The 128,506-nt window shown below is 33.1% G+C and overlaps 8 protein-coding genes, 2 long non-coding RNA genes, 1 other non-coding gene and 2 pseudogenes across 16 annotated transcripts; 8 read left to right on the forward strand and 5 right to left on the reverse strand.

Annotated features, from left to right (window-relative positions):
• Positions 1-2,396: 2,396 nt before the first annotated feature.
• LOC103849623 (ammonium transporter 1 member 1) lies at positions 2,397-4,215 on the forward strand. The gene has a single exon (XM_009126366.3). It carries the CDS (start codon positions 2,492-2,494, stop codon positions 4,001-4,003), a length of 1,512 nt encoding a protein of 503 aa, XP_009124614.1. The 5' UTR covers positions 2,397-2,491; the 3' UTR covers positions 4,004-4,215.
• Positions 4,216-34,171: 29,956 nt separating this feature from the next.
• On the forward strand, positions 34,172-34,278 carry LOC117134460. The gene has a single exon (XR_004458645.1). It is a non-coding gene; the product is annotated as a small nucleolar RNA R71 (small nucleolar RNA).
• A 1,435-nt stretch (positions 34,279-35,713) lies between these two features.
• LOC117134047 lies at positions 35,714-47,191 on the reverse strand. The gene is made up of 2 exons (XR_004458155.1): positions 43,114-47,191; positions 35,714-36,463 (listed from the first exon to the last, which is right to left on the reverse strand). It is a non-coding gene; the product is annotated as an uncharacterized LOC117134047 (long non-coding RNA).
• Positions 47,192-47,426: 235 nt separating this feature from the next.
• On the forward strand, positions 47,427-49,384 carry LOC103868325. 2 transcript variants are annotated; one of them, XM_009146432.3, is made up of 2 exons: positions 47,427-48,178; positions 49,020-49,384. In XM_009146432.3, the coding sequence occupies exons 1-2, from the start codon at positions 47,456-47,458 to the stop codon at positions 49,146-49,148; spliced, it is 852 nt and encodes a 283-aa protein (XP_009144680.1). In that variant the 5' UTR covers positions 47,427-47,455; the 3' UTR covers positions 49,149-49,384. The 2 variants fall into 2 exon arrangements, with proteins under 2 accessions (XP_009144680.1, XP_009144679.1); XM_009146431.3 differs by having other exon boundaries at positions 47,441-48,178; positions 49,017-49,384.
• Positions 49,385-50,174: 790 nt separating this feature from the next.
• LOC103868326 (glycine-rich RNA-binding protein 2, mitochondrial) lies at positions 50,175-51,490 on the forward strand. The gene is made up of 5 exons (XM_009146434.3): positions 50,175-50,406; positions 50,583-50,708; positions 50,790-50,858; positions 50,953-51,059; positions 51,163-51,490. Exons 2-5 carry the CDS (start codon positions 50,585-50,587, stop codon positions 51,313-51,315), a joined length of 453 nt encoding a protein of 150 aa, XP_009144682.1. The 5' UTR covers positions 50,175-50,406; positions 50,583-50,584; the 3' UTR covers positions 51,316-51,490.
• A 991-nt stretch (positions 51,491-52,481) lies between these two features.
• On the forward strand, positions 52,482-53,078 carry LOC103868393. Its single transcript, XM_009146497.1, has one exon. It carries the CDS (start codon positions 52,482-52,484, stop codon positions 53,076-53,078), a length of 597 nt encoding a protein of 198 aa, XP_009144745.1.
• Positions 53,079-63,485: 10,407 nt separating this feature from the next.
• On the reverse strand, positions 63,486-65,823 carry LOC103868328 (probable glucan endo-1,3-beta-glucosidase A6). Its single transcript, XM_009146435.3, has 3 exons — positions 65,431-65,823; positions 63,980-65,335; positions 63,486-63,857 (listed from the first exon to the last, which is right to left on the reverse strand). Exons 1-3 carry the CDS (start codon positions 65,474-65,476, stop codon positions 63,820-63,822), a joined length of 1,440 nt encoding a protein of 479 aa, XP_009144683.1. The 5' UTR covers positions 65,477-65,823; the 3' UTR covers positions 63,486-63,819.
• Positions 65,824-70,339: 4,516 nt separating this feature from the next.
• LOC103868329 (uncharacterized protein At4g14100) lies at positions 70,340-71,855 on the forward strand. Its single transcript, XM_009146436.3, has 3 exons — positions 70,340-70,740; positions 71,162-71,318; positions 71,397-71,855. The coding sequence occupies exons 1-3, from the start codon at positions 70,435-70,437 to the stop codon at positions 71,552-71,554; spliced, it is 621 nt and encodes a 206-aa protein (XP_009144684.1). The 5' UTR covers positions 70,340-70,434; the 3' UTR covers positions 71,555-71,855.
• Positions 71,856-78,099: 6,244 nt separating this feature from the next.
• LOC103868330 (transcription factor bHLH77) lies at positions 78,100-81,558 on the forward strand. 4 transcript variants are annotated; one of them, XM_009146441.3, is made up of 9 exons: positions 78,100-78,567; positions 78,672-78,959; positions 79,038-79,196; positions 79,286-79,420; positions 79,513-79,587; positions 79,677-79,772; positions 79,853-79,931; positions 80,035-80,240; positions 81,404-81,558. In XM_009146441.3, the coding sequence occupies exons 2-8, from the start codon at positions 78,696-78,698 to the stop codon at positions 80,076-80,078; spliced, it is 852 nt and encodes a 283-aa protein (XP_009144689.1). In that variant the 5' UTR covers positions 78,100-78,567; positions 78,672-78,695; the 3' UTR covers positions 80,079-80,240; positions 81,404-81,558. The 4 variants fall into 4 exon arrangements, with proteins under 4 accessions (XP_009144689.1, XP_009144686.1, XP_009144685.1 ...); XM_009146438.3 differs by having other exon boundaries at positions 78,111-78,567; positions 78,689-78,959; positions 79,668-79,772; XM_009146437.3 differs by having other exon boundaries at positions 78,127-78,567; positions 79,668-79,772.
• Positions 81,559-87,715: 6,157 nt separating this feature from the next.
• Positions 87,716-91,712, reverse strand: LOC103868331 (annotated as a pseudogene).
• Positions 91,713-93,706: 1,994 nt separating this feature from the next.
• LOC103868332 (protein BREAST CANCER SUSCEPTIBILITY 2 homolog B) lies at positions 93,707-101,620 on the reverse strand. 2 transcript variants are annotated; one of them, XM_009146442.3, is made up of 19 exons: positions 99,543-101,619; positions 99,341-99,463; positions 98,227-99,111; positions 98,026-98,150; positions 97,776-97,927; positions 97,477-97,599; positions 97,214-97,387; positions 97,050-97,131; positions 96,896-96,946; positions 96,725-96,806; positions 96,499-96,610; positions 96,359-96,430; positions 95,895-96,090; positions 95,636-95,818; positions 95,299-95,441; positions 95,168-95,230; positions 94,873-95,083; positions 94,623-94,796; positions 93,707-94,515 (listed from the first exon to the last, which is right to left on the reverse strand). In XM_009146442.3, exons 1-19 carry the CDS (start codon positions 99,685-99,687, stop codon positions 94,465-94,467), a joined length of 3,147 nt encoding a protein of 1,048 aa, XP_009144690.1. In that variant the 5' UTR covers positions 99,688-101,619; the 3' UTR covers positions 93,707-94,464. The 2 variants fall into 2 exon arrangements, with proteins under 2 accessions (XP_009144690.1, XP_033148025.1); XM_033292134.1 differs by having other exon boundaries at positions 93,707-94,796; positions 99,543-101,620.
• Positions 101,621-109,902: 8,282 nt separating this feature from the next.
• On the reverse strand, positions 109,903-113,709 carry LOC117134191. The gene is made up of 2 exons (XR_004458379.1): positions 110,582-113,709; positions 109,903-110,442 (listed from the first exon to the last, which is right to left on the reverse strand). It is a non-coding gene; the product is annotated as an uncharacterized LOC117134191 (long non-coding RNA).
• A 1,882-nt stretch (positions 113,710-115,591) lies between these two features.
• Positions 115,592-127,476, forward strand: LOC103868333 (annotated as a pseudogene).
• Positions 127,477-128,506: the final 1,030 nt, after the last annotated feature.

A 128,506-nucleotide genomic window follows, 5' to 3' on the forward strand; every position in this document is an offset into this window, starting at 1 on the left:
ATATCGCACCTTTTTTCATGTGTTCTCGGTTTTGCATGTTTATTGATTTTATGTGAGTTATCGAAGTTCGTGTGCGGATTTCAATTCTTATTTGCGTTTTTCATTAAAAAAAGCTGTGGGAAAAAGTAATTACGTGAATGGTGACACTGAAGCGATTTTGTAAAAAAAGTTGAAATCCACCCCGCACATGTGTCGCTAATCATAACAATAGAAGTTCATGCGGAAAGACTGGTTTAGAACCGGTTCACTAAATAACTCATTTACTCATGTGTTCTCTCCCTTTCCATTTTTTCTGAGCGTAAAATAAATAGAAATGACGGATATGGTTGGATGGTGTGTTTGTTAAGAATGAAATGCGTCTGAACATTTTAAAACAATTGTTAGGATACAGTGAAAATGTTGGGTTGTCTACACATGTGTCTCTAACTCTGCATCCGGAAACTCCGGATATGTGTTGAGAGAGACGGGTGGTACAGTAATATTTTTTGGCACGCTCAGCTGTGGTACAGTAATATTTTTTAGCACGCTCAGCTAACTCTCATCTACATAATGTATATTAATATTACACATGTTTTTATTGTTTCTTGAGCATATTATTTTATAAATGTATTTTGGATTCAAAAGATATATTTAATTAAGAAAACTATATTAAGTGTAGAACTGTAGATGCTTTTAAGTCTTTCGTGAACACCCATCATCAATTGTTGTTTTTCCCCCATGTCTCGTGTGAACTAAAAACTCAAAAGAATCAAAGGAATATACCAGTGAGTCCCAGTATGCACAATCATCTTCCTTTTCACGGTTAAAGGTGAAAAGTCGAAACCAAAGATGCAGATTCCTTTGGTCAACATTTGCTGACAAAATTATAAAATGTTTGAATCAATCAAATTTATTTCTTTTTCAACATTGTATCGTAGTCTCATTTTAATTTTACTTTTATTAGTTTATGTTATAATATATATATATATATATATATATGAACTGTTAATATAGGTGAGTAGAGTGAGCAAAATAGGAGGATATATATATATTTGGGCAATTCTCCTAAATACATTATTTTCAAGTTTTGATCACAAAATAGACTACAAATAGAAAAATAATCAAAATGTTTCATTTAATAGGTAAAAGAACATTAATATCCTAGATATATAAAAAAGTTTTAAAAAACAACTTTTTTTCGTTTTAGATTATATGCTTTCAAATAACTTTTTTATAAATTTTCTTTTTTTTTGAAAAAAATTTTTCAAAATTTTTTTAAATTTTTTTTCATATTTTCTTTTTGTAATTCGAAAATACTTTTTGAAACTATTTTTAAAATTATTATTTTCAAATTTTTAATATTTATTTTTTATTTTATAAATTTTTAAACCTCAATTATAAATCATCACTTTTTAACTCTAAATCCTAAGGTTTGGATTAGTTAATCCTAGGAGTATAAACGTATATTGGTCATTTTGATTTATATTTGTGACAAAAAAAAAAATTTTGAGGAATCCTACGGTAATTTCCCCATATATATCAGCGAATATTTACATAGTCAAAGGTGAAATGATATATAAACAACAAAAATTCCAAATCTAAGACAGATTCTAGATGTTATAAAACATAAAACCAATCAGTATTTAAAGAATTAGTAGAATATTTTTATTATATAATATGCTATGCTATAAATTCGTGATCTCAACAATAATTGTACAATATTATATTTCTGTATTATATAATAATAAATTTGTTTGTGGCTGAATAGTTAACTGCTAACAAATAAAATAGGAAACTTCTTATATTGGTACTAGAAACATGCTTTTCGCTTTGAAAATCCAAACACTCGATTAATTCTTCTTTTACTGGAAATGGAACAGTATTGATGAAAAAGAAATTTCTCAGAAGAAACTCGATTACGAACGATCAAGACCTTCAGAAAATAATCTGGTAAAATGAGACTTTTTATGTTCATAAGAAATGTAAATCTATTTTGACCTTAAAATTTAGTTTCAAAACAAAAGTAAAATGATAAATCTCAACAATACCGATTTTCAGGTACGGAGAGATTATCGTGTGATATATTTGGATGTGATAGAATATTTTTTCTGAACACACAAATCTTATCTACACCGATTTAGCAGATGAAAATTATTGCACCTTTAAAAAAAGAGTCAATTTGCTCATAATACAAAAATAACATGGATATTAACAATCTGCCTATAACAGTAAACTTTGGTGTCTACCAATCAATGTACCATCATGTGGGATTTAGGGTATTCACCTAATTAGCAAAGAAGTTTTGTATATAGAGTGCAATTTCTCTTAAAAAAATCACATGTACTACTAGCAAACAAAATTTAAAGACTTTGCAACTTGCATAAAATTTCGTGAGGCTGTAATTATAAAAGTCAACCCTAAAGCTGCCTCAGTTTTATTATAAACAGAGAACAAAACACTTTCGTCCTCTTCCTATCTTTGTTTCCCACTTCTCTCACCAATCTCTCCCAACATGTCGGGATCTTTATCTTGCTCTGCTGCCGACCTCGCAGTCTTGTTAGGCCCTAATGCCACGGCTGCAGCTGACTACATCTGCGGCCAACTTAGCACCGTTAACAACAAATTTACCGACGTTGCTTTCGCCGTAGACAACACATACCTTCTCTTCTCCGCTTACCTCGTCTTCTCTATGCAACTGGGCTTCGCTATGCTCTGCGCTGGCTCTGTAAGAGCCAAGAACACGATGAACATCATGCTTACCAACGTCCTTGACGCTGCAGCTGGAGGTCTCTTCTATTATCTTTTCGGTTACGCCTTTGCCTTTGGATCTCCCTCAAACGGCTTCATCGGAAAACACAACTTTGGTCTCAAGGACTTTCCTTCAGCCTCCGCCGACTACTCTAACTTTCTATACCAATGGGCTTTTGCTATCGCCGCTGCCGGAATCACCAGCGGCTCCATCGCTGAACGGACTCAGTTTGTTGCATACCTGATCTATTCATCCTTCTTAACAGGCTTTGTTTACCCAGTTGTTTCTCACTGGTTCTGGTCTGCTGATGGGTGGGCTAGTCCTTTTAGGACCGACGGAGATCTACTTTTCAGCACAGGAGCAATCGATTTCGCTGGCTCGGGTGTTGTTCACATGGTTGGAGGCATCGCTGGTCTATGGGGTGCGTTGATCGAAGGTCCACGACTTGGTCGGTTTGATAACGGTGGACGAGCTATAGCCCTACGTGGCCACTCGGCCTCACTAGTTGTCCTTGGAACATTCCTCCTTTGGTTTGGATGGTATGGATTCAACCCTGGTTCCTTCAACAAGATCCTCGTCACTTATGAATCAGGCACGATCAACGGGCAGTGGAGCGCTGTCGGACGGACTGCTGTCACAACCACTTTAGCTGGCTGCACTGCGGCGCTCACAACCCTCTTCGGGAAACGTCTTCTCTCGGGACACTGGAACGTTAGTGACGTATGCAACGGCCTCCTTGGAGGGTTTGCAGCTATAACCGGTGGCTGCTCGGTCGTAGAGCCTTGGGCGGCGATCATCTGCGGGTTCGTAGCGGCCCTGGTACTCCTTGGGTGCAACAAGCTCGCGGAGAAACTCAAATACGATGACCCGCTCGAGGCAGCCCAGTTACACGGTGGGTGCGGAGCCTGGGGGCTAATATTTACTGCACTTTTTGCTAGAGAAAAGTACTTGAACCAGATCTACGGCGAGAAGCCCGGAAGGCCCCACGGTTTGTTCATGGGCGGTGGAGGAAAACTGCTTGGGGCTCAGCTTATTCAAATACTTGTTATCACAGGTTGGGTAAGTGCGACCATGGGAACGCTTTTCTTCATCCTCAAGAAAATGAAACTGTTGCGTATATCTGCTGAGGATGAGATGGCCGGTATGGATATGACCAGGCATGGTGGCTTTGCTTACATGTACTATGATGATGATGAGTCTCACAAGGCCATTCAGCTAAGGAAAGTTGAGCATAGATCTCCTTCACCTTCGGGTGTTACTACCACTTCTGTTTGATTTAGATTTTTATTTTGTAAGAGTGTTTATCATGCTCTGGGATACTCTAATATATGTTTGATATTTTTGCATTGCAATAATGTTTTACATTGTACAGTTTTTCTGGGTTGTGGTGTTATTGTCGATGTGTTTATTTATGTTCTGTTAATTATGTTTTCCTTCTGAAGTTGCATTCCATTTACTAGAAGCATTCCATGTGTAAGCTTCAGTTATTCTATTTCTCCTCTTTTCCATTTAAAATAACTAATGCAAATAAACTAATTAAATATATCAATAAAATTCAATGGCTTACATCACTTATTGGACTTTATGCTGGCAACTTGCCGCAGAACTTGAGGTGGTGTTTTCAAAGTATAACCGATCACGTCTCTCCCAAATCACTTGTGTTTTTATAACTCAACATTGTTTTATTGTATTAAACATTAGTACGATTAATTACGTCAATATAATTATTTAACACAACAACTTTTGAGATTCGTACATTGTTTCCACAGCCGCACATCAAGATTCAGAATATTCTATCCCACTAATAAATTAACAATCATGATTCGCACAAAGGGTATCACTAATAACTCGGAGCTTGTACTGGTTTTGTCTTTGTATAATCAAATGGTTAGGTTACTACTATTTGTTGTACTGGTTTGATCAAAAAAAAAAAGTTACTACTACATACATATATATATAAATATTGGGGTAACGTTGGTCTTTTCAACGATGGAAGAATATGAGATCAGTATTTGTACGTCCAACTAGGCATGGGTGTTCAGTCCCTCCATCGGACACAAGCATAATTTGTTTTCATATTTACTTTTTCCTGCTAATATATATATATATATATATATATATATATATATATATATATATATATATTGTGCTGTACTTTTTAAAAATATTACAGTATACAATTCAATTTTTTAAATGTAATATAGTATGTTACAACTTTTTCCTAATATGCTTTATACTAAACATTTGTTTCACGATTGAACGATCAATTTGTATATTTATGTTTATGTTTGAACGATCAATTTGTATTGATAGTAAAAATAAATATATTAAAGAAGTCAAAAAATTTTCTATTATTATATTTATGTTTGAACGATCAATTTGTATTTGATAGTAAAAAAATTTTGTATATTATTTGAGAAGCATTACAACTTTTTTCTAATATGTTTTACACTAAACATGTGTTCCACGAATTTATATGAAACATCCTTGAATACTACAAATAAATATATTAAAGAAGTCAAAGTTTTTCCTATTATTATATTTCTGTTTGAAACAATCTATTTGTATTGATATTAAAAATTCCTTGTATATTATTTGAGAAACATTACAATATTTGAGATATCCATGTATCATCACCACAATGGTTCTTTTGAATTTTAAAAACGACTATAAATTATTAAAACTGTAAAAAAAATCTCGCATTAAAATTTTATGTTCCATGGTTTAAAAAAGACCATAAATTACTAAAACATTTCAAAACATATTTACTAAGCTTTATATGATTATTTAAATTTGTTAAAATATAAATCACAAGACGCAAACATAATTTTGTTTTATATTTCATTTTTCTATATATATATATATATATATATATGTCTTGTACTTTTGTAAATATTACAATATACAATTAAATTTTATAAACAAAATGTAATATGTTACAACCACCTCCTGCTATGGTTTACACTAAACATTTGTTCTACGAATTCATATGATCTTCCATATTGTCTACTAATTAAATTGCAATGAATCCTACAAATAGTTATATTAAAGAAATCAATTTTTTCCTATTATTATATTTCTGTTTGAAATGATCAATTTTGAATCGATATAAAAAAATCTTTTTATATTATTTTAGAAGTATTACAACATTTGAGGTTGTCATGTGTCATTGCCACAATAAATCTAAGAATTCTTAGTGAAATATATTAGTCCATCTAAATATATAATAATTTTTATTAAACTAACCTTAAATTAATTATAAATGTTCTTCATTCTTTCCTTAAATAAAAATTATGAAATTTTCTAATGTGGCTAAAGTATATATGAAAATTAATGTTTCTGTATAATAAAGATTTGATAAAAATTTGTGTATCCTTTTTAATTTTTGTTTAATTTTAAATTATTAAAATAAATCAAACAATTACGTTAAGGGTCCCTTACATTAACCATATAAAAAATTTATTGATTTTCCATTTATGCTATATTTTGAATTTTTAAAAATGACTATTAATTACTAAAACTGTTAAAAGTCTCACATTAAAAATTTTGTGATCCATAGTTTAAATATTTTGTTATGACAAAATCATATAACTAGAAAGTCTCACTTAATAAAAACTAAGATTAAAAGATATATATATATATATATATATATATATATATTAATAACGTTTAAATTAAAATATAAACCATATAAAATGCATAAATATTTTAATTTTGAAATTTTCTTTGGACAAAAAAAAAATTGAAATTTTTTGAAAACAATATTGACATTTTAATATTTAAGTTTTAAAATTTTGCACTGAATTTGTTAAAAATTAAAAATTTAATTCTGTTAAATATGCTACAAAGAAAATTTTGTTATCAGTGATTTAAAGTTTTTGTTATAAAGATACAAATGATCAAAAATACATGAGTAGAAAGTATCATTTAATAGATATCAATATTAAAAATATACTATATATCTATATTAATATCATTTAAAATTTAATTATATACAATATAAAATAGAAAAGTAATTGTTTGGATTAATAAAATTTATTTATGTGATGGGACCAATTTAACTATATGCATAATAGTTACTGTCTTTTTAATTTTTTCAATATATATTTTTTGGCATCAATATATATTTATTACTTAATAATATGTAAAGGAACATATAATAATTAAAAATAATTTATGTATATATAATGTTCATCACTGCAAGCCTAGAATCTTAACATAGTAGAATGGTATTTGATTATAGTAGAATAATTTACACGTTCACGCATTATGAATGAGTACAATGTCTATGTAAAAAATGACACATTCTCCAGAACATGACTATTTTCCTAATTCTTTTCTACTATGGTTATCTTCTAAATTCACCCTTTTCCTTTTTAGTTTGTACTAAGAACTGAAAAACCTATTTTCTATGAAAGATATCGTTTGAATGACAAAGTAATAGTGTTTGTACAGACTTATATATTTTCCAATTTTACCTTATTTATTCACATTTTTTAAATTAAAGATTTTTTGTTCTTCTTATTTTTGGTTGTAAAAACGAAATGTATAGAGCACATTTATCTTGGCTTGCTTTTGGATGATTTAGAAATAAGATATTAAATTTTCTCAAACATACTATAACCAAAATCTTAACATTAAAATAAACAACCACAGAAAATCTATAATCTTAATTCTACAACAATAGAAAACATAAAATCACAATTCCGTCTTTTCATGGTTATAACGTTTGATTTGTGTCCCAAAACAGTAAATGAAAAAAACTTACAGTTTGAAGAAATGATACCATATGCAAACTTACAGTTTGAAGAGATGGCAGCATGACGATGACTTATTCATGTGGTTTGCTTTAACTAGGGGCACAACTGGTTTTACTGATACCATATGCAAATGATGTGTTTGCACTTTGCAGTTATACAGAAATATTTGCTATAATTTTTTGACATTGAAAAAAAAAATATATATATATATAAACCCAAAAATAAATTTTCAAAATAATATTATAATTTTATAAATAAATTTTTATATTAATCAAAATAATATGATTTTTACTGATTTATAGATCGTGCCCCATGCAACGTAGAAATAAATTGTTATTGTCTTTACTGATTTATTTGTTGAGTTGCGTGTGTGTATATATAAATATATTAAATTTTGTGTATATATATATGTGTATCTATACTATGCTAAAAGGGGAATATAAGCTCCTCTTAGAGTGTCCACATAGGCACAAAAAATCGTCCAATCAGAGAGTCCAAAGTTGCCACGTCATCTCATTTATTTTTTCGTAAAAAATGAAAAAAACAATACAAATGAAAGGATCGAACCCGGGTTATTATGACATAAATATAGGACATATACTAATAAGCCATTAAAACTTTCTTGGACACATATACAAGAATCACTAAATATGTAATCACAAACTCTTATGTACATTTACAATAATATGGATTCAACTTTTAAGACTCCGATACTTTGTTCTTTAAAAAAAAAAAGTAAGTGACTATGCTAATATATTCTTTGAAAGTGTGAGAACATTGACAAATATGAAAAATCATAGATTTTTGTTTTCGTGACAAAGTTAAGAATTTTGTAAAAGTAAGTTTAACATATAAATTTTCGTGACAAATATGAAAAAGCATAGATTTTTGTACAATTTTGACAAAACAACTCAAAACATAGTTCTCTAATGTCTTAATAAAATATTATTTAAGGGTGCAATAATTAAATATATCAATTCAATAAATTTTGTAATTTATAGACAAAACAATAACACAAAAAATTTTGTAACATTTTTTTAACCTATCGATTTCTTTTCATGAGAATCCAACTAAACAAGATAAAAAAACAATAAGATTATTTAATTACCATTTTATTCAATTTTGATTAATTTCAAATTGTAATAATGTATCTTTTTGAAGTTACAAAAAAATGTTCTTTCTTTATTACACTAGCATTATATATAGATTTCATATCCACAAATAATTATAAGCTTGCTTTCCCCGATTCATATGAAAACTTTTTAAGTTATCCACCAAAGCAAATTAATTAAATCAATCAAATTGTTAGAATACAACAAATTAATATATAATTTTATTTTAAATTAAATTATTAAAAAAGTATATTTTCATTAAACACAAAATAATAAATAAGTAAAACTGATTTGATGGTAATTTTTATGACATATATATATATATATATTATGTGAAAGAAATATAAGCTTAACATGGAAACAAATCTTAAATACAAAAACTCTAAAATTAACAAAAAAAAACTAATAAAAATTAAACTATGATATCAATTGAAAGCTTCTTAGACAATATTAATAAAATATTTAAGCGATAATTAGATAAATTTGATTTTTTTGCTAGCCAAAAGTTTATTATTAATTAGCATCAGTATTTTCAAGATGTTTAAGAAATGATGGACTTAAATGATATATGAACTATGAATAGTAGTACTTTGTAAAACTGACTTAGATAACACACATCCGCACATCATTTCCAGTCTTTTTTGATGCATAAATTCAATTTCTCCAGAGCAGTTATTTCACAAAGAGATCGTATGAGATATTGTTTTGATATTCAGATTTGTTTCTTGACTGTTAAGAAGATTGATAACTGTCAAAATGTCTCATTCGAATATAATATGTTTATAACCGAGTCTCTAACATGAGAAAAGTTTGTTTTAAAAGTAAATAATTTTATTTTTCTTATATTATATAATAAATATATATTATTTACTGATAATAAAAATATAGTTATTCATCTATCAAAAATAACTATGAAAATATGTGAATCAAGTACAACAATCAAACAACATAATGATTTCCACAAAAAAATTAAAAAAAAGTTATATAATTATTTTATATTCTTTAAATAATGTAATATAATATTATACATTATTTTTTTAGAATTGAGAAATACATATATTATCTTATCCGCGCGTAGCGCGGTTAAAAAATCTAATACTTACTAATAATTCTTGGTAATGTTCTTGATGTTCTCTGCACCTTCCTTTTTCATTTTAACTTTTCGTCTTACTTTTATTTTCAACGTTTATGTTTTTTCAAATTATATCATTTCCCTTTTTACTTTTCTATGTAACGTTGTGTATTTAGTTTTTCTTTCTGACCGATTATAATTTATATGTTATGCGTCTTTAACTTTATTAAAATAAATTTTATTCAATTACTTTTTACTTTTTTGTAGAACAGAAAGCCACAAACAAATTTAAAATTAGAATTAACAAATAATGAGCTAAAAATCAAAATAATAATTAAAAATATTTGAATTCTTTAATGACAATCATATTTGAACAATATTAGCAGTAGACTAACAAAAAAATCAAATAATACCTAGGTTATGGTTTCTAAATCCATACTTTTTGTGCTTGAGCTCTTGTTCCATAATCAAATTCTAAAACATATATTTTTCTTTCAAAAAAAATTCTAAAACATATTACAAGTATTAGTTTAAAAAAAATTTCATCAGAAATTTTATTTGTGCCACATACAATTTTTTTATGGGTTCGCCCCTGACCGCAACCGGTCAGATCTAAGTGTGTTTCTACGCCTTTTCCCTTCCATGTCTACGCGAATAATTAATTGATTATTGGGTTGTAGTGTTTTGCAAACTCTTAATCTCTAATTTAATTTTGTCACCACATGCAATGCTTTTGTTAACATATTATTTATCAAACACTACAACTTTGGAGAGGCGTACCTTTCCGCACCAAAGATTCTCGAGATATATTTTTTTTGATCAAAAGATTCTCGAGATATTTTATTAGTAGTAATTTAGAAGAAAAAAAAAAAGCAGAATCCAGTATTCAATACAAAGAGATCACACGCTACTATTTTTGGAGTCCGTGAAACTGTTGTCGGTATCACATGGGGCTAATGTGGGTATTTCCAAATCGAAAGATGAAAGGCGTGAATCCGAACGAATTTGTCGGAAACACCAATTTTTATTTAAAAGTAAAATATATTTATATTATCTTCTTCCAAAAAAGAATTTGATTAGGCATGAGTATTCGGGGTCTCAATCGGATTTTGGTTTTATCCAGTCAGGTTTTGATTTTTTGGGTTTATCAAAATCAACCTCGGATTATATAAAAGTTCGGTTCGGGTTATATCGGATTCGGGTCGGGATTAGTAAATTTTCAAAGAACCGGTATAACCCATCGTACTTTCGGGTTCGGATCCCAATCGGTTCTTCAGTTTTAAAATACATGATTTGTACATATTTTGTAACTAAAACATAAATGAAATCGGTTCTTCGGGTTTAAAATACATGATTTGTACATATTCTAATAGCCAAAACATAAGTAAAATCGATTCAAAAATAAGAAAAAAACATCAAACGTGATCATTCAAAATCAAGCAAAAGATAAACATAGTTAGTGATAGAAAGAAAACCAGATAAATGAAATCATAAAACAAAAACTTAGTTCTCATGAAATGAGAAACATTATTCAATGAAAACAAAACTAAAATAAAAAAAACTTTAAGCTTTAACCGCCACATTCCACCTTCAACCTTCATGTAATAGATAATTATTTTAGAAGTTCAATAATATCTTAAAGTATTTTGGATACATATTAAGAATTAAGATCATATTTGGTAGAAGTTCTTTTTGTGATTATAAATGTTTCGGATTCTATCGGATATCCATTTAGGTCCGGATTCGGTTCGGATAATACCCATAACCCAATATACCAAAAAACAGGATCCATTCGGTATTTATGTTGAGTTCAGGTCGGTTCGGATTCATTTTTATCGGATCGGGTTCGGTTTGGATTTTTGGATTCGGTTTATTTGCCCAGCCCAAGATTTGATGAATTACATAAATTCGGTTAACCGGCCGAAACGTTAGCCTTAGATTACATGTGTAAATCAACAAACAGAACAACAAAACAAAGCACAGATTAGGAAAATTGGTTATATTTCAAAAGCTTATGGGCCCACGTTAGTTTTGAAATAGACTCGCCCATCTACTCGCATTGGTTTTGAGCGACACTAATTGTAGAGTGTCGATCGACTCTTCTTCGTATCTTCGAAAACTTCCTCTCACGAATCAAACAAACCACTAATCAGTAAAACGTTCATAACGTTTTCTCTAAATTCTGATTGATCTCAAATTGTTAGCATTGGAAAGCTAACTCAAAACTTTATTTTGTGTCAAAATATGAGCTCAATCGTACTATGGTAAGGTCTCCATTTATAGCTAACTTCTGACGCGTCAACGCAATTTTGCACTTCAAATAGCTCTAGAATCTCTAAGGTAGCCTAAAACGTACATGAACTTGAAAATACTCTATGACAGAGTCCAAACACATATAATATCCTCTATAAAGGACTTATGCCATGGTCCAAATGGCGTAAAATCTATGGTATATTAATTCCTCCAGACTTATCCTTTGCTTGCCATTAAGCAAAACATAAAATAGTCTTGTGAAAGAGGTTTGAAATCGTAGGGACTCACACAATTTTTTTTAAACTATTACCTTCACCTCTTAAATGTTACAAGCCACATCAGAGTGGTGCCTATCCTCAGGGGCACTTCCATATACTAGATCTTGGTTTAGCAACCAAACCATTCAACCCACAACTCAACTGATGTCGACTGACATACCCCTCTACTGCCCTCATTTATGCAAATGCTAAATCTTTGGAGTATAGATCAAAAGATACATGGAATATTACCCCATCAAATATCTGAACGCACATGTAATGTTTTCTGATCCCTTTCCTCTCTTTTTTCTCTTCTTTGAATCTTTTTATTTGTTTCCGATGAACAGTGAAGCTGCTACAGTCCGTCTTGTTCATCTTTTTTTTCTACTTTTTTATTTAGCAAAATGTAGGCGAATAGTTGGATCATAGGAAATGTTCCTACCCTTTGCTTCCTACAATGTGTGACCATTCTTTTGAATTAGAATAGTGGGGTGGGGTCATAGAAATATTTCCTACCCCTATGCATCTCACCTTCTCAGAGGAGCCTACGGACTCTCCAAAGGGTGTTGACCGGTGCTCAGTTGATGGTGTCGACCGACAGCAGTGTGAGCTGCCAACTGACATATAACTTTCGACTTGAAAGTCCCCTTCTTGGAGCTTCTCTTGCTGCATAGCTTCTGCAATCTGAAAAACCTGGGTTTCTAGCATCATGAAATGAGTGTCCAAGGCTTTAAATTTTTCATTCAGCTCTCTATAGAAAAAAAATCTAACGTCAGATTTAAGAATGCACTCATCTTCGCGGAAAGTACATGCCTCGTTTCGCCGTTATCCCCTTCCAACCATATCTGAAAATAAACGGCGGTTTCAATTTCAGATAAAACATAGATAGATCGGGTTGCTTAGACACTGATGTTATGTACACTAGAACTATAAATCCAAACCGGACTAACCTTGATTGCCGCTGTTTGCTCTTTGATCGCCCGCACTGCTGTTCGCTCTTCGATCGCCCATGCCACCGTCACTTTCAAACTGCTGCCGTAACCCTAACTTTTTACATCACATAATAAACAGACGGCTACCGCGGGGAGGGTGAGAGTTAAAACTTTTATATTCTCCAAATCATACTCGCAATTTCTCTCTCAAAATCTAACTTCTTTTTTCGTATGTGGGGAGAGGGTTCGAAATTAAAAACGACTTGTCAGTTTACAGGGGAAAGAAAAGACACAACTTTTACTGTTTACACACACATGTAGGGGTATTTTGTCAATTGTTTTTATATAAAACATAATATCATAGCCAAATTTATGTTATAGTTAGATCCTTAGTTTCTTTCTTTCATATGGTCATGTCACCTAATTCCTAACAAAAATATAATTGATACTTAATAGTGTAATTGTTTTTATTTACTATTTAAATATTTAGAGCTTTACAATGTTATATACCAGAATGAAATGCTATTTCATAATTAGTCCATGACGCGTATAAGAGCAATCACGGTTAACCCATTTAAATCTTAAGCTTTTTTAATCATGTGTGTTGTAAGACTCCTCATCGAAAAGTCTTATTAGTAATATATTGATTTTGGTCTTTCAAGCTGGTTTTATTTTCCGTGATCAAACAGGTGAACATTTTTAGTTTTTTTTTTCACAACGAACTGTTATTCTATTAAAATATCTTACAGTCTTAACTAAAGAATCTGAAATTCTATTTTGCGTTCTAGAGATATGAGAGATCTTGAAGTCCGAGAAATAAATTTGCAGCGTCTTTTTCACCTCCAGTCCAGTTGCAAAACTTGGCTATACTTGAAACTCTTTTATCATCGCGATCAAATCCTTGCAAATCGTTCCAAAACAAAGATATGACGAATGGTGAAGCATATTTTCCATTTCCTATTGCAGTGCTTCCACTTAAGGGTGTAAAGTAGTCTCTCGCCTTCTTAAATTCTGCGTCCCCATAAATTAAATCTTGCTGAAACCATCCATCCAAACCCAATTGCAACCACTAGATTGTGTTGTAGAAGTCCATGAACCATCCACCATGCAGACATTATCTAAGCTTATGACTTGTGAATCATCTACCATATGCTCCTATGGTATGGGGTTTGCCATCTCATTTGCATTAAACCATACTTGTCATTCACTTTCCGCATATCTGACTAGCTCCAAAGGATTCTTATCTATCTTTCTAAAATGTTTATTATTTAAGATTTCTAAATATACCAGATTATCTAGGAATAAGGGTTTATGTCTAGTTCTGATTCAACAATGCTATTTTTCTTCTAGAAAATGTAGTCTATATTGGTATAAATACTCGATAGCAAAAAGATTATGGGATTAGAAGGTGTTACTAATAGGGAATATTATGTTTGTGAGCTGAGGACATTCGTATATGGCATTCATTTTTGGTTCACCACATCTCATATTATTGAGTATATATTTGTATTTGATATGTTTGGATTTGATATTTTATTTAATTTTGACTTCAAAGAAACGGTCTAAGATGACAACCTTGATTGTAATACATATATAAAGTATAGTTTCCAAAGTCTTTGACGTGTGTAAAGTACATATGGACTTTTTCAAACAATAAGTGAAATACTGTTTTGAGATTCAAAAGTTCATCATGTGCAAATCTGTGCAAGAAAAAAGAGTATATTTATTCGTAAGAAATCTGAGAATACATATAATTTAATTAAGTACATTTTAAGAAGATTATACCATTTATAAAAGATATATAGTTTTTGAGTTTCTTATGATCTTTTTGTTAATTACTCAATAAAAACGGTCTACTTTCTTTTTCAGTTCAATATAGAGAATTATGTATAATGCCAATTACACAAATGCTCGGGCAACGTTATATACAAAGAAATCACTGTACGAAAGTTGAGATTACATTTGTTGTAGAAAAAGCGTGTGCACACACATTATTTGCTCCATTTATGGAGTTCAAAAGTTGGGGAAACAAAAAATAATACATGGTCAATATTGGTGGCTAGTCATTAATAAATATAGGCTATCGTATAGCTAAAAGCAAACCTTTTATCAAAAAAACGAAGAAGCTAAAAGTAAACCTCAGAAGAATTTCCTATGAAATTGAATTTTCTTTGTTGATTTGACTTTTTCTAATATCAATAATTTAAGTGGTTCTTGCTTAGAAAAGCTGTATCGTTTAAACTTCTTGCTTAGAAAAGCTGTATCGTTTCAAACTTTCAATATTCCAATCTTTTAATATAGTATGAAAGAAATTCCTGTTGACTTCAACTAGAATAATACGGTGTAACAATGGATTCTACGTAAGTAGTTGGTTGAAGAAATTTGGCGATGATAGCCTTTTATTTTCTGTAAACCGGAGTCCTCTAAATGTGATAAAGTCATGAAATTAATAGAAGTGTACGGAGAAACATCAGGTCAGTATATCCTACTATATAAAAGTAACTAAATTCAAGGCTTTTGAAACTATCCACCTCAGCCAAAATATTCTCATCAAAAAAGAAATAGAAATAAAAGATAATCTCTACTAATAAAAGGGAGCTTTTGAGGCTCCATAGGGCGTCCACATCAGCAGAAAAAATTTCTCCCAAAATCTGACACGTGGCATAAAATATAGTTTTACATTTTCATATTACTTATTTTCAAAAATTATAAAAAATATGTAAACATACAGCATAAAAAATGGAAAAACTACATTAAACATATCTAAAATTACTATTTTTCACTTAAAAAAGACGGCTTATCTCCATAATGTAACATTCCCGTTTTATAAAAAAACAAAAAAAATTATATATAATTTCGAAAATAATAAATATATGTAAAACATACAACATAAAAATAGAAATACTACATTAAACATATGTAAGATTACCATTTTACATTTAAAAATAACAATAATATGTAAACATACAACATAAAAAAATGAAAAATTTACATTAAACATATGTAAGATTACCATTGTTCACTAAAAAACGGTTTATCTTCATAATGTAACATTACCACTTTATAAAAAAAAGAAAAAAAAACATAAATATAACTATTTGACTATTTGTCCAAGTTCGTCTATTAAACATTTCCGTTTTACATTAAAAATGAAAAATACGTAAAGATTTAAACATCTATCTTAAAATATAAAATATAGACATTAACTAAATATAAAGTATAAGAAAGAGAAATATTCAATAAAAAAAATAATAAATAATAAGTAAATATTATAAATATATAAATATACGAATTATATATACAATAATAAGTAAATGCACAATTTTAAAAAAATGGAAAGAGTACATTAAATATTAAACATCTATCTTAAAATGTAGAATATAGATATTAAGTAAATAGAAAGTATAAGAAAAAGAAATACACAACTTAAAAACAATGGAAAAAATATATTAAGATTTAAACATCTATCTTAAAATGTAAAATATATAACAATAATATGTAAACATACAACATAAAAAAATGGAAAATTTACATTAAACATATGTAAGATTACCATTGTTCACTAAAAAAACGGTTTATCTTCATAATGTAACATTACCATTTTATAAAAAAAAGAAAAAAAAAACATAAATATAACTATTTGACTATTTGTCCAAGTTCGTCTATTAAACATTTCCGTTTTACATTAAAAATGGAAAAATACGTAATGATTTAAACATCTATCTTAAAATATAAAATATAGACATTAACTAAATATAAAGTATAAGAAAGAGAAATACTCAATATAAAAAAAATAAATAATAAGTAAATATTATAAATATATAAATATACGAATTATGTATACAATAATAAGTAAATGCACAATTTTAAAAAAATGGAAAGAGTACATTAAATATTAAACATCTATCTTAAAATGTAAAATATAGATATTAAGTAAATAGAAAGTATAAGAAAAAGAAATACACAACTTAAAAACAATGGAAAAAATGTATTAAGATTTAAACATCTATCTTAAAATGTAAAATATAGATATTATGCAAATAGAAAGTATAAGAAAAGGAAATACACAATTTAAAAAAATGGAAAAAGTACATTAGTATTTAAACATCTATCTTAAAATGTAAATCAATCTTAAAATATAAAATTATTAGTAAATAGAAAGTATAAGAAATATATATTTCTAATATAAAGAAAAATCAATAATAAGTAAATATAAAATATAATCCCGAAAGATGACACGTGGCATAAAATATAGTTTTACATTTTAATATTATTTATTTTCGAAAAATATAAAAATATGTAAACATACAGCATAAAAAAATAGAAAAACTACATTAAACATATGTATAATTACTATTTTTCACTTAAAAAAAAAGACGGCTTATCTCCATAATGTAACATTACCGTTTTATAAAAAAAACAAAACACATTATATATAATTTCGAAAATAATAAATATATGTAAAACATACAACATAAAAATGGAAATACTACATTAAACATATGTAAGATTACCATTATATATTTTTATTTTAAGAAAATAATATGTAAACATACAACATAAAAAATGGAAAAACTACATTAAATATATGTAAGATTACCATTTTTCACTAAAAAAAACACGGCTTATCTCCATAATGTAACATTACTATTTTGTAAAAAAACAAATGATATATAATTTCGAAAATAATAAATAATATGTAAACATACAACATAAAACATGGAAATACTACATTAAACATATGTAAAATTACCATTTTACATTTAAAAATAACAATAATATGTAAACATACAACATAAAAAAATGGAAAAACTACATTAAACATATATAAGATTACCATTGTTCACTAAAAAAACGGTTTATCTTCATAATGTAACATTACTATTTTATAAAAAAAAGAAAAAAAACATAAATATAACTATTTGACTATTTGTCCAAGTTTTTCTATTAAACATTGCCGTTTTACATTAAAAATGGAAAAATACGTAAAGATTTAAACATCTATCTTAAAATATAAAATATAGACATTAACTAAATATAAAGTATAAGAAAGAGAAATACTCAATATATAAAAAATAAATAATAAGTAAATATTATAAATATATAAATATACGAATTATATATACAATAATAAGTAAATGCACAATTTTAAAAAATGGAAAGAGTATAATAAATATTAAACATCTATCTTAAAATGTAAAATATAGATATTAAGTAAATAGAAAATATAAGAAAAAGAAATACACAACTTAAAAACAATGGAAAAAGTATATTAAGATTTAAACATCTATCTTAAAATGTAAAATATAGATATTATGCAAATAGAAAGTATAAGAAAAGGAAATACACAATTTCAAAAAAATGGAAAAAGCACATTAGTATTTAAACATCTATCTTAAAATGTAAATCAATTTTAAAATATAAAATTATTAGTAAATAGAAAGTATAAGAAATAGAAATACACAATATAAAGAAAAATAAATAAGAAGTAAATATATAATATAATCTCGAAAGATGACACATGGCATAAAATATAGTTTTACAATTTAACATTACTTATTTTCAAAAATTATAAAAAATATGTAAACATACAGCATAAAAAATAGAAAAACTACATTAAACATATGTAAGATTACTAAATTTCACTTAAAAAAAAAGACGGCTTATCTCCATAATGTAACATTACCGTTTTATAAAAAAAACAAAAAACATTATATATAATTTCGAAAATAATAAATATATGTAAAACATACAACATAAAAATGGAAATACTACATTAAACATATGTAAGATTACCATTTTACATTTTTATTTTAAGAAAATAATATGTAAACATACAACATAAAAAATGGAAAAACTACATTAAACATATGTAAGATTACCATTTTTCAATAAAAAAAAAAACACGGCTTATCTCCATAATGTAACATTACTATTTTGTAAAAAAACAATTATATATAATTTCGAAAATAATAAATATTATGTAAACATACAACATAAAAAAATGGAAATACTACATTAAACATATGTAAAATTGTCATTTTACATTTAAAAATAACAATAATATGTAAACATACAACATAAAAAAATGGAAAAACTACATTAAACATATGTAAGATTACCATTGTTCACTAAAAAAACGGGTTATCTTCATAATGTAACATTACCTTTTTATAAAAAAAAGAAAAAAAAAACATAAATATAACTATTGACTATTTGTCCAAGATTTTCTATTAAACATTGTCGTTTTACATTAAAAATGGAAAAATACGTAAAGATTTAAACATCTATCTTAAAATATAAAATATAGACATTAACTAAATATAAAGTATAAAAAAGAGAAATACTCAATATATAGAAAAATAAATAATAAGTAAATATTGTAAATATATAAATATACGAATTATATGTACAATAATAAGTAAATGCACAATTTTTAAAAACTGGAAAGAGTACATTAAATATTAAACATCTATCTTAAAATGTAAAATATAGATATTAAGTAAATAGAAAGTATAAGAAAAGAAAATACACAATTTAAAAAAATGGAAAAAGTACATTAGTATATAAACATCTATCTTAAAATGTAAATCAATCTTAAAATATAAAATTATTCGTAAATAGAAAGTATAAGAAATAGAAATACACAATATAAAGAAAAATAAATAATAAGTAAATATATAATATAAGTAAATACCAAATTTAAAAAATGGGAAATTACATTTTTTTTAACGCTGATTTATTATGATCTTACAATTATGATATAGGAAAGATTACATAGACGATTCGACAACCGACAATACTACCTGCCTTATGAAGACCTACGCCTAACTGCATCACCTGAGCCGTCCTATGAAAATCTACGCTTGACTAGATTTACTTGCACCATGTTGAAGATCTCTTGCAAGTCATTCCTCTTTAGTCTGTATAATTGTTTAATAAACCGCTCTCTCCGGGACTTGAAACTTGGATTTCCTGTAATCTGCAATAAATTGCATAGTCTGGGATTCGAACCCCAGACCTGGGTGTAGAAGCCTTTAAACCTTAACCAATAGGCTACGGTGCTTCCACACGGGAAATTACATTAAGATTTAAAAATATATATTAAAATTTTAAATATAGATATTACGTAAATAGAAAGTATAACAAATGGAAATATACAATTTAAAAAATTGGAAAACGTACATTAAGATTTAAACATCTATCTTAAAATATAAAATAGAGATATTAAGTAAATGAAAAGTACAAGAAATGGAAATACATATACAGGAAAATAAATAATAAGTAAATAATGTAAATATATAATATATGAATTATATATGTAATAATAAGTAAATACACAATTTTTAAAAAATGGAAAAAGTTCATCAAGCATTAAACATCTATCTTAAAATGTAAAATATATAATATAAGTAAATACACAATTTAAAAAATGAAAAAAGTACATTAATATTTAAATATCTATTTTAAAATACAAAATATAGATATTACGTAAATAAAAATATAAGAAATGAAAATAAACATTTTAAAAAATGGAAAAAGTACATTAAAATTTAAGCATCTATCTTAAAATGTACTTATATCTTAAAATGGTAGTAAATTATATAAAAATGCAAATACCACCTTAAAAAAAATGTATAGTTTTACATCAAGAAAGTCCCTATAAAACTCATTATTCCATCCACATCAACCTCACACTATTAAGGAAAATTTCAAAGCACTCGAGCAAAAAAATGGTTTCACCATCAACTCTTGCCGTCCCAGAAACCTTTAATGACCTTGACTGAGATTTTTTTATAACAACAAACTTTTTGTTAGGTGGATTCATTGTTGGGAAACCCGCAACTTCCAAAAGCCGAACTTATTCATGGGAATTGAATTGCTTTTCATAGACTCAAAGGTATTCTTACAAATTTAAATTAATCGAATCCATAATTTTATTATTAATATTCATACTAACTCTCTCATGACCAAACCATTTCATTTAGTAACCATTCAAGCGTTTATCCCGAAACACTTCCTTCCTCGCCGAATCAGGTATTGGTTCATGTTGGTTTAGTATTGTTTTTGGTTTACTAACCGGTTTAGGATGGTCCTATTGTAAATATAATTTAAGTTAGTTTAGCATATATTATGTTTAAAATAACTTAAATTAAATAATAATAATATTATGCTTAAAATATAATTTTAGAGAGTTTTCAAATATAGTTTACATAACATTATAGGTGATGAATTTAATTTATTAAATTCGTTTATTACTTAAAACTAAGTTTTTTAAAAAACATACTGAGTTATAAATATCAATGATGGATTGGTGAGTATAACATGAAGACAAACATGAAGACAAAAAAAAAAAACATGAAGACAAAATTATAAATATCTGATTTTCAAGATAATAAATTCAGCTTTTATTCAGATAGTCAATATATAATATCTTAATTTTTTTTTTTAAAATATACATAATTTATATATATAGATTAATCTTCCAAACTTAAACTATTATATTATATATGAATAATGTTTTTAAATAAAAATAATTTCAAATTTAAAATAAAAATAAAAACAACAAATGGTTATTTTCAAATAATGGATGTAATTTACATTATACTATCATTTAACAAGTATTAGATACGTTTTGATATATCATTATTTTCTATTTCCAGAAAACAATAAATTGTTTAACATCAATATCATCTAGGTTAAGTATACGAACAACACAAATTCAAACATCACAAAAAATATTTACATAACCATTATAATACAATAATTTAATCAAAAAATATAATTAAAAAATATTAAAAAGAATAGTTATATACTTAATATTTGAAAATAAAAGATATTTTTTCTAAAATTGTACTTACCTGGCCAAGGAGATCGACCATCTTTTTACGGATCGATCGAATGTTGAGCATGTGGTCGATCCGAAAATACTCTGCAGTTTAATAAAATCTCTAAAACATTTATTCCAACGCTCAAAAGATAGTTTTGCTAAATATGATAACTAGATAGCCAATAAAATTACAAAAAAATATTTAAATAGTAAAAAATCTGTTAATTTAACATTTTAAAATTTAAAAATAAATTTTAATTATGATATGCATTTTAACATTTATATAAATATATATCATAGCCTAAATATAAATAATTTAACAACTTAAATTAGAAAAAATAAAAATCCCGGGCGTAGCCCGGGTTAATCCCTAGTTAACTAACATACGACTTTTGATCCTACTATATAAAAGGAGCTAAATTAAAGCTTCCTAAACACTGCCACATAGGCAAAAAAAATCCATACCAATCATTCAGCCATGTCACTATCAGATTGGGCCTCATCAAATAAATGGGAACAGAGTTTTGTTACGGGCTGGTCCAACTCCTCAGTATCACTAAAAACCTATAAACTCACTCAGCCCACAGTTTTGTCACGGGCTGGTCCAACTCCTAAGTGTCACTAAAGACCTAAAAACTCATTCAGCCCACATCCCCTAACCCTTTGTCTCAAGAATACACTCAGCCTCCACCTTAAAGAATACTACTACTGTGTATATTGAATACAATACATTATTAGTCTAGACTGATTTTTTTTTTTTTTGAAAACAGTCTAGACTGATTTAGAAATAAGTTCTTATGCTTAAATAATATTAAAAAAATCTAAATTATTACTTAGAAAAATATAGATGAATAAATAACTCATTTTACATAATGTTGACAAACATCATAAGTGCTCTGTATACAAATCAGTTGGAAAACACACATGTGAATCACAAAAGTCCAAAATCAAAGACAAATTTTCCAATCAATAACTCTCTCACAAAGGACGTATCTTCACTTTTACCTATTAAAATCTTTGAATTTTAATTCAAATCAAACATATTTATTAAAAATAACAATATAATCTCAGAATTATATTCATTATTTGTTTGTATGTAATACCATTTTCTATAATAATTTTAAATTGCTTCATAAATTTATATAAAACCATTAAAAAAATTATGATACAAATTTTTCACCATATGACGGGCCAACCACTCTGGACATTATAATGGAGACGTTTCTATTGACGTTTTTAATAACTAATTGCAAACAATTATTAGTATTGATATATTAATTTAATGCTCTAATCCAAAACTCTAATAAAAAAAAAGAAAATTACATGTTAACCACTTTCATGGTACCACTTTTTATTTTTATCACCACTAAATAGACATTTTCAAAAATACATTCTTCATTAAGTGGCAAAATACTCTTATGCCATTATTATTTATATATATATAATAAATCATTATTTAAATAAAAAATTAAAAATTAAAAATTAAAAATTTAAAAATTAAAAAATTAAAAAAATTAAAAAAATTAAAAAAAAAGTTAAAAAATTAAAAAAATTAAAAACAATAGAAAAAAGTAAAAAAAAAAAAATTATATTTTCGAATTATACTTTTTCAAATTCGAACTTTTATATAAATTTTTTTTTTTGAAATTTATTTTTAAAATTTTTATGAATTTTTTTTTTCAAATTTCTTTCTGAAAAACGAAAATTATGTTTGAAACTATTTTTTTTTTAAATTTTTATATATTTTTTAAGTATTTATTTATATATTTACTATAATCCTAAATTTTAAATTCTAAAAACAATATCCCACGGTGGGATTCCCACCCCTCAACTCTAAATCCTAAGTCTAGATTAGTTAACTCTAAGGGTATAATTGTCTTTTACCCTTCATTAAAAGTGATGATAAAAGTGTGTAAACATGAAAAGTTGTATTATGAATGTGTTATTTGTGGCAATTTCCCGTAAAACAAATATAAAAGCACATCATTATAATTGTTTGCAAATGTAGGTTTTCCTTTTATATAGTAGTGATGTTTTTAATTTTAAAATACAAATTATGGACCATTTTACACTGTCTATCATAAAATACTAATTCCGCACACATACACTATAAAATTCGATGAAAATTGAAACCTACTAGCAAACCCACCAAAATAATAAAAAATTAACACTTCCAAATACTCATGCTTCGTCTTTTTTTTTTTAAAAAAAAGGAAGTTGGGCAATAAAAAATAAACAAACAAACTATCTTCACTTCAAAAATCCAATTTTTTATAATTAAATTAAATTCTGTTCACTTCAAATACATATTCTTTAATTAAATTAAATTAAAGGAAAGAAATCCAATTTTTTAAAAAACAAACAAACTATAAGTTTATAACTACGCTCACTTCAAAAAAATATAAAAAATATAAAAGATGGGCAATAAAAAAATAAATCCCATTGTTATGTGTGCAGATCATGCAGCCGAATATTACAATAACCGGAGCGACAACCTCGGACAGCAACCAATAATAATTATGATTATTAGGATGTGGTCTATCACAAATCACAAAAACAAAAATGCTTTCTTAGGAACACCTTTTATTTATCTTGACATCCAGATTTGTCGAAAAAATACTATGTTTTTATTATTCCAACTACATTTGAAATGATAACTTTAAACCACTCAACATGAACAAAAAATGTACCAACGGTTCGAGGAAGGGAAAATTTATCACATTAGATATTTTAATCTCATTTCTAATAACCAACGGTACATGCTTACGGTTCAACCATACATAATTAATACCAATGAGACAACAATTATTACACAGATTGAAGAAAACATTCCATCAATACCTTCATGCATATTCCGGCCCCAAAGCTACCCCCAGTTGATTAGCTTAGCAAGTGCAACCAATTTTCTCCGAGGTAAAAAAAAACCATTGCCGGTCTCGCAAACAAATAAATTCTCTTTTTTCTCACTAAAAACTAATTATTATCACAGATGTTGTTGGCCGAATATGCCTCATCCAAGGAAGTGATATATATATATATATATATAACAAGAACACATATACAAAGATCATCATTGCATTGCGTTTACATAGGTACTAACACTTTATTAAATAATATTTATTTTAAGCAATAAATATATAATACAATCATTATTTGTAGATCCAAAATGGTACGTCTAACTATCTGGAACAACAAGGCAGAAAATTTCAGGGAGCTAAATCGCATATCTACCAGGAAAAACTAAATCGTAATCATCACAAGTATCATTCCACGGTTACATGAAGGTAATAAACTAAACATAAAGTTTATGTCAAAATAAATGCTTACAAATATTTTACTTTTGCAGGGAAATTATCACTTACAACCACACCTGGATCGCGCTTTTACTTCGACACCGACATTGATATCATACAATGTTCCAAAAGAGGAATAAACTGTTATCTTAAGCCTGATAACTAATGACACCACTAAATACTCAAAAATACTCTTTTCTCCTACGAAAATTGATTGCTCAACATAATATATTATTCAAACTTACTGTTATTTAAAAAAGAGAAAATGATCACCGCATCACATTCAAACCAAAACTCTATGGTTAAATCTACAATACACAAAATTAACAAACAACTTCTTAAACTAAAAAACTACCAATCAAAAGTATAAATTTACTTAATTTGAACATGTTATCCGCGCGTAGCGCGGACACCAGATCTAGTATTTCTAAAAATTTCAAATTTGTAACTGCTAATTTATTAATAGAATCATATATCTATATTAAATTATGTTCTATTTTTAATCGTTAGACTTCGAGCGTAAATAAATTATTAATTTATAATATATATAGTTTATAACTTTATACTGTAGTTACAAATAAAGAAAAAAAATCGGGGAGGATGAAGAAACTCATGTAAAATTATGTAATTAAAATGGTAAAATGGTGAGTATGATGAGCTGAATCTAAGAAAAATTATTGTGCAAATTATGGTGCTTTCTTCATCCACTATAATGATTTAAAATAAAATATATATTCACATAAATAAGTCAATATTTATTGTTTTTTTTTTGGTAAGATGTTAAGATTATCATTTTCTGAAAGGTTACACTGTTTTTCTTAAACAACTTATTACAGCAAAGAAACAAAAACAACCAACAACAACTCAAGGTAAAAAAAGCCTTAAGGAGGTCTTATACAAGAAAGATAAAAAGAAGTAGAGAAGAGGAGAAAGAAGAACTTGCCGGGTAAGAGAGGAGACGGTCACACATCATACGATCAAGAGAGGCAAGAATGACTGATGAAGGTGAGGAGACAGCTGTGAACACACGAGTATTACGCTCTTTCCACAACATGTAGATGGCTGACTGAAAGTAGAGCTTGATTACTGGAGTAGCATGCGCATCTGCGTTGAATAGAGTTCTCCATTGCTTATAGCAGTGTAATAAACTCCGTGTGTAAAGGAGAAAAAATATTATATAAGTGAAAACAAAAATTATGATTTTTTTTCTTGTGCCAATAGGCTCTTTGCAATTAGAAGAAGAAAGAACATATTGTGTGAAAATCTTTGGATCGGTCAAATTTTATCCAGTTGTTTATAAAACTGTTGTTATCTAATCATGTAATTTTTCAGTGTTGATTTAAAAGCTCAAAAAACCCATCTATACTGACTTTTTGATATTTTTTTCTGTGATTTGAATTTAAAAAGAGATAAAACTTTCGATAAGTTATGTAAACTCAGAACAAGTATTTAGCTTTAGAAAGTATTTACATGTTTCAAACTTATAATATATACATATATAATGTTTAAAACTATGCATATAAAACCTGTGTAAAATGTGCATGAATATGTTTCTCTTCTTTAATGTGTTAATCGTACTATATATAACATTATTTTAAAATTTCAAAAAGTTTATACAAAGAACCATCAATAAAAAATATAATTCTCCATCTACAACAAGAAAAATGAAAAATTATAAACAAATAAATTTAAATTAAGAAAAACTAACATTAGAAAAACAAGAAGTTAATGTAAAAGAAAAAAACCGACAAATAATATTATAAATAAAATAAATTTATAAGACACAATCCGCACGAAGCGCGAAAAAAATCTCTAGTAAATTTAAGACAAGCTCGATCATAGAATCAAGGGATGGTCTGGTAGATGGTTGACAAAAGAAGGAAAAAATTCTTATCAAACAAATAGCTTTGACGCTACCAGTGTATGTTATGTCGAGGTTCCTACTATCCCTGAAAATATGTGAAAAATTAGCGAGTGCTATTGCATGCTTTTGGTGGAGCATGAATCCGTCGAAACGAAGGAAGCAATGGGTGAGGTGAGAAATACTATGTTGTCCAAAAGAGGAAAGGGGAATAAGATTCAGATTAATCCATGAATTTAATCTAGCTATATTAACTAAAAAACTGTGGAAACTAATACAATTCCCAGATTCTCTTTTTGTGAGGGTCTTTAGAAGGAGGTATCATCGCACATGCTCTATTTTCTGAACAACAGGTTATGTATCCTCCTCTTACATCTCGACGAGCTTGTTGGAAGTAAAGCCTTTACTGTTATTTGGAGACAGATAGTATATTTGAGGTACCAAATTCATGTTTGGGATGATCCATGGATTCCCGAAAATCCGGACAGGCTGGCTATACCAGTATCCCCAAATGACGGTGTCTGATTTCATTCATGGTACACCAAAAGTGTGGAATGTTGGGATGCTACAACAATTTGTGGATCGGGAGGATATTCTTTTTACTCGGATCTTGGGCATAAATTAATCTAGTAGAGATGATAAATATAACTGGAGCTATACAAAGAGTGAGTTGTATACCGTAAAATCTGGTTATTGGTTGGCAAGAAATAATACAATATCAGTTTTCTGAAGTAATGGTATCCGAGCTCAGTACAAGAAAGTGGCAAGCTCATGCATGGAAAATCAAAGCTCCCCAGAAAATGAGGTACTTAATTTGGCAAATGGCTTCGGGGTATATGGCGGTAACATGAAATTTAACACTCATCATATGCGATGTGACAACCAATATCCAAGGTCTGGAGAAGAGGTTGAATCAGTAATTCATGCGAATTTTGAATGTCCACTTGCTTTACAGACATGGGCCCTTGCCTCCTCACCATCATGTCCTGATATTATTTTTCTATATCAAGTGTTTATGCCAATCTGGACTACCATTTCTGGAGGAAGAGTGCAATAGAATATCCAGAGTTAGATCGAGATCTATATTCATTGATTATCTGGTACCTCTGGGAAGCAAGAAATTATAAGCTATTAAGAGGAATAACACAAGATCCGATGGAACTATTTAGACATGCCTAGAATGAATGTAATGATTGGTGTTGAGTTCGGTTTGAGGCGAACTCAACACCAAGTGATGATGTGATTTCGCCAAACCAGTCCCAAGGTACACAATCATTATGCTTACAAAGTATTTGTCTGGTACATGGTTCTTGGACTGCGGGTTCACAATGTAGTGGTTATGGATGGGTATGGCTGCTGGAGAGGAACAACTCATAGAGCTGAGGAACAACGAGTGACGAATGTCTTCGTTACATTCTGAAGTAAAGGCTATCATCTGGCAATGCAGAATATGACACAACACACTTCCTGCCATCATTTCGAAACATATTGCAACGATATAATTTCGAAGATTAAGGATCCAAGAGCATGGCCAAGCTTTTTTATGGAGTTAGCAGATTTCACAGCTATTAGAAGACGGTTTCAAGACTTCAATATCATTTATGTACCGAGGGCTCAAAACAGGACTGCAGACGCTTTAGCCAAAGACCATCTGATTTTTTCCTATGAATCTAGTTTTCGTTGGTTGTTGTATTTCGGCCTGAATTTTTAAACCACTTCTAGCTTGAGTGATAAAATAGCTTTGTCAAAAAAAAAAAAACCTATCTGGTTTGAAGAAAATTATTTTAAGAATCAAAAGGTATATTTTTCGTAAAAAATGTATGCCCTTTTTAATTAGTATTGTTTTGTTGTTGTGGTGTTACTTGTGTATATAACTCATCTGAATGGGTGTGATACTTCCTATTTTTTGGTGTGAAACTATTTAACGTGTTCAGCTTTTAAAAGTCTAAATTTTATATTATTGTGTTCGGTGAACTATAAATGTATTCACATATGATATCCAGATAAGAAGATGATCCCACATTATCACATACATTAACTAAATTTCTAAAAGTAAAAGCCAACACCGTCACTTACTGTGAAGCAACCTACCAATGTATGTAACGTAATAGCGTTTATCATTCTTTTTTGTAGTAACCAAAATCATATTTTTTTTAAAACACATTTCTATGGTGATTAGTCCAATTCCCTGATTCACTAGTAGTTCGGATTCCGTAGGGGATGATTTACCGACTGAATTTGCCTTTGCGATTATGCTTAGTGAATCTCATATGGACTAGTATCTCAGCAGCACATAAACTATTACTATTGAGGATTTGAAAAAGTTCAATTCAAGATAAGGAGTCAATGTGTGGAAAAATCTTTGGATCCTTACAATTTCAGCCAGGCCGGCTAGACCTTCTGCCTCAATTATTGATATTACGTGTATACGCACACCAAATAACCTAATGTGCACACTACCACAATCGAATGGTATGTCGATGTAGCACTTTAGGATCGAATCCACAGAGACCAACTATTACACTTTATCTTTATGGGATCAATATCAAGTTAAAACAATATGGGGGTTTTAAAGTTGATTTCGTAACAACCAAGTAAAAAGATTAATTAAAGATTTCAGATGATTAAAATGCTAGCCTAGGGTGGTTTGGTCGGGTGTTAAGCAAGTGTGAGCCAAACAATTATTCAAGTTTAATTAAAAGCAAGTCTAGAACTCGGATCACTCAAGTAGAACAGCCCACTGTCGTGGAACTGCCCCCTATGCTGATCGATCTTGATACCTAAACTCTCGTTTGGATCAAGATGCGACAGCAAGCAATAGAGATCAAGTCCGATAGGTTCACCAAACACCCTAATATCTACTTTCGCTGATTAGGGATGCTAGGCTCATTCATAACAGATCTAGCAACCTATTACACGGTTAATGAACAGGTTAAACCTAGGATCTAACATTAAGCGGCCAGATTAATGCAAGCATTAAGAACAGTTATGAATGAAGACAATCAATGGTTTCACTTATCTATGTTTAACTCACGGATCTAACACCCGAACACCCTAGACTAAGCAAGTTGACTACTCAGCCATGAACAGAGAAAACACAGAGATCAATTCTGAATAAGACTTCATGTAAATAAAAGAGATAGAAAGAGGGTTCAGGATAATCTTCTCTATGGTGAGAGAGATGGAGCCTTCTCCCTTTACAATCCAAAAGCACAAAAGTCTCCAATGGTTTTCTTCTGTCTAGAATAGCGTAGTATGATCAGGAAAAATAGAAAAAGAAGATATATCAAAGCCACAGGCGGCTGGGAGAGAAAAATAGAGAGATTAGGGCAAATCCCGAAATAGGTTGTAGTTTCCTTAAAAATCTCTGCCGCTGGAACAGTCACTCGGAACAGTCACTCGGGTTGCTCCGCTTTCCGGAACAGTCATCAAGACTGTTCTGCGTGAAAATCACTGAATTGCACTGTTGTCTGCCTCTTTTGTTCCAGCTGGTCCATCTCCCATCCAATGCAACTCCAGACCTGTAATGACTCCAAAAGGACTAGGAAGACTCGATAAAGACTTGAAAACCAATTTAAAAGCATATATACAAGATGTATAAAACACCATATATCAATTCCCCCAGACTTAGATCCTTGTTTGTCCTCAAACAATGTCAAGTATCAAGAACAGGAAGAAAGGTTTGAAAGTGTGGGAACTCTCCTATTCTCAGCAACCATACTTTAACCACGAATCTCTGAACCATACAAGCAGTAAAACTAGGACAACACACCCTTACCGGAACCCCACTGACTGCTGTTCAAAAATCGGCTACATACTCTTCATCTCAAACCTGAAAAAGCAACACTATCGAGACAGAACTCCCTACATTCATTTAAGAGTAGCGTGAGCTTCTCATCACAGGCATCAGTCAGGGTAGACGGTCTAGGTGTGGAACAGGCTATTTAATGGTGGAGTTAAGAGTGTTTAAGGGCTACCATTTCATTAAAGAGGGTGCAGGATATCACACAAAATGGCAAGAGAGGATAGATCCATTGATGTCCACAGCCTCTACTCGTTTTTGCTCTATCTGGTGCGACTGTTCTGATGATGGAACAGGCAACTGATTGTTCTGCGTTCCACTTTCCTTTTGGTACCCACTCCTTTGTTCGATCTTCCCAGTGGCTCATGTTTCTTTGATTTCATCCCCTTCTCCATCACATTGATCTCGTTTTTTTTTTTTTTTTAGAGACTGATATGGTGATGTGACGAAGAAAGAGGTAATACATGATCGTTCTGAGTGCCACTGGTGGTTCTGATTTCGCGACCATTCTGGTTCTCCACCCCTGCTCTTGCGCAGTTCATTGGTTATGGAGCGGTTGCTCCCTTAATCTGCTTGTTCTCCTTTCTGACATAATTTCTGCAGCAGTAACGAGTAGGAGGCTGCGTTGATCCTTTCCTCTCCGACCTTTTTGCACATATCTGCACATATGACACTGAAAAACAAATGCATGAAGGTGGAATAAAGGCTAAGGTGCAGGGTGGGAACTAGCTAAAGATGAGCTAGCCACTCAGGATCAGCAAGATGGATAAAAAGGATAAGAAGTCCTGAGTGTGTTCTCGTTTCCCTGATCTAATGCCCATAACAAGAAGAATTTCAGTTAAGATTAGGTTCAAGTAAGGTGGAGTTAAGTCTGCCCAGTGTAACCTGATCGGCTGAGAACTTCTGGAGAATCAAGTGAGATATGTCAGGGTGTTCCAGGTCCACATGTGTGTCTTTTGCCACTGCTAAGGTCACTGAATAAGATAACTAAAGCACGAGGTGGTTAGTGATCAACACGGAATAAGGTCCTAATTCCCACAAATTTTTGACTGACTCAATAAAAACAGACTCAAATTGACCCAAAAGAAAAAAAACAAAAGAAAGAAACGAGTTAGTAAACGACGAAAACCCTCCCCCAGACTTACTTCACAACGTCCCTGGTGTGAAAATAAATCAGAGAGAAGGTGAAAACAAGAATATTTTTTTTTTTTTTTTGGGTCGAGATACTTACCTGGCGCGGAGCAGCCTGACAGAGCAAGACGCGGTTGCTCCGGTAAAGGATGCTCTGGAATAAGAGCAGCCAGCTGCTTGCTCCAGTCAAGGGTCTCGGATTTTCTGATTTATGTCCTGAGACTCAACAAACTAAAAATAAAAATAAGTAAAAAGAAAATCCTAATGTTAATGACACTTACCAGTGGGTTGCCTCCCACCAAGCGCTTGGTTTAAGTCTCTAGCTTGACTTGGTGACTGGGATCAGTCGGGTTGAGCAGGAGGGCTTGTTCCAAAACAAGCTCCACAATCAGACATGTTCAGCTCCAGAACTGTGCTCAACAACCCTTTCACAGCAGCTTTCCCTTTCAGCTCATGTGTGAGAATAGCTCTGACTTTAGAGAAAGGTTTAGAGGTACCCTTGCACTTTACCTCATACTCAATGGAGTTCTCATCACACTTGAGAGGTATCAAAGTCATTGTAGGATCTCCCCTGATCCTTTTCTTCTGGACTTTCTGTTTCACCCTTGAATTCCCTCTGAATTTAGTAGGATCAGTGCTAGGATCTTCATCAGAGAACAGCCTGCTCTCACCCTTATCACCATGCTCCTTCTCTGGAACAACCTTCAGCTTTTCTACATCAAACACTGAGATGCGAGAGGCGTGTGATGAGGAAGATCTGGTGGGTACAGCCTTGTAGAAAACTTTCTTGTTGATGTTGGAGAAGCAGACTCTCTTGTTGGGCATATCGATGGTTGCTCCAACAGTAGCCATGAATGTCCTTCCAAATATTAAAGGCATCTCATGATCCTTGTTCATCTCAACAACTTGAAACTCAGCAGGAACAATGCATTCCCCTACTTGAACATGAAGGCTGCGGATGGTTCCATATGGGACTGCTCTGGAAGAGTTTGCAAAGGTCAGGGTCAGCTGAGAATGCTCAATATCAGCAATACCCAAATCGTCTACAATAGCCTTTGAGACGAGATTCACACAAGAACCAGAGTCACACAGAGCATCCTTGAAGGTTGTTCCTGCGATGGAGCATGGGAAAACAAACTTTCCAGGATCATCAACCTTAGGCAATACCTTCAATGCTGGTGTAGACAGTGCTTTGATATAGAGGACCTTGATCTCCTCTTGAGTCTCTCTACAGTGTTTAAAGAACTGGAGCAATGGACGAATCTGCAGAGCATCTTCGAATGCAAGTTCTTTAGGAAGCCTTCTCACCATCTTGTTAAAACCTATCAGCTGCTCTTCACTAATGGGATCCATCAGATGTCTAGGTGGAATTGGATAGGGAACCTTAGGAACATAGACTCGGACTGGTGGAGTTTCAGCAGGTTCGCTAGGAGCAATCACTTTAGAGCTAGCAGACTGCTCTGTGTTCTCTTCTGCGACTAGAATAGTCTCAGCAAACGACTGCTCTACTGCATTACAGTGCTCAGTCCTTGGATTTTTATCAGTTCTTCCAGGGAGCGTCTCTTGTTGCCTCTTGACACTCTCAGCTGTTTGAGCAAGCTGAACATCGATCTTTCTTATATGGATCGCAAGATTGTCATACTTGTTATTCAGCTCAGTGAACATGTTGCCCATCCTGGTGTCTATTTCCGTGGTTACCTGATTCAACGCCTTGGCCTGAACCTGCTGACCCTGCAACAGCTGTAGCATCATCATACCCAGACCCTTCAGCTCATCTGGTTGACTGTTCCCGGTAGCTGGAACAGCATGCGGATTGCTCTGCGGTTGTCGCTGGTTCTGGTTCTGAATATGCCTGGCCGTAGGTTGTTCCATGCTGAAAACGTGCCCTTGGTTGTTTTTCAGTAGCTGATCAACCTTGGCAGTCAGCTCATCTATTTTCTGGGCGTCAGAACTGTTTTCTTTCTTGGAGCAATCACTCTCCTCTTTCTTATTAGCTGAGCTAGCAGCCATGTTCTCAATCAGCTTAAACGCTCCAGCTGTGGTTTGAGTCATGAAGTCTCCATTGCTCGCAGAGTTTAGAGCACCTTGGTATTTCCAGTCCACTCCATCATAGAAAATGTCCAGGATATAATCATCATCAAATCCATGGTGAGGACATTCTCTGCGATAGTCATTGAAGCGCTCCCATGCGTCGCAGAAAAGCTCATCAGTGAGCTGTCTGAAGGAGGTGATCTTGTTCCTCAATGCAGCTGTTCTCGCCTTAGAGTAGAAATGGCTGAGGAACGCTGATCGGACCTGTTCCCATGAAGTGAGAGAGCCGGTAGGGAGAGAGTTCAACCACCGTGCAGCTTTTCCATCAAGAGAGAATGGGAATAACATGCACGTGATGTAGTCTGGTGGAACACCATTCACGCGAGTGAAACTGCAGACTTTTTCGAAGCTCTCAATATGCTCCATTGGAATTTCTGTAGAGAGACCAGAGAACACCTTTCTCTGTACTAGACCGATCAAAGCAGGCTTCATCTCGAAGTCCTGCCTGGTGCAGAGTGGAGGAACAATGGAAGAGCGCGTAGTAGGGATGTTACGCGGAAGGTTTCTCTGCCCGATTGGAACAGTCTGCGCCTGTTGTTCCTGCTGCGCGAGAGCAGCCTGTTCAGCAGCATCCTGCTGAGCTTGGATGGTCTGCTGCATTTGTTGCATCTGCTGCTGCATGAGTGCCATAGCCGCAGCGAGATCATCCTGATTGGCGTGATCACCCATAGTGGTGTCAGTTTGCCTTGGCTGTTGACGATTTGTTCTTTCTAACCTTGCTAGCTCCTGGTTGGTAAATGTAACTAACTCTCCTTGTGCGTTTCTCCGAGTATGTCTACTGGTCATGCACCTGGAACATTAGCTGCAACAAAAAGGATAAGGCAAGTTAGAGGTCTTAGACTAAATAAATAACCGAAAAATAAAGGTAAAAAGATGATCCCCGGCAACGGCGCCAATTTGATATTACGTGTATACGCACACCAAATAACCTAATGTGCACACTACCACAATCGAATGGTATGTCGATGTAGCACTTTAGGATTGAATCCACAGAGACCAACTATTACACTTTATCTTTATGGGATCAATATCAAGTTAAAACAATATGGGGGTTTTAAAGTTGATTTCGTAACAACCAAGTAAAAAGATTAATTAAAGATTTCAGATGATTAAAATGCTAGCCTAGGGTGGTTTGGTCGGGTGTTAAGCAAGTGTGAGCCAAACAATTATTCAAGTTTAATTAAAAGCAAGTCTAGAACTCGGATCACTCAAGTAGAACAGCCCACTGTCGTGGAACTGCCCCCTATGCTGATCGATCTTGATACCTAAACTCTCGTTTGGATCAAGATGCGACAGCAAGCAATAGAGATCAAGTCCGATAGGTTCACCAAACACCCTAATATCTACTTTCGCTGATTAGGGATGCTAGGCTCATTCATAACAGATCTAGCAACCTATTACACGGTTAATGAACAGGTTAAACCTAGGATCTAACATTAAGCGGCCAGATTAATGCAAGCATTAAGAACAGTTATGAATGAAGACAATCAATGGTTTCACTTATCTATGTTTAACTCACGGATCTAACACCCGAACACCCTAGACTAAGCAAGTTGACTACTCAGCCATGAACAGAGAAAACACAGAGATCAATTCTGAATAAGACTTCATGTAAATAAAAGAGATAGAAAGAGGGTTCAGGATAATCTTCTCTATGGTGAGAGAGATGGAGCCTTCTCCCTTTACAATCCAAAAGCACAAAAGTCTCCAATGGTTTTCTTCTGTCTAGAATAGCGTAGTATGATCAGGAAAAATAGAAAAAGAAGATATATCAAAGCCACAGGCGGCTGGGAGAGAAAAATAGAGAGATTAGGGCAAATCCCGAAATAGGTTGTAGTTTCCTTAAAAATCTCTGCCGCTGGAACAGTCACTCGGAACAGTCACTCGGGTTGCTCCGCTTTCCGGAACAGTCATCAAGACTGTTCTGCGTGAAAATCACTGAATTGCACTGTTGTCTGCCTCTTTTGTTCCAGCTGGTCCATCTCCCATCCAATGCAACTCCAGACCTGTAATGACTCCAAAGGACTAGGAAGACTCGATAAAGACTTGAAAACCAATTTAAAAGCATATATACAAGATGTATAAAACACCATATATCAATTATACACTCCAAAATGACAGTCAATGATCTAATTAATGGAAAATCAAAGGAGTGGGATGTTGGGCTACTGGAAAATTATGTTCACCACGAGAATATACCTCTAACAAGAATTTTGGCCATCATCCCAACCTATCGCCCGGACACTTATGCTGGAATTATACAAAGAGTGAACAGTACACTATTAAATCTGGATATTGGATATCACGTAACTTACTGGAAGAAAATGAAGAGACAGAGATCCTGGTGTAAGATTAACTTTTATGATTTCAATTATGAAATCTACCCAAGACCAAACTATATTTATCTTAATTCAACCCTAATAGTTTTCTAAAAGAAGAAGAGAGAAACACTGACCTTGATCCATGCTTGGATACAATTCCGCCAATTGATCTTCTCTATCCTTAACCTTTGACTTTCAATATTCCTTTGATGGAGAGGAATCAACCCTGTCTTTCTCTCTTTGACATTATTGTCTTTTGTTACGTTAATTCATTACAAAGGAGGGAACGTGTGGTTTATATATTTATGTTAATGGTTGTGATGGTTCACGACAATTACCACGTAACCACTTTTTTATGTAGCCACCTTTTTTGTAACCCCCATATACATGTATATAGTATCATCTTTATGTAGTTAATATAAACTAACTACAAATACTATATATACATATAAATAATTAATAGAGAAATACACTAATACTAAAATGGTAAGGATAGAGGGTTATCAATACACCCGATACTAATACTTTAATCGAAACCAATCCATCACGGTATCGTCTTTTATATTAGAATCCATAACATTAATATGAACTTGATCTTTATACTGAACCAATAGACATATATGTCATATAAGAATATAAAATATTCTTACATTCTCCCACTTGACATTTGTGTCGTCTTAAGAGTTCAATAACTTTAATGTGCACTTTTCATCATGTCCACTTTATCTTTACTAAAATTCAAATTGATCGAATCATGGCGGTTGTATGTCATTTAATCGGCATGGTCCCTTCCATATATCACAAACCAATTATAACTTTATATTATCCTTACATGAGAAGAACTTTTATTCTCAAATCTTTACCATATGTTATCTATTAACCTTAAGTGTATACACATACTTTAATGATAACATATTTAATAAATCAGAAACTTAACTTTAACTGAATTCCTAGGTGTCAAAATCTTAATGAGCATTCCATAATATAATAGCAAGGCTTTATCTATAATACCCATACGCTCTAAATGGCCATTGAACGCCTTGGGTGGTAAGACTTTAGTTTGCGGATCCGCTATCTTTATATCCTTTCTTATGTGCTCAAATGACACTCTATGTTTCTGAACTTCTCCTTTAACAGACAAGTACTATAACTTAATGTGCTTAGCACCCATCCAGTGCTTGTTATCCTTTCAAAAGAAGACATCTGCGAAATAATCACCATAATCTCTCAGCGGTTTGGCGTTAGTGTCGACAATCCAAAACCCTGAGATAAATTTCTGTAGGCTCCATACATGAATTGTGGCTTCAAAGCATACCACAATTCAACCTTAATAGTGGAAGTAGCAATGACAAACTACTTTCCACTTTCCTTTCAATTGTTCCCACAAATAATAGAAACAATACCTAAACGTTGATTTTTACCATCAACGCATCCGGCTTTATTTGAATCTGAAAATCCTATAACCTTTGATTGATTGGATCTCTTTTATGTAAGCATGTTCTCGTTGGTGCCTTGCAAGTACCAGAGGACCTTTCTTTGCAGCGTTCCAGTGGTTCATTCTGGGATTACTTTATCGGCCCAACTTTCCAATATCAAAACTGATATCAAGCTGAATACATTCAAACTCCCAACCACTAATGTCTACGGAAATATTTTTATCTCTTTACGCTCCAATTCATTCTGTAGACTTTACATTTTATTATACTTAGCCCCCTTATGAATTGGAGCTATTCCTATGGAGCATTTTACGATTCCATATATCTCTAAGATCTTACTAATATATCTTATGTGGGAGAAACTCAACAGTCCTTGTGATCTATCTTGGAAGATTTCTATTATGATCACATAAGATGTCTCTCCCATATCTTTCACTTCAAAGTTCTTAGAGATACTACTTTAGATCATGTAACATGTCTATGTTATTTTCAGCAAGCAAAATTATATTAACCTATAAGACTAACACCAAAAATTTGCTCCCACTGACCTTAATATAGATAGATCGATCAAAGATAATCTCTCTAAAACTATTCGACGTTATGGTATCATTAAACTTTATATACCAATGTCTGGGAGCCTGTTCTTTCTCAGCTTACACACTATATTTTATTTTCATGCGGCCATGAAAATTTCATGTTGGTCATATATACTACTTCCTCAAGCTCTACATTCAGAAAGGCGGTCAAACATCTATCTAGTGAAACTCAAGATCATAATGAGCCACCTAAGCCAAAACAATGCTAAGAGAATCCTTCTTTTAAACTGTAGAGAAGATCTCTTTATAGTTAATGCCATCTTTTCTGGGTGAAACCTTTAGCAACAAGGCGAGCCTTGTATCTTTCAATATTACCTTTCGAGTTATGTTTAGTCTTAAAGTCCAATTTACAATCAACGGTTTTGAAACCATTAGGAAACTCTACTAAGTACCAAACTTCGCTATCACCCTTAGATCTTATCTCGTTGCGGCACCAACCTTTTCCAGAATTGTCACTTTCCATGGCTTTTTGAATGAGATCAGGTCTTCATCAATATTTAAGCCACATTCACTTTCTATAGCAACCACATAATCATTTGATATGGCAGATCTTCTTTCCCTTTCAGATCGCTTTAAAGGTACTTGTGGTTCACTATCCTCTAATTGAATTGTGACAAGTTCATTGACTATATATTTTAGCTAGTGAGATCAGTGCATCTGCATGTTGTTCTATTGTGAAGAAACAACTACCTCAGGTGCAACTTCAGGTGAAAGAAATTTTCACCCGAATTTCATTAATGTCCACCCTTTCGCAGTTCACAACTCCCACTAGTTTCACCATTCTCAATGAACCTAAGATTACCCGATTCAACTATTCTCGTACTATAGTTAGAACAATAAAAAAGTATACCCCTTTGATTCTTTTAGGATAGCCAATAAAAAATAATCCATTGACAGTCCTAGGATCAAGTTTCTTTTGATGTGGATTATATAGCCTTATTTCTGATGAGCAACCCCATACACGTAAATGGTTCAAACTAGGTTTCTTTCCATTCATAGTTCGTAAGGGATCTTAGGAACTTCGTAACTAGGAACCTGGTTCAGCACATACGCTGCAGTTCTTAATGCATATATATACCCACAACTAAAGAAGTAAAGAGCAATTACTTAACATGCTTCTAACCATCTCTATTATAGTACGATTATGCCTCTCTATACACCATTATGCTAAAGAGTATTGGACATACTGTATTGTGCACAAATGCCTCTACTTTGAACTAACTTTCCATAGAGCTCACCTCCTCTATCAGATCTCACTACTTTTACTTTTCTATCTAGCCGCCTTTCCATCTTATCAGTGAACACCTTTAGGACATCCACAAAATTAGACCTTTCATGCAGTAGATAAGTATATACATACTGTGAGTAATCATCAATAAAGATGATGAGGTCCTTTTCACCGCTTCATGAAGGAGCATCGAAAGGGCCAGATATATTGGTGTGGTGTGTATTAACCTAAGAAACTGAGTGCTTCTTGTGGCTGGTTTCTTTACATTATGTTTAGTCTGCTTTCCTTTAATGCAGTCTATACATACATGTAGGTCACTAAAATCCAATTGAGGAGGAATTTCACTCTTCACAAACCTCTTTTTTTTTTTGGGATATGTGACCTAGTCTTTGATGCCACAAGACACCGAACTTTCATTATATGTGCTATGATTAGTGCCTCTAATTTCAACCACCAAGTATTACTAGAAATTTTTAATAAGATTCCTTTCATAGCAAACAAGGCTTTAATGTTTACTTTCTTATCAAAACAAGCCTTCCTTATAAGACAATCCTACTTGAAAAGTCTCATTTTATTGCAAAAGAAACACTTCATTTCATTTCGGATTTGACTTTTAAGTCCTTTCAGGAAAGACTAGTTATTCCTTTTGTTCTTTCTACTTGGGATTCTTTTGCTGCTACTGACACTTCCAAGACCTATGAGGTTAGTAACTTGGTCTTTCATCTTCCTTGATCTCCCCTCCTCTTGAATAAACATAGCCTTTAATTCTCTAATGTTTCATTATCTTTACTGGTGTTGTAATTCACCTGAAACTGACTAATCTCAAGAGGTATAGAGTTCATGATGAATTGGACCAGAAACTTCTCGTGTACCTCCATTTCCAAGGTCTTTAACTTTACAGCCAGATTAGACATGTGGGTCACATGATCACAGATTAGCTGGGACCAGTCAACCATTTTCATAGTTAGCTCATTTATGAGACTTCCTACATTCGACTTACAACTGAATCCGACTATAAATTCCTTCTTATACTCTGTCTTAGACATCGACGACTTAACTCTTTCTACCGTCATCAACCTCATTACGTTCAAACTCAGCCTATTAGATTGCTCTCATATCTTACACATAAATTTTTCATATTTTGAGCTATTTTCCATAATGGCTGAGAGCCCCACATCAATTACTATGGTGAAGTCTAATGTCATCATACCCAGTGTGAACCGGATCTTTTCAGACCATGAGACCATTGAACTTTACGACAGAATTAGCAAATGCAAATACATTTGCTGAAGCTGCAAGCTTTAATACATGCTTACCCTTTACTACTTTGAAACTTTACTTCAGATTCTAAAATTAATATAAACTTTCAAGTTTGTAATTTAAGCAACCTTTGGGCAATACTTAAACACAAACACTTTCAGTGATGTTAAAATAGACTTTAATGATTAATCATTTCAAACTCAAGTCAATATATAGTATCCTACCTTTGGGTATAAATACGATTAACTATAATAAAAGAAATGAGTAATCCTTTTCATATTATTAACTATATTCAATGATCCACCTTTGGGTGATCTCCTAGAATATAGAAAATAAAATAATTGATCACTACAACTTTCATGTCATTTAACATCTCCTTAATCATGATCAATCATACTATATTAATTTTAATAATTATAAGAAAATAACAAGGTCACTTTGGTGACTAACATGTTATAAACTATGTAAATATTAAAATATTAATAGGTAAATTTATCTTAATATTACGTTATTATTTCATAACATAATCATTTCTATATTGTGTCAATATTTCATAACACAAATTACCTATTATTAAAATGCAGCGGAAGCATTTTAAACTAAATGAATTATATTGATGTCTCAAACCATACAAGACATTTAACTAAACTATACAGACGGCTCTATATATCACCGCCTAAACCTTTATGATATTATTGAACTACAAATACCAAAAGGTTTAATGCATTCATTAAGCATGCCATGCACACGTTCACTAATACAGCGACAAACAGATTCTACAGAGTTGTGAAACATCCTTCAGTCACACTTTTAGTGGTGACTTTTCACAATAACAATCTAGTAACCGTCAATCAAATTCCAGAATTTAGCATGCAACGTTTCATGCATGTATATAAATACAATTCCAGAAAATATACTAAACTAGTGACTCTTCATACTATAATAACGGTTACGTATATCCAGAATCTAGCGTACAACCAATTCTATTTTCAGATATGATTATTCTTTCCGTGATAATCTTTCACAAATTAACGTTACACATGCATGCAGTGTGACTTTTCATCACGCGAACAGTTATTTCTCATCCTTCCTTGCGAAAAGAAATGACAACAACAGGACAAACATAATCCAGACTTGTTTGACCATTTCATGCAAATATATTACGTAACCTTAACAGAAAATCAAACCGCATGCATGCAACCGGTTAACCGTTCACTTAAACCTAGAATCTATACCATTCTGTCTCACGCATGAATCCATTTATAACATTCAAGCGTGTGCTCTTATTGTATACTTCAAAGAAACATTATTAGTTTCTGGAACCTTTACGCAACTACGGTTACCGTGTTCGCAACACACCGTGCGCATATACATGATATGAACACACGCTTGATAGCAACATACGTTTACTATAACATGGATCATGGACACTCTTTAAAATGGAATTAACCATATATGTTCTTGAACACATGAGAACTAATTACAGTGAATTAAATAAATCTAGAATGGCTCTGATACCAAATGTAAGATTAACTTTTACGATTTCAATTATGAAATCTACCCAAGACCAAACTAGATTTATCTTAATTCAACCCTAATAGTTTTCTAAAAGAAGAAGAGAGAAACACTGACCTTGATCCATGCTTGGATACAATTCCACCAATTGATCTTCTCTATCCTTAACCTTTGACTTTCAATATTCCTTTGATGGAGAGGAATCAACCCTGTCTTTCTCTCTTTGACATTATTGTCTTTTGTTACGTTAATTCATTACAAAGGAGGGAACATGTGGTTTATATATTTATGTTAATGGTTGTGATGGTTCACGACAATTACCACGTAACCACTTTTTTATGTAGCCACCTTTTTTGTAACCCCCATATACATGTATATAGTATCATCTTTATGTAGTTAATATAAACTAACTACAAATACTATATATACATATAAATAATTAATAGAGAAATACACTAATACTAAAATGGTAAGGATAGAGGGTTATCAATACACCTGATACTAATACTTTAATCGAAACCAATCCATCACGGTATCGTCTTTTATATTAGAATCCATAACATTAATATGAACTTGATCTTTATACTGAACCAATAGACATATATGTCATATAAGAATATAAAATATTCTTACACCTGGACCCAAGTATAACAAAGTTTCAAGTCTTTGCTTGGAAAATAAAGGAACCTAAGAAGATATGTCATCTTATTTGGATACTGATAACAACATAACATGTGGCGATAACAAGGAACATGGCACGTTGCAATATGCGATGCAATAATTATTTTTCAAGATGTGGAGAACTTGAAGAAACTGTTACTCACGCAATCTTCACCAGCTTTATATGCATGGTCTTTATCAGCAACTCCATCTAGCACGGACATCTTCCTGATATCGAGTGTTTATGCTAATATGTATTATCTTTTGTGGAGAAATAACAACATTGATGTTGTGGGCATAGAAAAGACACCTGAACCAGAGGACAACCAGATGTACCATTCAGCCAACCAAAGGACCCACTAGGATATGTGTTCAGTAAAGACGACATATTTCACCAACCAGAAGGAAATTTGCCATGAAACCAATTTTCATGAATTCTAAACTCAACAAGGAGTCAAGACCAATTATAAGAATCTTCAAAGGTACTCGGACCAGGAAGGTATAAATTTTACAAACCGGAGGTTTTCTAACCCGTCTATCTGCAAGTATCTGAGTTTAGAAGTTGTTTCAAGGCCAATGAAGAAACATTCCAACCCAAAAAACTCATGGACTTAAATATGGATCTCTTATCTTTCCAACAAGCACATAATGAGGAGAAATGGCCACGGATATATAAAGTTATGGCCCAATCTCCAAAACCGGCCAAACCAGTTCTACACTTGCCTTAATTGGAAGTTAACCGGTTCAATCAGCTTCAAACAAAACATTGGTGGCCAGGAGATAAATTTAGGCATTCAGGAGGCTCATCCAATGATCCATAAGATTCATAAAAGCCAGTTTCATGCACCAGCAACCACATGATCAGGAGGATCTTCATTAACAACAATTTCCTTATCGGGATGCATTCACATTTGGAGCCATAAGTCATCCACGACTCAGCCATCAAAGCTATAACTTTTTGGAGTCATTTCCAGTTTATCCAGAAGCCACAAGATGCACCAGAACACACTGGATCAGGCGGATCCCAATCAGACTAGAAAATAGATCCGGTTTTCTTAATTTGGCCAAAACGACATTATCTGAGGAAGGACTTCTACTCCTTCAGTTTGGTTCGGTCCAAACCTATTCATGGAAGCCAGGAGCGTCCTACCATGTTCCAGCATCCAGGGGATTAGGAAAATCTTTTTGCACTCCAACTTGCCTTATATGGAGCCAATCAACATTAATGTCCAACAGCTCTTTTCCTATCAAGTTATGGACGACATCAGAACTTATAAAGCCATCAGGAATATCTAAAGGAAGCTCTATTATACCCTAAAAACATCCAGCTTCAAAAAGAATCAAGTTTCTCACTTGGAGCCAAAAACCCATAAAAGGCTCCAACGGCTAGTTTCTGATTTTGTTACTTTGCTTGATTTGTTTCCTTCTTTTCTTCTTATGAACATTAGGCTTAGATTCCAGAGCATTATATTAGCTCTTAGATTGACACTGTAAAGATCACCTTCCAATCTTTAAGAAATAATAATCAGTTTGCTTGTTTTTATCAAAGAGAGTTTTTGAATAGAAATCTGTCTTTAGAATATTTTGAACGATTCTTGTGTTCTATTGATTTGTTAGCATAGGTTGTTTGTGTGATTCAACAGCCATTGTTATCCCAGATTGAGAGAGTCAATCATTATCTATCCAACATCATCTTCCATCCATCCATCCATCATCTATCTTCACTTCATCAAACCATTACATCCTATCTTTAGTTTTTGTTCTTGTTTTCATAATTTATAGACTCATTGTTCTTCCTATATTTTCAGGATATTTTGGACTTGAAAGTACAGCTAGTCGGCCATCTTCACCATCTTTCCATCCGATCTTCATCTCCATCGATAAGATCGACCCATCGCCCATCGATCTTATCGACTCAGCTCCCGTGCATGTAACATTTGGGTATCAGAGCTTAAAGCTCCTATATCAGGTGATATCAATCCATCTCTATATCTGTTCTTGTTTCATTCCTTGTTAGTTTTCATTTATAAAACCAAAAATCCATAAAAATTGTTATTTGTTTCTAGTTTCAATTTCTGCCATTTTTGTGTTCTTATTAAAGAAAAAAAACAAAAAGAAAGTTTTTGGATAGTTTGATCCACAAAATTTCTTTGACATATTACTCGAGTTGTTTGCATTCAGTTCTCCCAGTTCCACTTACCATATTTTAATTTTGCATTAGTTCATTGCTTAGTTTCCTTTCTTTTCATTTGTGCATTAAAAAAAATTCAAAAACAATTAATTGCATTTGTTACTTGTTATTTTTGTTAAATATCTTTTATATATTAATTGAAGAGCATTACAACATTATTTTGTAACCACGTGTCATCTCCAGGATGATTGTTAGAATCCTAAGAAAATTAGTTGGTTCATCTAAACATATATTATACTTTTTATTAAACTAAATATAAAATTGATTAGTAGTATACAAAAAAAATATTCTTCTTTTTTTCTTAAATAAAAATTACAGAATTACCTAATATGATTAACATATATATGACAATTAATGATTTTGAATAATAAAGATTTGATAACAATTTTTGTATACTTCATCATTTTTGTTTAATTTGATATTCTTAAAAGAAACTAAACAATCACATTAATCATATAATCAAAAATTCAGATTTTTTTCTTATATGTTATATTTAAAATTTTCAAAATGACTATAAATTACTAATATTGTCAAAAGTCTCACTTAAAAAATGTGTGATCAATAGTTTAATGTTTGGTTATAACAAGATACAAATGATCAAAAACTCATATGAATAATAAGTTTTATTTAATAGATATTCATATTAAATATATATATATATATAATGTATATATATTAATATTATGAAAATTAAACTGTGTACCATATTCAAAATTTCCATTACAAAAGTACTGATACCTTAATATTTATTTTGAAATTTTTTATTGAATTTTTAAAAACATTTATAAATTATTAAAATTATTAAAAATCTCACACTAGAAATCTTGTGATTAATGGTTTATTTTTTTGCTACAAAAATATAAAAATGTTAATAAAATTATATGAGTATGAAGCCTCAATTAATAAATATCCATATTAAAATACTATATATCTATGTCAATATCATTTAAATTTGATTATATAACATATAAAAAATAAAATAATTGTTTTTATTTATTTACAAATAAAAATATTGTAAGTGAACAAATTTTTTTTTTTCATTTATGTGATTACTCTAATTTAATTATACACATAATATTTACTCGCTTCTCAGTTATTTAATATTTTTATTATTTTATAATGCGTAATAAACACAAAATAAATAATAATACGTAAAATTAATTTGCGTATATACTATTCATTCCACGTTTTCATCCCTTACAAGGCGCATGTCTTCATCTAGTTGATTTTATATTTCTATAGCATTTTGGTATATTTCGTTCATATCATTGTCGCATTCAAAAGCAAAAATAAAATATTTTTTGCCTCATAGTTTTTGGAAAGTAGGTCCAAAGCATTTTGATATTTTGTTTGAATAAAAATTCCACCACTGCGCCTTAATTATAAGCACTTAACTACTTTGTGTGTTTCATATCAGGTACCATGGACGAGGAAGATCACTCTTAGGAAGAAGAGCAATCCATGCTTGATGAAGAACAAACTCATGACAATATAATATACAGAACAGAAGTTACATTCTTCTTTTTCTATCTATGCGTCACGAGTTCTTTGCCAGCACGTTGAGAAACACCCATTTGAAGCTGAAACACGGAAGTCTCTTGGAATCTAGAGCTGGGTTCTTCGATTCTCAGCTTCCTAAGCCTGGGGTTCACTGGGTGAAGTAACTTATGAACTGTCCTTACTTGCCTCGCAAAGGAACACTGGACAACTCAGGAAAATGATGAGTACATCTATTACAAGAGCTTCTCCTAGAAATAATCAGTGCTTCGTTTGTTACAAAAAATTGTAAAACTTCTAATCCAATAAGCTCCTGATGACAAGTAGCATAGTAACTGGATGATTAATTTGATAGGTGATCTACTAAACAAAAAAAATTGGTTTAAAATCTACTAGATCTATTGACTCCTATTTAGGTTAAAGATCCGCATCCATCTACGTGGCCATTTCCTCTCCTTTCCAATTTATTGAACTTAAGCACATCTCATAAGCGATCAATCAAGCAAGCAAGCAAAAGCAGGTATTATTAACCTACATCTCACCCCACGGTAATAATATACACTCTCAATCCAGTACACGCAGCAAACTTTTCTTCTCCATTTTATCCTTTTATCCAATTACACGACGCCATGTCATCATCAGCCAAGACCGAATGTGGTGTTTCTCTGATCGGTGATCTCTCGCGCACACACCTTTTAGTTTATCTCTCGTCCAAAGAAACAAACCCTAACTCTGTCATGGAAGACTGGGAAGTGGTGATCGAGAGCTCTGGAACTAATCCGAAGAGCTTGGAGGAGATTGAAGATGGCACGCAAGGTATGGTTACCTTCGATTACTTCTCTATCCAGAACTCAAACTCAAACTCAAACTGTGTGGGTCGCGTTGATGCGATTGATGAAGATGGCTCTGTCCAATCGGGTAGTCCAGGCTGGATCGAACCTACCTCCGACGCTCCTTATGGCCCTAAGCTTTTTAGCGAGTTGTGGTCGGACTCTAGCAGCGATCGGCTCGATGATGTGAACAACGACGAGTTGGGTTTGGAGAAATCAGAGGAATACAGCAAAAGTATAGCGAAAGAGAAGCACTTGGATAAACATACAGAGAGAGAGGAGGAATCTCCAGTTTCAGTACAAGGAAAGTCTGTTTCTGGTGGTGGAGGAGAAGAAAGGGTTTTTGTGTGGTGGAAGATTCCGATTGACGTTTTGAAGTATTGTGTTTTCAGAGTTAATCCTCTTTGGTCTTTCTCCATGGCAGCAGCAGTGGTTGGTTTTGTTATGTTAGGCCGCAGGTTGTATCATATGAAGAAGAGCAAGAGCTCTACCTTGCAGCTTAAGGTCCTCCTTGATGATAAGGTAACTCTGATTGTCTATTTTCTTTAAGTCTGTCTACTTCTTGAGGCCGTTTTTTTCTGTTCCTGTTTAATTAGATGTTTGTTTACTTAAAATTTAATTGTTGATTTGATGGGGAAATCAGATTACCAGCTACAACTGTTTGTTTTGTTTAGTTAAAACCAGCTAGTGGCCCATTGTCATAGTATTCACCAACAGCTATTTTTTCCCTGACTCTACTACAAAATGTTGATGAAGAAAGTGTTTTTGTAACCCCCTTGGTTGACTCTTAATAAATTCTATTGGAATGGATAATCAAAAGTGTAGTTGGCGAGAGAGTAATGAGATAATCTTTCAAAAGCCACCTGAGTGATCCATTTCTCTGTGCTTCTTTTTTGTGGTTACTGGTTACATTTTCTTTTGCATGTTCTTTTGAAAGTTCCTTAGACTAGTTCTTACTTTGTTGTCTTCTTTTGATACATCTTTTTGGTTCTTCATTGTAACATTTTCTTGTTTTTTTTTTGTCGGAGATGGAAGTTATCCTATTTTTTTCGGATTTTACATATTATATCGATGAGAGCGTGATAAAAGGTGTGTTAAACCACAATGGTAGGCTTAACCGGTCTTGAGGTATTACAAACCATCAATAAGAACCTAAATTTGAGTCCTGTTGCTTACGGTTGCAAATAATATGGCGGATTATATGTGTCATATGTCTTTTGCTGCTGACTTTCATGTTCTTTCTTGAGCTTACTACTCATCTTTTCACTTATCAAATAAAGAACAGAAGTCGTGAGTATTTCCGAACACAATTTGGAATATTTTATCCACACCATCTGATTCTTCTTCTTTTGTTTCTCAGAAGGTGGCGAGTCATGCTGCTCGGTTGAATGAAGCAGCAATCTCATTGGTGAAACGTGTGCCCATAATCAGGCCAGCACTCCCATCATCGGTGGTGGGTATGAACCAGTGGTCTATGATGAGTTTAAGGTGAAATATAATGCATATATATGCAAGATAAATGATTGATGTGGTTGGCATGTGTCATATGATTGTGTTATATGACAAGTCTCAAAATGGTTTAAAACATACAAAATATGCTTCTAAGTTTGTACCGTGTGTGTGTATATAAATATTGTTACCTGTTTGATGTACAAATTGGATGGAATGGTTTGATGGTTACGAAAATGTGATGAACGGTAAGATATAACTACAAAAAATCTTCTAAAAGGCATTGTGTATGTGTAAATATATCACGCTTATTACAAAAAATATCATTTATAGTTTCTCTCGAGTCCGAATTTTATTCGCTATCAAATACGAGACTTCGTCTCTACATATTTTTTTGGTGCTCATGTTAAAATTGTCTTTAAATATTTAACAAACTCAACGTTGGGAAAAACAGTCGCAGCGGAATCGTGTTTCCCTGACATTATGTGAAAAAATACTTCGATGATATTAAAATAAAATGAAGACAAGTATTTTTTATGTTGGAAACCTCTTCGTTGTGAGAAAAAAAAAATAACAGAACAGTATTAGAACAACAACAACGTCTTCCATTAGAACAACATAAGACTCTAACTAAGCTATCTCCAACACAAAAAAAAAAACAATAACAAGAAAGCAACACCAAAACTTCAAAATAGGCAGCCACAAGACGACCTCAGTTCACTAAAATTCCGGCAACCAGAGACTAATTCGAATGGGTTCTCCAACCCTCAGTTTTGTTCGGTGGCGCCATGTTTGAAATCAACGGTTTCGTTCTTGTTTGGTCCGTTGACAACAGTCAGATGATATGATCTAAATGTGAATTCAAAAAACAAGCTAATTTGAATGAATGTGTCCGAATCTTTGAATGTACTTAGTCGATTTAATGAGGAATAACTTCGGATTTAACGGGTGGACTATACCAAGTTGGATAGCCTGTATGGATAAATTGGAATTCTTTAAACTGTTTTTAGTAGTTTTGTGGTCTTTTATTATTTTTTAATAATTAATTAAATAAAAAATTAACTCGAAAAAAAAAAAGAGCATATGGAAATTTTTTTTGTCCTGCTAGAGCCTACTAGACGTTGATTCTAGTTTCGTCCAGTATACAAGGGATGGTGAGAAAATAATGTATAAAAGAAAAATAAGATACTTTTCGCTAGGACCTTTATATACCCCTTAAACCCTTCTCCTTGGTTTTATTCTCCTCTGCCTCTTTCCTCCCGGCTCGCAAAACCCTAGTTTCGAATCTTTAACCACAACAGGTATCAATTATCATTGTTGATCTTCGTTCGCGTTAGAGTTCTTTTGATCTGTATCTTAGAGTTTGATTATAGAGTTTTTCGTTTAAATTAAATCCAGATCTACTAGTTTAGGATCTATTCAAACAGATGATTGTTCTTGTTGCTTATTGTTTTTATTACGGTTGGTTTTGATCTAGAAATGGCTTTCTGCAAAAGTCTCGGTGGTCTACTCAGACAAGGTGTGGTTTCTCAGACCGGAAATATTCCGGTTACGTCTGTGCTCGGTTCTCTCCGGTACATGTCTACCAAGCTTTTCGTTGGAGGTAATAATGTTGCGTTCGTTTCTTAAGAGATTGGGTTTCTTAGTGCTTTAAAATGTGTGGTACTGATTGATTTTTTTTCAGGTCTCTCATGGGGAACTGATGACCAATCCTTGAGGGAGGCTTTTGCAAACTTTGGTGAAGTGGTCGATGGTAAGTTAAAGTTCAACTTTTGTTACATTGATGAGAGTTTATGACTTTGTGGTTTTGGTGATAACAAAAGTTGATTGTTTTTATTGATGTGCAGCTAAAGTCATTGTTGATAGAGAAACAGGAAGGTCAAGAGGTTTTGGATTTGTCAACTTTACTGATGAGACCGCTGCTAATACTGCCATTTCAGAGATGGACGGAAAGGTTAGTATTTGAGTCTTCTGTTAGTATTCATTCTTTTAAAATGCTTTTTGTTTGTGTCCTTGATGGTTAACTTATTAAATGGCTTTTGGTTTTGTAATTTCAGGATCTGAATGGACGGAGCATTCGGGTGAATGTTGCTAACGAAAGACCAAGTACTCCCCGGTATGGCGGAGGTGGTGGGTATGGAGGAGGTGGTGGTGGTGGCTACGGTGGAGGTAGCTATGGAGCAGGTGGTGGTGATGGTGGCGGTTACTAAACAGAGGAGAGTTTCTTGTGAAAAGATTTGATGGTTTTTGTTTAGTTGGGTTTCTTTGATTGAATCTTGTGTTACAACTTGAACCTCGTTAGCCATTCATCGTTTTTTCGATTAACGTCTTGGATTGAACCTTTGTCGCCCCCACTAAAGTGCATCTAAATACGGCCTTTTCTATGAGTTTGCGTTAGCTTCGGATATTGCAGGTTAATAACTCCTAAGCCTTGTTCTAAAAATTGGTCGCCGCCGATTAATCGGACGAGTAATCGTAAAGCGGAAAGTAACCGTGGCGAAATGGTTCAATTCGTTTCATTCTACGTTCAACCGCGTAACGGACGCGTAATGCCGTGGAATTAATAAAACGTCCGTTTAATAAGCAAAAACGCTTGGCCCAAACACATCATTTTCTCATATATATATTTTAGTTTGGCCCAAATTTTTGATCTATTAATCTAATCTTCTCCCAAACTTTATTCCCTATACAAAAAATTCTCCATTTTCTTTGAAATCCCGACTTTGAAAACTAACAAAATCTCATTGGAACATGTATTATATATGTTTGATGTGTAACTTTAACATGTATTATACATAAATACGTATAAATGAAGTATTATACATATAAAATACCAAAAATTCCGGCCCGCGTACTTTCCAATTTTTTTCCGCTTTTCTGATAACTCGCTGGGTCCGGATGCACCACACGCGTTATGCCTAGCGAATTTCCGAACAAGGCTCCTAAGTGATATATTTGTGATCCAGTAGCATCCTTGAAGCTCCAAAAGTTACTTTCTTTATTTGAATTATTATTATTTTTTTCTGCTTATTTTTGTATAAGTCCAAATAATAAAATTATTATTTTTGAATGGACGGAGCATTCTGCTTTAAAAGTTACTTTCCTTATTTGAATTATTATTTCTTTTTCTGCTTATTTGATCAATAGTATTTAAAATAAATAAAATTATTTATAAAATTAATATTGTTCGTACTTTATTTTCAGCTAAAATAATGTATGTGTTCTGAAGCTAATATGGAGGATTCTGACTTCTAAAAACTCATTATGGATGAGATGGATTCAGGTATATCTTATTCGCAAAGGTTCTCTTTGGACAGTGAGGGATAAAACACAAACTGGTTCATGGATGTGGGGTAAGATTCTGAAGTATAGAGAGATGGCAAAGCGGTTTTATCAAGTTCAAGTAAAGAATGGGAAAACTACTTCGTTTTGGCTCGATAAATGGTCCTCTTTGGGGTGTTTGTTGGATGTTGTTTGTACAAGTGGATATATTGATATGGGGATTGGGAAATATGCTATGGTAGAGGACGTAGCAAATCATCGCAGACGGAGGCATCGGGTTCCGTTTCTTAATCTGGTGGAAGAGGAGATTACTAAATGGAAAGAAGCAGCTTCGGTTGAGGAGGATGTTGGATTATGGAAAGTAAATGATGAGAAATACAAAAACAGGTTCTCCACTAAAACAACTTGGGAATTGTTGAGAACAAGAAGAGCTAACTGTAATTGGAGTAATGGAGTCTGGTTCAGATACGCAACTCCAAGGTTTGCTTTTCTCACATGGTTATCTATGCATAATAGATTAGCCACAGGTGATAGGATGTTGAAATGGGGAGGAACTGTTAACTCTGCTTGTTCGTTGTGTGATGATCCCCTAGAAACTAGAAACCACTTGTTCTTTGAGTGTAGATTCTCAACAGTCGTATGGAAAAATCTTGCAAAAGGAGTGATGGGAGATGAGTTTACGAGTTCTTGAAGATGGATAGTGGAAATAATCTCTGGAAATCAAACCACCACAAAACAGTTCACCCTGAAATATGTGTTTCAAACTGTGATTCATGGGTTATGGATGGAGAGGAATGGTAGAAGGCATGGAGAGAAGCCTTTAACCACAACAACAATTATTAGAATCATGGAGAGAAATATCAGAAACAGATTTGCTTCAGTCCAAAGAGAAGATTACACAAGGTTGGAAGATGGACTAAGATATTGGTTTTCAACAAGACTAGTCTCAAATCCATAAATTTTTCTGAAGTCTATAGAAATGTATAGGAGAAATATTTCTTTCATATGAAGCATGTAAATGTAAACCAAAGGAGTTTTTTTGTTTGAATAAAATTTAACATTCATCCAAAAAAAAAAAAATTCAGCTGAAAATAAGTATAATTTACATTGCAATTTTAAAATAATACTTTTTATATAAAAAAATAATTAAAATGACATTTATTATAAAACAGAATGCATAATTTTTATGTAATTTATTTGTTTTATATGCTTCCAACAGATTAAAAATATTTCGAATGAGTTTTAAAAAGTAGGCATTAATGTTCTTGTATTTTTCAAAGAATATAAGCCCAAGGCCCATGTGCATTTATCTCTACCGAAAACATCATCTCGATTTGGAAAATTGCTGACAACTTGATGCCGTCCGAAGATATATTGGTAAATCTACTCTCCCTTTATACTTGGATAGACTTTTAAACGAAAGCTTTTTCGAAAAAGTAACTACCAAAATCCAACCATTTTTTTTGTTTTTGTTTTTTTTGGGCTCAACTTCAACTTTCATTATCCAAACTAGAGATTCTAACCGCGCTACGCGCGGTTTATTTATTTTTAAAATTTATCATTTTATGTGCATGTGATTTATTGAATATTATACTATATTATATTTTTAAAATTTTATAACTAATTTGAAAATTTTGTGTCATTTTTGTAGGCAGTTTAGATCATCGTAATTGAAAAATATATAAATTATATCATAAATAAATGAATAGGAAGAACACAATTCTCAAATAATGCACTAAAAATAATATTATAGATTAAGTTGTTAATGTGAAATATCAAATTTTTAACTATGGAATATCTACAACGATTTTTAATATGTTTGATTGTGTAATATTGAATTTAGTAAATCAGATTTAAGAATTTGTAAAGTGAAATGAATTAGAAGTATATAAAATACATTATAAATTATATTAATGTAATATTTAATTCTTTTTGTCATCATATAATATCTAATTCATTTTTGTTATATTTTTTAATTTTTATTTATTATTTTGGAATGTCAACTTATGATTGCTTGATTTTCTGATACCATATTTTCGTTTAAAAAATTAACATATTTTTAAGACAAAATAGTAATTGGTTGATTAACTGTCGTTTCTTATTAAAGGTATATTAATAACTTTTGGATATTTTCTATTTATTAAAACAAAATGTTGTTTTATATATTTTTTTATCAATTGCTATGTGATATTTTTTTAAGTGTGGTTGCATGCAGTATTCATAATTTGGTGTTTTTCTATTTAAAGTAGTTCATTTTTATAGGTTATATTTTATGTTTGATCCGTGTTATTTTTTCAAATTTTGGTGTTTTGTTACATAATGTTATATTTTATAAAGTTTATGAGTGAATGATGTTGAAATAATCTATAGAATGGTGTGCTATTTATTATTTTTGTGTTTTGGCTGTGGTTATTTATAGGGAGTGTATATTTTTGATAGATATTATGTGTAATTAATTAATTTTCTTCAACTTGGGTTTTAAGGAATTGATACAGCTATTAAATTCAGTTTTTTTATATGTTGCTTAATTTTTTTCCAAGTTATTTTTGACCACTATTTTCATTTTTACATTGATCAAGTTTTTATTTAAATGCTAGATTTAATTATTTTATGATTTCAAATATATTTAAAGTCTGTCAATTTGTGGGTAACTAATTGTTGTTTTTGTTTAGTTTTGATTTTTCTGCAAAGACTCCTAACGGATATTGATTTTTATAATTTATTGTTCACTTTTGTACATACATGTTTTTATTTATTTTTTAAATATGAATAAATATAAAACTTTAATTTTAATTCAATATCACAATAATATTTTATAAAAAGTAATGGACATTAAATAGTTTTTTTGTTAGATAATAAGAAATTAAATATTTAAGAATTATTTATAAAAAAATTATAAATCCAACCCCACCCCTAAATACTAAACTCTAAACTCTAAATTCAATTAATTTTATTTTAAGAAATTTAGTTTGTTTTTAATTGGTTATTTTAAATCATATATAGACACCATTAAATGCTTATAGCCTCAAATCAATTTTATATTCTAGATTTTTGTGAATAATTTCAATTGTATCTAGCCAAAAAATTTAAAATTATCGTTCCATGTTGTCTCTTGCATGCCCATGGATTCAGCAGAAATTCAAAAAGTTAACCTATTCCGGAATCTCCGGATCTTAAAATTTTATATAGCTTTAATTATTTGAAAGGCTTGAATTCTTTAAACTTTATTATTGTTATTTAATTTCTATGTTAGTGTTTCAAATATTCTTTTACAGATATTAAGCTATTTTATCTAAAATATTTTTCTTCTGTTAATTTATTTTATTTTATATTCATTTTCATTTTATTTCCAAATATTTAGTCTTTTGGAATATTTTCAATACCATATATCATAAACTTTAAAATATATTTTTTTTAATTGCTGGAAAAGCTTACATTCTATAAAGTAAATTACTCTTTTTGTTGGTTAATATTTATGCTAATGTTACAAAGATTTGCTATATACATATTTATAAGTAATTAAGAATTAATTATAGAAGTTTATAAACCCAAGTCACCCTTAAATACTAAATCCTAAGAAATAATCACTAAACCCAAATTTTAGTATATTTTTGATTAGCTTATTTTTGAAAATTGATATTCAACTTATTGTATTTTCAATCAAATTCTCATGTTTTCTTTTGTTAATTTAGCTTCCTTATTATTTTATCCTATTTAAAAGAAATATATGTTTATAAACTTTTGACACTTTAAAAAATATAAAATTAAAATAGTATATTGGTCTTTTAAACATTATGTGTACACTTTTAATGGTTTGTGTACTCAGTTTTATATTATAGATTATTAATATTTGGACTGTTCACCTCCTCCCCGATCTCGAGTCTATTGTGCTGATAAGATATTGAACCATTTATTTCTGTTAAACAAATTGATGATGATAAAACTGTAGTATGTGTTACTCTTTGGGATATCTATTAAACTTCCTAACTTTCACTATGATGTCCTTACATGTTTTTAATATCTCACAATTTGTTATGGAGCATGGAGAAACAAAAGCTGCTTTTTTTTTAATAGAAGAATTATATCCATGTTTGTATTCTTTTGATCAACATTTATTTCACTAATAGTTGGTCCCCATATCCAAAACTATCAACGCAAAAGAATTTAATTGTTTGCTTCATTATTTCTCATACTTCTTTCCCTCTCTTTTTTTCCTCTACGTCCTTAGATCTAGACACTTTTCACTATGATGCATTCATTTTCTTTTGATCACCTAACTTTATAGTCATCCAAACTATTGTGAAACTTGGTCATTTTCATCTCACATTGAGTGAAAAATGAGTTCCTATCAGCTATATTATACATTTCCAACTTGATTATGGGTGAGCTCACACTGTTGGTGTCAATCATCTTCGCCTTTTTCTTGCATAATATATACTCTCTCCATAGCCAGCTCTGAAAAAAATATAAGGCTAAAAAAAAAATATTTAAGCTATTAGTCATTGATTTATCAACAAACAATAACAGTTAGAAAAATTCTCGTGAAGGGAGCATTTACATTGGCTAACAGAGCTATTTACAATTATTCTCAGATATTGGCCATCAACGTCATTTAAGTATTGAGGGGCTCTCATCGACCAATTAGTATTTTTTTTCTTCAACTGCTTTACCCACATCCCCAACACCATCATATTCCCTATTAAGGGTCTGACTGGTTCAAACGCAGCGGTTGCGGTTGCGGTTGCGGTTGCGGTTGCGGGAGTTTGTGGATGCAGGCGGTTGCGGTTTCTAGCGGTTTTAAGAGATTTGTACGACTGGTACTGCGGTTAAAAATTGATGCGTTTGCGGGTGACTTATGACTGGTTAACTACCAAATGCTGTAACAGACAAATAATAAATTAACAATATTTACATTTAATATAATTATAAAAATATAAAAAATCATAAAATTATAATAAATATAAAATTTTTATTAAGAAAGTTATAATTTTAATTTTTGAAAATTTATTAAAATTGTTTTTATTATAAAATTTTATAATATTAATTAAAATATAATAGATATATTTTAATATTTTCATAATTTCAATTTTACATTTTTATAAAATATTTTTACTTTTGTATATATATTGTTTTAAAAAAAAAGAAAAAATTGTATCCTCCCGCAACCGCCCGCAACCGCAAACGCTAGCTGGAGCCAGCTTTTGAATTTATGAGATTCGGAGCGGTTTGAAGCGGTAGAGCGATTTGAGTGATTGTTGCAAACCGGCGACAACCGCTACCAACCGCAAAAGCTGCGTTTGCTGGTAGTAGCGGGAAAACCAGTCGCCCCTAAGTCATATTTATTTTCTTACAATCCTTTTTATTTGTTCGCATCAATTCTTATTTTTTTCCTTTAAGTCCTTTTAAAAATATTCAAGCGGTCTTAACAACTCTTGCGGGAAATGATCTGGAGTTTCATACTTGGCTGCTAGAAAGGCGAGAATCTCTTGTGTATTTCAAACTAAAACAAAGAATTCTAACATGAAATAAATAGCAAAAAGCATGGATTTATGTATTTTAAAATCGTAAACAGCTTGTATTATGTTTTTAAAAATAATAACATGCTTATGTTAAGCGTGAAAGTACTTACAATACTACAACATAAACTAAATGTACGCATATAATAATCTGTAATAGAGAATCATAGTCACTAAATAACTGCAGAACCCAAAGAACGAACGTCAAGATATTTCTTATACACAAAGTTGGGAGAAAATTACTGTTGTTTTGTTCTGTTACACATGAATCTTTTGAGAAACTGATATTCATACGGATATGTTGACAAACGTATAGGAAAGACAAAAATCTAATAGTAATCAAAGAAAAGTTGTTAGCTTCTTATGAATCACCAACCTGATTGTAATTTTGGACTCTTGAACCCTGCATGAGCTCATGGTGGAGAAGGCAACAAAAGTAAAACAAAAATCCCTTAGGATACAACACTGTCTCGGGAATCTTTGAGGATAGGAGAATCCTCTCTTGTATGATGCATCCATTCAGTGGAAGGTGGACAAATGAGTTTTCTTGTCTGGTCATTTCATCTCCCTATCTTCATTCAGACCTTGGCAGGAAACTCAGAAAAGTAAGTGGTTAGCTATAAATCTGCAAGATTTCGTGCCTAGAAATTAGAGAAATTCAGGTATGACAATGGTTTGTTATACATCTCTATTCTACAAATGGATTAGCAAAATAAGAACTATGAATTTCAAGATTAAGAAAGACAAAAAAAAGAGATTCAAGTAAAAATCCAAAAGAAGCTAAAAAGATTTGGTAACAGTGGAGGTAAGTGAACATGACGGATAAAAATACAAAAAAAAAATAAAAATCAGCTGACCAGTTCAATCTATAACAGCTAGCAGCCAAGCAGAAATCATCTCTACGTTCTTCAGAGCTTTATTCGCTTTGGAGGACAAAACAGCCCGTGAATTCGGCACCACTTTCCCGGAGCTGTGATTTGCAGAGCGATTTTTTCCATTAAATCAGTGGTCCATTTTGCCATCACTTTGGTAGTCAATTTCACCGAATCGTCTCCATGTAAATTGGTGGTGTATTTCGGCTGGGTTTTGGTGTTTGATTTCGCCGGACCGGTGTCACTGTAAATCTCATGGTTCGTATCCGTTGAAGCGGTGTGTACGATTGGTTATTTGTAAGGGGATTTGGGAAGAGAAAAGTTTTCCCATTCATGTGAGTATATGTAGCTCGAGTTTGATGGGAGGTGAAGAGTTTGGATGTCATAAGTTCTGTAAATCTTTGATGGCAGTTAGTAATGGAGGGAGACGTTACACATCCTATTCCATTCGAAATTAAATTGTCTGGCTATTAGTGTTTACATATTTATTGATGCTTAAGAGATTTCATGCTATTAAGGTTTGATTTCAGGATAAGGAAGATGGAACGTGAGATTGAGAATGAGGAGATGAGTTAAATTTACCAGTTTTGGGCTTTTAATGTGGACTGTAATATAAATTCATGTGAATAAATGGGTTTCCGCGGATCATTTTTGTCTCCATCGGTAGTGTAACTTTAACAAATAATATGAGTGAGTTGGTTTTTTTTGACAGTTGTCTCCTTGTTATTGGCCACAATTAACTGGCTGACGTGGATGCCTTCTTTGCTCTAGTTTTAGAACTTTTAGTATAGTATAGATTGTGAATACAAGATTTTTAACTTCATAGAGATTTAAACCCCACATACAAACATCGAGATCTAGTACCACACAGGAACACTTAGAAGGATCCTACGCTACCCAATCTAGACGATGTTGTATTTTTCACCACAATGAAACGAATCCATCCCACGACCCCAGATGAACCATCTCTTGCACCACCTAATTCTACCACTAAAAAACCAAGATTACAAACTTACTTCAAAACCAAACCAGAAAACCCCTATTTTAAGAGACTAATGAAGATCACAAACAGGCGGCACCAAATGATTGGACTGATAAAGCATGGCCACCCGTTTCAACACCAAAGGTGCATACTCTCAATTTAGAAGCTTTCGGTAGGCTGAAGACAAGAGTTCGAATCTGGCCAAGGATCGTGAAGATCATAACCACTTGAGACCATAACCAGAGGCTAGTGGACTAAGTGGAATCTATCAAAATCCCAAAAGATCGGGTTGAGGAGTCGGCACCAGCTAAGATCCAGCTTGAGACCTGCTGCACAAAAGAGGAAGCACATCTACCATGTATGACTATCAATGCGGTACTGCGAATGATCTGCTACCAAACGTGCAAGCAACAGAGTCTCAAAATCTCCCGTAGACCAAGCGGAATCAAATGAGACTCAGCACGTTCTGCCTCTGAGAACCAGAGAACAGCTTTGCTTGCAGGGAACCAGATCGCCGCTATCGAAGCCCCGCTTGTCCACTGTGAAGTGTCTATCTTCTGTTCTCCGACAAGACCATAGACGATCCATTCCGGTTTCTAGAAGAGATAAAACATCACGCTCCTCTTGAGCCAGTCTGGCCAGCACACGCTCGCCATATGCACTCCGGGAACGTCTCTGAAGAGGGAGATCTTCAAAGCTCACCTGGGCGAGATCCGGGCAAATGAGCTATCCAACCACCGAGTCTGCTCCACTCGCCCCTACACGCGCCCCTCTCCCGTCGGATCTGAACTGCAAACGTCCACCCTAGTCCGGCTTTTAGATCTACAAGGAAGGGACAAGAAACGAAGCTACGCGCCTCCATCACAGAGTTGAGAGCCGACAAATCAAAACGGAAAACGATTGTCGAGCTTCCTCAACGAACCCTAAACGCCGACCCTTCCCGGAGCTATCTCTTCACTCGACTCGCTGGCGTTCCAAAGATCCTTCTTCTGGCTACCTAGCTATGCTCCGCCGCGGACAAAGCACCACTTGGAGCCTTCACTGAAACTCAGAATCACGTTGCATATCGCCGAGGAGGGAGACAACCACCGAGAGGGCAAATAAAAAGGAGAAGGGAAGAAGAAGAAGAGACCTCCGACACCGGGAGAGGGCACCGGCTGTCGGGGGCTGAGCGGCGGCTATTAGGTTTCTTCTAGGTTAGAGAGGAAACGAGAGGAGACGAATACGGAGTCTTTTGGTGTCTTAGATATTTTTCTTTAACCATTTTTTTTGTTTTGCGATCAGTTTTGCATGTTGTTTCCATTGACTTTTATGTCTAATCCGTCTACGTTGAAATGGTTGTTGCTGTGTTTGAAGAATATCTGAAGAAATAAAAGAAAAGTCCTGTTGAATTTTTTTTAAAAAAAAGGAGATAGAAGAAATATATAAAGACAACAAAAAAACACGTTTGGTCGAAGAGTATTATGATATATGGAAACTGCCAATAAAAAAACTATAATTTATTATCTGACTAAAGTTACACCTTCTCTCTTCTTTTTTCTTCATATCTAGAACTGAAGTTACGCCTTTTCTCTTCTTTTCTCTTCATATCTAGAAATTACACTCACTAACCAACTATAATTTACTATCTAACTAAACATTTTAAGGTAAGTGTTGGAGAATATTATCTGTTATAATATTGATAGTTATTGACTTATTGTATAATAAATCTTTTTTCTTTAACATTCATTTTAGCTAATCTTGATTGCAATAAAACTAAAAATTGTGAATATTTGGGAGATAACAGCCATTAAAATCCCGAACTTTCAAATTAAAGCCAAAAAAACCTTTAACTCATGTTTAAGCCAAAATAATCACCAACTTTTAAATATTGGTCATTTTAAACTTCATATTTTGTTGACTCGGTCATTTAAGAGCTCCGAATAGTCAATCATTTCACAGATTAAAAATAAATGCATGTTAACTCTCTAAACGACATCATTTTAAAAATCGATTAAAACATTGATCAACCGAGGTTTTGTTTTCTTCTGAAACACTTAAAAAATCTTTTTCGCGAGACCAAAGTGAAGAATATGAAGTTGATTTGAGGCTCTAGTTTTGCGAAAGAGATGATTTGAGTGTTTCCAGAAGCAAAAGGACGTCATTTAATCAATGTTTTAATCAGTTTTATAAAAATAATATTGTTTAGATAGTTAATAAACGTTTAGTTTTAATTGATTTTAACAGTTGACTATTCGGGTTTCTTAAACGGCCGAGTCAACAAAATATGAAAATTAAAATGACCAATATTTGAAAGTTGATGATTTTTTTGGCTCAAACATAAGTTGAAGGTTTTTTTGGCTTTAATTTGAAAGTTAAAGGTTTTAATGGCTGTTTTCTCAAATATTTGGGAATCAAAGTCTGATATACTCATCCCTCAAAAAAAAAAAAAAATCCAATACACTATTTTCCTTTTCTCTATTTTTAATTTTCTTTATTTTAATTGGAGAAAATATTAAAAGACCAACAAACCAAAGTAAACCTAACTAATTACAACTTTATCAACCGGAGTATCCAACCCTAGCACCATGCCTATATGATAAACCCGGATTCAATAAAATCAATTTAAGTACTCTTTAGGATTGCCTAATCATCCAATTTATTCCAATCTACTGTTATCAACCTCTTCAGCACCATCAAAATGCAACACAAGATCAAACATTCCGGATGTGAAGAAGGCTCGAAAAAGGCGTACAAAAATGCATCAGTCCCTTTGGATGTAGGCGAAACGCAGGAAATAGGGTATGGAGTGAACTCAATCCCTCTTGAAGAAATCCGCGTGAATCCTAACCAAACCCGCTAATATCACCGATGTAAACTCACAAGTTGTAGAAGAAGAGTGAACGAAAATGAAATGGTGGAGTTTGATCCATTGTGTTGACACTTGTTTCTTGGGTGGGGGGGGGAGCTTTTTTCGTATAAGCTTCCCAAAAGCGCAACGGATGTCGGAGTCATGCTTCTTCGCCATATTAGCGTCACGAACAGAGCACACATTCTTCTCAGCTTCAGCCTCGCTTTTCAAACGGGTGATTTCCTTCCCAGCTTCATGGGCTCTCGCAAGGGAAATCTGAATTTTTGAACAACTCGCTTCAAGGGCCTCGTTCATCACATTAAGGCCCTGTGAGAAAAAGAGGCCAATGAGTAAGAAGGAAACTTTGAAATGAAAAATATGAAACCCAACATAGGATGTGTGCCCTATGAACAGTTGGACAGAGCCATAGAAAACACCCTTATCCACGAATGACATACACAGCTTGTTTGTCTCCATGTCACACACTTCCCCTACAGTAACCATGAAAGCTCTCCCAATCAGCAAGGAAGTATAGCCCCTACATTACACATTTCATTAGATGATTAGAAGAAAGCTATACATGCACATCAATGTGGAGGTTCGGGAGTTATTGCAGGTTTTGCGGGTTTTGCAACGCGAGCTTGACTACGGGTTACCTCTCGTCGCCGTTTGACTACGCAATTGACAAACCATTATCGAGTCTTTGCGATTTGTTCTGATTCGAAATTAGAGAGAACTGTTTAGAATTGAAAACCAATTTAAGGTTACGATTTTCGTGTTAACTTTTCCCGAGAAGTCTTAAACTTCCCCAATTTTCTCCATAACTTATTACTGCAAGTTATTGGGTCATTCATCTCAGGAAGAGAGAGACTCTCACGTGCAAAGACCATCAAAAGAGGGAATGGCATTTCGGTGAATCTGTAAACCGCGAAGGGTGTGAAGTGACTCTTACATAGAGTCAAAAAGAGTCCGACCCATTTTGCAAATTACAACTCGCCACGACCCAAAGGCCAAATTGGCAACTTGGCCACGATCCACTTTGCAAATTTTCTCGTCATATAACTGCTAGAGAATGTAATCTTCACGTTTTGTAAACAAAAAAATATATGTTTAATAGTTATTTGATGTTTTCTCAACATTAAGCCACACGAAACAGAAACCAGAAAATCTAGAGTGAGTAAATACGAATAATCCAGCTTTGATCATCTTAAATCTCTTTCAGGCGTTCTTCCTCACAGAGTAACGCTCGGGAACTTGCAGCGATCATTTCCTGTGAAAAGGCTTTATTATTTACAATATATTCCACAAATACCCTTACACTGTCACATGATCCGTGACTATACAAAGGTTTATTTATATCCAATTTTGGAGAAAAATAAATAAATGACTCACCAGGGTTAGTCGTGGTCTCATGAGCCAATCCATTGAAGTAACATTGGACGTTTTGGCTACGGAACTGAGCCCAGTACGAGTTAAGCGCGTAGCTTGCGTGCCAATAAACAGAGACCGGCTCGTAACATTCTCTGCCAGGAGCCAAAGCCGCACACGTCGTGTTGCTTCGGGCACAAGCCATCCTCAAAGCTTCCTCGAGCTCAGTCTCGTTGGCTCCTTCGACCAGTACGCACCACACTTGACCCTTATAAGGAACGTTATTGGTCGGTTTAGGCAAAGGGTTAAAACCGGTTAAGGGTTTTTGACCGGTAAAATCAATGTCGTAGATTGGTGTACCGTCCGGATGCAAGATTCCCCAATGTCTTTGTGTACCCGAACCGGGTTTCTTGTTTTCGTTAAATAAGGAGAAAACAAATGTCGGTATAGGTGAACCGGGTCTAGCCGGTGTACCGATTGGTGGAATTGCGGTCATCTTCTTGATCAAATTCCGGTTATACGTCGCGGCGTTGAAAACGTTAGCTCCGGTTTCGTCGATATCGCCGGAGTGAGGCCATCCGGTTTCAGAGATTGCGATACGGATGTATGGATAACCGAGCTTGGTCATGGCGAAGATAACCGAATCCAACATTTGGTCTACAAGATTATGGTAAACCAAACCGGTATGAGGATCGGTATAAGTTGAGTTTCCTTGAAACAGAGCGAAATCCAACGTGGTGTGATTAGGGTTTTTTGACCAACGGAAGTAAGGTTGAAGATTGATAAAGAAGTACGAGTTTGTTCCGTTGAGAAACTTCAGCAACGGTAACATTAACGGTAAGGCGATATCTTCCCGGAATGTTGAGTTCGACGGCGGAAACGTTGATCGAAGAGAATCCATAGCTAAAGGTGTACCGACTTTGATGTTGTGAATCCCATGGGCTCTGAGAGAGTTCACTATTTTTCGCATTGCCGGTACGACATTGGCGGTTATGTTCCTATCTTTGACGGAGAGGATTTCGTTTCCAACAAGGACAAATCGTATTTGCGTTTGTGGGTAGTAAGGGAGGATATTGGTTTTGACCCAATCGTCAGCTGTAGTTTGGTTGGCGCTGAGGGAAGTGATCTGGTGGTTTGGCACCGCTATGGTGACGTAGAGATTGGTTTGAGAGAGGAGAGTTAGACTCTCTGGATCGGCGTCGTAGAGCTTGACATGACCGGCTTTGATGAGTTTGATGAAATTGATGGATTGGTAAGGAGATGGTAGGTTGTTTCCTTGTCTACCATAATTAATACCAATCTTGCTGGCTAACTCCAGCATCGTTTTTTTCTGTATATACCTGTGCGGATGTTGGAGCCAAATCGCCGAGCAACTTGAACCTGTAAAATCAAAAAAATTATGTTCAATATGAATCGAAAATGTAAGCATCATGGTGCACTATGCATATGATTCTTTGATGGAGAAGATGGCTTACTTGAAAAGACGAGGAGGGTGAAGAGGAAGAAAGCAAGAAGAGCCATGTCTTTTTGTGTTTGGTTCGCAATGTGTTAATTGTGATCAGATTGTGTTATGAGTAGGAATGGTGTGAAATTGGAAATGATGCATCGAGGTATTAAGTAGGAGTATGGTGAAAGTTTAGTGGGGTAAAGATAAATACATTTATATTGAGTCATGCAAGCGTAGCTTTTTTTTTGGCTTTTGGTTTCTTTTGAAAATATATCATAATTCATTTGTGCTATGATTTTTAAAGATTGTTGGTTAGATGGTTCATATTGAACCGATACTCTTCTCCCTGATTTATAACTTCATCGTTTTACATGTTGCGAGTTTCGTATAAAATAGATTGGTGACTGTAGATTAGAAAAGTGCTTCAACTATATAAAAGACTTTTTTGTACATTGAGTTGAGAAGACTAATGAAAATCCTATATATAATCGTAACTGAACGGGACTCTCTGGGTCGAAAAATAAAACCCTTTATTATGAACTACTGTGTTTTGCCCTCAAATGCGAGCGGTACGTACGTTTGGACGCTAGGTACGACCGTGCAACCTTATTTGGGCTTTTCTCCAATGTCTCGTTTTAATGCTTGATTTGACATGACCTTTTTACGAATATATTTTATTTAATTTTTTGTTTGAAGTTTGTTTAAATTACCAGGTTCAGATATCACTTTGTTATGATTTTGTTTTCTTTCATTTTTAATGCTTTTTACCCAGTAATACTTTTTTATAATGAACTAGGGTCGGCCCGCCCTACGGGCGGGATATTAATTAATTTGATATTCACTAAATGCTCGAGTTGAAATTTGTTTTAAGATTCAAGAATTTGGTTATCTGTTATGTGTTACTTATTAATATGAGGTGGTATAGTTGTTTTTCGATTATTCTTACTTTGATCTTGTATCAAATTAACAAATGTGGATTTGTGATAAAGTTTGATGACAATACTGTTTTTCTTAATTCTTATTCATAGTGGAGTGTGCATGTGTCAGAAAGATGCCTATATCAACTTTTATGTTTTTGCGTATGGATTTTAAATATATATTATTTTGTATAATGCATACTTGCTCTATAAAATTTGCTTGTAGACTAAAAAAATTGTTTTCTATATTTTTAAAAGAGGAAATATTTAGTTTAGAATATAACATGGACATATGTATTGACTATATATAGAAGTTGGGTGTTATTTTAAAATGACATATGTATAGAGGTTTTCAACCATTACTTCACTGGCACAAAACATTTATAACTGCAAATACCTTCTTTTAAAAACAAAACTAATAAAAGCGTGTATAGAAGTTGGGTGTTATTTTAAAATGACATATGTATAGAGGTTTTTCAACCATTACTTCACTGGCACAAAACATTTATAACTGCAAATACCTTCTTTTAAAAGCAAAACTAATAAAACCGTGTACAACAAATGTATTTGATATATATTATATGCATCAAGTTATAAAGGTTGGAAACATTGCAAAACTGTTTGGAGCAAAGTTTTTAACTTCACGATCTTCATCTTGACGTCAGTTCAATGCCGGCCCTGGCCACAAGCAGAAGAAGCATGGGCTTCCAGCCGACACGATAATAAGTATTTTCGCGGCCACATATTTATTAAAAGTGACTTTAGCCTAGTGGTTCTAAGAGAAATTACCAGTGCTGGAGGTGCTGGGTTCAATTACCCCTGACAACCTTTTGTTTTATTTTGGCCCCAAATATAAAACAGGACATGTGTCACTTCCATAACGCACGACTTGATGACGTGGCATCACAGGAGGGAGGCGAACACATTTTTATATATATAGATGTTAAATTTAAAAGATGGAAACTCATCTGTAGCTACTTGTGAAAATGATGTCATCTACACACACAAACACCAAAACATAATCATCTTTTCTTCTGCGTACAAACAAAGAATGATCACCATGTCGTTAGTCTATTCCAAATCAAAAAGAGCAGAGGAAAATTTTCTAAACCGCTGTCCTAAAACTTGTTTTAACCGACATATAGATTTCTTGAATCGTAAAACAGCACTTGGTGGTAGAGTAATGCCTTTTCTCTCGGCATCCCTATGGTATCTTCATGAAGATTTTTTCATCTAAATCCTCATTCAACAACGCATTAGAAATATCACGTTGAGTAAGAGAGCATTTCTTAGTTGTGGAAACTTTGAGAAGAAGTTTGACTTTTGCCATTTTAGCTACATGGGAAAATATTTCATTGTAATCTTGACTCTCTTACTGCATATATTCTTGTGTCTCTCAAGAGTTCCATTAGCGTTGAATATAAAAGTATAAATACACATATAACCTACATATATCCTTACAAGAGGAAGACTAGTAACATCCCATATTTTTGTTGATTCCATAGCTCCGATTTCAACATCCGCGGCTTCACACCATTTCTTGGATTTCTGAGCCTCAAAAAATGAAGTAGGAATAGAAATTTGTGTAATGTTTATGTAAGAAAGGTATGAGAATATAGTTTTGAGTATGAAATAGGAGATGAAATAGGATGATATATGTATGTGTTTGTGGAATAACAATGATATTCTTTTAACTGTATGGGGGTTCTCTTTGTACGAGGGTGAGAAGCAGAAGTATGAACATGTGGAGAAGTAAGAATGTTAGAGGGAATAGATTGAAAAGGAATATTATGCGAGGGATGAATATTACCTGAATACTCAGAATCCAATGGTGTGAAGAGATCAACTAATTTTGTTGATAGATTCTTCTTTGCCAAAGGAATAACTTATTCATGAAAACCAACATTCTGAGATATGAAAATGTTGTTACTCTCCGAATCCATCAACTTATATCCCTTATAACTCAAAGGACGCCCAAAAAAAAAGACTCCTTTGCTCTTGAAAGAAATTAATGTTTCCATTTTGGTGAAGAAAAAATCTTAACATTACCATCCAAAGGTTCTTAACTGAGAGTAATCCGGAGGTTTTATTGTCAGCCTAACAAAAGTTTTTTTGGTCCAATATTAGCTGTGATGCGGTTTTTGTTGATCAAGAAAACATAAGTCAATACACAATCTCCCCAAAAGGGCAAAGAACACCTGAATGAAACATGAGAGCATGAGAAATATTGAGAATATGTTGGTGCTTCCGTTCTACCACAGAATTTTGTTCCGTTTATGGACATGAATGAAAAGAGACGATATGACTTTCTCCTGAAAGTATTTGGTGAATCGCAATTCGGGGTGGATTATCTGATTTCATTTAATTTACTCTTGTGTTAAACTGTGTCTCAACTTGTTGAATGAATTGAAAAAATATACTAAGTAATTCATTTTTGTTCCGGAATAAAAATATCCAAGTGGCTATTGAATGATCATCATCCAAAGTTCGGAAATATTGAAAACCTTTCATTGTTTCTACTGAAAATGGACCTCAAATGTCGATGTGTAACAATTGAAGATCTCATTACATATATTATTAGAGGAAGAGTATGGCAACTTCTTCTTAGCCAAAAGGCAAATATGACAGTAATAAGATCCTTTATTCTTGTATCTTGTAGATGGAATCCAATCTGGTGAAGGAAAGATGACCAAGTCTCTTGTGCCATACACAAACATCAATGACTGCATTCACTGACATTTGAGAAGAACTTGTATCCAACGCATAGAGATTTCCTATTCCCCTACCCTTACCAATCGTCAATGCCTTGGTATTATCCTGAATCAGAAAAGAAAACAGATCAGAAATAACACGAAATTCATTGTCATAGGTCAAGTCACTGATGCTGAGAAGATTTAGTTTGAATTCAGGAATGTCAAAAACATGTTGGAGAGATAGATGTTCACTGATTTGAACAAAACAACACCACTTATTTTGAATGATAGAAACCATTCAGATGATTCCCTGGACTCATGAAAGAGATGCCTAAAGAGATAAAAATGTTTATGTCATATGAAACGTGATGAGTGGTTCTATAGTCTTCAGATAAAAATGTTTATGTAATATGAAACGTGATGAGTGGTTCTATAATCTTCACCCAAGTTTGAGGATGTAGTATTTCTACAGAAACATTCTGCATACCAATAAAAATATAATTAGAGGGTAAGAAAGCAATATAATGATATCACTCAAATTACTCTATGAGCAACTTTACAAAAGATTTGGTTGTGTTACTTAGCGATCAAATCGACAGGGAGCGTGGGCACATAATAAACTCAATTCAATCACGATTAAGCTAGGCAATATAATATTTTGTGAGATCTCTATTTTGTTGTTTAATACTTGATCTTGATCAATAGTCCTTCTGTTTTAGCTGATTTTGTTCTTCGCTCGGCGCGGAACTAATTTAGTTTGGGTGTCTCTTTTGTGGGTCTATACATGGTTAGGCTCAAAGTCCTTTCTACTAGAAATCAGTCTTCACCTGAGTTTAGCTTGGCCGGTGAATCGGCTTTTGGCTAAAGCTTTCTTACGGAAAGGAGGATGAGGATGATGGATGAAACTAAGTTGATGCAGAAAAGATTCAGTAGAATTTGGCGTTTTTTATGAACGGTCCAATAAAGGAGCTAATTCTGTTTGATGGAGCAGTCCCTGAAGTAACAACCAGCGATTAAAAATTTCCATGGACCGGTGTGGAAGAGTCCTTTGTAGTGAGTGCAAGTTAAAAAGGATGGAAGCGTAGTAGAACAAAGATTTTGCTGGTGATCTAATTGAAGATTAGTCGGCAGTGGTTCGTCGGCGATCATGGTCGAAATCTTCACCGGCGGCAAACTGAAGAGTCATCCGATTTGCATGCTTCTATTTTGACGTGTAGCTTAGGTTTAATTTATAATATTTCAGGTGTTTTGTATCCACGTGTTAACCCATTAATTTGTACTCATACTTTTTTTATGCTTTAGTAAAAGCAATGTTGACAAAAAAAAAAGGATAATAGAAATGAAAAAAAAAGAGGATAATATGCGGATGAATAGGTGGGCACAAGAACAAGAAGCAAACATCACAGGCGGCCAGAAATCCAAATGGCTATCAGACGAACACCGATGGTAATCCTCATCTTCCTCGTCTTTATCTCCGGCGCCCAAATCGCTACCGCTGATGAGCCGGTCCCTGCGCCATGGCCACACCAATTTCATGCACTACTGTTCATGAATTACTCCGGAGACCTCTCGATGATTGACCTTTGGTACGACTGGCCCAACGGTCGTAATTTCAATATCATCCAGGAGCAGCTCGGTGCCATCACCTACGACCTCGAATGGAACAACGGCACCTCCTTCTTCTACACCCTCGACAGCTCTAAATCGTGCCGCTCAGCTCAACTTGAGGTCAGTTTTTATCTTCTAGACATTATTCTGTCACAGATCTTATAATATGATTAAGATTTGAGTGTGAATTTGAAACTCCTTAGGCCCTAACGGAACTAATAATGTTTATTTGATGAAGATTAAGCTCTCTACAGATTTGGAGTTTGAACCTTTTTTTTTTTGTTTCTTAGTACACTGCGTGTAAATGCTAACTGTTTCCCATAATCTTTGTACTTTGCATCATAAATGAAGTTATAAAACCAGTCTTTTGACGGTTATATTCTTTGCTAGGACTAGACTGTTGTGTTAGCTCAGTGTCTTGCTTAGACTTGGTTGTTTGATTTCGATTATAGTCAAGTCAAGCCCACCCAGAGGCTAGAGTGTTCTTGTATGAACATGTAATAATTAACTAGCCTAAGAATTATTTTTTTGTTTGAATAAGGTTGGAATCCTGCGACCAAACTGGCTAGATGGAGCCAACTATCTAGGCCAACAACTTGTTAATGGGTTTCACTGCAATGTATGGGAGAAAGTAGACTTTATATGGTACTATGAGGATGTCGAAACCAAGAGACCCGTTCAGTGGATCTTCTATACAGGTGTGATCGATACCACTCTGTACGATTGTTTTTGTTCTAGCAAAATTCTTCTGTAACGGTGTGAATAAATACTTGCAGGGAGGGAGGCTCATGTGATGACGTTTGAGGTTGGCGCGGTTCTTGAGGATGAGAAATGGCAAGCGCCGGTGTATTGTTTCAACAAAGAGAAGAAGAGTTTATCAACTGAAGGATCTTTAAGAGAGTTTAGAGGATACAAAGGAATGGCTGTTTCGTAATGCAGCTGGTTACTTAAAGAATAAAAGATAGTAATGCTAGTTACTGAGAGCTTTTTTTTTCTAGGATCAAAATAAGAAGCAGGAGCGCAAGAGAGGAGAAGGGTGAAATAATTTGGATTATGGTTATTATGAGCCGTCTAAAATCTTTGTACAACGGACTTGAAATGTTTTTATTTTAGATCTCTAGACTTGATCATCATTCCTTGGTGTAGTAGTTTCTTCTTCAAACCGAGAGATGTAAAATCGTTCACAAGGATCTTTTGTTCATAATGGACCAGGAAGCGGTAAGATGGTGGCATAATGTTCGGATGATATCTGGTTTAGTTATAATCTGATTGCCCTTCGCGATAGTGTAATGGCTATCATATCGAAAAAGTTCAGAGAGGAAGAGACCCTGAACATGTAAGACTGAAGCTTTTTTTTTCTTTTTTTGTCACAGTGTAAGACTGAAGCTAGAAATACAAGTTCAGGTAGAAAATAGATTGCATCCACAAGGCCCATAGAATAGAAGGTTTGGCCTGCTAAGCCGGCCAGAGACATCAGCTCGTCTAAGTGGTCCCCGACCAAACGCGTAAGTTCAGCTTATGTTGTGGGCATTAAATCTGTGGCTCGACCAGGCCTCATCAAACCTCCCACACCAGCCACCTAGGAGGTACCAGCGATGGTTCAGGCCAAGGTGAATATCTCAACAACCAGGAAGTATTTTAGCGTGAAACCAATTTGCTAAGAAAGCTAACTCATCAAGGAATCACTGAGGCTTGGAAGTACCAGAAAAGATATCCGGACCAGAAAAATATGAATTTTACAAACCAGAGGTTCCCAGTCTGTCCATCTGCTAGCTAGTATCAACCTGTTGAGCACCAAAAGTACCTTCGGGGTAGACATGGCAGGCGGTTAACTTATAGGGCTAGTAGAGACTCGAGGAAAACGAACTGGTTTCGGATCCTTTGGATGGGTAGAGACCACTGAAAGGATTCAAGCCCATCCATGAAGCGGCATTCACAAATCCCAACCACAGTCATCAAGATGGAACTCTTAGATTTCCAACAAGCCAAGAACGAGGAGAAAAATCCACAGAATTATGAAGTTATGATCCATTCTCCAACACCGGCCATACCAGTTCTACGCTTGCTTCAATTGGAAGCTAACAGGTTCAATCAAATTCAAACCAGACATTGGAGACCAGGAGATCAATCTAGACATTCAGGAAGCTCACCCAGTGATCCAGAAGATTCGGACAAGTTCATTCCATGCACAAGAAAACACAAGATCAGAAGCGCACAAAAATGTGAAAAATACCAAAGACACGCACCAACAATACATCAACCGGCAGAGGTTCTTTCGTCAATATCGACACTGTATCCATTCCTGCGCTGGTCAATGGATATTGTCGGACCTCTGCATAAATCAAAACAGAAATATTTTCTACAGGTCCTCACATACTTCTTCTCGAAGTGGGTTGAAGCGGATTTCTACCCAACATTAAAGACACACTAGTCAAAAAATTTGTAAGGAAAAACATCATCTGTACGAAATCGTTGTCTATTACGGTTCTCAATTCATCTCAATGAGATTCCAATCATAACCAAAGGCCAATACCACCACCACCTCTAGTGATTACAAAAGTCATTATGTGTGTTGTTAGTCTTCTTATATTGTATTCATATTAAAATATGTGTGAACCTTAAAACCAATACAAAGAATTTGGTAGTTTTTGTTTGTTAAAAGATTAGGTAAAAAGAACTTGTGGGCAGTTATATCCTTAGAAGACAATGAAATAATTAGACTTAAGTTGAAGAAAATGGATTTATGTATTAATATATTAGGTTTACAAGGCATTTATAAGACAATCGAAACTAGACTAGGCTAGGAACAAAGCTAAAGAAAAAAATCAAAGTGGTTAAGCTGAGAGCTCAAGGCCGATAGTGAGTGGGCGTATCAAAGCATGAATGCCTTCTCTTTTCTCTCGTCTACTTTTCATACTTGTTCCAGTTGTAAGTTTGCTCCGATATCTTTCATACAGTTGTGGATTCCTCAGGATCTCTTGTGACTCGGTCGAGGTCGAGCGTGCTTCCTCATGTTGACTCGAGCCCGATCTTCGGCCCATTCTCTTTCCTTACAGCCCACTATCTTCTCGGATCGATTCAGATGCAAAATTTAATTATTCAGATGCAAAATTTAATTATTGGTCCCAACAATGTGGAAACCTATACACATTAATTATGGCCAATAAGAGCCTAGTTTGTTGAGAAACAGAGGTTGTGGGTGCAATTACATGAGTTTGCGAATGTGAGAAGCTGCAGTTTTAAATGTTATTAAGCGATTTGTACGATTGGTACAAAGATTAGAAACTGGTGCATTTACAAGATATTTATGATTGATTGATTATCAGATGTTGCAGTGTTTTAATAATAAATTACTAATATTAACACTATAACATTATAAAAATATCAAAAACATAATAATATGATAAAATATAATAACTATTAATATAACATAATTATTATAATACTACATTTATTTTTATTTCTTTTTTCAGTTTAGATGAAAGTTATAATTTCAATAAAACTTTTAAATTATGTTAAAACTTTGTAATAATATATATATTTTTAATATGTATATAATATATTAAGGTTTAATAAGTATATTGAATATTTTGGTTTAATTTTTTATAATATATAATGATATTGTTAGTGAATATATTAAAATAAAAAATGTGTTTATATATTTTTATTTATAATATATTGATTTTTAATTTAAAAATTGAGAATATTTTAAGAAAATATTTTTATATTTCTTTATCCACTCGCAACTATCCACAATTGTAAACGCTAGTGATAATCAGTTTTTTGATTTTAAGAGATTTGGAACGGTTTGAAATATATCATTTTGAGATTATTGTTAAATGCCAATTATCGTTACCAGTAAAAAAAGTTGTGTTTGTTGTGGTAGTGGGCAAACCAATCAGACCTTAACACATGAGTAAGTAGATACAAAAACTATAATATAACTTTTGCGGATGGTATCAGAGAAACCAGTTAGACCTTAACATATCAGTAACTAAATACAAAATCTATAAGATAGCTTTTGCAGATGGTAGCGAGAAAACCATCTTATATATTAAAACAGAAGTCATTACTTCTTTTCATGTGTGATTTTTTTAGTTTGGACCATTTCTAAAAAAATATCATATTTTACATAAGTTCATTATTATACTTTTAATATCATTATCTTTTTATTTGAAATACAAATGAATATATTTAAAATATTCTAATAAAATCTTTTTAAAATCTTCTTAGAATCTTTTTAAATTTACTTTCAAAAATTAGTTAGTTTTAATTTAAATTATCATAAAATATAATTAGAAATTAAAATTGAATATAGTTTTGATTTATAAATGAAAATTTAAATAAAATGAAATTAATTAATTTCACAAATACATTTACTAATAATTTTTAAAGATTTTGTTAGAAATAAATATTTATTTTTATTTTAATTTTTTCAAATTTGTTTTCTAATAAAATAAAAATCATGATTTTTTGATGAGTGATATTTTTATTTGGACCATCATTTAAATTTTATATTAAATGTATATCACTAATGCTAATATACATAATATTTTTAACTACTTTAATCATAATATCTTTTATATCTTTTAATTTTTTTAAAAAAAAATTTAAATTCTAACAAATCTCTTGAAAAAGATTATAATAAGATCTTAATTGTCATAAATTGAATATAAATATTTTCAACTAATTTTGTAATTAGTAATAAAATGTTACTAAAAGAATAAAATTATATCCTATTTTATCAATTTTATAATAATATCTATCATTTTATAATAAAAATGTTATATTGAACAATATATGATAAAATTATTTTAAATTGATAAGTTAACATATTTAATTTTCATAAATATAAATATTTATGCTAAAAATATAATATGTTGGTAGAACGGGTTAATATTAGTAAACTATATAATACATTTATAAAAATTTAACTTATCTTAAACTTTTTAATATACAGTAATTTATTATATAAAATTAATAAACATTAAAAAATTACTAAAAAAATCTAGCAATTTGAATTAAGGATCATGATTATAATAAATTAAATACAAAATTATTTTCATATATGTTGTTTCATGCATTAAAAAATTTAGTTTAGTAATCAAACGCAAATTCAATAAGACAAATATATAATAAGCAACATATATATGTGATGATTTTAATTTACAGCATGAAAACTATAAAATTATTATTTTTGGCATAATTATACAAATATTTAAATATGTGAGTAACATTAAAAATATATAATGATTATGAAAACAAATATCTATATATATAAATGTGAAAATATATACCCGCACGGTTGTGCGGGTGGAAATCTAGTTTTAACTTTAACACTTCAGTAAATATATACAAAATCTTTTTTTTTGTCACAGAATCTATAATATAGCTTTTGAGGACGGTGGTGGCTGAGAAACTAGTCACATCATAACACATTTGTAAGTAAATATATAGTATATTCAAATCAAAACTACATCCTCTATATATTAATCCTAGATAATTACAACATATTTTCGTAGCCACGTGTTATCACTAGGTTGATTCTTAGAATCCTTAGAAAAATAAGTTGGTCCATATAAATATATATTATTTTTTCATTAAACTAACAATCAAATTGATTAGTAGTGTACAAAAAAACATTCTCAGTATTTCCTTAAATAAAATCTACGAAACTACCCTATATGATTAATATATATATGACAATTAATTATTATAAATAATACATATTTGATAACAATTTTTGTATCCTCTCTCTTTTTGATTAATTTTATATTACTAAAAGAAATTAAAAAAAATCACATTAAGCATATAATAAAAATTTTAATTTTTTTCTTATTTGTTATATTTTAATTTTTTAAAAGACTAAAATTACTAAAAATGGTAAACGTTCCACATTGAAAATTTTGGGATCAATGGTTTAACTTTTTTTTTTTGTTTAAGCAAGGTACAAATGATCAAAAATCGTATGAATATGAAGTTTCATAAATAGATATTCATATTATATATATATATATATATATATATATTAATATCATTAAAATTAAATTATATACTATATATAAATATATAAATATGTTAATTTCAAAATTTGCATTGAAAACTTATTGATATCTTAATATTTTAATTTTGAAATTTTTACTGATAAATCTCACTTTAAATGTTTTGTGATTAACGGTTTAAATTTTTGTTATAGTAAATATACAAATGTTAATAAAATCATATGAGTAGGAAGTGTCAACAATAAATATTTATATTAAAATATACTATATATATCTATGTCAATATCCTTTAATTTAATTATATACCATATAAAATAAGTAAAATGATTTGCTTTGATTTATTTACCAAAAACATGATTATAAATAAGCAAAAGCATTGGTTTTGATTTATGTGCTTACTCTAATGTATATACTTTTATGTAAACTAATTATTTTTAAAATATGTGGTTTTTAATATGTTATTTAATCCTGACAATCCGAGAAATACACTTCTTCAAACTGAAGTGATTAATATTTTAAGCACTATATATATATATATATATGCAAACTGAAGTGATTTTAATATTGTAAGCACTATATATATATATATATATATATTATCTCGTTCAGATTAAATATTTTAGTCTTGATTTTTATTCCTAAAAGATTTTAATTAAATATCATGACAAGATTCTAATTACCTCCTTTTCAGTTTTTTCAAAGATGAGAGAATTGATCATTCGCCTAATATTTGTTTCTCCCTAATACCCTATCTAGCTATTATAATTGTAAGAGTGAGAGATTTGAACTATTTATTATAAGTTTTCTCGTTTATCATTTAATAAATCAAACAGTTTTTACTTTATTCATAGTTTACATATACTAGAATGGTAAAGTATTATATGTATTTTTTATCGGTATACTCTTAAGTAACCAAGTTTCAAACCCGTAGGTTAATAAAATAAGTAATTTGTTTTTTTTGTTCTAGAATTAGATAATTTTAGACCAAACTTATAAATATATACTAGACAAATATTTATATTTCGAGTATGCACTTATATTTTATAACAACTTGATATATTAGATTTGAACACTAACCTGTGCTGGTGATTTTCTTCAAAAATTTTGATTCTTAGATATGTATATAGAGTCGAACTAATTTTTACAGATGTCTATCTTTTTAAATTGACACTTATGTAATTTACCGAATTCACAAATTTTTTTTTTAAAAGAAACAAAACTCATATCAGTGAAACAGAAACGAGAACTAAAGAACAATTTTATAGAGGTAGAAAATAAAATCACGTACGGAGAGTCAATAGTAAACAAATCGAGAGCAGAAAACCTAATCCCCTATCGTCATTTTACAATCGATATTGCCTATATGGTTTTGTGATTTGGATGAGCCGCAAAACTTAATTTCTTTTTGTGCATATGAAGTTTTAAGAATAATTAAAATGATATGTAATATGTTAAATATTCAACAACGATGATACATTTAAGAAACCAATATTTGTATTTGTCATTTTACAATCGATAAAAATTGTATTGTTGCAAAATGTTAAATTATTTAATAAAAAAACATTAGTATAAAAAACTCATCTAGTTTCAATACTAAAACACATGTATCATATTCAAGATCTAAAAACGTTCCACGGTCAACTCTCAGTTACTGACTTTAGAGAGTGGAGACAACAAACCAAACCCCAATGTCTTAACTTCCTAATTACTGTAATCAACTACTCGTTAATACTAGTTTTTCTAATTAATGTCTCTCTCTAATCATTACACAGGGATCTGTGAGCATCAACTGTTCTTTTGTCAGTTTCTGAAACCCACATTCATCGCTAAACGTCACCGTCTCCTCTTTGATTGCTCCGTGATTTCTCATCTTCAAGCCTCTTTTCTTTTTCTCGTCTCAGTCCCATTTCCGAATAGATCCATAACTCGACGAAGTTGAACAAAGGTAACACCTTTTTTTCTCAGAAGAAAGAATCATCTACAAAGTTTGTTCCTTTCCGGATTTTTACTTGTCGATTCTGTAGAAACTTTTCTCATTCTCTTCTGCAGTTTGTTGTTGTCTTTAGATTGGTTATGGATAAGGAAACAGAGGAAACCCTTAACTATTTATTACCCTTTGGAGATGGAAACGACCCGATGATGATCAGTGACTTTGTTGGAAGGTTTTGCGACACGCAAGAGTTCCCTGTTGGATTCCCGTATCTCGGTCACTTCGGACACAGTCAGGTTCAGGAGAGCAACAAGAGCTCGTTACTGGATCCAGGTTCGGTTTCTGGAACAGGTAAGACCAGACCCAACTCCAGGAAGAGGAAGGAGTCTCCAGCTTCCAACTCCAAGGTTTTAGTCTTGGGAATTAATGTGTATTCATTCGTTTTCTTGAATTCTAAATTCTAATGTTTCTGAGTTAATGTTCAGATGCAGGAAGAGAACAATGCAGCTGTGGCTGGCAAGCAGAATGAGACTGAAAAGGGCGAAAACAAGGACAAGGAGAAACTTTCTGAGCCATACAAGGACTATATACATGTAAGAGCAAGAAGAGGTCAGGCAACTGATAGCCACAGTATCGCGGAAAGGGTACTGATACATGGAAAAAAAACTCAAATATGACTTGAAAATATAAATATTGCTGGTTTGTGATTTGTGACATTCAAGTTTGGAATTAGGCGAGAAGAGAAAAGATTAGTGCGAGAATGAAGTTGCTTCAAGATTTGGTCCCTGGTTGCAACCGGATTACTGGAAAAGCCGTTATGCTTGATGAGATTATCAATTATGTGGAGTCATTGCAAAGACAAGTCCAGGTATACTGTCTAATAGTAATCCGTTTTATATGTTTCTTAAACATGGGGCTGTGTGTTTATATTATAACTGAATCTCTTGTTTACTTCTCCAGTTCTTGTCTATGAAGTTAGCAACTATAAATCCAAGAACGGAGTTCAATGCTGCTAATGCTATGTTATCTGCAGAGGTATTCTTCTGCTTTATGTTAAAAGAATGGGAGAATGTTCTGTAATTGTATCTGATGAGTAGATTATATATATGTCTTAGATGTTGCAGCTGGGAGAATCATTATCTTGTTCAGAGTCAAGATTTCCTTCAGAGTATTTAGCTGTTGGCAAGAACATTCTTAGTGAAGGATTTGTTCAAGCTGAGGTACTTTAATGTCCGCTTATAATTGTATACAGTCTTACTGTATTGCTTCCTCTGAAAAGCTTACTTTTGTGTTTTCTTAGGCGCCAGCTTTCTGGGAAAACGATCTGCAGAGTATTGTTCATATGGGTTTCAGAGATTGTCAGCAACAGAGCATCAACTGTAAGCAAAAAAATAAACAAAAATTTGCATTGCAGAATATAAACAATGTGAAGTTTTGTTGTGTGATATCTAATTACATTGTTATTTGGTTATATGTGTCAAGGTTCCGAACCTACGGTTCAGATGAAAATTGAGCCAGAGAGATGATCTTACTTCTCTGTACATTGTCAAAACAAATGGTGAACGAACGGAACTGAGTAATGAGGGTCTCTGGAGTTAAGACTAATTCTTCTTGTGTCTTTTGTTTAATTCAAAAGAATAAAAAAATTCAGTGTCTGTAAAAAGAATAGTAGAACAAATCTTGTTGTATCTATACTATTAAAAGAGAAGGAGTTTTAAAAAATCTACCTATGAAAAGTTGTTGGACCCTTTCATTAGACTTAACTATTTTTTTGGTCTCACCTTATATTTCTCTAACTATGCAATAGTCAATTACCTTATATTTCTCTAACTATGCAATAATCAATTACCTTATATTTCTCTAATTTAGTTTAACAATATATTCTAAATATATATATTCTAAATATATTGTTATGATGATTTTTGATAAGAATATATTATAGATGCGATTGAAAATTTATATTATTAAAAGAAAATATTTTTAAAAATATTTATAAAAGAATTTATAACATCTATATAAAACTCTTTATTTTTTATCCTACCATTAACTACAATAACTATAAATAATTTAAATAATTTAAATAAATCCTATTATTAATTTTCATTTTGTATGATACATTTCTCTAATTATTTTTCTTATTATCATCCAATGTTATTGTTGTTATTCAATAACGTTATATACATCATATATTATGCTCAAAGATGGATATATAATATTTAGATATTAATTATTAAAATGAAACCATATATCATACAGCATATTATATCATGTCATCTAACATTATATAATTCTAAATATTTACAAAATCGAATTTAATAAAAAAAACACTTTAGCAAATCATTTGTTAAAACAAAATTATATATATTTACGTTAAATTATTTTTTATTACATTAATATATTAGAAGTTTCATTCATCTCTTAAAATATTATTGAAGATTTTTTTTTCCTAGCATATAACCTAAATGCCGGGTCACACTTGATTGCATGTTTTTTTGAAGTTTGCATGCTTTAAATTAACGAGTTTTCATTAAATCTAAACCAGCTTATGTACAAGTCATCGTGTTTACTGGTTCGACGACGGGTCCAAACTTAATATAAAAGTATTGTTCTCATCTAATTGAAAATAATTTATTTTAAAATAATAGACGCACTGAGTCTGATCAATCCATATAATTTATTTTGAAAAAAGTAATCAAACGATTAAAAATATAATTACATAATAATAATTTTTTTTGACATAATAAAATTTTGTAACATAATAATATATAACAAAACTAAAATACTAATTCATATCATATACTTTTATCAACTGAAAAATAACCCGCGCTTTTAAGCGCGGGTCAAAATCTAGTTATTATTACAGAATAAGCAGATTAAGTTTGTTTTAGGATGGATCAAATCCAAGCCCTTCCCTACTTGGATAACCTGCAATCAAAGAAGAAGACAATATATTTTTTTACCTTGATAAAAGTTTTTAACTATTTATATGAACTAGATCTTTTATCCTTTTGTATAATTAAATTTTTATTTAATAATTTTATTCTATATTACTATTTGCGAAATGGTTATTCACCTTTGAGCTTAGAAGTTAGAGCGGCTAAAGTTTTTATTATTCTTAATGAATAATTTGATTTGTTAATATATAATTAAGCACAAATTAAAAATGAATTTTATTTATTTGATAATTATCATTATCTAAAAATAATTTCTATTGTGTTATAAAGTTTTTATTAAATTTAATGAATAATTAAATTTGTTAATATATACTTAACCATAAATTAAGAATCAATTTTATTGATTTGATAATTATCATTATATAAAACTAGTTTATATTTTGTTATTCGAAAAAAATATTTTACATCATAAATGTTTTAAAAATCAAAAAGAGATAAATCTATGTATATATTTTTGTATATAATTTTATGTATACATAGGTGTTTTCATGTTCTTATGCGATAAAATATAAATGTGTATAGTAATTTATTTATACCACCTACTAATCTAATAATATTATAATTGAAAATCATAAAATCCCAACTACAATTTGAATTTTAAAGATTTTGAACAACACAAGACACATGAATATGGTGATGTTCTCCAAGTTACAAATTTAAATTTATTCTACACAAATTATGTTCCTTAAGTCGAAATTATCTAAAAGTAACAGTCAAACACGTTTTAAAAAATAATAAGAAAATACATTTATTTTAAGATTTCACTAGATTTTGACCCGCGCAACCGCGCGGGTGTTTGTTTTTATTTTTTTTATACATAAATTATTATTTTTAAACATTAGTGATATTTTTTTTAACATTAATCATATACTTAAATGTTTATATAACTATTTCAAATATAATAATTTTATAATTTACATGTTATAATTAATCATTTGGTTAAAACCGTATGTATTTTCACTTCTTATTATATATTTATCTTATTGTATTTGCATTTACTTATTAAGCAAATTATTATATTCATGAGAAAACATATTTGAAAATTATTTTGTATTTAATTTATGCTAAATTCTGACCCGTGTTTCAAAACTGTATTTCTTTTTACTAATATTTTTTATACTTATTCATTTTAGATTATATATTATTGTATATACAAAAGTCTAAGATATGTTAATTTTTAGACATGTATTATAATGTTTGTTAATTTTAAGCTGTTCTATCATCATATTATATTTTTAAAATAAATAATTTATATTTATGAAAATAAAATTTATAAATTTATCAATTGAATATACTTTTATCATATTTATTTAAGTATAATAATTATATTTTAACATGATCATGACTATAAAGTGGGTAAAATATGATATAATTTATTTATTTTTCATTTTATAAACGATAACTTAAAATATATTAAATTATTGTTAAAATACTTTTACACAGATTTATTAGAATTTTTAAATATAATATATAAATATATATTATATTATATTTAAAATGAAAATATATTATGATTAAAGTAGTTACAAAGATTTTATATTATAAGCTTTAAAGAAATACATGTTAATATTTATACATGTATTATATATTTTGCTTAATCCATCTTACCAACATATTAGATTTTATTTTTGAACATAAATATTTTATACTTATGAAAATAAAATTTATAAATTTAATACAATTTTATTATACTTAGCTCAATATATTAATTTTCCTTTAATATGATTGATTATGATTATATAATATATAAAATATTACAGAATTTTTTATTTTTTATTTTATAAATGATTACTGAATTTATTAATGTATAATAATATTTCAAACTAATTTCGAAATTAATGAAAAATATTTAAATATAATTTCGAAAATGAAGATCTTGTAAAAATCTTTTAAAACAGATTTGTTAGATTTTTAAAATAAGTATATTTATATTTTAAATAAAAAGATATCAAAAGATATTATGATTAAAGTATTTTAAAGATTCTATGTATTATTATTCTTAATAAAATATATTTAATAAGATTTCAAAGTGATGGTCCAAATAAAAAAAAATCACACATGAAAGAAGTCATGACTTCTCTTTTAATATATAAGATTTTTCAAACATTTAGGCTCCTTCTCTAGGCCCTCCATTTTTATTATTATTATTACTAGGGGGTTGTCCGCGCTTCGCGCGGATTTATTAGTTAGTTATTGTGTGTATGTTTGATCTGGTTGTTTCGACTACGTGTATATTGATGTATAAGGTTGTGTTAATTGTGGGGGTGGTATGGATAATGTATAGTTGGGACTTCCGAACCGAAATAACCGGAACCGAAGAACCGAACCGGAACCGAACCGAAATACCCGAAACCAGAACCGGATCAATATCTTCAAATACTCGAACGGTTTCTATATTTTTATATCCGAAATAACCAAACCGAACCGGAACCGATTCGAGAACCGAACGGGTACCCGAATATATAAAAATATTCATTATATATACATATAACATCACTAAATATATATTTTTAATTTAAAATTCTATTAAAGTATCTGAAAATAGTTGAGTATAACTAAATTATTATAAAGTATCCAAACTACCCGAAAGTATCCGGATAGTTTTATCCGAAATATCCAAAGTAATCCAAGATATCCAAAATTTTTTATCTAAATCATCCTAATTATTTGATATTTTACCTTAAATAACCGATATTTTATCCAAATTATCCGAACTACCCAAACTATCCGAACCCGAACCGGATCCAAATGAGAACCAAACTTTTTCCGGATATTTTCCGGTTCCTGCATTTACTATCCGAACCGAACCGAACCCGAAACTACCCGAACCGAACCGAATCAAAAATAGGTCAAGTACTAAATGGATCATCTAGCCCCTATCCAAACTATCCGAAACCCAAAATACCTGAACCGAACCGAACCGATGCCCGAAATGCCCAGGCCTAGTTGGGAGTTTGAAATCTTGTTAGGGCATGACTGGTTCAAACGCAGCGGTTGCGGTCGCGATTGCGGGAGTTTGTGGATGCGGGCGGTTGCGGTTTCTAGCGGTTTTAAGAGATTTGTACGACTGGTACTGCGGTTAAAAATTGGTGCGTTTGCGGGTGACTTATGACTGGTTAACTACCAAATGCAGTAACAATCAAATAATAAATTAACAATATTTACATTTAATATAATTATAAAAATATCAAAAATCATAAAATTATAATAAATATAAAATTTATATTTAGAAAGTTATAATTTTAATTTTTGAAAATTTATTGAAATTGTTTTTATTATAAAATTTTATAATATTAATTAAAATATAATAGATATTTTTTAATATTTTCATAATTTCAATTTTAAATTTTTTATTAAATATTTTTACTTTTGTATATATATAATTTTTTTTAAAAGAAAAAAAAATTTACCCTCCCGCAACCGTCCGCAACCGCAAACGCTAGCTGGAGCCAGCTTTTGAATTTATGAGATTCGGAGCGGTTTGAAGCGGTTTAGAGCGATTTGAGTGATTGTTGCAAACCGCCAACAACCGCTACCAACCGCAAAAGCTGCGTTTGCGGGTGGTAGCGGGAAAACCAGTCGCCCTCTTAGTGGTATAGCTTTTGCGTTTTGTTCTTTTCTTCTTTTTGTGATTTGAAATGGGCCTTGTGTTATAAAAAATAATTTATTATTGCTATAATAATATTTGGTTGAAGACATTTTTTTACTATATTCTGTTAGACTCTAGTATAAGTTTCATTATTAGATTTAGTTGTATTTTTAGTCGGCCCTGTTGTTTGTATTTTTATATTCTGTTGCCTCCGTTCATTTGATTGGCATATGTGGTTTAAGCTAAGTATTAAAAAGTCTGATTAGGATTATGAAAGTAAATAACTTTTTTTAGAGTTTGGAATTAAAATAAAAGAGGAATTTGAGTCACATCACATTTGTTCAGCCTATTATAAATGAAACATGTTCTTCAATCCACATTACGTGCATGTGGATCGCAAGTATTGAGCATGAAGCTGTCAATTATTATATCCCAGGTTGTGATGCGAGATGTGAAAAAATAGTTTGGGCTGCAATATGTTATAAGTAGTTAGAGAAAATCTTATTGGATGAGTAATGTCCAGTGTATGTCGATCGAAACAAACATCAAGTCTAAAGTAAAATGAAGCATATAATACTGAGCAACCAAAACACGTGTTGTATGCTTAAATTTTAATATGTGCAGAGACTTTTATAATTATTATTCGTTAATCTTAATTTTTCATACTTCCTGAGGGCTTGAGTTTACTTTCTGGCCATATGAGTTTCTGGAAGACCAATCCACAAAATTAATTGGGCTCGGATATATGTTGCAATAGTTTACTTTTGGGCTGGAAAATATGTTAAATGACATGTCTTATTGATTGGTCCTGAATATTTTAGGTGAAGTGGACACTCTTAGAAGCCACAAAATTAGTTCCTTTTATATAGTAGGATTCTTTTATCTTTCATCTACGGTTTCTTACTATAAAAATATATAAAATAAATGAATTACTTCTGAATATTGACTTAGCCGATAAAAAAATAACTGTAATCTTACACTATACCAAAAGGAAAATTTCCTTAATGTTTCAGGCATCCACGTACTTTAAAAAATAATCAACAAATCATGAATGTTTAGTTCGCCACGTCATACCTGCTTTGGTTGAGACAATTTCGCGAGCCTACTCATTATGAGATGATGTAGTCGCCTGTTAGGTTAGACATATAGCTTATTGATCGTTCGATGATCCTTGAGTTGGAAAATCCAACCTCCCTTCTTTCTAGAACCAAGTTTTGGAAACCTAAAGTTACATTGTCGATTTTAGTTAATGGAGGGAAATACAAGATTTTCGATTTTCTTTTAGGATTTGAATTATCTGCATAAATACACGAATACGAAAAAGAAAAAGATAACAAAATATCGATGGTTAATTGCACAGAGGCGTTTTATTGAATAATATGAATTGGGATACAGAGTTTCACCGAAAATAGGATGAACATGAAATCGTTAACAGTGGAGAATCACATAACAAAGCGGAAAATGTTCTAAGTATGAGACTTGCTAATCTTGCCACCGAAGTTCTAAATCCTCCTAAATTTCTGGATCACGGCGCTCCTCGCTTTAGCTCTCCTTATATATGCTTGCTAGGTCGACTGGCCTTTCTTTTTCTGCCTCTGATCGAGTTTATCCTTTCGCAGAAATATTTTATTTTCTCGTTCTTCATGATTATCCTTCTGAACTTGACATTTATCTTCTTTCGCGAATATTTGATAAACCATCATAGTAGTTTTAGACTTATTCTCATCTAAAATCGTAAGTGGGCTTTTGCCGCATTTTTGACTTTTCAAGCTGAAACGTTTTTACGATTTCTTTTGAAGGGATCGCCTTCCATACGATGTCAGTTTTACGAAATAGTGAAAACTAATCGTATAGTCGAGATAACTATGGTGTTAAGTTAATCGTTATTGTTTTATATGATTGATTCTTCAATCGAACTTATACGAGAAAATAAGAGACAGTTTGATCGAGACTCGTAGAAATAGCTAAGAGCGGGTTAACCGGGACCGGTCGCCTGATGGCGAGTTGGATTGGTCGATCCAACTTAAGGATAGTCCAATTTAAGGTTATCCGCATCATGTTGTCATTGCTCGAGAGTTTTCTAATTAGGATTTTTCTGATATTAATGCTAGAAAATTTCTTTAAAAGATACAATCTGGGACGTTGATTTCGAGATTATTGTTTCTTGCCGCAACATATATGTAACTAATCATATTTTAGTGTGTCTCATATTGTTTCAGCCAAAAACATTTCATGCCATTTTAGTCAGGAAGGAAACTAAAGTTTGCAGCGATGAAGTCCTCACATTACCTAAACGAGAATCAAGCAAATTGGTAAATATTATGTTTAATATATTTTAGATCTATGACTATGATTGACTTTGATATTATCAAAGTTTTAAAATATTTTAAGGTTTTTTTTAACACTTTATTTTATTGATCTGATTTATAACATGTTACACCATAGAAGAATGACAAAATGACAGAGAATTTCCACACCAAAAGCTAGCAATGACAATCACAAATGCCCCATTAGCTATACCTATACCAAACTGGTCTTGTTTCAAATAAATAGATTAGGTGTTCCCGTTCCCACAATAGCAGACGGACTTCTAATACCTTTAGCGAAAACATGACAATCATTCTCATCATCTAGATAGGTCTTCTTCTTCATTGCATTTATCAAACTTGTCCAAAATTAGCTTCAGCCAAGCTACCATACAAGCTCGAATTACAAAGTAAAAATCAGATGGATAGCCTGGACTGATGCTTCAGATCCACTATCACCACCGCAGAATCACAGACTCAATGAAACAATGGAAACCATAACCAATCCCAAAATAAAATTAGATCCAACTCGTCAAACGAGAAAGAAGGACGAAAGCACTACAATACCAATTATTATAGAAAACTAAACTGCTTTAAAGAAAAGCATCGTGTAGCAATAATTTATCATGAGGACGAGACCCAAAACGTAACCTAAAGCCTGTGAACATGAGTAACCTGTTGCTAAAAGAAAAACGCTTCAACACCACTCCTATGAAGAGACCAACACAACCAAACAAGGCCATACAAATCAAAAACGAACAAGACCAGCGCCTTAGATCCGCTTTGAATTCTTGCACGATGTCGCACAATAATTGTAGATGAAACCACACCACAAGACACCGAGATCTGAGAAGGAAAAACAAAAGAAACAATCTAGAAAGGAAGAAGAGCCCCTCCGGCGCCAGCGAAAACCGCCAGTCACCGGAGAGACTGCAAGAAAGTTGGGAGGCGGCGGGGGAAGTTACAGAGAATTGAAAAAAAAAATATTTTAAGGTTAGCTATCAGCCTATCATTATAACTCCCTCTCCAATTTCTTCATCGGTGTTTTTTTGTCATTTTTTTGTAAGTGTGTTTTCCATATTTTCTTTTATGTTGCTTTTCATAAAAATAAACAAAATATACATTTGATTATTGGTGAAAAGTTCATCTTTTAAAACTCTATTTAGTGGAATTAAATAGTTTTCATTTTATATTGTAATGTTTGTTAAAAAGAAATTTTTTTATCACAACTATTATCATATACTAGACGTGAGTTGCCGTAAGCAATTTGTACTCTTTCCAAATTTATGCAAGCTCCGAAACAGGAGCATTGGGATGCAGACATTTGTGTGGTACAATATCTGATATGGAATGGCAAATTCTTCAGAAAAAATTGTGTATAATGTTACTTTAAGGCAATGCAGACTTTAACTTTGAGTGCTTGGTGTGATGCAGATTGAGGAGTATTTTCCATCACACGAAGATCTTTTAAACGGCATGGTTTATTCTGTTAGTTGGGTCACTGGTTTCTAGGAAAACATTCAACACAAGACATAGACTTTCGCTCGTAGACGGAGGCAGAATACAAAGCAATGTCGGATACAATTAAAGAGATGATTTGGTTGAAGAGTCTACTGACTACATTTGGCGTCTGCTTTGACAAACACAAACCAATTAAGATTCATTGCGATAACACTTCAGCTATTCATATGAGCAGCTAATCCCATTTTCCATAAAAGGACAAAGCATGTTGGAATTAAGTAACATTTCATAGAATATTAGGTGTTTTCATGCACCACTTTTAAAATTTAAATTATATTTTAAAATAACATTTCGGTAATTTTATATTTTATTATTTGCTTTATTTTAATAATATTTAATAATATTTACAAAAATATTTAATAATATATATATATATATAACTAATTTTGAAAAGTTTTTACTCAATCATATTTCTAAACAAATTTAGATATTAAAAAAAACTAATGGTATTGAGATTAGAAAATTACAATTTAAAAAAACTGCATAAATTTTGAAAACTTTTTTAGTAATAAAATGATATAACTTTAAAAAAAATATTTTAAAAAATTTTAAATATTATTTATTTCTATTTCTACTATTAATGATGATCTATGAGTAATATTTCAAAAACTTTACCGAAAATATAAATCAACATTAAATATAAATGATCATGACACAATTAACTTCAAGTCATGTCAGCATTGTTAGTATTCTATGTCACAGTTTTTTTTTATTTCAAAATAAATGTGATGATGACACATGACAAATCACTTCTCAAATAATATCTAAGGGATGAGATCGTGAGAGGTTTTGTTACAACAAAACATGTTTCGAAAAAGAAACAACATGCCAATATTTTTGACGAAGGCACTTGGTAAGAAAGAAGGGATTTTCAGTATTTCTTATCAAGTTGGAGTTCAAAACCTACACTCTCCAACTTGATAGAGGGTATTGAGATATGTACATATCTACATTAGTTATGATTGGATATGATCGTATATTCTGTGTATCTATATTTTAGGATAGAAACCTTTGTTAAAATAGAAGGATCTTGGACCTAAGACTCAATACATAAAAAATTTCCATGTACTTTGTTTTCTAGCAAAATATTTCCAATTTCTACTAATTCTTTATAAGAAATCTAAACTTTCCAAAATTCTGTGACTTACCCACAAAAATTTAAATTCAGAATCAACAATACATGTATATATATATATATATATATATATAATTGATTGGTAGGCAAAACGAAAAAGAGAAAAAATTTTATATAGACTGAAAAGTTTGGTGAACGAAAAAAAGGAAGAAAATGGATCCAACTTCCATCCCATTCTTAGCCATTACCGCGTGCGTTGTGGGACTCATCATTATCGCGGGTATTGCAGTTTGCTGTTATTGGTCCAAGAATTAAAATCGAGTACTGAATAACTATTATTTTGTTACAAATTAATTATGTCTTTTTTGTTAGTTTTCAATCAAGTTTTGTTTCGTTTAATGATATTGTAATTCTATTATATTTACATAATTAAATTATGGTTTGATGTTTTAAGGAATCAAATCATTAAAGCATTTTCATCACTTATTTGATGTTTTCCATATAGTGTACAAATTATAACCAAAATCAAATGATTTTTTTGCTTGCTATTCATGAGAACTCAAAGCTCACAATTCCACAAATATTGAAAGTGAAAAATATCAAAAACATTAAGACACTTTCAGAGTTCTCTCGACTCTAGCTTGACCAGCACGAGAAGAGAGGATGATACCAACAATAAGACCGTACAGCGAAAGTGCTTTAGCAAATATGAGAATCAGAATCATTCCACAAAGAGCTTTGGTTGTTGTGCATTCGCTCTGCAACCACACAAAAATCACGTCACATTATTACAAAGCCAAACACATCTCTAAGTGGCACATGACAAGCAACACACATCACAATAACGTTTCTGTTCAGCTTCATAAACATGATCATTAAGAGAACATGGGTTTTATCAATTACCTGATACCGGCATCGCCGACGATTCCAATAGCCATACCGGCGGAGAGACCGGCAAGAACACAAGGAGACCACAAGGAGACCGGAAGAGAGATGGGCATAGCCATCGAATAGATAGATAGTAAGACTTGCCTTTGGGTTATTCCATTACTGATGATATATTATGTAACTATATACACACACATACGTTATAACTTAACGTAGCTATATAAACTGAAACCGAGGTTGTTGTTTACTTCTGAAACAAAACAAAATCAGATTTTTAGAAGATAAAAGTCAACATCACTCATAGCTGAAGACCTAAAGTACTCACCTTTTGACAACAAACAAAGACCCTTCAACATCCTTACGGCTCTGATTGAAAAGGAAAAAACCACACAGATCAGTCAGTAACAAAGCAGACGTCAACAACCTCATACGATTAGTGATTGCAACTTACCCATTGACTGATCTCAGTGTTGAATTCATAGAAGGTAGCATGAGCTGCTGTGATAAGGATCTCCTCATGAAAGGATCGATCCGCTGGAGACCTGTGAGATTAAAGAGGATAACTCCGTTACATGTATTGTTTCAGAGAGTGAAGAAGAAGATGAAAGAGTGTATTAGAAAACGCCGTGTTTCATCAAGTATACCCTTATGGGCTAGAGAAAGAGATGATTTGGGCCCAACAGAACGCAAAGCCGTACGAATGCAGTGTTTTTAAAAGAATGGAACACGTGGCAGCGTTTCCTCCACCTACTTAATGACGTGACAGCACCAGGAGGAAGGAAACACTACTTTACTAGGTGTTTTGCCCACAATGCGGACTTAAACATTTTCATAAATTTTTGAAAAATTTTTTGTATATTATATTTATTATACTAAAATAAATCTTAAAATAACTCAATATTCTATTTTTAATATATAATTTATATTTTTTAACTTTATACTAAAAGACTTTTTCAAATAACAATACAATATATATATATATATAAATTATTTTTTCTTAATTATATTTTTAGATTTTGGATTATTCAATATTCTATTTTTAACTATATAATTAAGAATTTTATTTGATTAATATTTAGTTATATAATTATGTTTTTAACTTACTAAAAGACTTTTTCAGATAACAATACAATATATATAGAAATTATCTTTTTTTAAATTATATTTTCAAATTTTGGATAATTCTTACTATTATTAATTTTAATCAATTATCTTATCAAATAAATTAAAATTTCGATTTATTTTCAAATTAATTTCGTTTTAATCAATTAAAACAAATCTTAAAATAACTCAATATTCTATTTTTAATTATATAATTAAAAACTTTTATTTGATTAATATTGAATTATATAATTTATGTTTTTTAACTTTTTACTAAAAGACTTTTTTTCAGATAAAAATACAATATATATATAGATATTATCTTTTTTTAATTATAATTTTAGTTTTTGGATAACTCAATATTCTATTTTTAATTATATAATTAATAATTTTATTTGATTAATATTTAGTTATATAATTTATGTTTTTAAATTTTCACTAAAAGACTTTTTCAGATAACAATACAATATATATATATATGTATATTATCTCTTTTTTTAAATTATATTTTCAGATTTTGGATAATTCTTACTATTATTATTAAGTAATTCATATATATAATTGTATATATAATTCGTATATTTATATATTTATAATATTTACTTATTATTTATTTTTCTATATATTGAGTATTTCTCTTTCTTATAATTTATATTTAGTTAATATCTATATTTTATATTTTAAGATAAATGTTTAGATTTTAATGTAGTTTTCCATTTTTAATGTAAAATGACAGTGTTTAATAGAAGAACTTGGACAAATAGTCAAATAGTTATATTTATGTTTTTTTTCTTTTTTATAAAATGGTAATGTTACATTATGGAGATAAGCCGTTTTTTTAGTGAAAAATGGTAATCTTACATATGTTTAATGTAGATTTTCTATTTTTTTTTATGTCGTATGCTTACATATTATTGTTATTTTTAAATGTAAAATGGTAATCTTACATATGTTTAATGAAGTATTTCCATTTTTTTATGTTGTATGTTTACATATTATTTATTATTTTTGAAATAGTAATGTTACATTATGGAGATAAACCGTCTTTTTTTTTAGTGAAAAATGGTAATCTTACATATGTTTAATATAGTTTTTCCATTTTTTATTTTGTATTTTTACATATTGTTTTTTAAAATAAAAATATAAAATGGTAATCTTACATATGTTTAATGTAGTATTTCCATTTTTATGTTGTATGTTTACATATATTTATTATTTTCGAAATTATATATAATGTTTTTTGTTTTTTTTAATAAAACGGTAATGTTACATTATGGAGATAAGCCGTCTTTTTTTAAGTGAAAAATGGTAATCTTACATATGTTTAATGTAGTTTTTTCATTTTTATGTTGTATGTTTACATATTATTTATAATTTTCGAAAATTAGTAATATTAAAATGTAAAACTATAATTTTACATATGTTTAATGTAGTTTTTCTATTTTTTATGCTGTATGTTTACATATTATTTATAATTTTCGAAAATTAGTAATATTAAAATGTAAAACTATATTTTACGACACGTGTTATCTTTCGGGAAAAGTTTTTTTTTGCTAATATGGATGCTCTATGGAGCCTCAAAAGGTCAATTTTTTTAATATTAAAATGTAAAACTACAATTTTACATATGTTTAATGTAGTTTTTCTATTTTTTATGCTGTATGTTTACATATTATTTATAATTTTCGAAAATTAGTAATATTAAAATGTAAAACTATATTTTATGATATGTGTCATCTTTCGGGAGAAGTTTTTTTTTGCTGATGTGGATACTCTATGTAGCCTCAAAAAGTCCATTTTATTAGTATAGATATAGATAGATAGATTAGGTAGAAATCTGACATAAGCATCTAACAATGATTATTCATTTATAAATACCAATGATAATTGTACAATGTATACCAATAATGACTTCTATTTGGAATATAATTATTTAGACGTATATTGTATTCTGTTAGAAAAACATTATATTTGAGTAAATTTAGGTTAGGTTGTTAAGTTATTAATTTATGCTCTTAATATGACTTCTTTATAGTAGATTAAAAATAGGATTCTAAATTAATAAATTAGATAAAATAGACCACCTCGCTATTTTATGCAACCACCAACCAAGATATCTGTCCAATTTACAGCTTAACCCAGTCCAGCTATCAGTTCAATCTGAGTTAAAAAAATTGTTTGGGAGATATGTAATTTTGACTAAGAGCAACTATTGTAGAGTTTAATTAAAAAAAAAAAATTTAAAACAAAATTCTAGTGGGACTTGGTGAATCCTAAATCATTAAATTTACCCCAAGAGAGACTCAAAGTTCAAATGACAAACACACGACACCTTTCTTACAATGTTGTCTTTGAGGAGATTACCAAGTACGGGGACTAAAAATATCCTTATGTTTATCGTTACTCACGGATCTAATTGGCTTTAACTATCCCAAAATATATAATATATGTATGCAATACACCTTGTGCATGATATTATTAACAAGCACCGACGATAAGTAGGGCTCTCTGCCGAAGTTGGTCGATGATCTGAAAAAAAAAAAAAAACAAGAGCAGCTATTAGAAGAATGACTGAATCCAAATCATCTATGCATTTGGTAAAAGATTATATAATAAATAATAGAAAGAGAACGGACGGATTTAGAAAAAGAGAGGTTAGCCCATATTTGGATATGGCCACTGCTGGTTTTAAGGTGAGAAGGGCAAGCAGCATCTGCGTTTAAGAAGTAGTCCGAGTTCTCCATCGCCTCACAAACCCACATATCGTTTTCCACATCCTTGGCTCTTTTTATTAGATTGCAGAACCCTACCTGCCAAACAACATTTATTATAACAATGTGAAACGCTCTTGCCACTTGATTGCATTAACAAGATTTTGAGTTTTACCACAGATCCGACAAGATTATGGCTAATGAGGGGGCTGTGGAGGTCATCCATGGATGATGTTCTGAAGCTTATAGCGAGAAGTCTGTTTGCGATTTTCCCTGAATCTGAATATTGTAAGGATCCATCTGTAACAAACACCCACTGCTTCTTTTGGTCAACATCCGTGTACGCATTTCCAACATATACAACGTACGCCGCCATATCAAATTCACTAAAAGGATGATGATTATATAAGATATAATAGATAAGCAAAAGTACGTTTGGTAAAGGGTGAACATAAACAAAAGCTATCAACCTTCCAAGAGGAATTTCACCAAGATCCAACAATGACATCGATTTACGGGGGTTGAAAAAGGGCCTGAAACATAAACATACAGAATGAGATAGATTTAGGTATGTCTTCAGAAAGGCCACAAAACAACTTACTGAAATCTTTCAGAAGCTTTTGGAGACAAAGGCTGCAATCTTGAGCTAGATCCTTTGGCATGTAAGTACAGTGTTTCTGAATCTATGTTCATTGGTACCAGCCCCTTCATTGCGTATATTTTCCCCTCTGTCAACTCGGTTCTCTGTCACAGTGGAAGTAAGTGGCAACTGTTTTATGAGTCTACAAGAAACAAAATTTTCTCAACCATGTGGTCGCATTTCTGATACGAACTCGCCCTGAAATCTAAAACTCATATGGCAAAGGTTCTCGTAGACTTATATAACGCATTAGAAAAAGTGCCTGGAACCATTCAAAGACCAGGCATTTTCAATATACCTGTGTCTCCGTTGGATTCCAGATTGTTAAAATGGCTTCTTTTGGATTTGGGTGTCCATCATAACTTAAGCTCGTCAGTCCAACAAGCCTAATCCTCATGAATGGAGTGACATCCCTTTCACCTAAGCCAGCGTCTTCCAGAGCTTTTGCAACTGATTTTTCCATCTTTTTCTCCATGGCCGCCTGAGGTTTTAGATTGAAACAGTTATTTTAATTTAGAACTGAAACGACCTGTTAAGAAAGATTCACAGTATTCTACCTCAAACTTTTCTTTATATCTATTGAAACAGTTCAACTCTTCCATACTCATATCTGCCATTAGGAAATCAGGTTCAGCAGCAGACTCTAACAGCTTAAAGAGCTTGGCTCCTTTGCTGTCAGTATCGTTCTGGCTGTCGACACCATTGATTCCTCCCTGGTACTCACATATAAGACCCTCTATAAGATCTGAGCGCCTACAGTCAAACAGAACATAAAAAAAATGACAAGTAAGCTTGAGAAGAACTGCAAACTGTAGCTCGTCTGTTGACTAGAACAATAGAAATATCCCTCCACATTCAGAAAGGCCAGAAGATTTGTTATCATATACAGATTGTATGTAACGGAACCTTTAAATCTTTGGTTAGTTACTGATGACACTCCATAGACAAGAGATTCATATTCTGAATTGATCACATAAACGTCACTAAAAGTTGTTCTCTACAGCTAATAATAGAAACTTGCCTCTGGTTATGCAGCTCGATCATTCTCCATTCCATCCTCTCTGATCGAACTACTGACTTCTTTTCACCTAACCTGTAATACCAAGCAAGTATAAGTCTCTTTGCCATAAGTATACTGCCAGAATTTTCTTTTATACTGACTTTTCCTTGTATAGGATAGGGTATATTCGTGTAATTCCAGCTAACATTTTAGGCACAGGGCCCCCATTGCACTTGATACAGTTGAGAGCCAGAGGGACACCAACTTCTTTACCTTGAAGAAGAGATCAAAAGACAATATAAGTAAAACAATATGAAAGCACAAAATGCTATGAAATAAGCAACTCAGAGGATGTAGTAGTGAGGTACACAGCATAAAGCTACTTACAGAATCCTAGTCGGTCCGCCCAGTGAGCTCTGTATGTCCCATTAATATGCAACAACAAATAGATTGTATTCGAAATCGCTGCCTGAAAGTTTGGGTGAATGCAATCATGAAGAAACCAACATGGGAGGATTTTAACTAAAAGTCTAAAAGAAAATTCAAAGTCTAAGAAACCTCAAGAGGTGATGTTGGGGTACTCCAGCCAGAAAGTCCTGCCCCAAGAATCTTCAAATAAGTAATAAGAACGTGAGCATGCTGGAAGTAAATGATCTGACCAAAAATATGTATTGCCAGACAAAATATTTAAAGCTTGCAAGAAATAACTTACCCGAAGCTTCTGCCCAATAAACAATTTTCCAGCATTCAGCTGTTTTCGCAGCATGACATCCAGAGCAGCATTTATCGAGTACCTGTGAATTTTATTTTTAGAAAAAATCCATGAGGAAAGAAAGCAAGAAAACAGGTTTGAATACAACAATAGCAAGTTCATACCACCCATCAGTGAGTTCTATTTTCACATTGTTGCCACTATCAGAACCATGTGTTTCTCGAGTCTCTGGATTAATAGCAGATATGCAGAGCACCATCATTGAAGAAGCTGGAGCATCACCACTCAGAATCCTCATTATTGCAGAGCAGTGACCATGATTGACCTCTCTCTCATATCTATGTAGGTAGATTAATCATGTTAGACTTTGCATTAGTTCAAGTAATAACAAGTTAAAAAAAAAAGATATACTGAACGATGGAGAAACCTATATCTTAGTTCCTGGAGGACATTGGTGATTGTCAGAAAGTTTCCTCTGCATTTGGCTGGGTAGTATGTCTCGTAGCATGCGAGTTTCCAGACTATCCACCTGTAGTGATTGGTGACCCACCTAGTGCATATACATGTAGAGATAAATAGATAATAGGTGTAGAAATTATTGCTCACTCTGACTGTCTATCTAATAAAATTAGAGTCACGTGCAAGATCATTAGTACGTCTGATACAATATGCAAACAAGATGGGTAACTTAAAAGTTAAAGCATTTCAAGGGAACGGAGAAATTACTCTCTAGATGCACATTGTAAGGAAGCACCAGATTCTGCCAACATCTGATGAAAAGTTTCAGCTCCCACCACACTTGAAGAAGAGACATCACCAAATGCATATTTATCTGCATTACTTGATTTGATTCGTCTGACATGTTCTGGCACAGCCATCTAAAAACATCCCGTAAGCGTGGTTTGAGTGAATGAAAAACAATAAGGTAAATATATATATAACACCGGAACATGTGAAAGGGACGAAAGAGGTATACCTTGGTCGTAGCTCTTGGACGCATTCCAAAATAATCCTTGATATATATTCTTTGAGACCTTTCTTCAGTTCTTGTAGAAAGCACCCTATTGGAATATTGTGTATCACAAGATACTACAGAAAAGCCTGATAATAGACAGGACACCAACAGTTATAAATCTGAGAGGCAACCATATAAAAAAAGGTTTCCTGAATATATTACCATTTGAAGGATGCTGGTCATTTTTCATTAGAGGAGTTTTAAAGGAGGAGGTTCTCGGCCTTTTAAAAGGAGGAACGGAGACTGTCTTTCCCAGTCTTTTCTTTTGGCTACTTTCTTGTCTATTGTTACTGTTAGCATGAGCTATATCATTGCGATTTGTGATATCGACAAGTGGCTGGTGAGCTTGCCTTCCAAATTGTGAAGATCTTGGAATGAAACCGGTTCCCATGGTATTAGTAACTGCCTTATCAGATGCTAAAGGCGTGTTACCATGTGTCTCATCAACAGCCGCATCAAATTTCTTGATCAAATTAACCCCGGAAGCTACGTCCTCCAATTTGACTGATCTGAATTGCTTTGAAGAAGATTGAAGAGGAGATATGAAACTATTAGATGTATGCTTGTTGCTCTCATGAGCAATATCACCACCTATCCATTTATCTTTCTGGGGTGTAACAAAGTGATCAACATCGTCAAAGAAAGGCCCTAACTCAGGGTCCCCAAGAAGGCTTCTGGCACGATTCAAGGCTTCGACTGACACTGACAATGATCTCCCACCAGCAGTTTGAAACTTTGTTTGAGGAACCTTTGGAGATGAACTCAAAATTTCACATCTTTTCCCAGATACATTATGTCCTCCTGGAGTTACAGAACGATGCTCAGCACCAAACGTCTCAGGAGTCCTTAACCCATGTTGCTGGTGGGAAGAAGGCAAACGGTGGTTCACGTGTTTGAATACACTAAAATCATCTTCTTCTTCTAGTCCTAACAATGCCTTGGCTCTTGCCATACCAGCAGAAGACACGTTAACCTTCTTGTTAGAAGCAGTCTGGAAACAAGAGTTGGGAACACCAAACCCACTCTCCCTGGAGAGAGCGACATCGTCTACACAAATAGAAAGGCAAGTAATAGATCATCAGCTGTTAGCAACAAAAAAAAATGTCAATTTTAATAGTCAGTCATCCACTTGACAAAGTAAGATAGTAAGTTGATTCCTTCTTCTCAACAAACAGCGTGAAATTAACAACAAAGAACATTCAAAACGTTTTTCTGAAAGCATTTCACCTATTATCTAAAAGAGGTTTCCTTGCTGTAAAACTAAAAGAAAGGGTACCTGAATCTGATAAAATCGATTTGGCTCTGGAAAGCGAAGAGTCTTTAAGAGCAACAGATTTGCCCAGAGCAGTCGTGAACATTGTTGGCTTCGATTCCTCTGGTTCTATAAGTTTCGAGCATCCTTTCCATCAAACAATCATTTATTTATTTAACCTCCCTCACCACATGAATAACCAATCGACAGAAAAAAAAAGAATCACCTCGGAGCAAGAGATCCGCCATGGAAGGTAGAGGGGGAGATGTGGTCGGCGGAGAATCGGATTTGCCAGACTGAAGAATCCGGCCAGCTGCATCCCACCGGAAACCGTCGCCGCTTGAATCGGGTAATAGCTGCCACGTCGACATTCTACGGTTTTAGGGTTTGTGTTAGCAGCAGCTGATGAAACGATTTTAACATTTCTGGCAAGGCGGGAAAGTATAAAAAGATTTGGGGGCCGGAAAATGAAAACGGAGGCGCTTTGTACGATGGCGGCTTTGTGGGGGAGAGACGATACAGCGTTCAACATGGAGACAAGTGACTTGCACGTCGTTTTAGTGAGATTGAAACGGCACGAATCCTAGTAAGTGAAAGTCTGAATCGTTAGGGGAAGGAAGGAAGGACCCGTATCAAAGCCTGGGTAGACCACCCAAACCATATCTACTCTAATTGAGAAATATCAAACTGAACCAGGTAATTATAAAACACTACAGCTGTCAAAATTTTTTTTAATAAAACACTACTGAAAGAAAACATTTTGGACACATGAACTAAACCAGTACTAAACTTAAACTAAGCTGATATATTTGGATTCAATTAACCAAAATGTTTAAAGTATCAAATATCAGAAACATATATTAGTACCTCACATCCAACTTACGAGGTAAAAAAACTGAAAATTGAATCGCATATTCCAGATACTACTAAAAATTATCTGATTCATTATTAATATATAAAAGTAAAAAATACTATTTAACTAATTTGTTTGTAATCACTCATTTGTTAATAAATTCATATAATAGTTATTTATGCACTTTTATGGTATACTAGAGCTGCTTTGTTTTCTATGAAAATGCTAAAGTAGAATATCATATTAGATCCATGTACTCTGCAGATTATGTGTGATTTTTTTTTTTCTAAATTATGTTTAATGTAAAATAATGTTAGGATTAAAATAATCATCGAATGTTGAAAAAAAAGAAAAAAAATTAATGATGGCTATTGGTACCCTTTTCTTTTAGTTTAATTGATCAACTTTTGATAGATAAAATTGAAAGGTTCAGCATTGCTTTCATGTAGGTAAATTTAGTTTTTTTCATCCTTGTAAAGCTTGCTCCTCTAATCATTAGTTAAAGAAAATTATTGTTCTCTTTTCTTTTTGTCCAGAGATAATATTTACGACAAACAGTTTTGTTGACAAAACAATAAGACTTTGGTTTTATAAAATAGTAATTTACGCAATCCTATAAAAGCACTTCCAAATATAGTTTTTTAAAATTGAGTTCTTAAGTTACATATTAGTGTATGTATAAATAATAATAATAATTTAATTAATACTATACTAAAATTCTTGGAAATCCAATCAATAATATGTTAAATAAGATATTATTGGTTTTGTCTCCAAGAATTTTATTATACTTTTATATACATACACCAAAATATAACTTAACAACTGCATGGTTAAAACCCACCGTTAGAGTTGCTCTAAGGTTCGTCGTAAGCATAATTCTTCTTATAAAATTTCAGATGGGTTCATCGGTATAAGTCTAAGCGTATCTTAAGTTAATTATTATTACATGTTTCAAACAAAAATCAGCGTACAATATAAAGTTAAATTAGTATAGAACATATTTGTAACCAAGGAAGCAAAAACAGTAACCATAGCAATGTAAAATACTTTCAGAAGCCGCACTTAATAAATGACACTCAAATTCTGGACAACATTATAAATGACCCGTAGTTAATACTCAGAGAATTTAACAAAAATTATTCATAAATAAGCTGAATTGTATTGAACTCTGACTCGCAAGTTCTTGCGACGGTACAGCAAGAAACACAGAGATGACTACTCATATGCATATCGTAAATATGAATTGAGAATACTCCTCTGAAAGAAATGCAGAAAAATATTTCCACACAGCATATCGGTAAATAAAAGCAAGTAGAAATGAAAAAATGTTTTATGCTTTACCGCTTTTGTTATTAGAAGGCAATAAGTAAGAGCAAACCAGGTCGTTCTACAAAATACTTACCTCTTGATCAAGTGATGAGTATAAAGGTTTGACTCACAACACTGACTTGTAAGTACAAAGCGGACATCATTTCATGTTCATTGTGTAACACCCCGGCCCAGGCCCAAGTGGAAAAGGCCCAACAGAGAGAAACCCTAAGTAACCCTAATCCTAACAACTATAAAAGGAGGTGCCTCTCTACAGCTGAGCCATCAGAAACCCACCAAGCGAAGCCCTGCGAGACTCAAGAGCTGCCGCCGCCACCAGCACGCCGAGGAAGCGCCGCCGTCGACCACCGCCCGCGCAGCCCAAGTCGCCGATCGCGGGTGCCAAGCCGCCGGCTTCTCGATTCTGTGGAGTGTAACCGCCTGCGTTTAGATCATTAAGGTAAAACCTCAGATCCCTATTCTTCCTAGTCATCGGTGATGATAGATCTGAGATCAAAAACTCCCTTTCTCTCATCCAGACTTCCGAGAGCCAGATCCGGAACAGAAACTGCTGCCCTCGCTGTCTTAGATCCAGATCGACAACCAACTAAGGTGAGGACTTGTCTGTGAACTCCTCTCAAGATCTCTAACCCTGTATAGTATTAGGGAGTATCTAGTATGAGCTAGGTTGATTGTTATGATGAATGAATGAATTCAATGATGAGATTGATGAAATGTTGATAATGATTGAGAACCTAGTGGATCTAGGGAAAGAAAGTAAATAAAGTAAGAGTCTAGAATGACTAAAGAAAGAAAGAGTCTAGTAAGACTAAGAGAAACTAAGAAAGTTGAATGAAATACAAACCACCGAGGGACTGGTGGGGAGTATGGGAAACGCGGCGGCCGTAGCGTTCAAAAACGGCAGGGTAAAGATAGAGGCGCCGGTAAGATTGAGTCACGCCGAGTCTTGGCGGGAAGGGGTCGTAATACACTGCAAGGGGTATGGACTACATCCAAGGGAACCGGATGCCGGGTGAAATGGGGCGGTACGAGGTGATCCTCGGAATGGACTGGTTATCACAATATGGGGCGGTTATCGACTGTAACGGAGCAAACATACGGATTCCCCGGGAGGGAGGACGAGTAGTGTTTGAAGGAACAAGAACGAAGACCGGGGTCACGATCATATCGATGGCACAGGCCGGAGAACTAATTAAAAAGGGGCATGTGCGTACCTGGCCACTATAGAAATGTTAGAAGCACCCAAAGAACCAAGGCTAGAGGATGTGGTGGTAGCGAGGGAATTCGCGGACGTATTCGAGCCTCTGCAAGGACCCCCGCCAAATCGAGACAGTGCATTCACGATCGAGCTGGAACCAGGAACTGCACCTGTCTCCAAGGCCCCCTATCGTCTGGCGCCGGCGGAAATGGCCGAGTTACGTGAGCAGTTGGAAGACTTGATCAGCAAGGGATTCATACGGCCAAGTAGCTCGCCATGGGGAGCTCCAGTACTATTTGTTAGGAAGAAGGATGGAAGCCTGAGACTTTGCATTGATTATAGAGGATTAAATAAGGTGACCATCAAGAACAAGTACCCACTACCCAGGATCGACGAACTGCTGGACCAGTTGGAAGGAGCGACCTGGTTCTCCAAGATAGATCTTGCCTCGGGATACCACCAAATTCCTATAGCCGAGAAGGATGTACAGAAGACTGCGTTCCGCACACGTTATGGACATTTCGAATTCGTCGTAATGCCGTTTGGGTTAACTAACGCGCCGGCAGCCTTCATGGGAATGATGAATAATGTTTTCCGAGAGTACCTAGACCGCTGCGTGATAGTCTTTATCGATGATATACTCATCTACTCTCGGAGCAAGGAGGAACACGACTGGCACCTCAGGATAGTATTGGAAAAATTGCGCAAACATAAGCTGTACGCAAAGTTAAGCAAGTGTAGTTTCTGGCAGAGGAAGATAGGATTCCTCAGACACGTTATCACAGAGGCTGGGGTAGCGGTAGACCAGGAAAAGATCAAAGCCATAACTCAATGGCCTACCCCAAAGAATGCCACGAAATTAAGGAGCTTTTTAGGTCTGGCAGGGTATTACCGGAAGTTTGTACGAGATTTCGCCACCACAGCAAAACCCCTCACCAGGCTAACCGGGAAGGACACCAGGTTTGATTGGTCAGAATCGTGCACCAAAGGGTTCAAACAGTTGAAACATCAGCTGACTCAGACACCAGTATTGGTCCTGCCACGAACCGGTATACCATTCGTGGTATACACGGACGCCTCAGGGGTGGGAGTGGGGTGTGTACTCATGCAGGAAGAACGGGTCATTGCTTACGCGTCACGACAACTAAAGAAACACGAAGTCAACTACCCCACTCACGACCTGGAACTAGCGGCTGTGGTCTTCGCCCTAAAGATCTGGCGGGCTTACTTATACGGAGAGAAGGTGCAAGTTTTTACTGATCACAAGAGTTTGAAGTACGTCTTCACCCAGGCTGACCTGAACCTTAGGCAAAGAAGGTGGATGGAAATGCTAGCCGATTTCGACTTACAAATCGATTACCATCCTGGGAAAGGAAACCCAGTCGCAGATGCGCTTAGCAGGAGAAGGTCCGATGTCTCAGGGGCCAGAGAGGTGCAAGAGCTCTCGGGAATGTTGGCAACACTAAGCCTGAGGGCCACGACGGTTCAGGAGGACGGAATGGGACTTGAAGCATTGGATCAGGCAGATTTGCTTTGGAGAATCAAGGAAGAACAGCGGAAGGATGACAGTTTACTGGAGAAGGTCAGCAAACAAGTCATCGGTTACCGTGCTGCGGAAAACGGGACCATACTTTTCCGGAATAGGGTGAGTGTTCCGAATAACTGGGACCTGAGGAGAGAAATTTTGAGACAAGCTCATCAGACGCGTTTCTCCATTCACCCCGGAAGTACTAAGATGTATCGGGACCTGAAACGATATTATCATTGGGATGGAGTGAAGAGCGACGTGGCAACGTGGGTCTCCCAGTGTCCTACTTGTCAAGTAGTCAAGGCGGAGAAGAGGGTACCGAGTGGATTACTGCAGGGCTTACCACTACCCCAATGGAAATGGGACATGGTCACTATGGACTTCGTGACAGGATTGCCCCGGATCACGGGCAATAAGGATGCAATATGGGTAATCGTGGATCGACTCACAAAGACAGCACATTTCATTGCCATCAAGAAGACTGACGGAGCGGACATACTTGCCCGCAAGTACCTAGACACTGTGGTACGGCTACATGGAATACCTGTGAGCATCGTGTCGGATAGGGATCCCAAGTTCACTTCAGCCTTCTGGCAGGCGTTCCAGAAGGGATTGGGCACCAAGGTACACCTCAGCACGGCCTACCATCCCCAGACCGACGGTCAGTCGGAGCGCACGATACAGACACTGGAAGACATGCTGCGAGCGTGTGTCTTGGACTGGGGAGGGAAGTGGGGTGAGTACCTGCCGCTGGTGGAATTCGCATACAACAACAGTTATCATGCTAGCATTGGAATGTCCCCGTTCGAGGCTCTGTATGGGAGGCCCTGTCGAACTCCGATGTGCTGGACCGAAGTGGGGGAGCGACGCGGTATGGAGCCGAGTCTGATTAATGAAACAGTAGAGCAGGTAAACCTGCTGAAGGATCGTCTCAAAGAGGCTCACGACCGTCAGAAAAGTTATGCTGACCAGCGCCGAAAACATCTAGAATTCGCAGTAGGAGATGAGGTATACTTAAAAATGCGTACGTTCCGCGGAAATGATCCGAATCGGAAACTAAAGAAACTCAAGCCTAGATACATGGGCCCCTTTGTCATCACGGAGCGAATCGGAGCAGTAGCGTATCGACTGGTGCTACCACCCGGCATGGCAGATTTTCATGATGTGTTCCACGTGTCAGTCCTACGGAAGGTGGTACGAGAGCCTGAGCTGGTTTTGTCCCAGCCACCCCTGGACGCGCAACCCAACTTAACCCTGAATAGTACCCCTATCAGGATTCTAGACCGGAAAGAGATAGATGTCCGTGGAAAGAAGGTAGGGATGGTACTAGTACGATGGGAAAGAGATGGGATACCTGACGAGGTATGGGAGCGTGAGTCCCAATTTTTGAATGCCTATCCGGGGATGTTCCAGACAGAGACACAGCAGAATTCGGGGACGAATTCAGTTCTAGTGGGGGAGAATTGTAACACCCCGGCCCAGGCCCAAGTGGAAAAGGCCCAACAGAGAGAAACCCTAAGTAACCCTAATCCTAACAAATATAAAAGGAGGTGCCTCTCTACAGCTGAGCCATCAGAAACCCACCAAGCGAAGCCCTGCGAGACTCAAGAGCTGCCGCCGCCACCAGCACGCCGAGGAAGCGCCGCCGTCGACCACCGCCCGCGCAGCCCAAGTCGCCGATCGCGGGTGCCAAGCCGTCGGCTTCTCGATTCTGTGGAGTGTAACCGCCTGCGTTTAGATCATTAAGGTAAAACCTCAGATCCCTATTCTTCCTAGTCATCGGTGATGATAGATCTGAGATCAAAAACTCCCTTTCTCTCATCCAGACTTCCGAGAGCCAGATCCGGAACAGAAACTGCTGCCCTCGCTGTCTTAGATCCAGATCGACAACCAACTAAGGTGAGGACTTGTCTGTGAACTCCTCTCAAGATCCCTAACCCTGTATAGTATTAGGGAGTATCTAGTATGAGCTAGGTTGATTGTTATGATGAATGAATGAATTCAATGATGAGATTGATGAAATGTTGATAATGATTGAGAACCTAGTGGATCTAGGGAAAGAAAGTAAATAAAGTAAGAGTCTAGAATGACTAAAGAAAGAAAGAGTCTAGTAAGACTAAGAGAAACTAAGAAAGTTGAATGAAATACAAACCACCGAGGGACTGGTGGGGAGTATGGGAAACGCGGCGGTCGTAGCGTTCAAAAACGGCAGGGTAAAGATAGAGGCGCCGGTAAGATTGAGTCACGCCGAGTCTTGGCGGGAAGGGGTCGTAATACACTGCAAGGGGTATGGACTACATCCAAGGGAACCGGATGCCGGGTGTACCAGGGCAGGCGACTTCATAGGGATGCAGCAAGAAAAGGGGAGGGTTGGTCCGCTTGAGCTGTGTAGGTCCTAGGCGTCTAGGGTGATGATTGTTAACTGCTAGCCCCTGCTAGATTACGTTTTAATACTTGCTGTGTTATGTGTTTTGATAAGAGTTAGCGGGTTTCCTAGAACCCGTCCTCACTGAGTATTTTCCCCAAAATGCTCACCCCTCTCTTCCGCAGGTACGGCCGAGGAAACGCAGGAGTAAGGTTGGAGTGGTGATGGTTCTTGGGCCGGGAATGTCGTTATTTTCATGTTCTTATTTTTAAATCGTTTGCTTTTCAAGACCGGTGTTTAAACTTGTTTACTTATGATTTCCGTTAAGATCTTTAAGCAATAAAAAGGATTTGGAGTTTCTTTACCGTTTAAGTTGTGAATTTCATAAAAAGGGGACCAGTAAGGGATACACGGGTTGTCGGGAAATTTGACAAGTGTACCCCTACTCCGTCCTGGGAACCCCAGGAGAAGTTGGGGAAGGGACGGGTCTTTCACATTGCCTCTCAAGTCTCAGACATGAAGCGTTCTCAAAAGAAAAGAACAAAGAGAGCATGCTTGTGTGATATTGGAGAAGTTGATTGAAGAAAAAGAGAGAGAGAAAGATTGTGTATATTTTAACATTTTTACCAAAAAAAAAAAAGAGAGAGAGAGAAAGATTGTGTATATTTTAGATACTGGGTAGAAGTTGGTTCTGTAAGCAGCACAAAAGAAAAAGATGGCCACTAAAGCCAATAGCCTCCAAAGACAATGCCACTTGCAAAGATTTATTTGATTTTCCAGCTATCTGGTGTAGGAGAAGGCATGACTTTTTCCTCTGAGATAGTCATGATTATTCATGTCGAGCAGTTAACATTTAAAGCACTTGGAGGAAGTTTTAAAAAGAGAGAAACTCACTATCCATATTAAAGCAATGAGCATGAACCCAAACTATAAAAGAGGTACAAAGAGGACGTAAACATGAAGATTTAAAGATGTTCAAAAATACATGCAAGGTTGTTTACTTTACACTGTACGAATGGTGATTGAGACTGCATAAATCTGTTAGAAAACAACATGGGAAAACAAAGTGAGATTGGAGAAGAGAGAATACAGTGAAAAACTATAGCTTAAAAGAGAGCACTGGCTGTATAGCTCATTATTCTTTGGAATTTAGCTTGAGTGGTTAAAACGCGCTGATGATAACACTGAGTCAAGGCTTGGTGAGAACAATATCAGAAGTGCCTCGTCCAGCATCTGTAGCAGCAGAAACAGCGATACCAATATTGGCTCTCTTCAAAGCAGGAGAGCATCCATCATCAGTCATCCTACATATATGCTTCAGTTCTTGCAACTTCTTCACAATCTCGTACTTCTGCTCTGGCTGAAACATAAACCAAAACATCGCTGTAGAGAGAGAGAGAGAGAGAGAGAGAGAGAGAGAGAGAGAGAGAGGAGAGAGAGGAGAGAGAGAGGAGAGAGAGAGGAGAGAGAGAGAGAGAAGCATGTTCATGAACAAAAAAACTGTTCAACGGGAACATAAGCTAGGCTTTCGTCTTTGTGATTACCAAGTAGAGAAGCTGATGCTGATGGATACATGTTTGATCCCATACTAAGCCTATGTCGAGTCTATTTGGCAATACCCCTATAAGAAAACCAATACTACATAAGATTAAAGCCAAAAATAGAAGTAAATAGACAGATATTAACCAGTAATCATCTTTATGTTGATACTGTATTACGGTATCATGTCTTGGAGGATCAAACCAAGGCAACACACCAACGAATTCACATGGACCGCTAAAGCTTTTTTTAATATCATCAAAAGAAAAAGGGTTTAAAGGTCAAATCATTAAGGACCCGTTTGTTTCTCTATCTGGATGAGTCATTTGGATGAAGATGAGAGTTTTATTTGTTTATGCACTAAAAGTGAAATTTGGATCATCCGGATGACTTTTGGAAATTTAGGCTAAACTTTAAAGTCCATTCAGCTGAACCAATTTGGATCATTTGAATGGAGATGGTTCATTCAGAATGGTATAATGTCTATTATGCCCCTAATGTAATTTACAAATTACAAACCTAAACATAATATCATTTTTGTTACATACGAAAACTGACAAAACTACAAAAACATGTTTTCCCGCAAAAACCTAAAAACTATTTTTTCACGTCAAAACCCCAGAAACACAATTTTCCGTAAAAATTATAAAACGTATTCTCCCGTCAAAATTGTAAAAACGTGTTTTTCCGCAAAAACCGAAAAACGTGTTTTCATGCCAAAATCACAAAAAAACATGTTTTTACGCTAACATCCCAAAACACAATATTCCGCCAAACACACAAAAACACGTTTTCCCGCCAAAATTGGCCCGCCAAAATTGCAAAAACATATTTTTCCGTCAAAACAAAAAAAAAAAATGTTTTCCCGCTAAAACCAAAAATCTCGTTTTCCCGCCAAAACGAAAAAAATCTCATTTTCCCACGAAACCGCAAACAACGCAAAAACGCGTTTTCCCTGCCAAAACTGCAAAAACATGTTTTCCCGCCAAAAACGTGTTTTCCCGCCAAAACCGCAAAAACGTGTTTTCCCGCCAAAACCGCAAAAATGTGTGTTTCCCGCCAAAACCGCAAAAACGTGTTTTCCCGCCAAAACCGCAAAAAACGTATTTTCCCGCCAAAGCCGCAAAAACGCGATTCCCCACAAAAACGTCTTTTTCGCCAAAATCGCAAAAACGTGTTTTCTCGCCAAAACAGAAAATTTGTATTTTCCCGCCAAAACCGGAAAAAATCGTTTTCCCGCAAAAATCGCAAACATGTGTTTCCCTCTAAAACCGTAAAAACGCGTTTTCCCGCCAAAAACGTCTTTTTCCGCCAAAACGGCAAAAACGTGTTTTCTCATCAAAACCGAAAATTTGTATTTTTCCGCCAAAACCGAAAAAATCTTGTTTTCCCGCCAAAACCGTGAAATGTGTTTTATCGCTAAAACCGAAAAAATCTTTTTTTTTCCCGCCCAAACCACAAAAATAAAATCGTTAATTTTGAAACAATTCTAATGTAAATATATTAAACTAAATAGTTAAATATAATATAGTTAAAATTAATATCAAACATATGATTAAATCAACACAAGGGTATTTTGGTAATTTATTTACTAAATTCATTTGAATGGAAATGAAAATAAAGAAACAAACATAAGATCCATTTAGATGATTCATCTAGATGAGTCATATGGATGGACAAACAAACAATCACAAAAATCTGAATAGATCATCTGAATAGATCATACAAATGAATCATTTGGATGGAGATGACAAATGGTGAAACAAACAGCCCCTAAAGAAAAGAAACAATATTCTAAATTTCCAACCATAACAGCATCGATAGCATCTTCTTTTTTCAATGCTTTTGAGACTACATCAAATTACAATATGAAACAGAGCTTATAACCAATTAAAACAATACCAATATATCCTGGAAAATTAACTGAATATAAAATACATCAATTTCCCTGAAGAACAAAAAAAAATTGAGACTCCGGAAAAGATCAGACTCACACGATCGATCTGCTGTGTTGTCAATGTAGCCTTTCCGTCTCGGCCTGCTCAAATCACTGTAATAATTATCTAGGGCGGTGGACTTTTCTTGGCAGCATCAGAAAGAGAAAGGCAAACCTTTTCCCTTAATACCGGCGGGATCCCTTTCCTAATCAACCTATTCAACGTGATCGAGAAATTAAAGAGCAGGAGATACGTATCAGAAGCTACACTGATATGACTCCCGATTAGCTTTATTGTATCTTCGTGTGTAAAAAACTAATCCCACACTGATACGACTGGATCAAAACCTTAAACCCAAGGATTAACATGTCGACCAACTGCAAGCAACAATCAGACAATACATATGAGTATATGACATGAGCTTCAATTTAATTGAGAATATGTTATCATAAGTTAGTCCAGTTGATCCTTAGTGGAATTCTGGTGTTTCAAAAAGAGATTGTTATTGGTTCTTACCTTTGTCTGTATTTGAGATCATTTGCCTTTAATTTCCTTTCATGAAGCTTTGATATTGCCATTGTGTTGAATCTGCAAAAAAATATAACTCTTGAGTGGCGTTAGCGATTAAAAGTGGATCCGTCGTATTCATAATCTGATCGGAGAATGCAAAGTGGCGTCATAGCAGGAGACTGCAGTTGAGATTGGAGGAAGAAAGATAATCTTATGGTTTAATGGTACCATGATAAGCTGGTTTAAAGCTTGAGGAGACAATACCACTAAGTCCTAAAGAATCTTGATCGGCAGACTTTTTGGGAAGATAGAACGATTAGGATGGAAGATGAGTTCAACAATTACGGAACTTTCATATTAATGTAGCAAATAAACACAAATACAGAAGAATGTATATACTTTTTAAATGGCATGGCTTGCATATAAATGAGTTGTCAATTTGATTGGTTGAGAATTTTTGGATGATGTGGACACTCTCAAAACTCCAACTCACCAACTTTTAGTATTGTATTATGTTATCATAAGTTAGTCCAGTTGATCCTTAGTGGAATTCTGGTGTTTCAAAAAGAGATTGTTATTGGTTCTTACCTTTGTCTGTATTTGAGATCATTTGCCTTTAATTTCCTTTCATGAAGCTTTGATATTGCCATTGTGTTGAATCTGCAAAAAAATATAACTCTTGAGTGGCGTTAGCGATTAAAAGTGGATCCGTCGTATTCATAATCTGATCGGAGAATGCAAAGTGGCGTCATAGCAGGAGACTGCAGTTGAGATTGGAGGAAGAAATATAATCTTATGGTTTAATGGTACCATGATAAGCTGGTTTAAAGCTTGAGGAGACAATACCACTAAGTCCTAAAGAATCTTGATCGGCAGACTTTTTGGGAAGATAGAACGATTAGGATGGAAGATGAGTTCAACAATTACGGAACTTTCATATTAATATAGCAAATAAACACAAATACAGAAGAATGTATATACTTTTTAAATGGCATGGCTTGCATATAAATGAGTTGTCAATTTGATTGGTTGAGAATTTTTGGATGATGTGGACACTCTCAAAACTCCAACTCACCAACTTTTAGTATTGTATTGATTCCAACTGACAAAATTTTTATGAAAATTTAGAAAAGCTATTTACCAAAATCTAAAATGAAAATTTTCATGGCTTCTAACTTTTAGAAAAGCTATTTACCAAAAACTAAAATGAATATGAACATTGATAATTTTCATGAAAATTTATAGACATCAGCCAATTAAATTCTTAAAACATACTACATTCTGTAAATCTACAAATTCACTACTTATTACATGTATCTATTTTACTATTTTCATAAAAAATAAAGAACGGTATTAAAAAGACAGAAACAAAGTAGATAACCTTTTAAAAAACATATGAAAGAAATACACAGTCAATTTAAATTAGAACATATCCGGTTAAAATCATCTCAAAAATCGATCATGAAATTTAGTTAATCCAAATGAAATTTAGGTTGGATATCATAACCTCAAAATATTTAACCGTAAAAATATAAAATATCAACAAAAAATCACGAAAATAATGATTCATTCATAATATACCAACTAGATTTTGACCCGCGCTTTGAAAGCGCGGATTATTTTGGATTATAAATAAATTTTGATAGGAAATAGTATTTTGTAATTGTTGTAAATTATTATATTACAAAGTTGTATGATATGACATATTTTTGGGTATTTGTTTGAGTTTTCGGGTACGTTTTTGTATCAGGTACTTTTTGGGTTTTTTCGCATATTTTTTGGATTTTTGGGTATTTCAAATCTTTTTTGAGTATTAAATATTCGAACTGATCCGGACCTGTTATATATTAAAAATACAGGTATTTTACAGGTATTTGAATTATGGATACAAACATAAAAGGAACAATTTAAACTCAAACAAAAAAAATCAAATACCTAATTAGGTACAAATGTCTAAGATCTGAAGGACTCAAACTCGAAATGAACCGATCTGTACCAACCGAAAATTCGATGGCCATGCTTATTCTATTTCTCATTATATTTTGTGTGCATTTTATAATAGTTACATTTGTTAAATTGGTAAGACTTGAGTTTAATTTACATATTTTAGCTAATTTAATATTATAGATTTATACTGTTTTTAATATAGTTTTTAAACTTATATTAAATAATAATATTTTATAATAAATATTTTTTAATCTTCTATTACTATATATTTAAAATGATTACCAGAAGTCTAACTGATAAATCAAGTAATCTAATATGTAATCGGGTATGGTTTTTAAAAATATATATAATTTAAAACCTGTAAAAAAACTATTTTTTAAAAATTAAATTAATTATTTTATTGTTTTAAAAATATATTCATATCGTACTATATAACATGATTCTTTTAGCATAAATAATTTATACATAGGAAATTAGTAAAAGTATCATCCCATCATAATATTATATATACTCACAATAGTGAATATATTGAAATTAGTTTTGTGTCCAAAACAAATATTGGAATTGGTTTATTCACGTTATGCAAATATCTATTCTAGCTATAGTAATCTTTGAAAAGAAATAGTTCTAAAGTTAAAAAAAAAGTAATTATGTTTTATTTAGGCAAATAAATAATTAATCTTTGCAAATATCGTAGTAGCATAATAATTGTTTTATTTATATATCATATTAAAAAACAAAAGCAAGGTAAAAGCATAAATAATTATGTTGTAGTAAAAAGTATATATAGTTATGTTTCTCAAACATATAATACACTATGTGCATCGTGATAGTACTTCTTTCATTGAACTCTAAGAAATAATATAATTCATATATAGTGTATATATTATAATAAAAATCGATTAGTTTCGTGAGATGCCATTTAGTATCAGATTAATTATTGATTGGTTGTAGTGTTTCTTTTAAATTGGTTAATAATGATTAATAAAAATAATTAACGTAATGTTTCTTTTTGGACAAATATAATGTTCCTTATAAATAGGAGTATATATTTTGATTGATTAAGGCAAACATTAAATAAAACATATTATTAATGAAGAGGTCCAACAACCTTTATAAGTAGATTTTTCAAGATTGTTTCCCTTTTAATAGAATACTAGATTTTGACCCGCAATTTCAAAGTGCGGGTTTATTTTTGTTTTTTTTTTTTCAATTGACAAATATTTAGTAAATGTCACATTTTCATATATTTGTGTTTTATTTTATAAAAGACTTAAAAATTTTATCTTTATTTATCGTATTTCATTTTAAATGACTATTTATGTTAAAAAAATTAAACTTTATTTTTTTAATGAATTAAGTTGGTATCTCTGATAAATTAATTTTATTATGGGGTTAATATTTTAATTAAAAAATTATATACTTTTAATAAAGATTTATACTTTTCAATAAAAAAATTCAATTATTTTTATGAATGCTTAAATTATATTAAGAAAATAATAATTAAGAATAGTTGAAAAAAAATATTTGAACTTGAACTCAATGGCCCAAAGGAAAAAAAAAAGTGAGAATTGAATCTGATTTTTTAATAGGCCCAAATGGCCCAAGAGAGATTTGATTTGGGCTGGATCCAAAAATAATGATCCAATATAGATTTGTTATTAATATTACTTAATTGCCCTTAATGAAACATGCAATGTTAGTGAAGGAAACATGCCCCTAAGGTAATTATGACAATAGAATCCTGCTTTAATAGTATATATATTATTTTAAATAAAAGTAAAATAAATATTAAATAAAATATATGAAATTCGTGAGAGAAGCGTGATAAAGCCTATTATAGTTAAGAAAATCTTTATAATTTTCTCTGAGACAACGCTCATATTGATGTTGTGGTCTGAACATCTTTAGTTTGAGAACGAAGCTTGTTCTTTTCCCAGAATTCTTCATCTGGTGAACCAAAGCGTTTATACGTTTTGTTAAGTTGTTCAATCTACACAGAACAAACACACACAAAAACTCATTAAAAACTCTACCTGGAATGAGTAATTTTGATATATCGCTTTGGTTCCTTTCTCACCTCTGTTCGTCCTTTTAAGAAGTGATCTTCCGGTAAGAATCTCAGCGAAACACAACCAACGCTCCAAAGATCAACTGAGACACTGTAACACATAAATCAAACGGAAACGCAGCCCCGATTTAGCTAAGCCAGGCGAAATTGAGCGATTGGAGCTTTACCGGTGGGTTTCGCTGATTTGGTCGCCATTGCCTAATGTGCTTTGATGGGTTTCGTGAATTTTGCGAGGAGCAGAGATTCGTTGAGTTTGTATAAGGTGAATAACAGAGGGATTTGGAATGTGGAATAACTTACGATTGAAGGACTGAATTAGGGGTTTAATAAGAAAGAATGGTGGAAACTATCGTTCCGATCAGAAAAATAAGATTAAATTAGGCGGTCACACGATCCCACTAAATTTTTGCTTTCTCGTGCTTTTAATTTGAAGAATATTTTCAAAAAAAAAAAAAACTAGCTACTAACTAGAATATCAATGTTCCCTTTCGCTAGACAGGAGAGCATTCTTGTCCAAAACACTCATTGGATTCCTTGAATGTGCTCCATAAAGAGTTTGTATTTTACAGTGTTAAAAAGACAAAAGTATCCTATAGAGTAATGTACTCTTGAGTAAGAAGGCTTCAAATTATAAGGAAATCAGATTTAATCCAAAAATAATAGTAGTACAATATATATTTTTATTAATTAAAGCACTAACACTTCCACAATATAATTAATATCTCCATAACATTATAAATTATACACAACAGCCACATGATAGTTCGGTGGCACTGCTGGACTTTTTAAAACATTCTCCGCCAGAATAGTGTAATTCTACGCATTTATTATTGCAGTTTGGAATTTGTGAGCAAGGACCTATCACAAAAAGACCATGTCTGGGTGAATCGCAAGTATCCGCAGCACCTGAGATATTTACAAAACTTTAATCAATTATTTAAAGAAAAACATAAAGAAAAAACATGGATATATAATAATTGTTAATTGTTGTTGCATACAAGAGATCAAGGTAACAGTTAGGCACAACAACACAAAAACGAAACATTTGTATGAAGCCATTTTTTAACTAGTTTTTTTTTCTCGACTTTGGGAATGAAAAATAATTGAATAGTTGAAAAACACTTGAGTGTATATATTTATATATGATATAATCAATAGTTGAAAAACACTTTGGGAATTCTTTGGTCAGCAGATGTAATCTCCATATATTTAATTTCCTATAATATTTAGATTTTCTGTTGACCAAAAAATAGATTTTCGTTCTTTTTTTGTAACCAGGCTTTAAAAACAGATTTTCTTTGTCGCTAAAATATACTCCCTCTGTTCTTAAATAATCTATGTTTTAGAATTTTCACACTTATTAAGAAAACACTTAAAATTTTGATAATAAATGTATGATTTTCTGTGTTTAGCTATTTCCTATGATTTTTAGCCAATCAAAATTCTGTAAACACAATTAATGTTTTTGAAATTTACAATTTTCCATTATTACATACATTGAAAATGTAAAATATGGATCTTTTAGAAACAAAATATTTTTCTAAAACATGAATCATTTAGGAACGGAGAGAGTAGTATGTTTGGATTTACTTGAATTACTGAAATATTTTGGTTTAATGGCCTATTTTTTATATTATAAAACAGAAGTAAGTTGACAATTCTATGAGTGACATGTGTACTTCACTATTTCTCTGCAGTTTTTTTTTAATTAGTTTAAATGTTTTCCGACAAAGCAAATTACCGGTTCTTTATATAATCTTAAAGATAAAAACTACGTAACATAAAAAGCTCTTGCAATCCTAATTTATGAAAATACAAAATATTAAATCTCTAGATTTTCTCAAAATACTACCACCACGTCCAAAACTAATTATCGGATGTGATTGGTAGTGGTGATAAGTGTTGTCCACAACCTCATTTATTTCTATAGCACTAAATTCACAGTAATCAAACTTTGATAAAAATTTCAAAATCACAACTCTTCGAAATAACCTACAGCTGTACACAGTGGCGGCCCTTGCTAGAAGCTAATGAAGCATGGGCTTACAGCCTTTATATTATTAAGTAAAATATCGACCACCAAATTATACAAAAATAACTTTAGTCCAATGATCAAACGCCTCTATCTTTTGTTAGAAGTGAGGGGTTCAAACCTTAGTAGCCACATTATTATTTTTTTAGCTTGTAGCCTCACCAAAACAAGGACCGTCTCTGGTTGTATAAGTGTTCTGTAAAGCCAAAAATCCAAAGCAATTTTTTAGAATTTTCCATAAAATTTTAAGCAATAAAATCTAAAACCAGAACAAAAATTTTTTAAAAAATTATCTACAACAAACTTTTTAAAGCTACAGCTATTACCAATCGGACCCGATATCTACAACTTTCAAACGGTTTCATTCCTATATAATTTCCAATCAACTTAATTTGTTTTTTTTTTGTCTCTTTCTTTTATAGTTTCGTCTTCTTCAATTTGGTTTTTTGGTTTGGAATGTAGCAAAAGAAATCGGATGCAGGTTTATACTTTTTATCCAAACTAAATGCTTTTTTCCTCTCAACCTGATAATCTCTTTTTCGCAGGATTCATCTTAAAGACGCCAGTTGATTTTTCTTCTATTTCATAGCTTTGTTCTTCAGAAAGGAAAAGAAAGAAAAGCCAAAGCATTATCAACAACGAGGTAATGATAAGTATAAATGATTCTCTTGTATAAAGTACTAGGGTCGGCCCGGGCTACACCCGGATTTTTTGTTTAAATTTTAATTTTGATTATATATTTAGTATGATTATTTTAATATATAAATTTGATAATCTATTATAAAAATATAAAAAGCTATAGATAAATGTAAAATAATTTAAAATATTCAATGTTTTTGTCTTACGCGATTCGAAATTTTTTTATCTATTTTTTTGTCATTAAAAATTATATATAAGGTAAAAAGCAGAATGACAACATTTAAATAATTTTTTGTTTTTTTTTTTAAATTTTTTTTATTTATGGTGCTTAATTGGTTGATTTGCTTACATGTTTTAGAACATTTAAAACTATTTATAACGTTTGTTTCCAATTAGTATATGATTTATTTAATGAACTCTACCTTTTAATTTACCACCTTATATATCTTTATGCTTTTTTTTTAAATCAACTGTTTAAAAATTGTAATATTTTGTAGATAAAAAAACTTACAACTATGACACTAAAAATGACAGACTGAGTTCTTACAATAAAAGTTATGCATTTACAATCCAACTAATTGAACCCATTATCTAAATATTATTTATCTTATTTTCATAGGTGTTTGAAATTTTTTCTTTTCATATTTTTATTCCACTTCGACCAAAGTCTGTTTTGATGTAAATGCCCCCATTTATAATATATAATCAATTTTGAACAATGATAATCATAATTGTATCTCGAAATTTGTTGTTGATTCAAAAAAGTTATCACCAAAGTATAGCAAATTTTGTTATATTTTGATTATTATTTGTTGATGAATTTGTGTATGATATTATATGGTGTTTGTTAATTTTGTTATACAATTTATATTATAAAAATTTTATATTTTTTCTTATATGTTATATTATGATTTTGTTTTTAAAGACTATATTTTATTAATATTGTTAAAAGTCTCGCATTAAAAAATTTATGATCAATGGTTTAACTTTGTTTTCATTATAACATGATACAATGATCATAAAGTCATATCATATGAATATTCAGAAGTTTTCAATTGAAACAAATTCGGGACACGGAATGACGGCTAGGGCTTTGGGGGGTGATTTTAGGGTTTTGGGTGAGGAAGTGCAGGATGAGAATATGGAAGAGATCGGGGAGCATGGGAGACCGCCCGGAGATCCACCGGATGCTCCAGGCTCTTGGGTGAAGAAGGTATTAGGGTGCAATGAAGGAGGGATGCCTGTACCGGAGGAGATTGTGGACGAGACTTTTGTGGAAGCAAATCTGAAACTAGAGTTCCCTAATGGTGAGGATGGAGAACCGGTGATAACGATTGGAGAGGAGGTTTTGAGTGCTATGAATGGTTTATGGAAGAGATGTATGATTGTTAAGGTCTTGGGGAGGAGTATCCCATTATTGAGCATAACGAGAAGGTTGAAGGAGCTATGGAAACCTGCGGGATCAATGTTTGTGATGGATCTCCCGAAGAATTTTTTCATGGTTCGTTTTGGAGTAGAGGAGGAGTACATGAATGCGCTATCAGGTGGCCCATGGAGGGCTTTTGGGAGTTACCTTATGGTGCAAGCATGGACGCCCGAGTTTGATCCGCTGAGGGACGAGATAGTTACGACACCGGTTTGGGTTCGTTTAGCACATATCCCAGTTAATTTTTATCATAAAACGATACTGATGGGGATTGCTAAGGGGTTAGGAAAACCGATCAAGGTGGACTGCACCACGCTAAAAGTCGAAAGAGCTAGATTTGCGAGAATTTGTGTGGAGGTTAACCTTAATAAGCCATTGAAAGGGACAGTGATGATTAATGGTGAGAGGTACTGCGTATCATATGAAGGAATCTCGACGATCTGCTCGTCATGTGGTATGTATGGACATCTAGCCTATTCATGCCCACGTAAGGTACTGGAGGAAACTCCTATAAATGCGGTTGTTCCAGTGGAAAGGACACAAAAGAGTACGGAGGTTGCAGGTATGGATACAGATTTTATCCTAGTGAGACAGGCGAGGAAAGGCCTAACTCAGAATGGGCAGAGAGGAGTTACACTGCGGAGTAATGAAAGTAGGGAGATGGTAGGAAACAAGACGTTGATCGGTAGTAAAAGTCGGGGGGCTCGTCAAGAGAGTATGTCGGAGGAGATAAGGGTTTCGAATAGGTTTGGAGGGTTGAATGTGGAGGAGGATATGGAGGAACAAGTGGAGGAGAGTGGGAATAGAGAAGAGAATAAAGAAAATGAGAATACTACTAATATAGTTTCTGAAGGAGCGAGCAAAGAGACTGGGAAGGAATTCTCGTTTGGAAACAATGGGAACAGAGGGAACCGACAGCCTGCTCGATTGGGTCCAAAAGATAAGAAGATTAGCAACATGAGAGGCCCGAATCCTCATAAGACCAAACTGAGAAATGTTGGGCCTATGCGGGGTTTGGTGTTTGGCCCAATAAGTGGGGAGAGTGGCTTGTCGGCGAGAGGGAAGAGACTACGAGTAGAGAAGGAAAATGTCGGCCGACCAGGTGGTGTTTTCGCAGGAGATGGGGAGCTAGACAGAAATGAGAAGAATTCTGGGCATGTGTACGATAAAAATAACACTCAGGTGCAATTTTCAGAGATGGAGAATCTGGAATTGAATGAGGCAGAAGCTAGTGCGAGCCAAGGACGAGAAGTCCTGGAGAGTGTGGAGGCATAACATTTTGCCCCGGTGATTCTATCTATTGATTATAAAGATCTGATGAAGTGCATTCTGTGGAATTGCCGGGGGGCAAATAAACCCCAATTTCGAAGATCGATTAGATATTTGGTGAAGAAGTTCAAGACAGATATACTTGCTGTTTTTGAAACTCATGCTGGTGGAGAAGCGGCAGGCCGGATTTGTCGTGGTTTAGGGTTTGAGAACTCGTTTCGGGTGGATGCGTGTGGCCAGAGTGGAGGTTTATGGCTGTTATGGAGGGAGGAGATAGGAGAGCTTGAGGTGGTCAAGTCGTCGGATCAGTTTATACATGCTCGAATAGGGAACGGAGCAGAGGTGATTAATCTGGTTGTTGTGTATGCGGCCCCTTCACCGAGCCGTAGAAGTGGCTTATGGGCTGCTTTAGAAGAAGTTTTGCGTAATGCGGAAGGCCCGGTGTTCGTTGGGGGAGACTTTAATACAATAGTGAGGATAGATGAAAGGAGTGGTGGGAATGGAAGATTGTCTGAGGATTCTCTAAAGTTTGGTGATTGGATAAATGATATGTCACTGATTGATATGGGATTTCATGGCAACCAGTTCACATGGAAAAGAGGGAAAACTGAAAGCACATTTGTAGCGAAGAGGCTGGATAGAATATTATGTTGTGCCCAGTCTAGACTCAGGTGGCAGGAGGCAAGTGTGAGGCATTTACCTTTCTTAGCATCAGACCACGCTCCTTTGTATTTACAGCTCACACCGGAGGTGAAGGGTGATGCACGTCGACGTCCATTTCGTTTTGAGGCGGCATGGCTACAACACAATGAGTTTCAAGACTTGCTAACAGCTTCATGGGATCGTGATATTGATACAAGAGAGGCTTTGCAGAGGTTGGAAGTGACACTCCGAAAGTGGAACAGAGAAGTTTTCGGAAATATCCAAAGAAGGAAAGAGGACTTGTTGAGGCAGATTACAGAGATACAGGATAAAATTGAGCAAGACCTCTCTGATGATATCTTGGTAAAGGAGGGAGAGCTACTAAAAGAACTTGAGATCGTCCTCGAGCAAGAAGAAGTGCTCTGGCTCCAAAAGTCGCGGGAGAAGTGGTGTGTGCATGGAGATAGAAATACCAAGTTCTTTCATATGTCGACAATCATTAGGAGAAAGCGAAATCGAGTGGAGATGCTAAAGAAAGATGAAATTCAGTGGGTATCAGATGCAAAAGAACTTGAGAAGCTAGCGGTGGATTATTTCAGAAAACTATATTCTCTAGAAGACGTGGATACAGACACACAAATGCTAATGGAGAAGAGATTTGTGGGGCTTACAAGACAAGAGAGAATGGATCTTGACAAAACGTTTTCTGCGGAGGAAGTAGAGAAGGCGGTGAGAGCTATGGGCAGCTTTAAGGCACCAGGTCCGGATGGGTTTCAACCAGTTTTCTATCAGAAGTGCTGGGAGACCGTTGGTGCATCTGTGATCAGGTTTGTCCTTCTTTTCTTTGAGACGGGGAAGTTGCCCTAGAATACTAATGATGCACTCGTGGTGCTGATTCCGAAAGTGACAAAGCCTGAGTATATTACTCAGTTTCGACCTATAAGTCTCTGCAATGTGTTGTTTAAAACTATCACGAAGGCCATGGTAGGGAGACTGAAGAGTATTATGCCTAAACTGATTGGTCCTGCTCAGTCTAGTTTCATCCCGGGCAGATTGAGTGCGGATAACATTGTTGTGGTTCAGAAAGCTGTTCATTCGATGAAAAAGAAGCAAGGTCGCAAGGGTTGGATGCTGCTGAAACTGGATTTGGAGAAAGCCTATGATAGGCTGCGTTGGGATTTTCTAGAAGATACACTAAGGGCTGCTGGTTTGTCTGAGAATTGGGTTAAGAGGATTATAGAATGTGTGTCTGGTCCATCAATGTGTATTTTGTGGAATGGAGAAAAAGCTGAGCCGTTTAAGCCATCAAGAGGACTGCGACAAGGTGATCCACTGTCCCCGTACTTGTTTGTCTTATGCATGGAGAGATTATGTCAACTGATTGAGAAAGCAGTGGAGGATAAAAGATGGAAACCGATAAGATTGTCGAGAGGTGGTCCACAGCTATCTCACATTTGCTTCGCAGATGATTTAATCCTGTTTGCAGAGGCATCGGTGACGCAGATTCGAGTGATCAGGAAAGTGTTGGAGAAGTTTTGTAAAGCCTCTGGTCAGAAAGTAAGCCTCCAGAAATCAAAGATTTTCTTTTCTAATAATGTCTCTAGAGGAAGAGAAGAGAGAATAAGCAGAGAAAGTGGTATTGCATCAACAAAGGAGCTGGGAAAATACTTGGGGATGCCGATACTACAGAAAAGAATTAATAAAGATACTTTTGGAGAGGTACTGGAGAAAGTAGCTTCACGGCTAGCAGGATGGAAGAAACAAACATTAAGCCTCGCAGGAAGGGTAACATTGACAAAGTCAGTTCTATCATCAATCCCGATGCATACGATGAGTACGATTAGCATGCCAGTGGGTATACTGGAGAAGCTTGATAGCCTAGCGAGGAGCTTCGTGTGGGGAAGTGGACAACACTTAGTCTCTTGGGATAAAATATGCAAACCGAAGGCGTCTGGAGGTTTGGGGATCAGGGTGTCGAGAGATATGAACAGAGCCTTGTTAGCTAAAGTGGGATGGCGTCTGTTACACGATACTGAGAGCTTATGGGCCAACGTTTTACGAAGTAAGTACGGGGTGGGGGACATACATGACACAGATTGGATGGTAGGGAGTAGCTCTAGCTCGTCAACATGGAAAAGTGTGGTAATGGGGATAAGAGAAGTGGTTCTTGTGGGCCATAGTTGGATCACTGGTAATGGGAGGAATATCAGGTTCTGGACAGATAGTTGGATAGCAGGCCAACCACTCATGACTGAAGTGATTGCAGGGCTTCCAGAAGGATATGAAGGTATAACAGTTAGAGATATGTGGGGGGAAGGTGGAGGTTGGGATTTCAATAGAATTACCCCGTTTGTAACAGCTGAGAGAAGACTAGAGCTTATGGCAGTAGTAGTGGATACTGTTACTGGAGCAAAGGATCGTTTGGCATGGGGGCAGACTCCGAATGGGCAGTTTACGGTGAAGTCTGCATACACCTTGTTTACAAAAGATGAAAATCCAAGACCGCAGATGGGGAGTTTCTTTCGATCTATGTGGCGCGTTGTAGCACCTGAGAGAGTTCGAATGTTCCTCTGGCTAGTGGCAAACCAAGCAATCATGACAAATGCAGAGAGACATCGAAGGCACCTGAGTGGGACTGACTTATGCCAGGTTTGCAGAGGAGGAATTGAGACTATAATACATGTGTTACGTGATTGTCCTGCGATAAAAGGTATATGGGAGAGATTTGTTCCGAGAATGAGAAGGGAGGCTTTCTTCAGAATGCCGTTACTGGAATGGTTATATAAGAACCTATGTGATAACAATGCAGGTGGTGGTGTTCCGTGGGCTACTATATTCGCTTTGACTCTATGGTGGGGATGGAAGTGGAGATGTGGAAATGTATTTGGTGATACCCGACTGTGGAGAGATAGAGTCAAGTTCTTACGTGACTTGGCTAAGGGAGTTATAACAGCAAATAGAGCAGAGAATGCTCACATGAAGGAGAGACATATGGTTGAGATAATGGTGGGATGGAAGCCACCTTGTGTGGGGTGGATGAAACTGAACACGGACGGGGCATCACATGGGAACCCGGGGCCGGCGGCTGCAGGGGGAGCACTGCAAAACGGAGAAGGCGAGTGGTGTGGAGGTTTTGCGGTTAATATAGGTAGCTGTACGGCACCATTAGCGGAGTTATGGGGTGTGTACTATGGTTTAGTGGTTGCTTGGGAGAAAGGGGTGAGAAGGTTGGAGGTAGAGGTCGATTCTATGATGGTGATGGAGTTTCTTACGATAGGGATTGGGACACTCATCCGCTGTCCTTCCTGGTACGCTTGTGCCATGGCTTCTTGACAAGGGACTGGCTTGTCCGATTTGTTCATGTATATAGGGAAGCAAACCTCTTAGCTGATGGTTTGGCTAACCTTGCATTTACTCTTCCGTTTGGTTTTCATAGTTTTGTTGTGGCACCGATTGAGGTCGCTGTTTTAATTCATGAGGATGTTGCTGGACCGTTGCGGCCACGACAAACTCGTCTTGTAAGCTGAAGTTTGGGTTTCTTTTTTAAATAAATTGGGAGTCACTCTCCCATATTCCTACCAAAAAAAAAATGATCATAAAGTCATATGAATCATAAGTTTCATTTAATATATATTTAGATTAAATATATATATATATATATATATTATTAAAACTAAACTGTATACCATATAAAAACAAATAAATATTTTAATTTCATTGCAAAATATTGAGACCTTAATATTTTAATTTTAAAATTTTCATTGAATTTTAAAAATGATTATAAATTACTCAAATTATTAAAAATCTCACAATGAAAATTTTGTGATTAATGGTTTAGTTTTTGGTACAACAAATATACAAATGTAAATAAAATTATATGAGCAGGAAACCTCAATTAATAAATATCCATATTAAAGTATACTATATATTTATGTCAATATCATTTAAATTTAATTATATAACATATAAAATGAATAAAATGGTTGTTTTTATTTATTTACCAATAAAAATTATTTTAAATAAACAAGTGGGATTATTTTGATTTAGGTGATTACTCCAGTTTAATATATACATAATAGTTATTAGTTTCTCAATTATTCAATATATTTACTATTTCATAATACGTAATGAACACAAAATAAATAATAATATCTAAAAGTAATTTGTATATATACTATTCATTTTGGATCTTCGTCCCGCGTAAGGCGCGGATGTTCACCTAGTATATGAAAATTACTTAAAACATAAATTCAAAAGATACAATCCATACGTAGCGCCTAGAAAATATCTAGTTGATTACAAAATTGCTAAATGATTCATTGTTTTTCTCTTGCAATCTTTATATATATAAAAGGGTTTGAATCTCTCCTAGGTATGCCAACAAGGACGCCACGTCACTAATTAGCCTTCTATCATTGTGACACCTGTCCTCTCTCGAATCCGCACCGTTTCATTAACTCTCATGTGGTTTTGGGCTTTTTCGTTTATCTCTGGTCGCTGTGGTTTTCGAGACAGCCCAATAGCCCAACAGATTGAACCCTAATTGTGTTTTACACGCAGAAAGGATTTTACGGTACGTCTCTCTTCAGTGGTTCCCCTCTTCTTCCTCCTGTGACTTTCTGATCTTCATCTGTAACATTGAAACGCTTCCAGTTATATCTTCTTCATGTTTAATCCTTTATTAATTAGATTCTGCTTATCTTCCTGAAGGGGAATCTGCTGATTGGTCAAAGACCACTACTCCTTTCGTCAAGAAGGAATCAGGAGAGGGAGAAGCCATGGATGATCTCTTCACGGCGTATATGAATCTTGAAAACATTGATGCCTTAAACTCCCCTGAAGCTGATATGGAGAGTAGTAGAGCAAGCGGGACCAAGACTAACGGTAGTGACGACACAGAGGGAGAAAGCAGCAGCGTCAATTACGGGATCATAACAATAGCTTTACAGGAGTGTTTCAGTAGTCACTTTCTTTGTCATGCTTGCTCTGGTTCAGAGTTGGCGTACCTGCGAGTATAAATAGATCACCATTATTCCTCTTACAATCATCTTCCAAGCCGTGTATCTACTACACCTATAAAAAAGGTAAGGCCTCATTTCTTGAGAATCATCCAAGCTCATTACTTTTGTTATTTTTCTCGAAGGTTTTTTGGGACTTTGCTCTTCTGTTTTCATTTATTGAAGTTCTAATGGTGATTAACCTGTTTTTTGAACGTGAAAAAGATCCCACTCAGTTCTGTACATAAAGACAAATTCTTGATTTCCAAATTGTTATCTATTTTTGACTAGCTCTCTTTTCTGAGGATGATAATTGTTTGTGTTCAAACTTTTGGCGAAGCAACAAATAGTTGAGTTGGAGAGAAGCCACTTCTATCTGTTTGAACATTTTTCCAGGTACTTTGTATTTGCTAATCAATTAAGAATCCAATCAATTAAAGAATCTGTAATAGAGTTTTCCTGTGACATATTATGTATCTACACCTACAAAAAAGGGAAGGCCTCATTCCTTGAGAATCATGGTCACTAGAATCTATTACTTTGATGAAGAAATTCAAGTCTTTTGATTTGATGTGAGACATGCTTAATACTGACAATGTAATCGACATTGCTAAAGTTCTCATTTTGATGTAGAATATGTAAGAACAGTTTATAGCTCAAAATTGGAGCTTTATGAAGATCTAAGTTAATGTTTGGGTATTTGGTGCAGTGTTAAGAGGAGTGGCGACATTGAAAGTGAGGGCTATGAAAGAAGTTTGGAACATTGCATCAGTGTCTACAGGGATTAAGAACTCATTACTTCTGAAGGATGCAACAACATTAGTAATGGTAGCAATGGAAGCTCCAGTAGTTGTCACAGTAGCTAGGATAATTTCTTGGTAATTAGCAGAGAATGTCTTGCAAGAGGCTGTCTACTTCTCAAACGTACTTTGTCAAGGTAATGAATATTATTTTTTCTTTTTGATTTAGTTTACGTTTCAGTTCTTGGATATTTTTCCTAATGCTTCATTACTGTTGGAAGTTGTCTCCGCTGGAAAATAGTTCATGTTTCAATCAACACTCTGATGAAACAAATTAAAACAGAGCCAAACTGTTTGTGAATAAGTGAGGAATCTTTAGCTTACTTTACATGGATGTGAACTTTCTTATATCAAACACACATAGATACTTCAAATGGCAGGATAAGAAGAAAGTAGAAACAAAGCTAAGGCTGATATAAAAAAGCATACGTTACGACAATGATGATGATAATGAAGTTATGGGATCTACATTTGTGTATTACCGTTTGGTTTGCATTACTTTGAAATGATTCCAGAGCCTGTTGCTCATGTGTTTTTGGATGATTGTAATGGTGTGTCAAGAACTAGGCAAGTTTGCCTGTGATTGGGTTTTATTGTTTTGAATAAATAGTAGGAGACATTTTCTCCTGCATCCTACCAAAAAAAAAAAAAAATTTAGGTTTTTTAGTATTAGTTTATTTTGTGGAATTTTTTTTTTGTTTCGGTCATCTTATATATGTTATTATTAAGTTTGTAAGTCTCATGATCATTTTTGTGATTTGCCTTTTGGTGGAATGTATCTTTATTTTTTTCATCGGAATGTATCTTTAATTGTTGTAGTGTTTACTTTTTTATTTGGTGGAAGGTGTCCAAAATCAATCTATGGTCAAGTTTTTATTTGCTATCATTACAACAACGTAATTATTCTGAGAAAATGTAGAATATTACTCAGGCTCAAATAAAGTTAGAATATTACTCAGCTCATATAAATTTTCACTTTGCAGCATCAATCACATTCCAGTCTGATCAATTTAGTTGCATCTGTAATCAGGAAATCAAATTATAATACATCAGTGCCAACTGCAAACAGTCGCATTATTTTAAAAACTCTGATCCACACTGCTTGAAAACAAGATAGTGAAACATTTTTTTCACAGCTAGCATGTGAGTGGTGGAAGAAGAATTACTGAACGGCTGACTCAGGAAACGCCTATAAAATCAGAGTTGAATCAGGGATACATATAACATGTGTTATAATGAATTAGCAAATACCTTTTTAGGATCATATAATTAAATAAAAATTAATAAAATAACATACAACTAAATTCAAGAAGTAAATATAACATAAATAATGATTTGTGTTAAATCCATTCGATTAGGGTTTTAAAAATTACATTCGACTTACTTTCAAAATCAAAGTAAAACTAATATCAAAAGTAAAATAAAATATTACATTTTCATGAATTTATAAGTGAAATAAGTAGGTACTTACAAAAACAATAATAATGAAACAGTAGTGAATTTTTTTATAGAAAATAGTGAATTAATGTTTCACAAATTGAGAATAAATTAAACATATACAAAATATCCATTAAATTAGATTTAATGGTAAAATAAGTTTATGCTTTGTAAATACTGTGAACATAAAATGTAAGGTTTATATTCAAATAAATATGAAAACTAAAATACTAAAATAAAAATCTCAACCATAATTGTAATACTAATATGAAAATAAAAATATATTTGCGATAGTTCACTGAAAGAAACTACAATAGAATCTCTATAAATTAATACTCGATAATAATTTTTATAAATTAATAAATTTTCTCTGTCTTAACTTGGACCGGTTTAAAATTTGACACAAATCAATAAAATAATAAGATAATATTTTTTTTAGAAAATTCTATGTAAATATATGGTCCCATTAAAATTATAAATTAATATTAATTTATATGTATATATATTTTATATAAATAAGAACCTATTATTATATTGTTTGTTTTATATTCACAATAGAATTATCTTTATAGTTTCTTAACACCTAATATATTTTTGATGAGTTTTAGTAATATTATATCTAAAAACACATTTAAGTTCTATTCAATATATATTATATACACCAAATAATA

The sequence above is a fragment of the Brassica rapa genome, chromosome A05, assembly GCF_000309985.2.
Source record: "Brassica rapa cultivar Chiifu-401-42 chromosome A05, CAAS_Brap_v3.01, whole genome shotgun sequence".
NCBI lineage: Eukaryota > Viridiplantae > Streptophyta > Magnoliopsida > Brassicales > Brassicaceae > Brassica > Brassica rapa.

Coding starts and splice junctions, on each gene's coding strand:
- LOC103849623 (XM_009126366.3), top strand. CDS start 2,492: ATGTCGGGATCTTTATCTTGCTCTGCTGCCGACCTCGCAGTCTTGTTA.
- LOC103868325 (XM_009146431.3), top strand. CDS start 47,456: ATGTCATCATCAGCCAAGACCGAATGTGGTGTTTCTCTGATCGGTGAT. Junction 48,179..49,016: donor AGGTCCTCCTTGATGATAAG/GTAACTCTGATT, acceptor TTTGTTTCTCAG/AAGGTGGCGAGTCATGCTGC.
- LOC103868326 (XM_009146434.3), top strand. CDS start 50,585: ATGGCTTTCTGCAAAAGTCTCGGTGGTCTACTCAGACAAGGTGTGGTT. Junction 50,859..50,952: donor CTTTGGTGAAGTGGTCGATG/GTAAGTTAAAGT, acceptor ATTGATGTGCAG/CTAAAGTCATTGTTGATAGA. Junction 51,060..51,162: donor TTTCAGAGATGGACGGAAAG/GTTAGTATTTGA, acceptor TTGTAATTTCAG/GATCTGAATGGACGGAGCAT.
- LOC103868393 (XM_009146497.1), top strand. CDS start 52,482: ATGGCAAAGCGGTTTTATCAAGTTCAAGTAAAGAATGGGAAAACTACT.
- LOC103868328 (XM_009146435.3), bottom strand. CDS start 65,476: ATGGCTCTTCTTGCTTTCTTCCTCTTCACCCTCCTCGTCTTTTCAA. Junction 65,336..65,430: donor CACCCTCCTCGTCTTTTCAA/GTAAGCCATCTT, acceptor TTGATTTTACAG/GTTCAAGTTGCTCGGCGATT. Junction 63,858..63,979: donor TGAGACCACGACTAACCCTG/GTGAGTCATTTA, acceptor GCCTTTTCACAG/GAAATGATCGCTGCAAGTTC.
- LOC103868329 (XM_009146436.3), top strand. CDS start 70,435: ATGGCTATCAGACGAACACCGATGGTAATCCTCATCTTCCTCGTCTTT. Junction 70,741..71,161: donor GCCGCTCAGCTCAACTTGAG/GTCAGTTTTTAT, acceptor TGTTTGAATAAG/GTTGGAATCCTGCGACCAAA. Junction 71,319..71,396: donor TCAGTGGATCTTCTATACAG/GTGTGATCGATA, acceptor AAATACTTGCAG/GGAGGGAGGCTCATGTGATG.
- LOC103868330 (XM_009146438.3), top strand. CDS start 78,696: ATGGATAAGGAAACAGAGGAAACCCTTAACTATTTATTACCCTTTGGA. Junction 79,197..79,285: donor GCCACAGTATCGCGGAAAGG/GTACTGATACAT, acceptor GTTTGGAATTAG/GCGAGAAGAGAAAAGATTAG. Junction 79,932..80,034: donor TCAGCAACAGAGCATCAACT/GTAAGCAAAAAA, acceptor ATATGTGTCAAG/GTTCCGAACCTACGGTTCAG.
- LOC103868332 (XM_033292134.1), bottom strand. CDS start 99,687: ATGTCGACGTGGCAGCTATTACCCGATTCAAGCGGCGACGGTTTCCGG. Junction 97,388..97,476: donor CTCCAGGAACTAAGATATAG/GTTTCTCCATCG, acceptor CTACCTACATAG/ATATGAGAGAGAGGTCAATC. Junction 95,819..95,894: donor GATATAAAGAAAAGTTTGAG/GTAGAATACTGT, acceptor CTAAAACCTCAG/GCGGCCATGGAGAAAAAGAT.